Source organism: Notothenia rossii, assembly GCF_949606895.1.
Source record: "Notothenia rossii genome assembly, chromosome: 11".
In the NCBI taxonomy this organism is placed as follows: Eukaryota; Metazoa; Chordata; class Actinopteri; order Perciformes; family Nototheniidae; genus Notothenia; species Notothenia rossii.
This window is the reverse complement of record NC_136910.1, coordinates 20548095-20691402: the sequence shown is the minus strand read 5'-3', so window position 1 is coordinate 20691402 and position 143308 is coordinate 20548095. Positions and strand designations below refer to the sequence as shown.

At 41.3% G+C, this 143308-nt stretch overlaps 10 protein-coding genes and 3 long non-coding RNA genes across 15 annotated transcripts; 8 read left to right on the top strand and 5 right to left on the bottom strand.

Moving 5' to 3' along the window:
- The first annotated feature begins 4201 nt into the window (after positions 1-4201).
- On the top strand, positions 4202-8931 carry LOC307023509. The gene is made up of 4 exons (XR_013803723.1): positions 4202-4615; positions 6137-6331; positions 7696-7856; positions 8682-8931. It is a non-coding gene; the product is annotated as an uncharacterized lncRNA (long non-coding RNA).
- A 428-nt stretch (positions 8932-9359) lies between these two features.
- LOC307025064 lies at positions 9360-11405 on the top strand. Its single transcript, XR_013804052.1, has 4 exons — positions 9360-9518; positions 9780-9847; positions 10349-10392; positions 11085-11405. It is a non-coding gene; the product is annotated as an uncharacterized lncRNA (long non-coding RNA).
- A 4807-nt stretch (positions 11406-16212) lies between these two features.
- On the bottom strand, positions 16213-22308 carry LOC307024235 (uncharacterized protein). The gene is made up of 16 exons (XM_079658191.1): positions 22197-22308; positions 22021-22095; positions 21457-21852; positions 21165-21269; positions 20824-21056; positions 20566-20744; positions 19889-19982; positions 19572-19807; positions 19240-19354; positions 18721-18838; positions 18549-18640; positions 17978-18095; positions 17779-17880; positions 17507-17680; positions 16865-17041; positions 16213-16637 (listed from the first exon to the last, which is right to left on the bottom strand). The coding sequence occupies exons 3-15, from the start codon at positions 21722-21724 to the stop codon at positions 17016-17018; spliced, it is 1860 nt and encodes a 619-aa protein (XP_079514317.1). The 5' UTR covers positions 21725-21852; positions 22021-22095; positions 22197-22308; the 3' UTR covers positions 16213-16637; positions 16865-17015.
- Positions 22309-31811: 9503 nt separating this feature from the next.
- On the top strand, positions 31812-32605 carry LOC307025755. The gene is made up of 3 exons (XR_013804254.1): positions 31812-32018; positions 32390-32450; positions 32551-32605. It is a non-coding gene; the product is annotated as an uncharacterized lncRNA (long non-coding RNA).
- A 3001-nt stretch (positions 32606-35606) lies between these two features.
- On the top strand, positions 35607-44004 carry LOC307024671 (uncharacterized protein). Its single transcript, XM_079658994.1, has 4 exons — positions 35607-35949; positions 36056-36131; positions 36278-36558; positions 41386-44004. Exons 1-4 carry the CDS (start codon positions 35902-35904, stop codon positions 41410-41412), a joined length of 432 nt encoding a protein of 143 aa, XP_079515120.1. The 5' UTR covers positions 35607-35901; the 3' UTR covers positions 41413-44004.
- A 9749-nt stretch (positions 44005-53753) lies between these two features.
- Positions 53754-59670, bottom strand: LOC307024729 (zinc finger MYM-type protein 1-like). Its single transcript, XM_079659090.1, has 3 exons — positions 59255-59670; positions 58494-58577; positions 53754-58349 (listed from the first exon to the last, which is right to left on the bottom strand). The coding sequence occupies exons 1-3, from the start codon at positions 59487-59489 to the stop codon at positions 55930-55932; spliced, it is 2739 nt and encodes a 912-aa protein (XP_079515216.1). The 5' UTR covers positions 59490-59670; the 3' UTR covers positions 53754-55929.
- Positions 59671-68145: 8475 nt separating this feature from the next.
- LOC307025040 (DELTA-sagatoxin-Srs1a-like) lies at positions 68146-70154 on the top strand. The gene is made up of 3 exons (XM_079659623.1): positions 68146-68278; positions 69030-69158; positions 69593-70154. The coding sequence occupies exons 2-3, from the start codon at positions 69055-69057 to the stop codon at positions 70020-70022; spliced, it is 534 nt and encodes a 177-aa protein (XP_079515749.1). The 5' UTR covers positions 68146-68278; positions 69030-69054; the 3' UTR covers positions 70023-70154.
- A 1118-nt stretch (positions 70155-71272) lies between these two features.
- On the top strand, positions 71273-72459 carry LOC307025616 (DELTA-actitoxin-Afr1a-like). The gene is made up of 3 exons (XM_079660425.1): positions 71273-71429; positions 71584-71704; positions 71878-72459. Exons 2-3 carry the CDS (start codon positions 71601-71603, stop codon positions 72329-72331), a joined length of 558 nt encoding a protein of 185 aa, XP_079516551.1. The 5' UTR covers positions 71273-71429; positions 71584-71600; the 3' UTR covers positions 72332-72459.
- A 430-nt stretch (positions 72460-72889) lies between these two features.
- Positions 72890-95559, bottom strand: LOC307025615 (endonuclease domain-containing 1 protein-like). Of its 3 annotated transcripts, none has more exons than XM_079660422.1 (3): positions 95299-95559; positions 88574-88987; positions 72890-74191 (listed from the first exon to the last, which is right to left on the bottom strand). In XM_079660422.1, exons 2-3 carry the CDS (start codon positions 88850-88852, stop codon positions 73571-73573), a joined length of 900 nt encoding a protein of 299 aa, XP_079516548.1. In that variant the 5' UTR covers positions 88853-88987; positions 95299-95559; the 3' UTR covers positions 72890-73570. The 3 variants fall into 3 exon arrangements, with proteins under 3 accessions (XP_079516548.1, XP_079516550.1, XP_079516549.1); XM_079660424.1 differs by lacking the exon at positions 95299-95559 and adding an exon at positions 89148-89199; XM_079660423.1 differs by lacking the exon at positions 95299-95559 and adding an exon at positions 89117-89193.
- Positions 95087-98609, top strand: LOC307025613 (UDP-glucuronosyltransferase 2C1-like). The gene is made up of 2 exons (XM_079660420.1): positions 95087-95227; positions 96285-98609. The coding sequence occupies exon 2, from the start codon at positions 96294-96296 to the stop codon at positions 97896-97898; it is 1605 nt and encodes a 534-aa protein (XP_079516546.1). The 5' UTR covers positions 95087-95227; positions 96285-96293; the 3' UTR covers positions 97899-98609.
- On the bottom strand, positions 97812-101614 carry LOC307025614 (uncharacterized protein). The gene is made up of 5 exons (XM_079660421.1): positions 101504-101614; positions 100210-100974; positions 99753-99904; positions 99547-99674; positions 97812-98985 (listed from the first exon to the last, which is right to left on the bottom strand). Exons 2-5 carry the CDS (start codon positions 100913-100915, stop codon positions 98817-98819), a joined length of 1155 nt encoding a protein of 384 aa, XP_079516547.1. The 5' UTR covers positions 100916-100974; positions 101504-101614; the 3' UTR covers positions 97812-98816.
- Positions 101615-107734: 6120 nt separating this feature from the next.
- LOC307023830 (receptor activity-modifying protein 2) lies at positions 107735-131110 on the bottom strand. Its single transcript, XM_079657418.1, has 7 exons — positions 130846-131110; positions 117075-117197; positions 114927-115216; positions 114597-114689; positions 112870-112950; positions 111796-111937; positions 107735-108483 (listed from the first exon to the last, which is right to left on the bottom strand). Exons 3-7 carry the CDS (start codon positions 114961-114963, stop codon positions 108240-108242), a joined length of 597 nt encoding a protein of 198 aa, XP_079513544.1. The 5' UTR covers positions 114964-115216; positions 117075-117197; positions 130846-131110; the 3' UTR covers positions 107735-108239.
- Positions 123700-134140, top strand: ccr10 (chemokine (C-C motif) receptor 10). Its single transcript, XM_079657417.1, has 2 exons — positions 123700-123840; positions 132982-134140. The coding sequence occupies exons 1-2, from the start codon at positions 123816-123818 to the stop codon at positions 134127-134129; spliced, it is 1173 nt and encodes a 390-aa protein (XP_079513543.1). The 5' UTR covers positions 123700-123815; the 3' UTR covers positions 134130-134140.
- Positions 134141-143308: the final 9168 nt, after the last annotated feature.

Genomic DNA, 143308 nt, shown 5'->3' with positions numbered 1-143308 from the left:
GTGTGCCATTTTCCCGTGTTATTCCGCTCCGGTAGCGAAAAGCTTGCCAGCCATTAACTCAGCTGTGTGACGTCACACGTGGCAAACACCAGCCTCGTCTGGATTGTTTGTTTTGTATCCTTCCGCTATTTTCGCTCAACATATGTGTAACCGGACCTCGCTAAACTTTTTGTATCTAACAATTCATGATGGGGAAGCGATGTGTAATTGTGAGCTGTGAATGTTTCCTGATTGCTATAAACATTGATCATGGGTGCTGGAAGATTGTGCACAAAACTCGGGTCAGAATTAAGCAGTGGTGGGCCGTCAGGGCCAGCAAGGCCTTCTCTGCTGGCCTAAACATCATCAGAATATAAATTAAATTTTGATATATTTTTTCCACAAATATGTATTAAATTATTCCCTGTAGTCTATTCTCTTCATTTCATAGCTTTCCTCTTGGTTGCGCTTCCAGCCTCAGAACGAGATTTGGAGGGTTGGCCTTTATGTTAGAGCTTTTATCCAATCATATTTCAGCCATAATGTGTTGCCAGGGTCCAAGAAATCTGCCCTTAGGCCTTCAGAATCAACAGTGCGGGCGCCTGTAGATTAAAGTGAACGGAAACAAAACTGTGGCGTTAACCAATCAGATTTTGAGTTGGCGACAACGGGCCAGCTAGCAGGCGTACGATGACGTTAGCACGTGCACGTCTTTTGATTGGATACGCACTATTGAGAGGCAGAGCTATGTAGAGCTAGCAAACTGAACTTGAATTTGAACGAGCTAATTTGTGTAGATTTCTACAAGCTGTTTTTTTTCAACCCACAATGGCTGAAGGAGGAGAAGAGATCGATTTGGTCGCAGATATAATTACAACGCCATTTTCAAGACGAACTTTTCAAGAAAAGCTAGACATCGTGAGAAGAGAACGGCCAACCCCGACGCTAGCGAGCCTATCACAGCGGGGGAAAGGGTTTGTCCGCCACTTTCAAATCACTAACTACGAGCGGTACCCCTGGCTCACAGCCTCCGAGAGGCACTGCAAATTGTACTGCTGGGAATGCCTGCTATTTGCAACTGATCGATTTGGTGTTTGGAGCCACACTGGATTTGCAAACTTGAGTTGTCTAACCAAGGCAGCAACGAGACACCAAAGCACGGCTGGGCACTTACAAGCAATGGTGCTTTTGAAAACCTTTGGGGACACCCGAGTGGATCTACAGCTCAACAAACAAGTGCGCCGGGAAACGGAGCTCCACAACGAAAGGGTGAACAAAAATAGGGAAATATTGAAAAGACTGATTGATTGTGTCCTGTTTTTGGGTAAACAGGAACTTTCATTTAGGGGACACGATGAAAGCGCCGAGTCCAGAAACAGAGGAAACTACGTGGAGCTTCTTTCTTTGCTTGCTGAGAACAACACAGACTTGCATTACCACCTGTCCACAAACAAAGTGTTTACTGGGACGTCAGGCAAAATACAAAACGACCTGATTTATGCTATTGCTGAAGTGATGGGAGAAGAGATCAAAATGGAGATTAAAAAAGCACCCTTTGTCGCTGTTATGGTGGACGAAACGACAGACGTGGGTAATGTAGCACAACTGGCACTTGTCCTGCGTTATGTGACGGACACAGGTGTCAAGGAGCGGTTTGTCAGATTTGAAGATGTTACAAGCGGCAAGCGAGCTGATGACATTGCCGCTCTTATTTTCCGTTTCATGGAGGAATATGAATGTAGTCTGGATAAAGTTGTGGCACAGTGTTATGATGGCGCAGCGGTCATGGCATCTGGACTAAACGGGGTGCAGGCTAAAGTTAAGGAGAGGGCACCTATGGCCTTATTCATTCACTGCTATGCACATCGACTAAATTTAGTACTGACTCAAGGGGCCTCAAAGCTTAAAGAATGCAAGGTCTTTTTTGCCAGCCTCAATGGCCTTGCAGCATTTTTCTCCAGATCCCCTAAGCGCACGCAACTGCTGGATGACATTTGCAAGCGTCGTCTTCCGAATGTTGCACCAACGCGGTGGCAATATACATCGAGATTGGTCAATGCAGTCTTTGAGAAGAGAGTTTCCCTAAAGGAGGTGTTTGACCACATACTGGAACATCATGAGGAGTATGATGGGGATACTATGCTTAGCGCTGATGGATTTAATGCACGTCTGGATGATTTTGAGTTTTGTTTTTTGCTTGAAACATTCAATGGGATTTTTAAGCATTCAGATGTGCTCTTTGGAATACTACAGAAACAAACATTGGATGTACAATTCTGTCTGACAAGGGTGAACGAGTTTTGTGACACAATTGAGCGAGAGAGGTGCCAGTTTCGTCAGATCTACGAGGACACAGCGCGCATCTCAAGTGGTCCGAGCGCACGCAGAGGCCCACGTACAGCACAAGGAGACCTTCGCGCATACTACCAACAACTCCACAGCAATATTCTGGACAACATTATTTGCCAGATACGGAGTAGGTTTCAAGACCACGAAAAATTAATGTTTCTCTCCCTCCTGGACCCCCAGCACTTTCAGACCTACCGGAAAAAATTCCCGCATACAGCCTTAGCCAAATTAACAGAGTCACGGAACACTGTTCGATCTGTCCCGGCTAAAAACAGAACTGACTGTAATGTATGCCATGACTGATTTTGAAGGGAAAAGTCCCATTGATCTCCTTGATTTCCTTAAGCAGAAAAATCTGAGTGAGAGCATGGGGCAGCTTTACACATTGGCATGTGTGGCAGTGACTATCCCTGTGTCCACTGCTTCTGTCGAGCGGTCATTCTCGGCCTTAAAGCGAATTAAAACTTATGCCAGAAATTCTACTGGACAGACTAGGCTTTCATCATTAGCCTTCATGTCTATAGAAAATGACTTATTGGTGGAACTGAAACGCACAGATAAACTGTACAACAGAGTCATTGAAGTCTTCTTGAGGAAAGAAAGGAGGATGGGTTTTGTATTCAAATAATCAGTTGTTTTGGTGAGTACAAAGCATTTTATTTTTTATTTTATTTTAATATATTTTTGTCATTTTATGTCGTTAATATTAAATCAATATTAACGAATTAATATATATGTAATTAAAATGACAAATATATAAAAAATAAATGTTTGATGCTTCTGCAAGAGATATAGAGATGTGTGTGGCGCACTGGCTCAGCTGTGCAGTAAAAGTACTCAAGGAGACTTGTTGAATTGTTTTGGTTTAACCTTTATCAAAGTGGACATTCAGTGCTAGGAATACACTTTCACCACTGTCGCAAATATATCCTCATGAACAAATGCAAATTATTTGTTTGTTTTCTTTTATTTTCAGTGAATAGTTTGTGTCTTTATCGTCACGTTTCTTAAATGAAACTGCTTTGAGTGCGACAATGCGCTGTTTAGTGAACAAACTTGGTTTGGTGGACTTAATAAAACTTTGTAGACTAATGCCTTAAAAGCCCCTTTTATTTTTAAGTTTTGACCGTATCCAAGCGATCTTAAAGCTGGTAGTTTAACACTCTTAATTGTAAATGCGGATATATTGATTATAAATGCTTCGGAAATATTAATATAACTCTGTTGTACTTGACTATGTTAAGGTGATGCAACGCCCGGTTATACTGCGTTTCTGTCTAAATGTATAGTTTCTAGAGCCGTGGCGTCATAATGATGGTATTAAGAGGTGGAATAATTCAGGTAGGACTGTGTAGGACATCACTGAAGGCCTAGGTGTGAAATGCACGGCCCGCCACTGGAATTAAGTTACTACAGGTGTTATGCCAGCTTGAGCTAAATGTCACCAGAGTACAGTGAACTTGCCTAGTGACTGAAATATATAAAAGTTGAAGTGAAATAAGTAAGGCCAAAAATGAATTACGTCTGAATATCTTTATTATTTTTACCACTTTTAATTATTTGTGGGCTCGCACATATACCAAAATAGACTAATGTACACTGCAATAAAGATCAAATGTTACAAGTGAAAAATTAACAAAAGAACCCTTTTTTATTTATCAAACAGTAAATTAATACAATCTTACAAACTTGTGATTTGGAAAATGTTGTTATATTTACATGTTTCTTTGGAAAAATAATATTGTAAATGATGTACTTTGTAAATTATTTACATCACGCGAAACCATTTTAACCAGTTAGCTGCATGACTTATGTCAAATTACAGATTTGGCCATTAAAATCCCCAACAAGTCCTCCAACTAATACGACCAAATAGGTCGATTGTTTTCCTCGTTTTCCGACCCATTAATACGACCCAGAGCAGCGTTTTCAATCAACGGGTGCGTCAGCCTGTATACCTTTACGACCCACGGGCGCGTTTTAAATCAACGGGAGGCGGCGTAATGACGTACAACGTCCTCGACAACTTCTGTTAACAACCATCGTTTTTCAGACACGTACACTCTTCAAAAATCACGGCTTTCTGTCGTAGAACAAAACGTGATCCGCCTCTTAAATTTGTGTCGACCACAGACCTTATTTCGAGCTATTTTCCCAAATCCTATGGAGAAATCTCATTGGTTCTGACGCGAGGGAACCGGAAGTGGTCAAATGCTAACTCACCGGGGTTTTGGACTCGTCACTGCATCAGACAACATCCATTTATTTCCCAGACAAGCTAATAAACGTGAGTAGTCAGATATCAAAAGTATATTCATTTTGGGATATGTATTATGTTGTTTTATTTTGTCGTCTAGTACAGTGACTAAGATTACTATGTTTACCTAGGAATAATGATAGCAAAGCTAAATTAGCCAAAAGTAGAATCAGCTAACGTTAACGTGAGCATGGAAGTTATGTGATCCATCGGTTCATGCGGTTGATCCAAATGTTATCAAACGTCACATTCTTTATAACTATATTAAATACTATTTATCTATTAAGTGAAGAGTGACCAGGGGTGTAATACTGCCGGAACACCGCTCCGGCACCTAAAACGGGGATGGTTGTTAGCATCTGGTGCTAGCTAGCTATGATAACGGATAGGCTAAGAGGCTAATGTACCTAATGTAATGTTTACACAGTTAACTTTAGTCTAAGTTATCTCAGTGGGTCTGAAACAGTTTGGTCACCATATATGGAAATACATATTTCCAAGGCACACTTTTATATTATTGTAATGTTCCACAATAGGAGTCGGAAATTCAAGTTCTTAGGTTCAATAGCTCCTTTGGTAGTATACAAATACAGGTTCATAGGTCACAGGTTGCAGGTCGCAGGTTCAACGTCACACAGCACCCTAAAAAAAATCGAATGAATCTAAAACATCGATGAAATCATTACAATTCATACTATTGGACATACAACAAATGCATAAAAAAACAAAACAGTAAATAGTTAAATATGCACAAAGATACATTTAAAAAAAGTATTATTCTTATCATTTTTTTTATTATTGAAATGTATACAGTTAAGTTTCATATGGGTGTTGACAGATGTATCCATAGATTTAGTTAATTTTGCCCTCAAGTGCACAAGATTGATGCATTTAACTTCACGGGGGCCTCCGGACCCCCCTAGAGGACATGAGGTCCACCCCCACTTAAAACATATTCACATGGATAGGATACTAAATACATGTGCACACTTTTTATATAGTAACCTTTGTACCTCAGCAGGAGGGAGTTAGTTTATAAAGGTCCTTCACTGATCACTTAACTATCATGCAGCTGTGTGCAGCATTTACTGTAAGAATCACACATTTATTCAATAATGCAGACTTAATAAATGACCATTCTTTGTTGATTCTGGCTGGAGTGTTAATTGACAGTAGTTACATAAGCTTCAAAACAAGCCACAACTGCGCGTGCACACGTGCAGAACTTATAGAATTAGCAATACACCCCTGCTAATGATGATTTTAGTATTATTTTCTGTGATGATGGAGCATCAACTTTTGGATCAACCAGATATTTACAGATTAGGGTTGTCCATAACAGTCAATTTAAACATGTGACTGACTCTGTATAACATTGTTTTCCTTACTCTTGTGATTTTTGTTCATCCTATCTAAAAGATAAAAAAACATGAGTTCATTGTTTTAACAAGATTTTTCACGATATAATAAAATACATGAATCCTGTAAACATTTGTAGTATAGTATTCTTATTTTTGGTATTCCCTGACATTATCTGTGTTTCTGTTACAGATGCCTACTCAAAAAGTGTGCCAGACATGCAGGCAAAGCATAGGAGTAGCAAGTAAAAAATGCAAACAATGTGGTGCCATCCAACCCTACAAAGAGAAACTCTCCAAGCAAAAAGAAAAGGTTGCACAGGAGTGGAAGGCCACGCAACAGAAAAACCACAGTGTCAACAAAGTGTATGACTCGACACATTTACTGGTAAGCTTTTTTCTCTTGCAGATGTCAGTTATCATAAAAAAGTGTGTAAATAATCCCTGATCTTAATCTTTTTATACAAATTGTTAAATTACTGAATTGATTTATACTTTCCAACAGTCGCCCTCATTTACTTTTTAAAAATATTCCTAATTTCTTAAGTAAGTTTATGTGAGAAGTACAGACTAGTGCACGATTACTGCACTTCATGTAATGTGTTCAGCAAAATTGTTGTCATCGTTGTATTTAAAGCTGTAAAGGCATAACACATTTTTTCGAACTGATGTTAGATAGTGTTTGTACTTGCAAGCACCCAGTTTTAGTAAAACATTATTTCTTAACCAGAAGTAACATAGTTCAGGCCAGTGGTAATTCCTAGAATCAGAGCTTCAATGTACATGTTTTTCTAATTATATCTTACAAAAAAACCTGCATTTTGGTGTTTTATATTTTATTTTGGAACTTCATGGTATGGAAAACACATAATTATGTGACTATGGTTTCCAAAAGTAAAATAAATGAAATATCATATACATTTTTGAACAAATGGTAAAACCAAGAATGTCACAGAATCAAAACCAGCCCATATTAATATAGTGCTTGAAAGACAATCAAGACCTGGAAAGAGTTAGTATTAATAAAGAGGCCCTTAAAAGCACTTTCATTAAGCTTACCAGAGTCTCTGACTTTGAGCCGTGTTCGAACAGTCATTTAAAAATTCCCCTGTAACACCAGCTTTACATCTGAAGTGCTGTTAATGCGGAACTTTGAACCCTGAAATGATATAGGTTATAGCTTGCTGACATGTTTCAAAGCTAAATGTAGCTTATTCAGATATCTGAATGTGAGAATTAAATGGACAAATATTAGGCATGCCAGAAACTGACCATGATCAAAATCGGACAGCCCTGGCGAATATTAATTGATTATTCGCCGCCGAATTGAAACTAAGCCAGGAAAAAAAAGAAATACATAAATAATAATAAAAATATATATAAATAAAATCGAATTTTAAAAATAATTTTCGATTATGGAGACTGTAATGAATATTCGAAAAATAGAATAATCGCTGGCATCCCTAACCCATATAAAAATAACTATGCCCATGTAAAAAAAACTCAAAGTGAACCCGAGCTCGATAAACTTCTTTTTTTTTTACAGTTCTTTTTTAGGGGCTCCCCTAAAAGGGGTCTAAAATCACACCTGGTTAATTGTGGGGTGCCTTCCTCAATGTGCACACGTATCACATCAGTGCATTTTTCACTTATGCAAAATAAATGGAGTTATAATGGCTTTAGGTGTGTGAAAATGTTTAGAACTGTTGTGTACATAATATTTCTTGTTTTTTTGTGTCCATTGTGTTCCAGCTTCACAAATGGAAAATGTTAGATCGGCGTCCCATCCTCCTTCTTGCCAAGAGAGGCACAAATGGTTTTTGCCGATTGCATCTGTCCATGGCAAATCGAGACAGAAGATGGTAACAATGCACTTGTTACCATAAAGAGGATTTACGAAAGCCTAATTAATGGTAAAGTATACAAATCTGCATGCTATATTTCAGCAATTTATCTGTTAACATGTTTTGTAAATTAGTTGCTCAGTTATCTGGTTTTAAATGTAAAAAAATGTGAATCACTGTTTACCAAGTAGTACAAATATGTCGTTATGTCTTGTTTTGTCAGTTAAAGGGCCCATGTCATGCTTTTCTGGTTATTACCCGTCCCCTTGTGTGTTATTAAGCTTTTCCTGCATGTAAACGGTCTGCAGAGTCACAAACCCTCAAAGTACACCCTGTAGCGAGTAAAACTCTAACACAGAAAATACCTGTCTATGCTGCTCTTTTTCAATTTTTTTCTTCCTGAGTATAGTGACGTAACGGGCATAGTGACTTACCGGCTCACACACACACACTCACTCAGCCTTATCTTTTCTCAGCCGAGGCTCCGCGGATCTCCTCACGCACACACGCACACACACTCACAGCCTGGCTGTGAGTGTGTGTGCGTGTGTGTGTGCTCAGGTTGAGTTCCTCGCTGTCTCGCAGACCCCACACAGCAACCAGGAAACAACACCAGTAATCCAGCTCACACTGTCTGCTCCTCGAGCCTCAAAGGGCGGAGCAGCGAGCCCCCCAACGTCCCGCCAACACGGCACCCAGACCCCACGCAGCATTCTCATCTGTTTGTCCTTACTGGTGTCATTTCCTGGTTGCTAACAAACGCCATTGTAACACAGAATCACTGATGTTCCGCTGTTTCATTTTTAGCTGTAATTACTCAGATTATAAATGTATATGGCGGATTATACTTGGTCATTTACTCACCATGCGTCTACTTTTTTTTCTTCTCAATAGTGACTTTGGCAGTTGAACCTGAGGGCCCTTGTACCACACAGGCAGAAATGGCCGCAGACCCAGGATCAGACTTGTCTGTACCTCTTACCACCGAGACTGACACTGAGTTCACTCTCTTCCTCACTCCTGTGTCCTCCGGCCTGACTCCTGCTCTCTCCTCCGGGCTGACTCCTGCTCTCTCCTCCGGGCTGACTCCTGCTCTCTCCTCCGGGCTGACTCCTGCTCTCTCCTCCGGGCTGACTCCTGCTCTCTCCTCCGGCCTGACTCCTGCTCTCTCCTCCGGGCTGACTCCTGCTCTCTCCTCCGGGCTGACTCCTGCTCTCTCCTCCGGGCTGACTCCTGCTCTCTCCTCCGGCCTGACTCGTGCTCTCTCCTCCGGCCTGACTCCTGCTCTCTCCTCCGGGCTGACTCCTGCTCTCTCCTCCGGCCTGACTCCTGCTCTCTCCTCCGGGCTGACTCCTGCTCTCTCCTCCGGCCTGACTCCTGCTCTCTCCTCCGGGCTGACTCCTGCTCTCTCCTCCGGGCTGACTCCTGCTCTCTCCTCCGGCCTGACTCCTGCTCTCTCCTCCGGGCTGACTCCTGCTCTCTCCTCCGGCCTGACTCGTGCTCTCTCCTCCGGCCTGACTCCTGCTCTCTCCTCCGGGCTGACTCCTGCTCTCTCCTCCGGGCTGACTCCTGCTCTCTCCTCCGGCCTGACTCCTGCCCTCTCCTCCGGGCTGACTCCTGCTCTCTCCTCCGGGCTGACTCCTGCTCTCTCCTCCGGGCTGACTCCTGCTCTCTCCTCAGTGTCTTCCTCACAGAAAAGAAGACCAACGAGGAATAAAGTGGCAATTAATGGTATGTGCGGGTTAATTAGTAATTATCTTATTTACATCGACTGAAACTGTGTTTGATTTTGCACATTGAATTAGTTAAAGAGAGAGAAAACAATCATCGGTACAATTAGAATACACCACCTTTTGTTTTGTTTAAGACTTTGCAGTATCAAAAGTCTCAGTGCCATTTTGAACAGTTTAATTGAGCACAATGTGATGTTAGGCAATGTTTAGGAGGTTATTGCTGAACTTCAACTTATTACCATCTTTTAATTCCTTGCAGAATGTCCCATTCATCAAGGGTCAGACACTTTCCCCTACAAAAAACTACTGAGGGAACGAATCAGGGAGGTTTGTTTAGAAAATATTTTTAAATAAATGAACAATGACAATAATGTTTCCGTGGAACCAAGTCTTATCTTATTGGATTTTCGTATACTTTGTTTAAAAGGAGTGTTTCAGTCTTAAGCATGACTGCTAATGTAAATATTGAAATTACAGTAACAATAATTTATTATTAATTTAAGGTTGAGGTACTTGTGTAATGCTTCATGTCGCATTAATGCATCATGTCCAGCCATTTATTTGTATATTACATTTTTTCTTGTAATCCTTTGTAGGTGAATTCCTATTCTTGGCAGTACAAATATTTTTTAAAATAATAATAGTATTCCAAAATATTAAACTGATGGGGAAAATGCTATTGACTATGTTACAGTCCTTCATATGTTTGAGTTAATCGTACCTACTATTATTTCAAATTATCATTTGATTTCACTGGACTTTTTGTATTTACATGTATGACATTTGAAAAAAATGAAGTTTACCTAAAATCTGTGTTTCTTTACTCAGGGCCATACCGAGGTGTTGGTGCAGTGGCAGTCTTGCTCTGGATGGTATGTATCTAATCTGAAGTTTCCTTCAGTGTAGCTGATGGGTCTGGCAGAACAGGGGCCACAAAGTAGTCTTACCAACCAACTTCATCAACCCTGAGATCACTAACTTAAACATTTTGGGTTCCTCAGCAGTAAATTGAATTTAGTTGATCACATGGGGGTGGGGAGCCATGTCATCAATTGATATGTGAGGCTGGATGGTATTTGATCTCTTTTGTAATTACTGACTTGTTACATTTGTTCTTAACAATTATACTATAAGTATAGTTAGTAGTAATAAGTAGTATTATTTCTGTGTGCAGTCTTGCAGGCAGTTGTCTAAGTTTAGTGCTGTATGTTTGGGCATTGATAAGACAGCAAATTCAAAGAATTGGTCAAATGAAACATTGACTTTGAAATAAAAAATGTACCTTGTATTATATATGATGTACGTGTTATATATAAATATATACATTATACTGCACTTTCATCATGATATTTTTGAGTGACTTAGTATATCTTCTCATTTGAAATAGCATTGTCAACATACTGTAGAACTACATATTCCAAAAAGTAATACTTTTTGCTGTGTCAGTATTGTCATACTGATATTCTGTACAAACTGTGAAGTCCATTGAGACAAATGTAACATTTGTGATATTGGGCTATATAAATAAACATTGATTGATTGATTGACTGTTTCTGTTTTACAGTGGGGCGAAGTGGAACAATTCCTGGGAGCCAAAGGAAAACTTTTCCAGTTAAATATGGCTGACTTTTTTTTTTCTATTTTGGAGTAATAAAATACATATAAAAAAACATCTATGTAAGTGTTGTGCCTATTTGTGTTCTTATGTTATCAGTGAGCTGAAGCCAAGACAAATACAAATATGTTTTAAGTGTATCCATACAAACTCATTCTCTAAAACTGTCATGATTGGTCTGTTGTGAATGACACCCATGAGGAAAAAGGTCCTATACATTATATCACATCGGCAGGGCTGTGATGTGATGAGGCCCTCGCGAGCGTCGACGGGGGGGTGGTGTGTAAACCCTGGACACACCAAGCCGATTACAGCTAGTGGAGCCTCGCAGCAGAAACTGTGGCGCGCTCAATTGCGCCGCATTTGCGCATCAGATGAGGCTCCCTCCACAAGATGAGGGCGAGAGGCAGACGCAGTCTGTGTGATCGGCGTGTATGGAGGGGCGGGCCTGCACATCGGCATATCACAGACTGGTGCATACATTGTACAGGCGGCAATTTGAAATGGAACGCAGCCCACACACGGCAGACAAACCCAAACACTTTTGGAACACGCCACCTCCAGACACATTAACATGCACTCCCCTAACTTTCCCCTAATCTGACATTGTATTTCATTCCATAACATATAAATATACTGTTCACCCATGTGAAACACACACACTGAAACCAAAATAATTTACAAACATGTGAAAATCTTTCATATGCGATGGAAACTTCTGAAGCAATGGAAACAGGAGTCAGAGAGACACGAGGAGAGCAGGAACTTTGATGGCAAACTGATGGTTTATTCACAAGACATGTTGTGTGCCACGAATTGACACAAAAGATGCCAAAACAATTCTGAAGATCTCTACCCCAGACCCATATTTAGCTAGTTCTGAGAGAAGAATCAACATTGTGCATAACAAGATAAAACCAACACCTCTATCAGCTGACGCCAATAGGCAGGAACAGGGAGACAAAACACTGAGAGCACAGTAGCCAAGGCTACAGGTGCCTGTGCTCAGTCAGGACAAGACCTGGGGGGTATACCACGAAACTGGTTCAACCTAACCTGGATATGTTTGAGTTAGCCGGTTGGCCTAATCCAAAACATACGCCCTCTCGCTAAACGGCACTACGACACGGGTTATCAAGTGGATCGCTCAAGCCAGCCGTGCCTATCTAGTTAGGTGCGCGTTCACATAAAAGGGGTAGTATTTGGAGCATTCGACCAATCACAAACATGGAGAAGCGTACTGACAGCGCAGCGCGTATACTTCCTGAATGAAAAGTCAACTATATAATTAGACAAATATGAAGACTTTAAACATCCATGACTCAAACACTTTATCCAGGATAAAAGCCACATAGCTGCACCTGCAAGGTGAACACAGCTGGTAAAAGAAAAAGTGTTTGAATGCGTACATTAACAGGTTTATGATATGCCCCGTCTAAGACACGATCTGACTTTAATTACATTTGACTCGAGTGTTTCGTAATGTGTTGCTTAAAATAATACTTCTGCATACAGTATGTGACACTGTAAGTGTTGCACGGCCAGATACGGCTCAGCTGACTCAGATAAGGAGATATATGATACATTATGATGTGATGCCGCGGACTGTACTGTTACTTTGATCCAGTTACTTATGTTGTGGCAGATATTTAATTAAGCTTTCTTAACGCTAATGTTATAATAGTCAGATTGCTCTGAAGATGGGAGGTGATATTCTATTAATGTTCACATTCACACGTGAACACGTTTGGTTCTATGCAAACTCAGTAATATCCATTGTGATACAGTTATAAGGCCTTCACAAGAGACTGTCAGTGGAGATTAAAGGGGATCAGGAGCTCACGTCTTCTCAGAGTCCTTGGTATCTGGCTTGATGATTGTCTCACATTTCTAAACTTCATGTCAATAACCTGCTTAAAAAGCTGAGGGTTAGGCTAGGTTTCTTCTACAGGAACAAGTCCTGTTTCTCTGCTTGAGGCCAGGAAAAGGCTAGTCACTGTGACCTTTTGACCTGTGCTGGACTATGGTGATTTGATCTATATGAATGCACCTGCCAATTGCCTGGTCAAGTTAGATGCTGCGTATCACAGTGCACTGAGATTTGTGACAAACTGTAAAGCATTAACCCATCACTGTACCCTGTATGCAAGGGCTGGTTTGCTTTCACTAACTGTACGGAGGCTCAGTCACTGGTACATTTTTATATACAAAGCCATGTTAGGGAAACTTCCATCTTATATCTGCTCCCTGATCTCACGGAAAATTGTAAGTGGCTACTGCCTGAGATCGAATGCTGTGGTTTTATTAAATGTGCCAACTGCTAGGACTGTCTTAGGGAAGACAGCTTTTAGATGCGCAGCTCCTCTGTCTTGGAATAGTCTGCAAATTAAATGGAAACTGAGCAATCTGGTGCCACTAAATGTTTTTAAAGCTCGGTTGGATGCTACTCAATCGGAAGCTATTGGTACCTGTTTATGTGGATAGTTATGTAAATGGTGCTGTATGATGTCCTTTTGTTGTTCTGTTTATGTTTTTATGTTTCGTGTGGAACCTACTTGAGCAGGTCTCCCTTGAAAAAGAAATGAATGATCTCAATGGGATACACCTGTATAAATAAAGGTTTGAAATTAAATGAAATGAGAGTCATCATCATCATGTTCTCTCTGCTGCTGCTGCTGCTGCTGGCAGCTGGAAGTGAGTCAACACTTATTATACTGCTGTTTAACAGGATAATCTGTCATATAACTTCTTTTTGTATTTGTACAGGTGTGAAGTGTGAACAGTTGACACAGCCAGCTTCTGTGACTGTGCAGCCAGGTCAACGTCTGACCATCACCTGTCAGGTCTCTTATTCTGTTAGTTAATAATAATAATAAAATTCAATAACATGCTTTAACCACTAGGTGCCCGTTTATCAGCTGTGCACCGTTATGGTGTAAATACTGCCTATCTACCAATTGGATCCAATATAAAAGTCAGCCGAATTACTGTTGATATTGCAAGGAGACATATTGTGTGAAAATAAATCTAAGATGTTGTTAAATGGCTGATATATTTGTGATCCACGTCACGTTTTCAGTTTTGGCGGCAGTTCTTCCTGTTTGTATAGAAGTCTTCTCATCAGGGCTCTATAAATAGATAACTACGGCAGATATGTAATATGTAATGCAGCCGAACCATGTATTACAATGCCGTTATGTGATTAGCTCCAAAGAGAAAAGCAAGCAAACTCGGAATAAAGTATTATTTTTTTTTTTTTAAATGTTTTCGGATTTCACATCGCATAAACACCATTTCCCGACGTGCATTGCGGCTAAACCATGAATCACCGAGCTGAGGATCTTGGTTATGGCTAGAAAGGATCCTTCTTGTGTAAAACTCTCGCGAGAGTTCGGCTGAATGTCACATGGCTGAATGTTTACGTTTGGCAGGCAGCCTTTCAGTTAGGATCGTTAACATCAGTTGGCCACAGCAAATGATGGTGAGAAGCTAAACTATCTATTAATTATGTCAATGACAGGGAGTGTGATCGTTGAAAAGCGGTCTTGCTGGTGTTCAAAGAAGAATGACAACACTGTAGATCACCAACACTATGGTTTATTTTTTATTCACAGGCAAGTCAACGTTGTCGCAGTAAAAGTCCCAAGATAGCTCCTGGTGCAATAAAATGTTCCCTTGCAGTGTTTTACTATTATGTCTGATGTATCTCTATTAATATTGCTGCTGCATTAATGTGTATGTTGCATCATGTTACTACTGTAGATGTGTTTCCGAGCCGCTCCGATTACAACGAGAGTTACAACGAGAACGTGACGTCATATTTACAATAGAAGGATCCTTTCTAGCCATAACCGAGGATCTTGCCTACGTCTGTTTCCGGTATTGTTTTTGACGGATGTATTTTGTTATACACACATTCCTTCACATTTAAATTAAAATGTACATTAAAATATTTCATGAGGCTTTCTAAAATGTTTTAAAATATAACTACGGTTCGAGTTGAAGAGTTTATAAATTAACATGAACCGAAGCTGTTGCCTGGTAACGCAATCGTGCAACGTCACGTCCGTTAATTCCACATCCACACACATCGATTTAATAAATGAATATAGCCTTTGTATCTGCTATAAGAGGTGCCGACCAGCTGGGGCAACAGAAAATTGGCGAAATTGAGTGTGACTATTACAAATGAAATCATTATTAAATTAATATTGATAATAATAACAACCGACCGTCGGGGTAGCATTTGCTTGGCATTTCCGGGTATATCTCCACTGGTTGGGCCACGTTAACAATACTGTGTAATTGTCACGTTTGAAGGGACGAAATCGTGACAGCTTCACGTCTCCCATCATGGTAAATCGTCACATGTTCACGTCTTGCCGTGATACCGGGTTGTGCTGACCATGTCCATGCCTTTATGACAACAGTGTACCAATCTTCTGATGGCTACTTCCAGCAGGATAACTCACCGTGTCACAAAGCTCAAATATTCTCCAACTGGTTTCTTGAACATGACAATGAATTTTACTCAAATGTCACAGTCCACAGTCATCAGATCCAAATCCTACAGTGCACCATTGGGATATGGTGAACGAGAGATTTGCGTCATGGATGTGCAGCCGACAAATCTGCAGCAACTGTGTGATGCGATCAGGTCAATATTGAGTGAAATCTCTGAGGAATGCTTCCAGTACCTTGTTTAATCTATGCCATGAAGACTTAACGCAGTTCTGAAAGCAGATGGGGGTCCAACCCATCCTAGCAAGGTGTACCTAATTAAGTGGCTCGTGAGTGTATTACTTAGCTCAATTTGTATTGTTAGTGTGTGTCTGTAGGAGTAAAGTCTAGACACATTCTTTGGATGTAAGCATTGGCTAATTAAACAGATCATGATTAAATGACATGATGATAATAAGGGTGATCACCAAAACCTTATACCAGGGGTGGGGAACCTCTGGCCCTCGAGGTAACTCGGATCTGAAGGTGACTGATAACTGCTAATGGCATTTACTTGAATACCAGACATAGTAAATGCAAAGCAGGATCATATAAAAAAAAAGGTAATAAACAAGCCATTCAATCGTAATACTCGTTTTAATATGTTGACATGCATACAACACAATAGACTTGTTAAGTCCTGTTCGTTGTCCTGTTTGTTGTCCTTATCACCGTCCTGTTAGTTTTCCTCATCACCGTCCTCATCACCGTCTTGTTCGTTGTCCTCATCACCGTCCTCATCACCGTCTTGTTCGTTGTCCTCATCACCGTCCTCATCACCGTCTTGTTCGTTGTCCTCACCACCGTCCTCATCACCGTCCTGTTTGTCGTCCTCATTACCGTCTTCAATGTCTTCCTCCATCATGAGAAAAGACGAGTCCGAGCCAATACAGCTGTAGGTGCTGGTGACTCTGCTCAGTTTCTGCTCCAGAAGATATTGATGGTGTAAAATACAGCAGTGCAGTCCCCTGTATCCCTCTTCTGTTATATCGCTTGGAGAAACTAAAATAAAAAGACAAAATGACAGTCTATGTAAGGCAACTTTTAGTTAGCATTGATGTTGGTTCCATATAAGCAATTTGAATGTTTAACTCCGAGGCTGTATATTAGCTAAAAAGATTTGTGATTCAGAAAAAATGCAATCATTACAGATGCTATTCAGTGATAGACATTTGACACTGGGAGGGGGGCAGTGGCAAATGTTATAAATCGGTATTTGTGGAACATACTTTGGTTTCTGATGTCGTCTTTTGTCTGATGAAGGAGGCGGTCCAGTTTGTCCAGTGCCTGCCTCAGATTTTGACAATGCTGGGTCATCTCCTTCACAATGATGACTTTCTCCTCTTCCATACGCCTGACCAGCATAACCTGGTCAAAAAGTCACCTCTTTGTGCGCAGGTTCACCACTATAATGGAAAAAACACAAAATATAACAACCACAATGGTAAGGCTAATAAAACAAATAATATCAGTTTGTATTCAATCTTTTTTAATTAAATTGACCAAAACCTTAAAATCTGGTAAAAAAAAATTCAACCTCGCCGCTTGCTGAATTTTTTCAATTCTGTCTATGTTGGCAGAATTACATTCAGTATGTCTTGAGATTCAACATTAGTATGCAGTTCAGGGTGGTCAGGAAGGGTTTTACTGTTTCCATAGATATGCCTGTCCCAGTGAGACTAGACTATTAAGACTTGATAGGGCAACATCATACAGACCTTTCAATATAATTATTTTAAAATGATTTGTTGTGATCATGATGATTTGTGACACCTATGTTGATAGCTCTGTGTTACATTGGTGATTGTATTCTAGTACTTCAACTGAATTTATGGAATATCTAGGGCAAACAAAAACAAGTTGTTTCTTACCATCTCCTTGCGCCTCCCAGGGCAGAATGACATCCTCAGACAGACCGCATGCTGCTTCTGTGTCAATTTTCTCTGAACAGGCATCAATGGTGTTGTACTGCAGTATCCTCTCTCTGAGTTTCTTCTTGAGCTCTGTCAGTCTTCTCCGTTTGCGTTGCCTTGTTTGGTTGCTGTCTGTAAAGTAAAACAAAATACAAATAAACTAATATTAATAATACAAACAACAACAACAAGAAACAAATATTGTTTCTAGATAACGTAATAATAAATACCATTTTGTCGATAGAGGTCGTGTTTCTTTCTTCGGAGGGAATAAATAATTTCATCTATTTCTCTCTGGAGCTCCTCTTGGCTACTCTGGGCTCCAAGTTTCTCTTGAAAACAGAAACAACAAGGTGTAATCATAAAACATGAAGCCAAATGTTTGGAAATATGGAACCAAATCTATACCACAGTGATCATATAACATACCAGTGGCTGCCCATTGCTTGACCTCCAACACCCACTGCTCCGTGTCCTCCAGGGAGATGTTCAGCTCTTGCTTGAGACTCTCAAGATTGTCCACTTCAGTTTGTGCTCTCTGTGTAGTCTGGTTAGAATGTTTAAAAGGAAAAAGTGAATATGCGTTCCAGTTGGTTGAGAAGGTTGTTTTTTACTGAATTCCTTTATGCACATTAACTGACCAGACAACAACATGAAATGCTAAACACCTTCTCTTCAAGGTTGGCAAGTATCACCTTAGTTTCCCTTTTTTTTCAAGATCAAGCAGGATTAACATTATTATTATTATTATTATTATTATTATTATTATTATTATTATTATCCAGAAATTCAGATGAATCAACCTATAGTGCTTTATTAAAAACAAACAGAACAGAGACTCTCTTGGCAGAACAGTGTGTCATGGCAGCACCATCATAATGAAATGATTGCAGAATACATTCAATTCAACAACATGTAGCTAAGGATGGTGTTAAATTACTACAACAACAAACTCGGATAGTCTTAATATACATTTTGAAATGCAGCATGGACGTCTTACTTTGACAAATCTCTTTGAGAGTGTCTTGTGGAGATTCTCCACCTTCCTGTGGTTCCATTGCATAGCCAGCACGGTTATCATATCTGCTCTAGCTGTAAACACAAAAACATGAAAATTCATATGAGCTTTACAATGTGGCACTACTTAAAACTATTTGTTTTCCTCTACCAACCTGATTTGGTCATGTATTTTGTTGTCAGAGCTGCCCTTGAGAGGAAGCTGTTAACCTGTTCCACTTCCTCGCCGACAGTATTTCCAGCACCTTCCTGGCTTCTGCCACCCCACTTCACCTGCTCAGAATCATAAACAATGAGATCTAGCTATTTAGTTCAATATTATAATTTCTTGTACTGTACATCTTTAGTTATCATCAGTGTCAGGAGCAATTTCAGAAAGTTAAAATGTTCTGATATTGAATTATGCTTTGAACTACAATGTCACAACTGCAGTTATTTGAAGCTCTATTCATTCATTATTTCTACAGTGCGGATATATTTACTAAAATAAACATAATGGGTTTTGGAAGCCTATCCTTGTGACAGTCTGTTTTGTAACAATTTTGTCAACATTTGTAACTATTACAATTATTCCACAGGCTTGAATAGAATATACTACATGATATTCTTATGTGCACTACAATTTCTAAAACATTTGAATCTAGTGACACAAATGTTTAACTTGCATACTGTACCTCGCATTTGCCTGTGTGGGCCTTGGCGTGCATTACAGAGAGAAAAGGTTTCATCTCTGTAAGTGGTTGGAGCTCAGGCAACTTTGCTGCCATCTTCTCCAAATAAGGCCAGTACCTGTAATGACAAAATCAATTAGCTTTTCCAGTTGCATGATGGCATAATAGTAAAAAGATAAACCAGGTCCTTAAAATTACCAGTACAATCCTTGTAACCAACATCAGCATTTATCCAAATGAATGTTTTTTTTGCTTTACATCTACTGGATGTGCAAGAATTAAATAGATAACACGTTTCCCACAAACACTTCCAATTTTGCAATAGTTATAACTACCTGCAGGCAACATCCATACAAAAGAATGTTGCATTCGCAACTTCAGCCAGCTCCTTCTGCAGGAACATTGGGTAGGCATATATTTCACCACGGTAGTGATTTAGGCCTTGTAGTAAGATGCCATGTCTGCACACAGCTATTTGCAGTCCTTCCTCATCCACCTTGGCCCTGGACTTGTGTGAGGTTTCTCTGCAAGCTGTGAATGTTGCCGGTCCACAAACATCACGACCACTTTTCTGAAATAGACACAATCTGTTACATTTAACCCTGTGCTAAGAAAAATAAATAAAGGGTTAAGGGATTGAATAGATTCTTACAATCGTCATCTGGCTCCTGATTTTGTCGACAAAGGCAGACACTTTACTGTCCTGGGCAATGAACAGTCCATCAAATAGAGACGGTTCATCTGTCCTGCGAAATTCGAGAAAGACATTGTAAGCAACATTATCATACATACATAAGTTTGATTGTGTCCTCTATTTAATGTGGCCAATTTGCTTTTGCCATAACATTTTCATAAATGTGGAAAAGGTCTTTGTGAATTTGATCTGTAATTCTGTGTAAAGTCTTTTGCCACCATTATTTAACATTAGTGAAAAGTTTACTGACTTCTTGTAAAAAGGTAAAAATAAAATCCTTATATTGATGGGCATGGAATAGGGCAGAGGAAGGCATAGAAAAAGGTTCCTGGGCAATTTAATACATTTTTCATGAAGCGATTATATCCAAAACTGGTTCTTAGCTCCAACATATCCAACTAACGTCAACCATTTAACATTTTAAAGTTGAGTTAACTTTACAGGCGTCATATATAATAATTTTTATGAATTGGATTTATATAATTATGTGTAATTTCAAACCAACTATTGTTTTCTGATGGTCTACAAACTTTGGAAAAAGAAATTGCAGAGTTGGGGAAAGTTAGACATTTCAGCAAAGACATTCAGCTTAGTCAATAAAACAACAACTAAAATGAGAATATGATTTCACTGACCCTCTGGACTTCTTGAAGCGATAATGCTTTCTATTGCCATCTACAGCAATAGCCAGCATGTCAGGTGTGCATGCTGGGCATTTAAAGGGCTCCACCAGGCATAGATCTTCTTGTCTGTAATTACAGAAGGCAAACTCCCGAAAGACTCTGTGGAAGATATCGCTACAGATTCTGCCTGTCTGGAAAAAAGAATGGTATTCATTTGGTTAATTAAAAGTTTGGTATTCAAAAATCTTGAAAACCACATTTTATTCTTACCCTTCCTGTGGAAAACGATCGATGTTCAAGCATTTTTATAAATACTTGCTGGGATAATGCTGGGCTGGCCAATTTCATTTGCTCGAATGATGTGAACACATCAAAGTTAAAAATAATTTTGCAGCTGTCGGTTGCTGGCCAGTATTTGTATCCCAGCAAGTCACCTATGCTCGGGGACCATTTGGCGGAACAAATTGGGCAGCACACAGAAGGCAGACGAACGTTGTATGGACCTGAGAAAAAATATAAATGTGCAATTTGACAGCTATCTATGCAATGTAGGACAAAAGTATAATAGTAATCCTGTATTTCTGCTTGATCGTCTTCTGGTGGCAACAAACCATTGATAGTCACCAACACGGTCTGCTTTCCTGGGATGATGGTGAAATCTTGGCTTGGACCACAGAAGCAGATTTGGGATGGCGGAGGAATTGGAAGCAGACACACTGCAGCAAAGACAATTTCAGAGATTCATATGCATGTTAGGACATGTTAGGAAATGTAGTCAATACAAATTGAGACATTTTAACTGTTAAAGCAAACTTCCGACATGGTGAAAATGATGCCGCTGTATATGTAGTGCACATTAGGAAACCATGGTAAGGGAATATGTAATACCTTATTTGAACCCACCTTGTTCACAGAGTCCATATTGGCCACTTTCATCCACAACCACTAAGGATGTGGGAGGAATAGGTCTGTAAAACCCATCAAACATGGCTTCCCTGTCATGGAAGACATGTTTACCATGGATAATAGGGTCACATGCCGGACAAAGAAAGGGAGTTCCTGGTGGAACACAGTCCAAGCACCGGACCACAGCATCAGCAGTTTTGCATTGGAGACAGGAACGTGTAGTGACAATCTCTGCAGCCAATTTCAAATTAAGGAGCTCTGGCATTGCAGCTCTGAATTTTTGTTCACGTTTCAACTGTCTTTGGGTCCATGTTGATGCAGTGGGTGTTTCTTCTGATGATGCAGGGACAGTGAGAGAACCCAACAGGTTTCTCAGTGTCTGAAGATGTTGATCTAAAATAACAAAATATAAAACAAATCATGGAATTTAGTTTAATTTAAAAAAGATATTCCATACATGGCTTTTCACTTTACAATGTATCATGAACAAAGCTATTACATACTACAAACAATTACCTACATTTCAAGTTGAAGGATAATTTAAGAATTCATTGTGCATACCAAGACTTGGGACCTGTAGAGGAATCTCATGTGTCTCCTCGACCTCTGGGGACTTCTGAGAGCTGGAAGGTTTAACTGCATAAAACAAAGTACGAATTTATGGGAAACATTATTGAGGACCAACCAACGACATTAAAACTTAATGAAACACTAGAAATAGATTATATTTTACAGACCAGATCGATTCTTATTCCAATGTTGGGCTATAATGTTCCCATCCAGGTCCCTCTTCCTCCAGGAAACATTTGATCCTTGCGTTATTTTCTTTGGTATCTTCTGTATCTTCAGTTTCTTTGGTTTCTTTGGTATCTTAATATATAAATATATAAAAGAGATTATATATTTCCCTTAATTGTTGCACACACATCTTTGTAATGTGTGTGTCTGTTATCATTTGAGTAAATGTTATAATACATTTTTGGATAATGTTGTACTTGCCTTATTTGCCAACTCATCTGCGAGGGCATTCCCTATCTCTAGCCATTCATTCAGTTGCTTGGATGCCATTTTTAAGTGAGGATAAAAAGGGCAACAACAAACAAAGGATGAACTGACATACAGGGAGGGAGAAAAACAAAACAAAAGACAAGAAAACGAGAGGGGTGAAAGAGAGTAGGAAGAGGAATATGGCTCTGAAAAGAACCGTTGATTTTTTTATGATAATAGGCTACTTCATATAATTGAATTGATAGATGACCTGAAAAAAACCAAACAGATGAACTCAGATTAGCTGTGCTACCATGTAATTTAATTGTTGCTTCATAAATAAGCATTCGCCAAAATAAAACTACAGGCACCAAAATCAATCAAGTCCCAGGTAAATCAGTAATTACAGGGAAATATATTTCTCTTTTTAACTAGATGTGATGCTTTCACAAAACTTAAGTTGAATTAGCGAATGTTTAAAGTAGTAAAACAACTATGACCTGATGATATTCAAGTGTTGAACTTACCCTAACTATCATTAATGCAACATGTTAGGTGACATTTCGAAGAAAGAAAAAGTGTGTGCATTATAAAAAGCGCCATGTAAATGTCAACTATTATTATTATTATTATTAAAGTGCCATTTCCTTTCGCATTGTTTACGTTCATATCATGTCCTGGTCTGGTTAGCTGAATATACATACTTTTGCCATTGTTATGTGTTATGTCACGTGCTACCAAGGGTTTTGTTTTTAGGCAAGATTTTAGCTCCTTTTGTGCGAAGGAGAAAACTCTCCCTACAACTTGTTGTAGACGAACCTTCTTATATTGCAATACATATCCGTTAGCGCATATAAGCTAAGCGCTAAGCGCTAACCTTTACAGCCATGCTATTGCTAACAACATGCATTCGCCTATACTGCCTATGCCACGGGCCAGCCCTAAAACGTAAAACTGAAATATCTTGGTTAAACATGCTTAGTAGAAAAACGACAGGATTAATTAAAAGCGTAAACAAATCAAATGAAATACAGAAATCAGATTTACCACTTGTAAAGCTCTGACGCTCTTTAACAATCCTTCTTCTTCTTCATCTTCTTCTTCATCTTCATCTTCTTGGCTCGTCGCACTTTTATTGATGCGCAAGGTTAAAGTTCACGGGATTACGATCGTGACAAAACGTGACAAAAGGTTGTAATAAACTGCTGCTAGAAATGAATAATGGGAAAGCTACGTGGCTATGGGTCGTAATATCGTGATCAACACTGCTTAAACAATCGACCTATTTGGTCGTTTTTTGTAGGAGGACAGGCTGGAAATCCCTGATAGCGGCCTCCCGGTTCAGGGTAAGTCTTCCGTATCTCGGTTACAGCATATGCAGGCAGCGGGACTCGGATTTTTGGGCCGAGTACACCCCAGCACCAACGTACAAACTGTTGATAAGCTTTATATCGATACTTCCTAATGAAAAAAAAGTATACAGATTATAAATATATTTGGAGAAAAATAAAATGTTATGTAGTACTATAATGGTTACAAATTGGCTTATAACATGATATTTGTATTTTACTTGTACAAAATAAATATGAGGTTGTACATGACTGCTTGACAGAATCATAGACCTCTTATATATTTCCTCACATGTGTAGTTGTTTCTTTTCCCAAGCATACATTGAACTTGCATACACAGAAAAAATAAAAGCCAAGCTGTTTTTGACTGCTTGAAAGAGTTTAATGGTATCTTTAAAAGTGTACCATATAGCGACTAAAAGTATTATATGAAAGCAAAGCTGCAATAGGCAGTTGGGTCAATCAATATTTACTTACTGGTGTAGTGGGCCATCAACTGCTCTGTGTTGTTGTTTGTATTGAAGATACGCTATTTTCAGTGTCCAAACACTGAGACAGCCTTCTCTAAAGCCTGGGTGGCTAATAATGCACCTTGGTTTCTCGTCGGTGTCTTCTATCTGGCAGAGTCCTGCACGGGTCTGATTTTCAAGACGCGCTCCCGCCCCGCACCCGTGACATGCAATACCGAACCCGCCCGGCTACCCGCACATATTGCCAATTATTTCCCCAACCCGACCCGACCCGTCGGCACAAGATCCGCAACCCGACCCGAACCCGCATATATATAAGCAGTGATAACGTGCAATTATTAACACACGCAGTTGCATATTTGGCTCAAAAAGCCTGGGATGTTGTTTATCTTCTCCATCTAGGATGACACCAAAAGCCTCCCAGACGTTGGATTTCGCTCTTGAGGAAGAGTTATTGAAAATGCTGTATTCTCCGCTAGAGAGCTTCACCTTAGCCATTCAGAATGTGGTGCGCTCAGCAGCAGATAGATTCACTGCAGAGGTTATGATTATGCTCGGTCCCGCGGAGGAGAGGTCTGAGGATTTAAACATTAAACTAAATTATTATTGTTTAAATATATTTATTATGCAACACCCGCAACCGGACCCGCATCATCTTTGTTTTACCCAGAAGCGAACCCGGAAAAAAGCGTTTGAAAAAATACCACCCGCAAATCACCTTTTTTGCGGGTCACCCGTCGGTTACCCGCGGATACCCGACCCGATGCAGGACTCTGCTATCTGGTCAGTAGGTTGCAAACTGTCTATTTGTTCCATCACCTGCCAGATTTCTCTGCAGTATGCTTTCACAGCATTGACATGTACACCTGAATATTGTACATAACATTAAAAAAAAACAATATCTGCCGGACGTGTGAGGAACAGATGACAAATTAAGATCGACATTTAGTGCAGGTCAAATTAAATAAAACAGAATTTACCATTCAGTATTGCCGACTCGAGTCTCGCCGGCTGCGGAATCCGCTTCTCTTTCACAAGTTTCTGCCTCGTTGTTCGATTGCCGGGCAGGAGGCTCGTAGGCTACTGATAAGGCAAGATGCCTTGAAGTGAAAGGCTAGCTGGTTTACTCTCTACTTCTGTAACGGAATCCAGATAACCCACCGAATCTGAGCTTGAATGATCGCTGTCGCTGTCGCTGTATGAAGTTGTCGCGTTGCTTGCCATTTGGACTGATTTGATCAAATGGCAATGTTTGCCACGTGTGACGTCACCGCTCGTTCGGGAGTGATCGGGGGCGTACTCGGCAAACTTCGGAACCAACATCGGTTTTTAACGTATATGTCATTTAATTATGACCAAACTTTAAACATTTGTATTTATTTTTATTCTGGTGATATCTAAACTACATGTTAAAAAACACCTGTGTTAGATGCATTACATGGCCTTTAAAGCTCGGTTGGATGCTCCACAGTCAGATGCTGTTGGTACCTGTACATATAGATAGATATGTAAATTGTAATCCCTGTAATTTTTGCTGTATGATGTCCTTTTGTTGTTCTGTTGTTTATGTTTTTATGTCTTCATGTGGAACCTACTGCTGCAGGTCTCCCTTGAAAAATAGATCATTGATCTCAATGGGATTTTACCTGGATAAATAAAGGTTTTGAATTGAATGTCGAGCATTAACTGCAAGTCACTCAAATGCATAAACTGGAGAATAATTATGTTACAAGTTTTACAGAAAACATATCCAAGTGTAACAAACATCCAGTATTAACCTTACTGTTTTTTACTAACAGTAACCAACTAATAATTTTCATAAAGTGCATATTTATTCCAAACTCACAATATATATATATATATATATGTAATAAAACATAATGCACAATGGTACACAGTATCCAAACTCTTTAGGCACTGGTCAGAGGCATTCATGTAAAGCAGATCACCGGAATCCAATACTGCTAAAAACGTTGCAGAGATCAAATGTTTCCTTGTCTGAAAGGAGAAACCTAATTTTAAAACAACATTTTCAGTGTGTGACTTGAAAGATAAGTTCTGATCAATAATAAAACCTAGATATGTGTATGTAGTGACCCTTTCAATGTCAATGTCAGTCCCTTGAACAGTACAAATGTTGGGGAGAAAAGAAGTGAACTTTTTGCCATTTGAGAATATCATGAGTTTGGAATTGTCTGCATTTAATACTAACTTGAGTTGAGATAAATGGGATGGAATAACATCAAAGGCAGACTGGAGGAAATCAAGACTTTGCTCTATAGAAGAGGATGAACAATAAATAACAGTATCATCTGCATAAAAATGGAAAGCAGCATTTGAAAAATTATTAGAGATTATTTACATACAGTATATGGTGAAATGATTGGTCCTAATATGGAACCTTGGCGCACACCCTTTCAAATCCAATCAATCAAATCAAGTTTTATTTATGTAGCACATTTATAAACGATTTTTGGTCGAGCCAAAGTGCTGTACAAATAATAAAAATACCCTACATTAAAGACATTTTACAGCTAATACAACAGCAGTTTGTTCAGAATATCAGTATGAGAAGACAACGACACCCTCTGTCCTTAGACCCTTACAACGTACAAGGAAAAACTTCCAGAGAAAACCCACAGTTTAAAGGGAAAAATGGGAGAAACCTCGGGGAGAGCAACAGAAGAGGGATCCCTCTCCCAGGACGGACAGACGTGCAATAGAGTGTGTAAATCGAAGAGATAATACATTTTACAACATAGGTAGACCGAATGTTAGGAAATGCATGCGTCTATAATAATAGGATGAATCCCCAAAGATGTCAACAATCCAGTGGGAGCCTTCAGGGAGGCAGCACGACGAGACCCAGGCAGGACCGCAGAGACAGGTTCAGCCACGACCCGAAGTCCACGACTTAATCCAGAACTCAGGATAGAGGATCCAGGCCACAGCAAGAGGATCAGCCTCGACTCAAGATCACATCAAGACACAAAAGAAGAAAAATGTGGCTGGGTTAATCGGAACATGAGAATACACAGATACAGACAGACAGAAGGAAGAACAAGCACTCCCTTTGGAGTGATTTTTTTTAATATTGAAGTTAAATGCATCAATCTGGTGCACTTTGAGAGCAAAATGAAGAGATATATGGATACCTCTCAACATACATATGAAACAACTGTTAACAGATTTACTTTGTCTTTATGGATTCGATTGTGGACTTGATTGTGATTGCTGCACATTATCCCTTACTTGATAAATACTTTTTTTGATAATCTATTATATAGAAAAGTATATCATATTGATATATAATAAATAATTTATTGATAATATATAATATAATCAAATATAACAATCAAAACGAAATAAGTAGTATTAAGTACTAGGGCTAAGAAAATATTGTACATGTGAAATAGTTGTATGTATTGATTTAAATTGACATGCATACGCTAAGAAAAATAGTCCGTTGTTACTGTTTGAACTAACGTACCAACGGCACTGAACATATTACATATTACCTACCATATTACATAATATACTTCTTACCTTCGATTTCTCTTGTTCTTCTCCTCATTCGTCTTTGTTTTTCTTCAAGTTTTATTGTATTTCTTCAAGTTTTTATCTTGTTGGTCGAATGCACTTAAGCGTCAGCTAAATGCAATGTAATGTATTGATAAAAAAAAACCTCTATACTCTAGACCAGGGGTTCCCAACCTTTTTCACCCAGGGCCCCCTCAAATGATTCCTGTTGGAATTTGCGACCCCCAAAACTTTGAAACTTTAATTATCGCTGTTGCCGATCTGCCCCCCTGCCCGATCTGTACTGTGCATGTGCGAGATGGTCTGCCATACTGGACAACTCCGTACGGCAACCCAACTAGGACACTTGACACAGTGGCGTTTGGCAAAGCACAAAAAGAAAATGGATTTAACTTCTGTTTGGCAGTTATCATACTGAATAAATATTTACTGTGAATGTATGCAAAAATGTATGGCATATAGCTGTCTAACAGAAGTTAAATCTATGTCTCACTTATTCTGACAATGTACTTAACCCCAAATAAAAGAACCCAATAAAAAGAGTTTTTAAATAATAGTGAAGTCACGTTGTCATAACAATAACTCATCTCTCCCGGTTTTTTTGTGTTCTTTTTCTGCTTTGCCAAACGCCACTGTGTGAAGTGTCCTATTACAGTTGCCGTATGTAGTTGTCCAGTATGGCGGACCATCTCGCACATGCGCAGTACAGATCGGGCAGGGGGGCAGATCGGGTAGTGACAGCCGTGCCTGGTAACAGCGGTTACCCCCCCCCCCCCCCCCCCCCCACACACACACGCACACACACACACACACACACACACACACACACACACACACACACACACACACACGGCAACAGCGGTAATTAAAGTTTAAAAGTCTCAAAAATGCTAAAACTACTGTCACAAACTGGATGAATGTGAAGTATTTCATTAAAGGAGGATGAAAGCGTAATTAAGGAGCACTATTGGAGTGACTTTGTTGGTTATTGGACTCAGGATGAATGAATTTGGATGCCCGCTGTATCAAGAAATTAAAGGACGGTGCAAGTGGAAACAATTCACAAAGGGATTCAACTGTTTAAAACACATGCTCAAAGTAAGACGGATTTTGGCGATGTGTTTATGTGGATTAAAAAATCGTAAATAATCTACAAAATGGAGGAGACCGATCTGATCGGAGCAACTGTGACAAATAATCCAACTGAAACCGACACTTTACGCGCAGAAGAAACATTTATATTAAAGAAAAAATGATACATTTCTGTCTTTGTATGCTTTTATTAGCTACTAACTTGCAAATGTATGCATCATATTTATTTAAAATGTCAAAGAACAGGACACTTCAAAAGAATATACTATGTCTAATAAATAAATGGTAATATGGTTGCATAGGCCTGTATAAAACAAAAATGAAAAACTGGCATATTAAGCAGGTAAATCAAATGCTTGTTTGCCATGGAACAGGTAGCAAAGAGAAGACGAGGTTCGAGTAGGTTCATTAATGTGAACCTTGGGCTTGCACGCCCGCAGCCAGGGATGGAATGTCCGGTGTAATGTGAGTGACAGCCAGCCTAAAGTCGTTGTGAACGTCCAGTGTGTTGCGTGCTTTTGTTTTGATGGCAACAAGTGCGCTGAAGGCTGTTTCTGATAGATATGTTGTACTGAATGGGAGTATAATCCTGGTCGTGGCATGCAGTGTGATCTTTGGAGCGAGGCTTGGTCCTTTGAGAATCCAAAACTTTTAAAATCCTTTTTCCTGGAAGTATTTCTTTGACAGCGAGTCAGCTTGGATGTCGGTGAGCTCATCTTCGCAATCCAGGTATTCCACATCCTCAACTTTGGCAATAAAGAGATCTAAAACCCACAATTCCTTGGAGACATACTCGTCTATGTCAGCGAACCGTGATTTCATTTCCGTTTGCAGTGCGTTCATACGGCAGATGAACTTGCGACGTACAGACACAGGCATCGTTTCAGGATTGTTTTGGGATTGTTTCAGCAGTAGTGGAAACTGTTGCAGCTCCCCCCTCTCCATTTTCCCGACCCTGTACTCCAGTTTGCGCACAAATACATCATTGGAGAATGTTGGACTCCACGCCTTGCAGACGCTTGTTTGTTTCATTGTAGAGACTGAAGATGTCGGCCAGGTATGCTGTTTTAATCCAGAATGACTCAGTCACTTGCTCTGACAGTGCGCGGTTACGGGTTTGTAGAAACTCTTCAATTTTTTCCTTCAGTTCTACAAAGCGTGCCAGCACTCGGCCGCGTGAGAGCCAGCGCACCTCGGTTTTCAGGAGGAGGGTTTGGTGCGCTTCATCCTCGCACAAGTCTGCGAATAGACGCTTGTTGGTGGGGCGACCTTTGATGAAATTGACTATTTTAATAACAGTTGAGAGTGTTTCGCTGAGGTCTTCTGACAGTTTCTTGCTGGCCAGGACCTGGCGATGTATCACACAGTGAAATATTGTGCAGTGCGGGGCCTTTTCTTTCAAGCGACTGTGAAATCCCTTGTTTTTCCCCATCATTGAGGCAGCTCCGCCTCCGTCTGTGCAACATGCAACTAAATTCTCATAGGAAAGCTTGTGGGATGAGAGGTAAGAATCCACTGCAGTAAAAATGTCCTCACCCCGGGTGGTATTGGTAAGGTTGACTGACATAAGAATGTCCTGCTTCAAATCTTCCCCAACGATATATTGCACATAAACGATCAGCACAGCCTCGTCTGCTACAGTTGTGGTTTCATCAAGTTGTATGGCAAATGGCCCCTTTCCAAGCTTTTCGAGCAGTTGTAGCTCGCAGTTACTTGCCATCTTCTCAATTCTGTCTTTCACCGTATTGTTTGACAGTGGTACAGTTTTTAGCTTCTCCGCGACCTGCGGGCCGCACAGTTTCTCAGCTATCTTAATGCAAGCTGGCTTAATGAGCTGTTCGCCAATGTTGTGCGGTTTCTTTGCCTTTGCTATTAAAAGTGCACATTCAAAAGAGGCCTCGCTGCCAGCCCTAACAAACGCTGTTCTAATATCCATTGGCTTGTTTGCCTTTGCAAGGTGTTGTTTCTTTATGAAAAAGTCCCGATCACGCCCGACTGTTTCTGGGTGCATGGTCTGTTGGTGTCTCTTCATTTTGCTGGGTTTCATGCTTTCGTTGGCTAGCTTCTCTCTGCATATCACACACTCTGGGCGGGTTTTGTCCGTTCCCTCCATGAAACCGAAGTTAAGATAGCTCTCTAGGTAGGTCCTCATTTTCTTTTTGACTGCAGATCAGCTGTCATCTCCTTTACGTTTTTCAGACATTTTTAGACAAAAATATTCACCTTATGAAGTCGGTCGCTAGCTAGCAAACTGTTATTATTATGAAAGCTGACACAGTAACGTCAATGTTGGCGCCAATCGGAGGAGTATCAGATTACATTTTTGAATTTTAATTTTAGTTAATCAATTAATTTCTATATTTTATTGTAATGTAGACAAGGCTTTTAGCGCCAATCATGTATTGCGTTACAATATTTAAAAAAAATGATATGTAAAAAAAAATGATATGTACATTTTTTTTTAAATTCTAAATATGATATTAGGCCTCAAATCATCTGAGGTCTGGCGCCCCCCCTGCGATCTTTGGCGACCCCCCAAGGGGGTCGCGACCCCCAGGTTGGGAACCACTGCTCTAGACAGCGTGGGTAAATTACCGTACAGCCAATCACAATGCGTGACGTCATTGACGTCATTACGTCGTGACGTCACTGGTAAGAGACGGAACCCGAACACATGTGCCCCGAACACATCTGGTACCGACACCGGCCAAAATCACCGACTGTGTGAACGTGAAAATGAATAGAATATCACCTCCCATCTTCAGAGCAATCCGATTATTATAACTATTATACTATTATTATACTATTAAGTTAAGAAAGCTTAATTAAATATCTGCCACAACATAAGTAACCGGATGAAAGTAACATTACGTAGCCTACAGTCGGCGGCACTCTGAGTGCAGACGTCGGATAGCTGTGTCCCAATTCAGCGGCCGCATCCTCCTGAGGCAGCGCCGTATAGACTGAGAGTTATGTCATCTCCGTTCACTCCAATGGACCACTTTTTTACAGCAATGGCGGATCGTGGAGCCTCTCAATCGTTCCCCGGAAGTTAGCGCCAAGGCTAGCAGCGCAGTAGAGTTGCAGCATAATAGACCGTTCGTGACGGACTTTTGAAAGGTAAGAAGTTTAAAGATTTTTATTGCGGATATTATCAGTACATCTGATTCAAATTAAAGGATGTCAGTGGGTTATCCCTAAATTAGTAGATTTAGGGAACGTTTACAGATAACAGATAAAGCTACCGGATCAAGTTAGCAGCACACGTTGAACAGCCTTTTAATTGTAAATTCCGTTCTCTTAATTTCATTTCGTCCAACATTGTTGAATTAGAGAAGAGGGGCTTATAAACGGGATTGTATGCGGGGGTGGAGGGAGTTAAATATTAGATAAATATAAAGTTTGGTGCGTTTAAGAGTGAGTGTTTTTAGCAGAGCCATATTGTGTCCTTGTGATTATGTTGATTATTACCTGTCTGTATTATGTTGCAGCTCAGCTGATTTTGGATTGATGTCAAAGGGAGAGGGACTTAAGTGAGAATGAAAACACAAGGTAAGTTTAATACTACTGTTTTATATAAGTATGCATACTAAACATGTATTCTATCACTGTATTATATAAGTAATCTTGTTAGTGACCTACTGTATGGCAGGTGGAGGGGCAGTGATGTTACAGGTGGAGGAGCAAGACTGCAAAATCACAAGACAGAGAAATCAAAGTTTGTTCTCCAGAGAAGAGGTTGATTTCACTTCAATTTTTTATTTCATATTTTCTAAAGATGTATGATGCCATTTGTCATACTTTGTTAAACTCACAAATAATAAAGTTCCATAACTTCAGTTGGGAAAAAAGACCACACCTTATCTCCCCAAGGCAATTTCCCATCCAATAGGTGTGCTATATAGGTGTGTATAACCCTTTCTCCTGTCTGTTACTCCCTCTTTCAGCACAAGAACCAGAGGGGGATTCAATGGAGCCTGAATACCTGCATTGAGACCCTCACCCTGCACCCTGAGTCTCAACTCTGTGTTTTTCAAGCCTTTCCCTGTTTTTTTGTATTAAACAAAACATTAAGCTTTCCCAATGGTGTGGTTTTCGTTTTGTGAAAAAGTGCAAGTGTTTGTATATAATTGCCTCACATATTTTTTTGCTGTTGGTCGTGAAATTGCTCCTGCTGACTTGAGCCAGCCATTTTTTCCTACGCTCTGTGTCAGTGGGGAAGCCGTACATTCGTACTCCTTTCTCGGAGCGATTTGAGCATCCCCAGGCAGCACAGCAAACCATGGTGGCGACTAGGAGGCAGCACAGCAAACCAGGACAACACGGAGGAAAAGGCACAGACAAACTGCATGATATGCTATTCAATGTTTATTGAATTCAATGTATTTGAGATGGATATTCCTAAAACAACACATTTAACATCATCATGCTGCTGCTGCTAGTCCTTTGATAGTCACCTGTCGGTCTCCTGTCCTTTCTGAAAGCCATAAAGATGACATTAGTCATTTCGATAATTTGTGTCCTCAATTACCATGGGATTACTGAAACTACCATGAATTTAAGAAAATGGCAGAAATTAATCTAATCTGAATTTTGAAGCATTCCTTTAGATCCCCTCCCTCTAAATATATCAATAAACATTAGAAAGTGATGCTCCTGACTACTATACAAGTTTAAGAAGATAATATTGGTTTGAAAGAATTCAAAGCTATAAATAAACAGCAACAGGCTCTTTAACCAAGGCACTGTTAGCCTAACATGTAAACTAGTTGTTCACACTAATCCTAATATTATCACTTAATATTAGCAAATTCTATTTTATTTTTTAAAACATATTGATGTAAATACATACACATATCGATTTGTTGTATAAATATTGCAAATCAAAACCTTTATTCACTAATAATTACCAAAAGTCGAAGTTCTATCTCCTGTTATCAATGCATTCACATTGCCCGCCATGAACTTCCGGGGAACGATTCTCGTCTGCATGAACCACGTGACGATAACCGTTTTTGGACTTCCGCTGTCTTAACTCTTCTATCTATAGCCTACGGCGCTGTCCTGAGGATGCATTCGGAGACCGCATACGTCACTTCCGCCAAACGAAGGCTGTCCCAATTTAAAAAAAAGACAAGACTCCTCCGAATGCGGCCCGCAAATGCAGCCTTCTTTCCCCAGATTTAGAGGATACATCTGATGTACACTCTGCGGTGTACCATATCCCAGAATGCAACGGGTGACGATGATGAATGAGTTTAAAAAAAAATATATGGCTTGTAACGTCCCATCAACGGCTACAACGGTTTCAGCTGGATTCGTTTTTAAATGTACTCACCCAAATAGTAAACGACATGAGAGAAAAGTAAACCTATTTAATTTGTGTATTTAAATATACGGGCAATTGGAGATGTCTTCTTTATATTACATGTAAAATAATATGAAGTGAAAATATTTCTAAACCCTGTTTGGTTTTCATATTGTTGGGATTCATTATAAAGCTAATTTATTTATTTAACTGCTTTGGTTTTACAAATCTTACTGCAACAATTTTGTTTTGATAGGGAGCAAGGAGCAGACTGCGCAATTTATCCAGATGCGCGGGGAGAATGAAGCCCTCTTCACTATGGCGTTATATTTGTGCTCTATCCTGAGCACGCAATGAAACATGTTGAGCATAGAAAATGCTATTGAGCTTGCACTTGAACACTTTTGAGCACAGAGAAATATATTTTCTCTCATAAAACTCCTGCTCCGTGCGCAGACTCGAACGAAGAGATTACTACGCCACAGTGTCAGCTGAGTTATACAGTTCTAGTTTTCTGATATCACGTTATTGTTTGTAATACCTTTGACGAAACCTTTTATCCGATCGTTTCAGATAAGGGCGAGTTTGCTAGCCGGCAACATAGCTATATGGATAGTTTAAGCAAACAGCTAACAAACCGTAGCCTAATATTAGAGCTAGTATTAGACAAATATTGTCAATATAAATTGTCATTTATACCCATCTGCGCCAGCGGGTAATATTTACCTTATAGAGCATTCAGTGATTTTCGCGCCATTGATCTTGTTCGAAGCAACGCCTGTTGTTTATTGCGGTTCCTAATAGAGAGAGAGAGAGAGAGAGAGAGAGAGAGAGAGAGAGAGAGAGAGAGAGAGAGAGAGAGAGAGAGAGAGAGAGAGAGAGAGAGAGAGAGAGAGAGAGACACTTTGCACATAACTCACGGTAGCGATCATTCATGTAATCTGCACATACTAGATGTCATATGAACGCTGAGAGTCCACAGATTCTATTGGTATACGTTTCATCACTCTGCGATAAAAACACACTCTTAACCCTGTGTTCTAGTATCATAAATAAAAGAACATTGTACCTTGGCCCCTGGCGGTTCTAGTTTAACTGAAAATATGATCATGTTAATGTTACATCCTGAATTGATTTAGGGCGATGGTGCAGTTAAGTCAGCAGCCAGAAACCTGGTGTCTTTGCTCCTTAACACTATGGCCGCAAGCGGCTCAGGAAGGCCGACGGAGACAGAGCCTCCTGCACCTAGGAATGTAGTGCCAGTGACAGTGCCGCAAGAGATGGCAAGGTTCGTATTTCAGCCACATAATTATATTTTCGTTTTGTTTAAAAAAATTCAAAAAATCAATGTTGTTTTCTTAAGTCCAGTAGTCACATCGCTGACATGATTAAATTAAAATATGAACTTGGACTTGAACAAGACTTGGTTTGTAATAGCATTGGAAAATATATATAGCCAACATGTACTATTTAGATTTTTTGTGCAACACTTGATTGTTATAAATAAATATAAAAATTATAATTTATTGCACAGATCTTTTCCAGATATTTCAAACCAAACTTCCGTCGTGGTAAAAAGAGGTGTTTGACTGCCACCAAGCATCTTAAAACAACTACTTTATATTTGTATCTGTTGCCAAAAAATATCGCCCACACACCGTGCCAACTGAGGAGCTTGAACTCCTCCAGGCAGGCATGGGAAGACAAACACTGACTCTTCCTGAAGATGGTGATCACACAGAGGTATAGTTTGTCAGTCTATTTGTTTGACTTATCATTAAAGTCAATTATTGTACTTCAGTGTATTGTCACCATCAATGTTTTTCTCTCTCTCTCTCTCTCTCTCAAGATTTTAAGGCTCCTGGCTGACACATTTCCAAAAATGGAGGGTCTATGTGGAGGATGGCTCTTGCATAAGGCTACAGGTTTGTGGGATTTTGTTTTGTTGAGTTTTCATATTACTGTATTACTTGTTGGTGTGCATGAACCTTTCTGAGGTATTGATTACTTGTTGTAAGCATTAGAGGTGGCAGAATGACAAAACATGTTCTCTCTCTTTCTCTCAATTAAGGTGGCAGTGGAAGACGAAAGCTCACTGTCATTCCACCAGAAGCAGAGGGGTATTCTGTCAAAGCTCTGCAAGCTATGTCAGCAGGTGGCAAAGCCACTTTTTACATAGTACCACTTCAGGAGACATTGGACACCGCTCCACTGCCTCCTGACTCGCACTGCTTTGCAAAAATGCCAAAGAAGACATGTTTCCAATGTCATGAAGTGATGCCTTTGCAGATGCTTGCAGTACACATTAGGACATGCAGTGGAAAACTGTCCTCTGATGAGACCGTTGATGAGGTGAGAGCAAATTGTTTTTGTATTTGGTAAATTGCCTTTAGAAAAAGACGAGGAAAATATAAATTGTTTATTGAAATAAATGACTTTTTTGTTAATCTGCAGTCCTCTGATGAATTGTGTATCGTGGAGAACGCTTGCAAGGTAGAACAGCACACAACTAAACTGCACAATCAGTTTAGTTTAGTGTTTCAGCTGTTTGTAACATGGAGCATATTTCTTTCAAACTTTAGGTGGTGTGTCCAATTTGCACTTTCAGCAGATTAATATGAAGCCTCTCTCTCTCATCATCTGAGAGCTCAAAATCTGAATCTCCCTGAACTATCTGGTACAGAAAATGTCTGCTTCAGTTCCGTCTCCTGTAGCAATATTAAGTCATTAACTCCATGAAGATGGTCCTGACGTCCACTAGAATGGACATTTATAAAAGGGCTGTTATTTGAAAACTTGAATTATTTAATTGCTTTCAGAACTAATTATGTAGTTCCTCACATGTTAATAAACAAGAATATATATGATTTTCATGGTAAAAATTACAATTATTCAACAATATTTGACAATATTTGACTCCTCCTGCTTCTATAACATTTTGTTTTTGGTATGCCAGCCAATTTGGATGAAAAGAAAGAGGAACTTCCCAGCATGCAATTTTAACCAATGACATATCACTGGAAAGACCAGGATGTCCTCTGTACAGTACATCAGGGATTGATAGAGTAGCTCAAAAGAGTAAAAGGAGATGCGTGTTAACAAAATGTCCACTACAGAGGACATTTTCAATGGGCTTGGTCCCAGGAGACAACCAAATCAAAAACGACTTACATGTGGCCTTGCTGTGTCATTTTGTTGCTGTTCATTCGACATTGTCGGATGTTGTGGCCAGCTGGGATTGCTAGAGAAGGATGAGTCAAACTTTCGTTACTCACACAACAGCCGATGTCTCAAGATAAGAAGACATATAGGCTAATGTTAATCCTAAAGCCCTATAATACAGAAAAATAAAAAGCATTTCTGAAATATGAGTCAATAATTACAAGAACAAATCTACTATAATCAGTCATCTTTTTCTTTTTTATATAAACAACATATAGCTATGTTGCCGGCTAGCAAACTCACCATTATCTGAAACTATCGGATAAAAGGTTTCTTCAAAGGTATTACAAACAATAACGTGATATCAGAAAACTAGAAATGTATAACTCACCTGACACTGTGGCGTAGTAATCTCTTCGTTCGAGTCTGTCATGTCCTGTAAATGTCAACGATAATAGGAACGCCAACAGCCTGATGGCAACCGAAAATGAAAATCCCTCTCTTCTCTCATCTCAGATATGATTGGAGACGGCCAGCCAATCAGAATTGACCTTCTCGAGTTCTCCGATTGGTTGGTTTTGTGGCAAATTTGTAACGCTGTGACAATTTGAGCGAGCGCGCAGGCAAAGTTGAGCGCGCACAGGCTGGAGAGGTCGAGCGAGCGAGGGAGAGAGAGCGCGTGCAGCGGTCTGCCTGCGCACGGAGCAGGAGTTTTATGAGAGAAAATATATTTCTCTGTGCTCAAAAGTGTTCAAGTGCAAGCTCAATAGCATTTTCTATGCTCAACATGTTTCATTGCGTGCTCAGGATAGAGGCACAAATATAACGCCATACTTCACGGGGGCCTGTTGCGACCGTGGGCTGCGAGGCTGGGTCCTCAGGAGGCTGGGTCTCTGAATTGGGACACAGCTGATGTGTCCTATTATCATTCCTATCAAATCATAATGTATTGTAGCGACTCTGATAGGATTCTGAGGGTGTCACTCAGGTATCCCCCGTCTCTCTGCCAATCATAGAGCTGTACCGGGATACTGGTTGAGGGCGGGCCTGTGGTTGGGGGAGCAGACGGGGGAGGGCAGGAAGTGGTGACGTAGTCTGGGTTATAAAGGTGTGTGTGTGAGAGTTTAAGAGAGTGTGAGGTTGAACCTGCAAGTGATATCTGTACCTGTGATCTTCAAAGAAAATAAGAGTTATTAAAGCCTAATAACTAGAAGCCTGTTTCCAACTCCATCTGTGAACGTTACAGTATCATATATTTCCTTATCTGAGTCGGCTTCTTGAGCCGTATCTGGCCGTGCAACACTCAAAGTGTCACATAGGCCTACTGCATGCAGAAGTATTATTTTAAGCAACACATTAAGTTTACGAAACACTCGAGTCAAATGTAATTAAAGTTAGATGCACTCGTGTCTTAGAGACTTGAAGTATTATTTGAATTATTTGAAGTATTAAAGTAACGTGTTATGGCAGGAAAGTTCAATCTGGTATATTCATTTTAATGTCACCTTATATATATTCATGTGTGTTAAATTTGAAGGGACAAAGTATATTTTTCCTCCCCAATATATTGAGGTGAAGTCTTTGTGTTTAGAGAGGGATGCAAGCAGGGGACATCCTAATTTGGGGATAGCTCCAAAACTCTGGAATGTTTCCCTCATAAAAGAAGAGGGTGCGTTACACATGCTTAGGGCAAATGTGTGTGTTTTCATTGCAGTAAATATATGTGCTACATGATTACTGTTCAACTATACCTCTGTTCTTATTCTTTCATGTGTGGGTACTAAATGGCTACAAACATTGTGGAGAAATTAGCTTAACATGTTTTATTACTCTATATGAAATGGAAGCAGCTTTTATGACAGTGACGAGAGAGCTGGGGGAGGGGACATTCTTCTTAAGATTTTCAGCATATCAATTATCAGGGAAATCTACTTGTTTTAAATAGATGTGTGTGGTTAATTACTTTGTATGAATAATAACAGTATGTGTAAAGGAAGCTGGAAATATGCAATGTGAAACCTTTTATTTGAAGTAAAGATGTGAACAATAGCTCAAATGGCTGGAAAGGCTGCAGGACCAATGAGTGTGTTCTCTATATTGGGCCTGTGTGAAGTTTGACTATTTGGAAAGCATCTCTAATACTGCTTAAGAGCATAGGTAATGTGTTCCTCGTTATTATTGATATGAAAGTAATTTACATGTATTACGTATATTTAGCCAACTATAACAACTATATCTTAAAACATACTTTTAACTTGTGTGTGGTAACCTGAGGGGGGGGAAGATGGACACAGGGACAAAGAGCCATAAAGGGGATGTGTGTGTGCTGGCTGCAAGATGTGAAATAAGATAAGGAAACTTGTTGTTTAGAGCAGGTTCGTTCCAGACACCAAAAGGTGTCTGGTTTTCGTCAAACTGAAAGAGACTTTTTGTTTCCGGGTTTCTTCTGCTGTGTCGCGCTGATTGGGCACGACAGGCCATGTGTTGGTCTCTCCCAATAAGATGACCTCTGGGGGAAAACATCCACACACCTCCTCCTCTGTTTTTAGTATGAAAGCCTGTGTTTTCCTTTGGTTCGCTCTCTTTTTTTCTTCAGACTGACCAGAGAGTGAGACAGGAGAAACAGCAGGAAGTACTTCCTTTGTATTTGTATTGTTACTTTGTGTCATTAAAACAAGATTATTGTTTAACTTGCATTCTGGTGTTTCTTAATCTCTTCCTTTTTACGAATTTACCCAGTTTACCAAACGACACGTGGAGACGAGGTTGGTTTTAAACATCCTCAATCTCCAACAGACTGCGGTCAACTCAGCCGTCTCTCGTATTTGCTTGGTCAAATGAGCAGCGCTTCATTTTTGAGTGCGCGAATAGCGTCTTTACCGTAATCACCGAGAAGCGGCGCTGACGGTAGTAGGCCTACCAGTGCTTATATTTGATCAATCGATCAATGATATTTGATGAGGGATAAAATGATTTTTAGCCATAAGTTCTTAATAAAATTGGTACTGTTGAATTCTGTACTACTTGGACTACGACCACGAGTACAATTAGGTACTTTTACTCTGCACTTTTTGAGTAATACTCGTTTAAACTCCTGTCCTGAGTACACAAAATAATGTATTCTGCTATTTTTGATGAGAGATAAAATGATTTTTTGCAATAAATTCTAAATGAAATTGGTATTTTTGGATGCAGTACTACTTGGACTAATACTACAAGTACAATCAAGTAGCCTACTTTTACTGTGTACTTTTTGAGTAATCCCCTGTCAAACTCCCCTCCTGATTACAATAATGCATGTTTTCTGCCATCTTTGATGAGAGATAAAATAAGTGTTTGCTATAAGTTCTTAATAAAATTGGTACTGTTGGATTGAGTACTACTTGGACTACTACCAAAAGTACAATCAAGTACTTTTACTATGTACTTTTTGAGTTATACTCGTTTAAACTCCTGTCCTGAGTACACAAATTAATGTATTCTGCTATCTTTGATGACAGATAAAATGATTTTGTGCTATACGTTTTTAGTGAAATTGGTTCTGTTGGATTCAGTACTACTTGGACTAGTAGCACAAGTACAATCAAGTACTTTTATTCTGTACTTTTTGAGTAATCCCCTGTCAATCTCCCCTCCAGAGTACAATAATGCATGTTTTCTGCCATCTTTGATGAGAGATACAAATTACGTTCCCACAGAATTAAACTGCATTCTCAATTAAGTTTAGCTAGAAACATAACGTTCGTTATGATCTGTCCTTTCTTCTAGAGGAAGTACAGAAACACATAACTCTGGATTTGTTTGAATGTTTGAGGTGCAATAAACGACACAGCAGCTTTTTGGCATGTTAAAACTGTAAAAAGTGTGCAACTTGATTTTGACAGGATAACAACTGGTGACTTTTAGAATTGTGTGAGTAACATTCTGTTTTTAGACTTCTCTGTTTCAGTGTGTGCACTCTGTATAAATGCTCTGTAGTTGATCTGATTGTGATTTTTTACTTTCCTGGAGCTTCAGCTCCAGCGTCAGACAGACGAAGACTGACAAAGACATTAGAGTCCTGCGGGAGGCAAAGAGGAGGCAAATCCTACTCAGATTGAGCTAAGTATCGCTGGTGTTTTATTTTATTTTGTTTTCTAGCCCCTCATGCTATAATCATGTGTATTTTCTCCATTCCTGTTTATGTGTCTTCTCGCAACTATCACTGGCCCTGTGTATCTCCTAATCGATATAACCGGCCTGCTCTCGTCTATCCCACATGCTCCACTGAGATCCAACATCTAGTTGCAGGGGGCCTGTGGAACTGCCAGTCAGCTGTTCCTAAAGCTGACTTCCTCTCTGGCTACGCCTCCCTGCAGTCTCTGGATTTCCTTGCTCTCACTGAAACCTGGATTACTCCATCCAACACATCCACCCCAGCAGCTCTCTCCACAGCATATTCCTTCTCCCATACACCTAGACCCACTGGCAGAGGAGGTGGCACTGGTCTACTGCTCTCTCCCAACTGGAGCTTTTCCCTCTTCAAGCTACCTAACTTCACTCCTTCCACCTTTGAATTCCATGCCGTCACAGTAACCCATCCTATACAATTAACCATTGTTGTTCTCTACCGTCCACCAGGCGCCTTGGAGGACTTCTTGAAGGAATTAGATAATCTCCTCTGTAACGAGACGCCGTTACTAGAGCTCACGTGGATATAATCATTGTACTGTGTGGGGTACATTGACGACAACTTCCCTGTTCCCCATGTATGTTGTAGCTGATTGTGTGCACCTGGTGCCCTGTGTTGTCTCCTCCCCCCTCACCTGTGTCTAATTGCTCCCCCCCACCTGTGTCTTGTTAGTCTGTGTGTGTATTTAGGTGCTGTGTCTTGAGAGGCTGGTAGTGGGTGTGAGATCTTTGTGGCTGCAGGATGTGTTCACGGAGAACAGCAGGATTGAGGCTGTGAACTTTGTGCACATTATTTTAATAAATGCCCACGTTGGGTTATATTTTTGGACGTTCTGCCTCGGCCTCCTTGCTTGGTCGAGTCAACGGTCAGTCTCACATCCTTTCACACATCCCTGAAACTGGCCCTCCCGCTGTACTTCTCGGAGACTTCAACCTCCAGACTGGGAAGATATCTGAACTATAGAGATGTTAAAATTCACCGATTTGCATCGGTGCACCGGCATAAACGTTCAAGATGCGAGTGCACCGGTTGAAAGAGTGCACATCGGCTACAGTTTGGGTTGAACCGGGTTGAACTCGCGATGCATCGATTGCGTAGCGTCTTTGCATCGGTAAAAAAACGATTCATTCATATAAAATCCCCTTATCTTGTCAACGCTCAGCAGAGACGATCTTTGATATTTGCTTCGCCACTACGGAGAAATAGAGTCTCAGTTATCAACCCACACGGAAGTTGAGGAGAAAGAGAAACACAGCGCACCGAAAAATACTTACAAATCAAACGTTTGGCAACACTTCGGATTGTTCAAGAAAGACGGTGTAAAAGTCCTTTATGCTATATAGTTGACCGCAGGTCATGGAGAGTAATAAGGTATCCGTAGACCTTTGTATGAGGTATCTTTATTACTTAACAGGTCTACAGCCATGATACATAGATCCGTCCTAGATGCGGACTTGCATACAAACAGTATCACTCCGCAGCCGCACCCCATCAGTAACGTCCTGATGGTATTTGTGCGCGGCACTATTACTACAGACGGTCAACTTGAAAAATCACTCGCAAATTGTTAACGATGCCGAGCCGCTTTAAAGTACACAAGTAGTACGAGGAACTTAGCGACGCACATAAAGAGGCGACGTGGGGTCTGCGGCTGAAAAGAGAAACCTGAAAGTGAGACATATGAGTTAAATCACTCAGTGAGGTGTTCTGTCAGAGAGAGGTGTTTAGCTTACAGCAGCCTGTGACTGACAATCACAGTTTAAATGTCTTCCTTACTGTAAGCAGTTATGAAAGAGCTGTTTGTGAAAGGTTATTTGTTTTCTTTATTGTTCAGATAGAAACCACTGCTTTCTGCTCACTGGTGAGTTAGCCTCTGAGTGTTAAGCACATCAGGCTGGCAGCTGTATGGGCATTGCTCTATGGTAGCTGTTATTTGCACATTGTTAATCATGAGCAATGCATCCTTACATTGTTTACCTGTGAGGTGTTATACAATTGTACTCTGGAGAGCTTTTAAAGGTAAAAAAATAAACGGCATGATGAGATGTGCAGTACCAAATATGTAAAGCACTTTTTTGTTAATGTATGATTTGCTGCATATAAGGAATAAAACAAAAATCCTCTGTCGTACCATATTGAAGTATCATTATTTTTGCATCGTGTTGAATCGCATCGTATCGCCCCGAATCGCATAATGTTGAATCAAATCGTATCGAACTGTATCGCAACAGGGGTGAATCGTATCGTATCGCATCGCCTGGTGTTTCAAAGGTATCGTTAATGTATCGTATCGTGGCAACGTATCGAGATGCGCATCGCATCGGCCTCAGTGATGGAGATGCACATCCCTACTGAACTAACATCTCTTTTAACCACCTTTGCTTTCTCACTGTCTCCATCACCACCAACTCATAAAGCTGGTAATGTCCTTGATCTCATATTCTCAAGGAACTGCACTACTCCTAACCTCTCTGTAAACCCGCTCCACACATCCGATCGCTTCTTCATTTCATTCTCTCTACCCCTTTCTAAACATAACAAACTAATCTCTTCTCATCCTGCACCTGTCCGCCGTAACCTTCGTTCCCTCTCACCCTCTACCCTTGCCTCATCGGTGCTCTCAGCCCTCCCTTCCAACTTCTGCCTCCAAACTCTGCTGCAGAAACTCTCCTCTCTACTCTTTCATCCTCTCTGTCCTCTCACATTTCGGCTGGCTTGTCAGTCCCCTCCTGCTCCCTTGGCTAAATGACGCACTGCGTGCTAAGAGAACCATCCTTCAGGCAGCAGAGTGGAAATGGTGGAAATCCAAACACCATGACGACCTCCTAACCTATCAGGCTCTCCTCTCCTCTTTCTCTGCTTCCATCTCTCAGGCAAAAAGCACTTTCTTTCAAGATAAGATCCAATCTTCCTATTCCAACCCCCAAAAATTATTTTCCATCTTCTCCACCCTCTTGGACCCCCCTAAAGCACCTTCCCCCTCCTCCCTTCTGTCATGCGACTTTGTTAACCATTTTGAAAAAAAGGTTGATGATATTCGCTCTTCTTTTTCTGACTCACCTTTACTCACCGCTGGGTCACCAGACCCTCCTTTCACCCACACACTAACCTCCTTCTTCCCTCTCTCTCCAAGTGAGGTTCTTACCCTCGTTACCTCTGCCCGTCCTACCACCTGTCCGCTGGACCCTATCCCCTCAAACCTCCTTCCTTGCTGTCACTGAGGAACTGCACACTGCTAAAGCAGCCTCCCTCTCCTCTGTCATCATCCTTTTGGACCTGTCTGCTGCATTCGACACAGTGAATCATCAGATGCTCCTTCGCACTCTTCAAGAACTTGGAGTTTCAGGCTCTGCACTTTCCCCCCTCACCTCATACCTCAAAGACCGCACCTACAGGGTTACTTTGAGAGGGTCGGAGTCCAACCCTTGTCAATTAACTACAGGGATCCCTCAGGGCTCTGTTCTCGGTCCCCTCCTCTTCTCCCTGTACACAAACTCGCTCGGGTCAGCCCACATGGTTTTTCATACCACTGCTATGCTGACGACAACCAATTAATTCTGTCCTTTCCCCGCTCAGAGACCCAGGTCGTCGCACGCATCTCTGCTTGCCTAGCAGACATCTCTCAGTGGATGTCTGCTCACCACCTCAAGCTCAACATTGACAAGACTGAACTGCTTTTCCTTCCGGGAAAAGATTGTCCCACTCTTGACCTAACAATCAACATGGGCACCTCTGTTGTTTCCCCGACTCAGACTGCAAGGAATCTGGGTGTGATCCTAGATAACAAACTGTCCTTCACTGCAAACATCGCTGTTACAACCCGCTGCTGCAGATACACGCTTTACAACATCAGGAGGATACGTCCCCTTCTGAGCCAGAAAGCGACGCAGGTTCTGGTCCAGGCTTTCGTCATCTCACGCCGAGACTACTGCAACTCCCTCCTGGCTGGTCTACCTGCATGTGCCATCCGACCTCTGCAGCTCGTCCAGAATGCAGCGTCTGGTCTTCAACCTTCCTAAATTCTCCCACACCACGCCGCTCCTCCGCTCCCTCACTGGCTTCCGCTAACTGCTAGAATCCACTTCAAGACACTGGTACTTGCGTTCCATGCTGCAAATGGATCTGGCCCTTCGTACATCCAGCCAGTGGCGTTTCTATATGTACAAAAGTGGTGGGGCACAGAAAACTTAGATGTCTATATATAAGCTTCTGCAGTGAAGTGAAGTGACTCTTCAGGTTTACAAATATTACATTTTGACCTAAATCAAAATATAATATTATTTTCAAAAGCTTTTTTTGTCTGATGCTTTGATTAATTTTAAACAGACAGTTCAACAGTTTATTTGGCTGAACAAAATGTGCATTTATCTAACAGGTACGTTTCCCACAGATCTTATTTTGAGCTATTTTCTAAAATCCTCTGGAGAAATCTCATTGCTATTTGTGGAGGGAACCCATGCGCAGCTTACTTCCTGGTTTTGGGACGCGTCTCTCTCCTCCTCTTCACACACCACACTTTTCGCGGCACACATACTTGCAGCCAATCAGCTCTGAATTATGTGAGATGACGTGTGGTGGGGATGGCAGCACTATGCATAGACATATAAAGAGTAGACGCCGCATCGACCGCTACTGCCTATTGGCGCTGACCATTATACATCCATGGCGCTGACGAGCCGTGGGGCCACCATCTTGGACCGGCCACCCGCTCCACTCAGTGTAATCTGTCTGGCAGGCGCAATGAAGTGTCAGCGCATTTAATCAATCATAACTCGCTGAATACAAAACTGATTTTCACGGGGGGGGTTTTCTGCAAACGTCATATATGTAGGCATAATACCGGACACAGGATTCGGCGTATTTTAATATTCATAGTAGGCTTAACAGCAATAGAATATTCTGGTATTTGATACCCTATATGTTATGTATGATAGGTATTTTGCAAAAGACACACGATATATAATATAGGCTAATATATACACACACACACACACACACACACACACACACAAACACACACACACACACACACACACACACACACACACACACACACACACACACACACACAAACACACACACATATAAAAAAACAAAATGATGGTCTATATCAGTGGTCACCAACCTTTTTAAGCCCAAGATCACCGACCTCGGCCGAGGTGAAAGGCGAGATCTACCTATTGCAGAATTGAGGGAAAAAGACGGCCCAGACAATGCTTCCAATTTGAGGCCTTTTATATAGGCTAATGGCATCTGAATTACTGTTACAATGAAGGCTCCATAATCAGCTAACGGCATATAGGCAGGGGTAAAGTGCTATTGGGGGTGGACCTCACCTTCTCTAGGGGGGTCCGGGGGGATGCTCCCCCGGGAAGATTTTTTTTTAAATATTGAAGTTGAAAGCATCAATCTGGTGCACTTTGAGAGCAACATGAAGAGATCTATGGATACCTCTCTCAGCACCCATATGAAACAGAACTGTAAACAGATTTTCTTTTTCTTTATGGATATTTTATAAATCACTCCCCTTTTTACATTACATTACATTACTTTTAAACTGTATTCTTGTTTTACTGCCATATAGTAGGCTATTTCATACCTGCTTTTCATTTATTCTCTTATTGTTTGTATAACTATAATGATCATATGAAGGTGTGCCGCGGAAATAATCTTTTGAATAATTTGTGACAAAACCGTTCTAAACACTCAGAGTCCTTTAGCTCACCTGAGCCCCTCAGTCTGACAGGAGAGGACTCTCCTCCAGCTTGTTGTGGAAACAGCTCCTTATGTCCGTTAGTGGAGCTAGCTAACCAGATGCTAACATCACGGTCCCCACTAGCACCGGTCCCTCTCTCCCACTCTCTCTCCCTCCCTCTCTATCACACTAAATGCGCTATTGCCACACACACACAGAGCCGAGCTTGAATGACACAAGCACACGTGTATTTCCATGCAATCTCTGATTGGTCTGGTGTCTTGCCTCTGTTGCGTTCACAGAACACGGGAAATTACAGTCCTACCATTGTCTCTTGTGTCATGATGAGGTTCACGTAAAGCACGGTTAATGTATTATATTATTGAGGTGTCTCAAATATACGTCAATCAAGTGGCACCTGCTAACGGGGTGGTGGATGATAGGTTTATATCTAAAAACGTATTTTTCAAACATTATTATTTTAATTTAATTTGTCTTTCTTTTGTTACTTTTTTTTTTAACGGTCCGCGATCCACCCGCACCACACTCGCGATCGACCGGTCGATCGCGATCGACTGGTTGGCGACCACTGGTCTATTTGATAGAGAAGCAGAAGCAGATTGTGTAGGGCTACTACTCAGCTATTTTAATAAGTTGAAAAATGAAGAAACAATAATACATTACACATAGACAGAAGTTATATATCAGTAAAAATGAATATCTATATCTATGTCAGAAAAAATGTAAATCTATATCTATATAAAAAATGTAAATGTTCAAGTTAAACACAAGAACATGACACCACCCCGCCCCAAACCATATTTACACAAAGTTGCTCATGAATGTTTAAATGAGCTAAAAGCCCTGAAAGAGGACTGTTTTGCAGAGCTTCTTTCTCGTGCTCCCTTTCTGCAGGTCAAGAGAGGTGAGTTTGGCAATGTGGTGTAGTCTTATTTTCAGAAACACAGACACAACCAGTCGGCTCTGGAACCTTACTTCTGGATAGGGGTTGGACTCTATTCTTCTCCGGAGTTGCTCAAGGTGTGAGGCGCCGGGCGGTTGTGGGGATACTCACAAGTCCCCGGTTGGGTGCTTCGTTGTTGGAGTCTACCCCAGTGGACAAGAGGGTCGCCTCCCTACGCCTGCGGGTTATGGGGGGGAAAACTGACTGTTGTGTGCTTATGCACCTGTGAGCCTCTCCGCTCACACAGGGTTCAAATAGGGACGGAAAGAGCAGGTTGGTTGAACACAGGCGTTTATTAACTCCAAACAAAAATATACGCGGGTCTCAAACTTTGCCCGGGTGGGACCCTTCACAGGTCCTTTGGCGACCTTCCAGGATCCCGCCTACTGCGAAACAGACCAGAACCAGGTTACGACATGCTTTTATTCCGGCACTGATTACCTGATTCCGATCAGCTGTCTGGCCTCCGGCCGAGCCACTCCCTTCACTCCAGCAGCCCGCGCCTAAACCACACCCCGCTGCCACATACCCCCACTGCCCGACTCAGGCCGGGATCCCGCCGGCCGCAAGCTGACTCTCCCCCTCCGCCGAGCGAGAGAGGAAATCAGCCACGACCATCCGGTTACCCGGCCTGTGGATCACCTTGAAGTTGAAAGGCTGTAACGCCAGATACCACCGAGTGATCCGAGCGTTGGCATCCTTCATGCGGTGGAGCCACTGGAGTGGGGCATGGTCCGACCAGAGGGTGAAAGGGCGCCCCAGGAGGTAGTACCGCAGGGCGCCGACCGCCCACCGTATGGCGAGGCACTCCTTTTCCACCGTACTGTAGTTCACCTCTGTCTGGGCGAGCTTACGGCTAATGTACAGTACGGGGCGGTCGACCCCCTCTACGTGCTGGGACAAAACGGCCCCCACCCCACTGTTCGAGGCGTCGGTCTGCAACACAAAAGGGAGAGAGAAGTCAGGAGAATACAGAAGCGGCTTACCACAGAGGGCTTTTTTAACCCTCTCAAACGCCAGCTGACACAGCTCCGTCAACTGGACCGGATCTGAAGCACCCTTTCGGGTCAGGTCGGTCAGGGGACTGGTCAGCTCCGAAAAGGAAGGGATGAACCCCGTGTAGTAGCCGGCCAGCCCCATGAACCTCCTGACCTCTTTTTTCGTCTTGGGCGCCAGACAGGCTGAAATGGCGGTTGTTTTCTCTATCTGTGGCCGCACCTGCCCGCCGCCCAAGTGGTACCCCAGATACCGTACCTCCCTCCTTCCAACCGCACACTTCTTCGGGTTGGCCGTTAGGCCCGCCTGCCTCAGGGACTCGAGCACCGCCCCCACCTGCTGCATATGCTGCTCCCATGTCTCACTGTGAATGATGAGTGGGGACGCAGCACCCGGTCCATGAGCCGCTGGAAGGTGGCTGGAGCTCCGAACAACCCGAAAGGAAGTGTGATGAATTGGTATAAACCATACGGAGTGGAGAAGGCCGTTTTTTCCTTAGACTCTGGAGAAAGGGGAATCTGCCAATAGCCTTTGGTTAAATCCAGCGTCGTGTAAAAGCGAGCAGTGCCTAGCCGATCCAGGAGTTCGTCGACCCAGGGCATTGGATAAGCATCAAATTTGGACACCTCGTTCACCCTGCAGTAGTCCACACAGAACCGGATTGACCCGTCGGAGTTACGTACCAGCACGACGGGGCAACACCAGTGGACACCAGGTGGACTCTTCTATCACTCCCATCTCTAGCATAGCCTGAAGCTCCGCCTGAACAATTTTCCTCCTGCGTTCAGGCAGCCGATAGGGCCGTGAACGAATGGCCACGCCCGGGGGCGTTTCTATGCGGTGGTGTATGAGAGAGGTGCGCCCTGGCAACGTAGAGAACACGTCGGCAAACTGCCTTTGCAACAAAGCAACGTCTGCTCTCTGGCCCGGTGAGAGATTGTCGCCACAACAGACCGGGGCTACTTTGTTGCTTTTAATGACCTCCGGTCCCAACTCATCTCTCTCAATCACCGTGGTGGCCAGAGAAACCGACGCCACCTCCCTCCATGCTTTCAGGAGGTTAAGGTGGTAAATCTGTGTTGCTCCCCCCCTGTCAGAATGCACCACCTCATAATCTACGTCCCCCACTCGTCGTGTGACCACGAAGGGTCCTTGCCACTTGGCGAGTAGTTTAGAGCTAGAGGATGGGAGTAATACAAGCACTTTATCTCCTGGTGAAAATTGTCTCAGTTTCGACCCTCTGTTGTACAGGCGCTGCTGACGTTCCTGAGCCTGGAGCAAATTCTCCCGTGATATCTGCCCCAGTGAGTGGAGTTTTGCTCGCAGGTCCATAACGTACTGTATTTCGTTCTTACTGGTGCTTGGACCCTCCTCCCAGTTTTCCTTAACTAGGTCCAAAACACCCCGGGGCTTCCTACCAAATAACAGCTCAAAGGGAGAAAATCCCGTGGAGGACTGGGGCACCTCCCGCACTGCAAACAACAAAGAATCTAGCCATTTATCCCAATTACGGCTATCTTCGTGAACGAACTTACGAACCATGTTCTTTAGTGTTTTGTTAAACCGTTCCACCAGGCCGTCGGTCTGCAGATGGTAAACACTAGTCCGTATTGAATGGACGCCCAATAGTTCATACAGCTCGCGTAGTGTGCGTGACATAAACTGTGTGCCCTGGTCAGTCAGGATCTCTTTCGGGATCCCGACTCGGGAGATAATGTGAAACAGTGCCTGCGCGACGCTCTTTGCAGAGATATTACGCAGCGGCACTGCCTCGGGATATCGCGTTGCATAATCCACTAGGACTAGTACAAAGCGATATCCCCGTGCACGGTCTAATGGCCCGATGAGGTCCATACCAACTCTCTCAAAAGGCACCTCAATCAATGGTAACGGGCGCAAAGGCGCTCTGGGGATGGCCGGCGGGTTAACCAGCTGACATTCACGGCAAGATGTACACCACCGCTTCACATCTGCGCGAATGCCCGGCCAATAAAATCGGGCCATTATCCGGTGTAGTGATTTGTCGTACCCTAGGTGACCTAACATGGGGTTATAATGAGCCGCCTGGAAAACCATTTCCCGACGGCATTTCCCGACTTCACAGTGGCAAAGCCCCGGGGGTGGATGAGATCCGCCCAGAAATGCTGAAGGCTCTGGGTGTTGAGTGACTGTCATGGTTGACACGTCTCATCAACGTTGCGTGGAAGTCGGAAACAGTACCGAAGGAGTGGCAGACCGGGGTGGTGGATCCCCTTTTTAAAAAGGGGGATCAGAGGGTGTGTGCCAATTACAGAGGCATCACACTACTAAGCCTCCCCGGGAAAGTTTACTCTAAGGTACTCGAAAGGAGGGTCATGCCGATTGTCGAACCTCAGATTGAGGAGGAACAATGCGGATTCCGTCCTGGTCGTGGAACGACGGATCAGCTTTTTACTCTCGCAAGGATCCTGGAGGGGGCCTGGGAGTACGCTCATCCAGTCTACATGTGTTTTGTAGACTTGGAGAAGGCGTATGACCGGGTTCCCAGGGAGTCACTGTGGGAGGTGCTGCGGGAGTATGGGGTGAGGGGGTCTCTACTCAGGGCCATCCAATCTCTGTACTCCCAAAGCGAGAGCTGTGTCCGGGTCCTCTGCAATAAGTCGGACCCATTTCAGGTGAGGGTTGGCCTCCGCCAAGGCTGCGCTTTGTCACCAATCCTGTTTGTAATATACATGGATCAGATTTTGAGGCGTAGTCGTGGGGGAGGGGGTCTGCAGTTCGGTGGACTAAGGATTGCACCACTGCTTTTTGCAGATGATGTGGTTCTGATGGCTTCATCGGTCTGCGAACTTCAGCACTCACTGGATCGGTTCGCAACCGAGTGTGAAGCGGCTGGGATGAGGATCAGCACCTCCAAATCTGAGGCCATGGTTCTCAGCAGGAAACCGATGGACTGTCCACTCCAAGTAGGGAATGAGTCCTTACCCCAAGTGAAGGAGTTCAAGTATCTCGGGGTCTTGTTCTCGAGTGAGGGAACAATGGAGCGTGAAATGGGTCGGAGAATCGGAGCAGCGGGAGCGGTACTGCAGTCGCTTTACCGCTCCGTTGTGATGAAAAGGGAGCTGAGCCAGAAGGCAAAGCTCTCTGTCTACCAGGCCATTTTCGTTCCTACCCTCACCTATGGTCATGAAGGATGGGTCATGACCGAAAGAACGAGATCGCGGGTACAAGCGGCCGAGATGGGTTTTCTCCGCGGGGTGGCTGGTGTCTCCCTTAGGGATAAGGTGAGAAGTTCGGTCATCCGGGAGGGACTCGGAGTTGAACCGCTCCTCCTTCGCGTCGAAAGGAGCCAGTTGAGGTGGTTCGGGCACCTAGTTAGGATGCCACCTGGGCGCCACCCTAGGGAAGTTTTCCAGGCACGTCCAGCTGGGAAGAGACCAAGGGGTAGACCTAGGACCAGGTGGAGGGATTATATCTCTTCTCTGGCCTTGGAGCGCCTTGGGATCCCCCAGTCAGAGCTGGTTGATGTGGCCAGGGAAAAGAAAGTTTGGGGCTCTCTGCTGGAACTGCTACCTCCGCGACCCGACCACGGATAAGCGGGAGAAGATGGATGGATGGATGGAGACACAACCAATGACAACAAGTTGGAATAATGGTTGTCAATGCTAAACTGCGTCTCCTCAATGTGTTCCCCAAGCTGAAAAACATCCTCCGTTCCAATCTCCTCCCGGACGATGTAGGTGACTGTCGACACCTTTGGAGATTGCCTTGTTGAAGCTTGGCGAATCACCCTCTCTGCAGCTCTCAGCACCTTCAATGTGCCTTGTGATGGAATCACTATAGGACAGCCTTTCCCAAACTCAGGGTCGCGACCCAAAATGGGTCGCGGACCCGTTTTGATTGGGTCGCCAGTTAAATGCATTGCTACACACACACAGCGTCAGAGCTGATGGCTGCGTTGCAAATACAATTTTTTTATAATTTTTTATTTTTATTTTTTATTTTGAAAATGAAATTATGCAATATAGCATTGTATATTTAATGATTTAATTTTCTAAATACAGATAAACTAAAAATAAAAGATTGTATTTGTATCAGCTCTGACGCGTCCCGCGAATGTTTTCACGCTGTCTGTTTATTGTCTGTTGATTAATCCCGATCGTACATGATGGCAAAAAGACGATACAAAGAGGAGTTTTTAAACGTTGGCTTCACAAAAGCTGTTAGAAATGGAGAGGAGCGGCTTCAGTGTGTTTTATGTGGAGAGGTGCTCAGAAACGAAAGCTTGAAAATGAATAAATTGGACCGGCATCTCCAAACAAAACATCCTCTGCATCGGGACAAATCGAAGGATTTTTTCATCTGCAAAGAAGAGTCTTTCAAGAAGCAGTGTTTTGACGGCGGAAAAGTAAGTCACTCATTTCAATCATTTGTTTTGTGTTTTTGTGAGTTTCTGTTGTGAAATTGTTTCGTTAATGCAGAGTTGGATGAAATGCAGTCTGAGCCCCGGTGCGGACCGCCAGCTGCGCGCTCTCACGCGTCCTCTACTCGCTCCTGCGAGTCCACTACATTCTGCAGCGCCACAGAGCAGTGTTTCAACTTTTACTAGCCTGAAATGTTTTTAAAACGGCCGGGAGAAAAACAGAGAAACAATAACCACAGGAAGATTAGAGGGAAAGTGACAGGCAGTATGAGAAGGAAAGCGAGAGAAAGTATCAGCCGCACGGACGTGACTGCTGCTGTGTGATGCACATAGGAATACATATGGGGGTTATTCCCTATCTTTATTCAAGAGCGTGGTCTTTAAATTTGAGAGCATACTTTATTGATTTCACGTTCAGAATATGTATTTATTTCCCTCAAACCCTGTCCTCACACTCAAATAGTGCCTGCTTGCGCTTAGATTTGCTCCGCTTCTGCTCAAACTGTACGCTTGTACTCAGATATATTTCTGCTTACAGATTTCCTGTGTTCCAGCTTAAAACCTTCTCCTCGCACTCAGGCTGTTTCTGTGCGCTCGTGAAATGTCTGCTCTCAGATTTCTTCTGTGCGCGCTTGGATCTTTTGTGCAACAACCCTGTCAAAATCCCTCTGTGGGGATTCTCCACAGTATTGAGTATGTAAGTCGCTTTGGATAAAAGTTTCTAACAAGTAACATGTAATGTAATGCACTATAAATGCGGTTGCAAGGTCCACATTGGGTATACAGCGTACGCCAGCTGGTGTTAAAAATCACCCAATAACCCAGCAATGTTAATGATAATATCTTCTCTGTTATTTTCAGGCATTCAAAGGGAACAGAGGGGCACTGAGGGCATCCTATCAAGTCAGCCTCCACAAAAAAAAGTTAATCAGTTGCCAAGTGTTGGAGTTTATTTGTCTCTCAGAGTGTTTTAAAACAGCTCTGTTCATTTAAAAGTGTTTAAAAAATGTGTGTACATAGTTTTTGATCAAGTGACAAACTTAATGTTGCACTTCTGATAATTTAAATTTGGTTTCACCTGTGATGTACTGTATACTGCACTTCCTATAGTTAGTGTTTTGTCCCTTTCTGTTTACAATATGTTTGTTCTTTGTTCATTTAAAATAGTTTAAAATGGTGTGTACATAGTTTTTGAGCTAGCGACAAACTTAATATTGCACTTTTGATAATTGTATAATTTAAATTCGATTTGTACTGTATATACTTGACTGCACATCCCATGTTTCGTCTTTCTGCTTTGATCCTTATTTTATCTGGGCAAGCTCAAAGGGAAGGTTGTTATGGTGAGAAACCTAATTGCTGCGATGCACTTTTATAATTAAATAAATATTTTCATTTACATTTTAAATTCCTGGTGTGTTGCATTCTTTGTTTATAACTGTAGATATTATGGAAAATCATGACATTTTTTGAGCTTGGGTCCCTTAGGACCACAACATTTCTGTTTTGGGTCTCATGCTGAAAAAGTTTGGGAACCCCTGCTATAGGACAATACTCTGAGCATGCGCAGTGTAGTTTTTACAGTCACCGTTCACAAACAGTGAGAGGGAGGCCCAGGGCCGGCCCTAGACATTTTGGTGCCCTAGGCGAGATTATGATTTGGTGCCCCCCCCGCCCCCAAGCAATACACAATAGAATATATAAAGAATAAATGAAAAATCTCTACAAAAGACCAATACACTACAAAAACTGAAACTTATTGACATAGGTAATATACATAAAGAAGGTTTCAAATGTATTCATTATTGTATGAACATGTTTTAATTGGGGGGTGGATGTCACATCCTCTAGGGGGGTCCGGGGGTATGCCCCCTTCGGAAAGATTTGTTTTAACATTTTAAAGTAAAATGCTTCAATCTGGTGCACTTTGAGCAGAATTACTAGAGACTAGATCTAGGGGTACAACTCTAAACACCCATATGAAAAAGATCGGTTTACATTTTAATAACCAAAAAAGTATGTGAACATAACCAATAACCCACAGCCAATAACAAATAAATGTAACATATTTTTTATTTATTTTATCCTTATTATTATTATTGTAGTTATTAAATGAAAATCACTCATCAAACAAAAGTAGCTTCTCTTAAAACTTCAAGAAAAGAAAGTGCAAACGTGGACAAAAATATAGCCAACGGAGCTCTTACAACTGAGGTTATTGCAAATAAATTAAGATAATGAACAACATTACACACACTATAAATCAAATGAAACAGGCAATCAGAACAACAAGTCTCTGCTATGTTATTGTGTCCTTTAATTAGTCCACATCCTTAAAGTCGGACACGTCTGGACTTCCTTGCTGCAAATTCATTTATTGTGTCGTCAAATGATATTTGCCCCGAAACCTTGCGATTGATGCTTATTAAAGCTAATCCATTGAGGCGTTCTTGAGCCATTGACGACCTCAGGTATGTTTTAATGAGCTTCAATTTGGAGAAGCTCCTCTCCCCAGCAGCAACTGTCACTGGAATAGTGACAGCGATCCTGAGGGCCACCCACATATTTGGATACACTTCGTTCATTTTCTTCTCCTGTAGGAAAGTCAGAAGTTCCAGGGTAGTCATGTTGGCTTTTGGCAAAGCTGGGAAATTCTGCATCTCCAGTGCAAGTTCCCTCTTATCCAGGTCTGACTGCCCACCCCAGCTCAGGGTGTTGCTGAGTGTTTCACACTGCTTCGTCAGATCTTCCTTTGGCAGGTCAGGGAAGTTGAGTAGCACCCCAAACTTTTTCTCTACTTCACCTAAGGCTTTGAATCGCTCCTGCAGTGATGCAATGGAAACATCCACCACCATATTGAAAAAAGAAACTTCGAGTTTCTTTAGTGCATCACTCACTTGCTCCTCCTGGGACTCATAGGAGAACTGTCTCTTGGTTGATCTCAGCCTCTTCTGCTTGAGAATAGCTTCCACATTCATTTGGCCACAGATGTCTTTGGCAGATGCTTGGGCAGAAGCAAATCCATTGCCTCTGTAGCTGACCAAAGAAACTTCTGTTTTTCTCAGGAGGTCAACAGCAATATCCAGCTGCATTGACACTGATTGCAACATTTTGCTGACATGTTTGATGTTGGTCAGGATGTCATACCATACCACAGTGCATATTGCAAAGCGGTATGATCCAACCTCTTCAGCCAAAGATTGTGCCTCAATTTTTACGACTCCATCTGTGGCTTTATCCCTCACCTCTAGAAGTGCATCTCTGACTTCTGCAGCCTGATACCTTACAGCCTCTATGCTGTTGATCCGACTCTCCCATCTGGTATCAGACCATGATTTCAATGTGATGTTCACATGGCTTTTTAGGATGGACCATCTCTGAGTGGAGGCAGAGAAGAGTGTGAAAAGCTTCTGCAGGTAGCCAAAGTAGCTAGTGGCTTCTGCAGAGCTTTTTGCTGCATCAGCTACCACCAGGTTCAATGTATGTGCTCCGCATGGCACAAATAAAGCCCTTGGATTGATTTGAACAAGTCTGGCTTGGACTCCTTTCCTCTTTCCTTTCATATTTGCACCGTTGTCATAAGACTGCCCTCTACAGTCTTCAAAAGGGATATCAAGCTGTTCTAATCTCTTTAGAATCAGGGTTGAAAGGCTTTCTCCAGTGGACTGTTCTACCTCAAGGAACCCCATAAAATGTTCTTTTATTTGGGGCGTGTCCTGGGTTGTAACTAGTCGAATAATGACTGATAGTTGCTCTGTATGGCTCAAATCTGGGGTGCAATCCAAAATAATTGAAAAGTATTTGGATTGTTTGATTTCCTTGACCATATGGTCCCCAATCTTCCCACTGATGCAATCTATCAGTTCATTTTGAATTCTTTTTCCCAAATAGGAAATATTGGTGGTTCCTCTTTGGACCTCAGCAACATGCTGTTTGAGGACTGGGTCGAACTTCGCCATGAGCTCTACCTCCTTCAGGAAGTTGCCATTATTTGGCTGGTTAAGTGTTTCTGTCGTCCCTCTAAAGGCAATATTTCGCTCTGCCAACGACTGAATTATTGCCACCAACCTGGTCAGGACTTCAAGCCACTTCCTCTTTTCAGCCTCCATAAGTGCCATTTCTACCTTGTCTATAGTTAGGCCCTTTTCAAGTCGAGTCTCCAGTTCCTTCCACAACGTCATGTGCCTAGAGTGTTCTGGGCTGTTCTCATGTGTTTTTAGTTTGTCAGTGCAATTTTTCCAGTCATTTAGTCCACTGCTGATTAGTTGGTACTCTTTTTGGGAGAACAGCTTGCAGCAAAAGCAGTAAATACTTTTGTTTTTCTTGGAATACACAACCCAGCTCCTCTTGATTGTCTCTCCATTCACTAATCTTCTGTAAAAGTAGTGATGATGGCAACTTCTCCCTCCCTCCTTTTTAGGAAAAGTGAAGTCGGATTTTAAATGATATGGCCCACGTCTGACTAACTCCATCCTCACTGTATCACTCAGTGCTGGCCAGTCAGCAGGATCTGAGGGGACTGCAATGGTGGACTCAGGTGGGCCTGGGCAGTCAGCAGGATCTGAGGGGACTGCAATGGTGGACTCAGATGGGCCTGGGCAGTCAGCAGGATCTGAGGGGACTGCAGATGGGTCTGGGCAGTCAGCAGGATCTGAGGGGACTGCAATGGTGGACTCAGATGGGCCTGGGTAGTCAGCAGGATCTGAGGGGGCTGCAATGGTGGACTCACATACTATGCTCGTTATTCCTTCACCTGCAGGCAGGCAATCCAAACATGCAAAGAAGTTATTCATGCTTCAGTTTTCATTATTTATCATAATAATAACAATAATAATAATGACAAAAAAGTAGTGTATGAACGATTACACAGAGACCATAAATGTTTGGCAAAACTTACATTCTTCAGAGTGTGATGTACATGGGAGATCAGATGTTCCTTCTCCAGCAACTGGGGGCTTTTTGAGGTATTTCTCAAGTGCAGCTGGACATTTATAGGGTAAATATTAGCACATTACAAGCAAAAACATTTATATACAGTCAGGCAAAAATAACTGCTGCAATCTGCCTCAGCTGTATGCAAGTTCACAACTGGCCTATATAAAAGTGAGGTTCTGCTGCCCCAGGAGATCATTTGCAAACATAAGTAACAACTAAATAATAACACATGCCCATATTGGTTGGTCAGCCTCACTTTATACAAAGGAGCAGTTATCCAGATAGCTTTCTTCTGGCTAACATTAACATTATTTCGTTACATCAGCATATAAAACAAAGCATTGCACAATAATTAGACATTAAAAAGTGCAGAAAATAAAAAAAATATATAATAGAAAATAAACAGAAAAATAAATATATATATATACACACAAGTTGACCGTGAAAATAAACTATCTGACAAATTAAACACTATTGGAGAATCAATTTACAGCTATCACAATATAAAAGTAGGATATTATTTACAAAAAGATTATATAGGAATAATAACACATAAATAAAAACTTTAAATCATTTGTATCTATCATTCTGTATCAGAGGCTCGCTGCTAGCATAGCATCAAAGCTGTATCATGGCTACCTCCTTAGCTAGCTAGCTAGCTTAAAATCAAATGTCTAACGGTACAGTACATACTGAATTTTTTTTTTACACAAGCCGACTTACCTCTGTCTTTGACTTTCGATTCCTCCTGTTCTTTTTTCCGTTTCCTTCCCGTTGCCCCAGAAGGCTTGGACCTTTTCATAATGCTAATGTTTTGCCTCTTGCTGTTGCGATCGTTGCGATCTCCGACACTTTCAGCTGCAGCTGCCGCGTCACTTTGGCTGTGAGCCACGGCCTGTGGGTGCCTGATAATAAGCGACCATCCCCCCCTTTCATCACTTACAGTTACAGCGCCCATCGTACAGGGCAAATGCAAAATGTTGCCGCCGGCCCGGGGTGCAAAGGGTGTTTACTTTGTTCAATTATTGTAAATGTATTACATCAAGGGCAGAAAATTAGGCAGAATAAAAATAATTTTAATTTTTTTTTATGAATTTTTTTTTTCTCCCAGCGCAGCGCGGCAGTGCCCCTCCAGATCTGGCGCCCTAGGCGACCGCCTAGTTCGCCAGTGGGTAGGGCCGGCCCAGGGAGGGCATGATCGGGTTTTGTCCCACATGGCTCTGAACAGCTCAATAGGCACACACTGTAGACACTAATTAGAAGAACACAGACTAAAACAGCAATGTACAGACGAATCAGATGATTAAACATGATCTTAAAATATATTTTATATATTTTTTGGGATTTTTTTGTAATCATTATTTTTAATACTTTCTGCTGACACTAGGTGGGGCTGTGTGTGCCCCCAATGACCAGTCGCCACTGCATCCAGGACTATCGAAAGCCTAAAGTGCCACTATTCGCCCGTTTTTTAATATGATAATGAGCCCCACCTTCTGTTTTGCATAGCCAGTACATTTAAAGTGTGTGCAACCAATCAGTGAAGAGTTCAACCAGACTAAAGCAATCTGTTGATGAAAAGTTCCTGTAATCTACCCCATTGTGAGATTTAGATAGATAGATAGAAAGAATAAAGAATAATCACAATAATTAAATATAAATTAAACATGTACAGTAAATAATATAAAGTATAAACATATCTACAGTCACAATTTCATTATTGTTATTCATACTTTCTGTTATGTAGTTTATTAATGTTCCCGTGCTTTCAGTTTCCATCCAGTAATATAATCACAATGCTATTTTGAGGGTGTGTTCAAAACAATCTATGTAATGCAACTTGCTGTACGTACTGCTACACCTACTATTTGGGAATCTGATGTATGTTGTAATGTTTGTGCCGGAGCCGCTTCATCCAAAACAGTACTCCGGTTAGAGAGATGACACCTGACGGGAAATACAGTCAATTGGTACACACTGTGAATATGAGTGGGAAAAATGAGTGTAATAAATGCTTTTTAGACAATAAGAAATATAAAGTTAACTCAACTAAAGTTGCTCAGTATTTTTGTATTGTCAATACTATTACTGCATAACTAATATCTCACATCTGAAGGTTTAAAGAAAAGGCACTTTAAAATAAAGATTGGTCTTTCAATACATTAGCTGGTTGATTTTGTCTTTTCAATTGTTTATCTAAAATCGAGTAGCTATAACTGGTACTTATCGTTTGAAGATACAGTCTGGTTATAATGCTGTTTGAAGGAGGCACACAGGTAAGAGCACTAACTAGCTAATGTATCTTAGCTTGAATTAAATGTATTTAACGTATAATAAAGTGACTGCAAATATATGTATCACAAACTTTATAAAAAGTTATATTTCAGTCCACAAATACACAGAATAAAGAATACATTCAGGTCAATGTAGAAAAATAAGAAATACTTTAGTCCCCTCTGTCTTCCTCTCATCAGTAGAGGAAAAGTGTGTGTACAAAATAGATATTAATTTTACTCCACAATTTCCTACCGTATTATTAAATAAGTCTGCACAGCTGAGGGGACACCTGTAACTAATTTCATGTGATTTATTCATTAAAAACTGTATTTTCAGAGTTAATCAAATGACAGCCACATTGTTACCTAAAGTGTCTCAAACACATTTAAGGAGTGCAATGCAACTCAAAGGTACACTAATAAAAGTAAAACAGTCAATTTCTTCAGATCAATCTGTATATTTTAACTCCAGAGCACATTTATTTGAATGAAAAACAAGTTGTTCACACAACCAGCTTTGGCCTCTGAGGCAGCCATTACCTGATCTTAGACATGTTAATAAGTACCAGTTATTAGTTGCAGTAATATGTGCCACTTCCAAACATCAAACTCTTAGAAAAAAGACGTGTCCTTATTCTCTACTGCACACTTTTTTTAAAGCAACACTGACAACTTGCGCCTGTGAGACATGTAATCTCTGAAAATGATTAGACATGCATAACTTCTACAGTGAAAATCGGTCATACTGTAAGTGCAACTTCTGAACACAACACTTTTTCGCAAATGTTTTACAATGCATAATTATTATAAAACCTTTGTTTTAGAAACCTTACCATGTAACAATGGTAACTGTGAGTGAGTGCAACAAAGTGTCTACTCTGCGATGAACAGCTGGGTTCTCAGTCTATTCACTTTTGGGCTCATCTTTTTCCCCTTAAGTTCCATCAGGACTTTTTCCACAACTTCAAAAGTGGATTGCAGTTATTTCGGATATCTTAAGTTCAGTACGTATATGAGCCCGAAGAGCATGGCAAAAGTTAGATCAGTACTTTTCTTATATGAATATTATTGCTACATTTGAAAGGTCTTTACCAGCTTTGGAATTATATATATAGATATAGATATAGATATAGATATATATCTATATATATATATATAGAGAGAGAGAGAGAGAGAGAGAGAGAGAGAGAGAGAGAGAGAGAGAGAGAGAGATACAGTGGGGCAAAAAAGTATTTAGTCAGCCACCAATTGTGCAAGTTGTCCCACTTAAAAAGATGAGAGAGGCCTGTAATTTTCATCCTAGGTATACCTCAACTATGAGAGACAAAATGAGAAAAACTAAATCCAGAAAATCACATTGTCTGATTTTTAAAGACTTTATTTGCAAATTATGGCGGAAAATAAGTATTTGGTCAATAACAAAAGTAGCATGTTTACCTGTTTTATTTGTGATGACCTCACATCTAGAGGGGCTACTAGTATATATTTCAATCATCAAAATTCCATTAGAATATGCTCACGAGCAATAACACATATTTGATCAACTCCTCTCTCCTATCTTTATCTTACCTAGTCTGCCTTCTTTCTTTTTATTTATGCATATTTTACTAATCACTCCCCTTTCAAACTGTGTTTTTTATTTTGTACTGACCTATTGCACACAGTGGAATGATTTATTAACTCATTTTATATACAACTAATATTACATATATGGAAATAGTTGTTTACAAAGATGACCAAACCGTTTGAGACCCACTGAGATAACGTAGACTAAAGATTCCAATCTAATAGTCCTTTTCCTCCCTGAGCTGACCTTATCTCTCTCAGTCCCACAGGAGAGAGCTATCCCTCTCCTTATTGTTGAAACAGCTTCTAATCTCCGTTAGCTCCGAGCTAGCACCAAATACTAACAACGTCTCTCTTTCTATCTCTCACACGCTCCTCCTCCTCCTCCTCTTCCAGAGAGAGAGAGAATTTTATTTTGAGTTGTGCATTGTTACTTGTGCTTGAGAAACATTCCACTTGAACTTTATTTGAACAAACTTAGTAGTAATTATTGTCCTATATTTTTTTTCAGATTTCACAGCTGCCTGGGCCTAGCAGCAACAAGAACCTCAATTTGTCCCTGCCCCCAGGTCAAGATCTACCGTGGCTCAAGGGCCTTCACCGGAGCCATCACCACCAAGGACCAGAGGACCATCATCACTACAGTGGCCTCCATCTCCATCTGCCACAAGATTAAGATACACCTCGGTACAAAGGCCTCCATCACAGCCATCACGATCAACCCATCCAGCAAAGAAGTCTCGCCTAGCAGACGTACCTCCCACACGGGCACCAGCATCAACCTGGGACAATCACACCTACCTCCCTCCGACACAGCCACCAGCAGCCCATGCACCATCACCTACACAGACCCCCTGTCCTGGAAGACAGACAAAGACCATGACACTGCTCCCCCTGTCTTTACATTTATAATGAATAGTTGGTTGAAAAAGTTCTGATATTGTAAATATTGAGATTTTACAGTTTCTTATGTTAGCATAAATTGTTGGTTGAAAAAAAAAGTTCTAATGCTCAATTTGTATTTGTACACATCACATGAACCTTGGTATGGAATATGAAGTCATGAATCAGTCCTGATGTAACTTTTCTGTGGTGAAAGCAGAGGGATGGAACTATTTTACACATGAATAACCTTTCATTTCATCTATATAGGCCTATAGTGTAATTCATATAATTATTTCATTACTTTTGTAAAACCAAATCTAAAACTCCCAAAAAAATAGACGAGATGAGTAAATGTGTTTTCACAAGAGTTTTTAGGTTTTCCAAAAATTGGATTTCTCATTTTCAGCTAAGTATCTCATAAGACAGTGCTCTAAGGTGAGTGACTTGCATCTCTAGCAAGACCAGAGAGTGTCCTGAATATTTCAATAAGTAACATAATGGTGCCATGTTATAAGAAGTACATTTAAAAGGTGATTTAAGGAGACGTCTACATATTGAGAAAACATCCTTATACTCCAGAGGGTTAAGGAAAAGCATAAGGCGATTGTATTTTTCATATGTATCTTATATTGTTTGATTTATTGATTATATTCAAAGGAAAATTAATACTTAGTCCCCTGAATCTGGAATAATATACAATTTACAGCAAAGCCTAAAATTTCAGGAACTTTTCATCTACAGATTGCTTTGGTCTGACTTTACTCTTCACTGATTGGTTACAGACACTTTAAACGTAGTGGCTATGGAAATCAGAAGGAGGGGCTCATTATCATATTAAAAACCGCGTGTTTTTCGCGCGTCAAACGCGCGTTCTTGACGCGTTCTTGACGCGTCTAGAAACACTTTTTCTTTTACCAGCTGTATTCACCTTGCAGGTGCAACTATGTGGCTTTTATCCTGGATAAAGTGTTTAAGTCATGGATGTTTAAAGTTTAACTTCTTCATATGTCTAATATTATAGTTGACTTTTCATTCAGGCCGGTCGGATAAGTCACTAGCACCCCCCGTTGACAATTTACTTACGGTACCGGAGTGGGCCGGTTGAGAGTCCCGGGCTGATTTTTTGTCCCAGTCCGCCCCTGACTGTGGACAATACCTTTTAGCCATGTCAGCAGCATCATGTGGTCTATTCCAAAACATCAGGAGGAAAGACAGAACATCTCTAACAGAAGTACTCCTTTACTTGAGTAAAAGTAGAAATTACCATGATCTAAAAATGATTGGTTTTCCTTCGTGAAATCAAAATTGTAGCCTACTTGAGTAAAGAGGTATATCAGCCAAATGTATTGAAGGCAAAGTCCTTCGTTTGATAAATATTGAATGTGAACATGATGTTTTTTATCCTTAACAAATACTTTTTTTTATTGATATGTATTTGTAATTCAATTTGCATACTAATTTAACTAAAGAACATATTTTACTACAGGTGAAGTTTAATCCCTAATCTTCTGATTGGAACTATTATTTTCTGAAATACAATGTTCTGTTTGTATATTTCACATATATTGAACCATTTTTGAATCTTAGACTGTTAATAACCCCTCCACAGGTGACCTTTCACATTACTGTTACTAGGTGTTGACAGAGTCACATGTATAGCAATAAACTGGTCATGACGACGAGGTATTCTTTAGCCTTAACTGGCGTGGTTTATTTTGTATGTGCATAGCACCACTTGACCTGCTCTCCATGAGAGCTAGAGAGAGAGAGAGATAGAAGGGGAGGGAACAATCCATTATATCTGACGTCAGCTACAATAGCTGCGCCTCCTTACGCCTATAGCGCCCTCTTACTGTGGAACAGTTATAGTACAGTTACATGCAGACATATTAATACTTACACTTAACACTAGGTTATTACAATACCTCGGAAAATAGAGGAAATGCTAGAAATCACGTTACTGTTAAATGCCCATTGAAGGAGTGTTTGCCAGTGCTGACACATCACACTTTTGATTCAGAGGGATGAGTGTCAGCTGTATTTTGATTTATGTCCCAACCATCGTCTATAAAGAAAGACAAGAGGTCAATATTTGTTGTTATGAAGACAGCCTAATGTTTGATTGAAATGACTGCAGTGATGTCTGTCTTTATTTTCCTCACTGTTTTGATTTCACCACAAGATGGTGCTAATGTAGTCAAATTTGAACAAGTACCTGAGTAAGATGTACAGTATGAGTGTGCTCTTCCTCCTTCAAGATGTGTATAATTTAGAGACCAATTATCCCAAGTGTGTGTAAGTGTGTAAGTGATGGCATTGTGATTTGGGTGTTTCCAGTCTGTGAAACTATGACTGAGCTTCTTCTAAACTCATCTAATGAGCTGTATACGAGAAACCAGAATTACAACTGTAACTCTCCACTGAAAAGACAGTTTGTAAAACTCTATAGTCTGACATGTGTTTCATTTTACAGTAATACTGCACAAACTGCATGGAAACACAAAGAAGATACAGACACTTCACCTCATCAAGTAAATACATAATAACACATTATACATATTATATTTGAAAGACAGGAGCTATGAAGTACATATAAATGCATGTCCAAGTTGAGACATTATTGATTGATGTAGTTTAAGTACAAAAGCATAGTTTAAGTAAAGCATAATGGTATAAGTGACAGGGTTGAGCCTTCGAAATATTGAATGGCTTTTAATAAAGTAAATTAAAGACATTTTTAATAGTCCATAAAGGCAACATGATTTTGGGTTAAAACATATAACAAACACACGGACAGATATATCCAAGCAAATAGCACAATAGCATAATGATCTGAATAAATAAGCTCCACAAGGCATGTATCGTATACTCTGTTGTAGAATGGCTTTTTGGACCCGTAATCAAATCTGATCCTGAGGAAATATTGATGATGGCGGATTAATGTTGACAATTTGTATTAGCTCTCCAAAAACCTGCTCCTCTCCAGGTGTCGCTGAATGGTGGCTAGCAGCCCTATATCCTTCTCTTGTAACACAGTAACCTAACGGAGTGGGTCAATGAGGCACCAGGACTAGACATGATGTGGGACTTGATCTACTTCCCTAAAACTTTCATGACCAGAACAATAATTGTACTCACAAAAAATGTTATGAAATCACATCATTCAAAACAAAGCAAAACACACTCCTGTTAACTTTGGCTAAAGTTGCAGCACAGTCTTCGCTGCAACACTCTACAAAATAGAGTTACCATAGCTCAGAGTTACAGGGGCACTGGCCCTCGCACCTGTTGGCCCGAACCTTCCATGGTGGTTTTGGAAGCAAACCTTGTCTTTTCTGCGGATGGGGATGGTGGTGGTGCCACACCCCCCCCCCCCCCCCCCCCTGGTCCAGCGAGGACTGATCGGCATTGAGCTCTAAAGCACCAGTGCTTTAGCATTTCCTTTTTGAACACGTTTTTCATTGTTTAAAATATATTTTAAACAATAGTTAGATTGATAGTGTTTTTTTTATTTGCAGACGTGATAAAATTCCAAACAGCAGAGAAATGGTGTGATTAAGGGAGCGGCAATGACATGTTGCTCTGCAGGCTGGGCCAGTAGAGGTAAGCTAATGTTCCACTTTGCTGTGGGAACGGAGCATTATAATGTTAGAAGGGTCATTTCAGTAGATATCTGTTCAATTAGAAATATCTTTGACATAACGTCAACACTGTTACTTCTTCTTCCTTGTTGATAATGTTTTAAATGTTTTAAACAAAAATTCTGGCAAAGGTTTACACATTGCACCTTTGAATGAAAGTTTGGAAATGAAATGTCTTCTGGGTGCAACCTCTCACATCCCAAAGACACACCTTTTTCTGGGAGAAAAAATACTGCTTTAAACTCTAAAATCACACATATTTAATGAGTTTAATATATCATCTTAGTATACATTTTGTGATTCCTCTTGGTTATTTTGCCCAGGGATATATGAAACCTTGACCCCTTGGTTAAGACTGCACTATCAACTTCCTCATGCTATCCATCACATCCTTCAGTGCATGCTGGAACAGGTTGCACAAACATAAAGTTCTTAAAAACAATAAGAAGTTTTGCTCCAGATATGTCATTCATCAACTTTTGGCACAAAAATGCAGTGAACAAACACAACATGTAAGAAATCATTCCCATGAACCAATTCAGGAGTTTCAGTAGGCTTCATCAACATGAATCACCTTCATCATTCCTATTGACTGTCTGAAGGGTGCGGCTCTTCAGTTTTTTCAATCTACCCAGACTTTCAGGTTATTCCCCCATCAACAGTCAGATACTGGACTCACCTATTGTACGCCTGTCAGAAGAGTACTTTTCCATCTTGTGCCAAAGAGATGATAAGATTTCTAAATATTACATTAAACACATACATATTTTTATACTGTCTATTTCAAATACATACACTGAAAAGGAAAACACACTATTATTTATATTTTAGATTTTGGGCTATTTTGCTTCCATAACATGTCTTATTTTAGATAAATGCAAATACACAAACACCCAAAATACACATTTCAGTCTTTTTAACTTTGTTACATGTTCTGTCAACGTATATGTAAATGAACACATACAAAAAATAATGCCTCATTTGCAAATGTAACAATTTTCAGGGAACCTGTTGTACAAATGTCTTCTTTTTTATGCTGCTGCAACGCAAACATTTCCCAATTTGGGATCAATAAAGTATCTTATCATCCTAACTTATCTTTATCTTATCTTAAATGTGCTTTTATGAAAGTAATCAACTGAAAGATTAATGGTGGTAACAGTTGGTTGAAATTGTAACTCTTTGGCCTCCATAACTTGTAGTGTCTTCCCTTAAACTGTCACACACACCCAGTATTGCATGTCAGCACAGACACACCTACAGAGTGTGTGTGAAGGGTGACTCCCCCTTTGAGAGTGTGACTTTGTCTTCATCTCTGAACCAAAGTCTGACCTGTTTTCAGAGGACTCTCTGCCATCCCGTGTGTGACATAAAGTAAAGTAAGTACATTTATTTTGAGATTAATATGAAGTTTTCATCAAAGCTGCATTTACTTTGAAGAAAATAATTCCCAGTTAATAATTAGTTAGTAATATTATTAGATCATATTTTGAAATACTTCTCAGTAGATATGCCTTTAGTTCTTTATTTTTTGTGTCAAGTGAAGCAGTGTGCAGTATTGGTGTCATGTTGGATGTCCTCTATGCACTGTAATTCGTTCCCCTGTCACAGTGTGTGTTGATCAGTGTTTAGCATTAGCATTGGGTATTAATTTAAAATTCAGTTACTGAATACATATGACATTTTTCACATGAAATTATTAGAGTTATCCCTTGGCTTACAAACAAATATATTTATGTTTAGAATTGAGAGCTTAAAATATTGCACAAATAGCATGGTTTATTGGTTAAAACTTTTTTTGCATTATTTAAAATTGCCATATTTTAGAGAAATCATCAAAAATATGTTGCAGTAATCATTGACAACGTAACTTTCACTGATTCACAATTTATGAAATGTGTTCCAGTTTTTTTTGTAACCTGATTACGTAATCCCAATTACATGGCATTCGTTACTACCCACCCCTGGTGTTGACAACAATTGTTTGCATGCCTTTAAGCAGCTTGTGTCACTAGAATAAAACAATCAGCTAATATGTAAGAAAGAAAAAAAAGGAAAAATTGATGTAAACAAACATTAAATCAGCAGCAGTTTCTGTTTTTCTAAACTCTTTTTTTGTACATCCATTAGTTAGCAATCTCCACCCACCGTCATCATGCCTGAGACTGCAGAGGCCCACTCCCACACCCTCACCACCAACCGCAACTGCACCATCGAGCTGAGCAATGTCAGCTCCTCCTACTGTCTCGTCCACCCCAAGTAAGAATCTCTGTTAGACAGCGTGAACAGTTTTTTCTAATTTGTGTGTTAATTAACCAATGAAGACAGTGATTATCAAATTCCTTCAATGTTCTTGAATCCATCCATGCATGACTACCAGTGGTATACAGTTAATACATCTTACATATACTGTGATTTAAAGCACTTGTACTTGTACACCATCACCTAGGTTGGGAATCATTGAGCGAAATTACCAGTACTGTTAATAACACATTTGACACTTTTGCACTTTTAATCAAAGAGGATTTTTTTATGCAGAGCATTAGCCCACTTATAAAGGAGTAATTTGACATTGTGGTATAAGCACAACCTGAGTAGATGTTAGGGTTAGGGTAAGAGTTGGGGTTGGGGTTGGCGTTCGGGGTAAGAAAACGTTTTGGTCCACTCATCACTGCATCTCTTTTACCCTGCAGGGTGCACTTGGAGAGTGGCTTCGCCTTCAGCCCTCCCCAGCCCACCGTGCGTACCCAAAAGACCGAGGTGTGCTCCTTCGTCAAAGACGACCATACGGCATCGGGTGCCGTCGGCGTCCTGACCTACGAGCTGTTCGACATGCGCAACCGCCAGTGCAACGAGGTGATCGCTATCATGTTCTCAGTGCCGTTCGACTACAACTTCTACAAGAACTGGCTCGGGGTGGGCATCTTCGAGCACACAAGAGAGTGTGACGAGAAACTGTTCAAACATATGTACAACGAAAAGGATTTCACCAACTTTCTGCGCCACGAGGCCGACGGCTCAGGGGTGACCTACAAGGGTAGGATGGTGGATGTGAGGGCCTGCATGTCCGACGAAGGCAATGCCATAATCAAACTGGAGCTGTACGACAAGATGGGCAGATGAATGTTTGTAATGAGTGCATTGGTGTGGAATAAAATGTAAGAACACAGTTGAAGCAGATGTTCCTGAAAACTACATACAATGTGTTTGTCCATGTATGGGTGCTTTAAATGAATAAAAAACAATACAATGCAATTCTTGTCCTTGACCATTTTTCATCTTTATTTGAGCCATTAAAAATGGTCACACATTTTTGCAGGCAATGAAAAGATTGAAATCTCCTCAGCAGAAATAACATGAGTCATACTTCACTTTAATTTATAAAAGTATAAACACAGCCAGACTGTGCAACATGCCATTTAGAGGTGCAGCATGTTCTTGTCCTCATGCAGACAGGAAAAACCGCATCACTGCAGAGATATAAGGTGCATAATGATACGATGAGATAGTAAACAATCTGCCTTATGCAGCAATGTTTTCTTAAGCAAGTCAACTCCAGATGCACTAAATTATCTTAACAATCTAAATCTGCTTTATCCGGTTGGGCCTAAGGATAAATCCTACTTGATAAGAAATGTGAGTATTATCATACAATGCACCCTAAACACGATATATGGGCTGGACATTTGTAGTGCAAAGTGAATATTCTCTGGCACATTGGAAAGATTTGGAAAAAGGTTGAGCTCACGATAGATTTTTCAGAGCATCGGTACTGGTGTTGCAGGAAAATTAAAGAGCATGTAAAAGCAGTATGTAAGTTATACAGAAGCTGAAAGCACAACGTATTATCCTCCAATGGTTTTTATAGTCTTAACTGGACCAATGGACCAAGAGTATTCCTTTAGCCAACAAGTGCAATAAAAGATCATTCTAAATGTGATTATTATGTGCATGCAGATTCTTTTTTTCCTCAACAAAATAAATAAAATGTCCATTGGGTTGGACAATCATTTTGTGGACGGTAAAATGTTTTTTTATTATCTTGGTAAAAGTGCTCTCCACCAAATATACAGATAATAAGAAAACATTGGGGAATCCAAGAAATCAAAGCGTATTAACAAAATAAGAACCAAATGGTTGATGGGATACCAAAATAAGAGGACTTTGCTTCCTGCATGGTTACTAGGGACAATAAATCACGGATATGAAAGAAACAGGTTTATTCGCTTCTTGCATGAAGCTCAAACTTGATCGTAGCTAGGCAAAAATACAGATTATGAAAACAAAAAAATACCATCCTTATGTTGCAACTGTTGGCTACACCCTGTCTTTGAGCCTCTGTCTACATACCTCAGGTGAGAGGTGAGGACAAAAAGCCAGTAACAAGGAGTAGGTGCGTATTGTGGGTGGAAACACATTTGGGTGGGGTTACTGTGTCACAAATTCCCAAACAAGAGTGATCTAAAGAGAGAATCCTGTGTTTCAAATCTGGCACTGATCGAGCAAGCAACACATCTAGGATCCGGACAGGTAAGCCTGTTTAATACTGGCCTGTATTTGGAGGTTTGATGAAAAATATAGTTTTTATGTAGCATTTAGCACTGTGCGTAATTTGTTATGGACACTGTTCACAGCTAATTGTATTCACTGTATTGTAATACAATGTGATTCTGCTTTGCTGCAGCCTTTACAAGTAACAACATGGGTGAAACGGCAGAGGCATTGGCTGCTAACTTCAAGAGCAGCAGAAATGTCACCATTGAGATCACCAACCTCACCGACAGCTTTTGCCTGCTAGACCCAAAGTAAGTGCAAACCTAAAAGACAATATTGTTTAGAGTATTGTTATATATAATAATGTATTATATTGCATCTTAATTCAAATATGTGTGTAGCCTGATAAAAACAAACTAGAGATGAATTATCCAGTTTTTGCTCTTAATTATTTTGTTTTTCTTCTTTTGCCTTTAAAAAAAAGGGTGTACCTGGATAGTGGGAACTGCCATAGCCCACCCCAGCCCACTGTGCGCCCTCTGAAAACCGAGGTGTGCAACTTCAGCAAGACCAGTTCCAAAGCCACCGGCGCTGTGGGCGTCATGACCTACGACCTGTTTGCAAGAAATAGCAACGCCCCTACGGAGAAATTAGCCATAATGTTCTCTGTGCCCTACGATAATAGCTCCTACAAGAACTGGTTCGCCTTGGCAATCTACCCCGTGTCCAAAGTGTGCGATGAGAAGCTGTACAAAGAGATGTATTACGACAAAGAACCCAAGGGCTTTGTGAGGCAGGAGTCCAATGGCTCTGATCTCACGTTCCAGGGCGCAACACTGGACCTGAAGGCTACCATGTCCCCGATGGGCAGGTCCATATTGAAGGTGGAGGTGTGGGACAAGCTCTTCACTCCAGCAATGAACCAGCAGCATCACTAAGCCAGTAATTCATTTATATCAAAACACAGTTTAATGGGCAGTGTGTTTTATTAAATATGCTTAGCCCTAACACCTTTGCTACTGTATAATCTATTCATGCAATAAATACAGTCTGATATACAAATAAATGTGTGTTTTAGTGATCATTACAAAAGGTCTTGGCAAAGCTTCAGAACATTCGGGACTAACTGGTGGAACAAGTTAATGTTTATCTAAATGATGTATCTCTATGGCACAAATGTAAGTTATTTATATCAATCAGCAGCCAATGTGACATACAAAGTTGAAGTATAGTTTCTTTTTTTTTAATATGAAACGAAATATCTTTGACATTAGGTAAATAATCAGATAAAAGACAGAGATTATTAGGTTTTGTATGTAATTTTCAACAAACACTAGTGTGTACAGCCTGCAAAAGCTGCGTATGATCGACATGGTTTGCACGAAGTCACCATCTAGTGGTTACAAGGATTCAGAGCATGCTCACCTTCAAACCTTACTCAGAATCAATGTACACGTGTACTCAGATAAAGGGAATAACATCATATAAAAAGTAGCAATGTTTATAAATTCAGGTTTATTAAGTTGAGATGAATGATCTGAGGTCAAGTTATAGCTTTTACACACACAGCAAATCACTTTATTGCCAAGAGTTAGATAAGAAAATGTATACCAGAGTAAATATCAAGTTACAGCAAACTTAGCTTAGCATAAAGACTAGAAACAGAGGGAAATTGCTAGCATGGCTCTGCTCAGTCATAACAAAGTGTGCACTTCTAATATGAATGTGTGGTATGTTTTTTATTTGGTCTGGATGAAAACCTAAGTGTAAAAATATCAAGTAAAGATGTTTGTTTTGTTTTTTTATTGAGGGAACTGGGCTAGCTGTCTCCCGCTTTTTTGAACGCTAAAACAACTGTCTCCCAAGCTCAATTGATTAAACATACACAAATGAGAGAGGTAGGTTATCAATCACCTTACTGTTAGCAAGAACATGAACATACACTGTGAACAGGTTGAAAGTAGCATGAATGCTACACATAAAGGTGAACATTATTTTTTCCGAGAAAGAATCACCATTTTTCTTGATCAAAGACACGTTAATGTGTCAACGTTAATGTAAGGCCATCGTGCAACAATGCATCAGCAATTTTCTTAGTTTATTAGCAACAATATTTTAATTTAAATACATGATTTTTTTCTATTGTAAGATATAACAGTGTATTTGTGTCTGCAAAATCAGTTGGATTGAGAGCACTGCTCGTAAAAAACACTGACAACAATTTTGAATCTGTCCTTCAGATACATTTCGAGTGTTTCCAGTGGCATTTTTCTCACATCATACCCTCTGAACTTTTTCTTAGTCTGCTGGCTTACTGGCACAATCTCCTCTGTGCTGTTGCAGTCGTTGCGACCAATGGCAGCATACGTGGGGAAAGCATCCTTCAGTACTTTTGGTAGACTGTTGTTGTAGTTTGGGCAGCAGTAGGCGGACCAAATATACTCAGGCACGGCTACACGATGATTCCTGAGCCAGGGCTCGTCGCTCTGGTAAGGGATGATGCCAGTCACTATGTAGGCGTCTCCGAGACAGTAGGTGACTAAGGTTTTGTTGACGTTCTGCTCCAGGGCTTCCCATGGCCCATCATTAGAGCCTGACATTTGAGGAACCACATTAGTCAGGGTGAAGGTAGAGGCGCGGTCCTTGTAGCTCTTGTGGTGGAGGCTGGGGTTCAAGTGTCCACGAGAATAGGTGGAATTAATGTAGTCCAACTCCACTCCCTGGCTTTCCACCACGTTCTGATCGAGATGGCCCAGAGGGAAGGAGAGCATGTTGCCATCAGCTCCTGGGTAGGCTAACTGTTCATGGTGGGGGTCAGAAGAGAAAAGTGAGGAACATTGCACGTAGACCATATGATAAACTGTCATTTATTTACAGGAAGACTGACTCAATGAGTGAAGCTGCTTTTAGAACAGGCAGGCATGGGCAAACTAAGGCCCGTGGGCCATATACGGCCCGTTGGGCTTTTGAATCCGGCCCGCCGAATATTGGTACAAAATTGTCCAAATTATAGTAAAGACTGCATTCATTTTGCCTTTTTCCTGCAATACCCGCCATTTTAGTTGATCCCACTGTGTTGATTAGATAGATACACACTCCTACCACAAGCATACTTGCCAACCTTGAGACCTCAGAAACCGGGAGCATTTCAAAATGCAAAATGGGGGGGGGGTGCTAGTGGATCGCCGGAGCTGTTAGATTAACATTAACATGCTTATATTGTAGTTCTAAGTGCAATGCCTTGCGGCCTGTAGCACCATCCTTGATGGAGCATATGTGTGGGGCAGGAAAGGTGTGAGCAGAGAGTAGAGTAGTTGTCGATTTTTGTTCTGTTTTCTGTGACTATCTGCCTCACCCTCTCAGACTTTCAGTTGCGCGCGTTACTAAAGAGACGTGTTACCAGGGAAACCAAACAATGGTGTAGCTGTATTAAAGTCCGAGTGGAAACAGTCCTGAGTAAATCCAATTTTGTCAGAAATCGGGAGAAATGCGGGAGAAATATGACCCCGGGAGGAAACCGGGAGAGGGCAGTGAAATCGGGAGTCTCCCGCGAAAATCGGGAGGGTTGACAAGTATGACCACAAGGTGTCGCCACATAGTTGTGACCTATGTTTGAATACAGATGTACGGTAAGGGACGGGAACAAGAGCTCTATTAAAAACTTGGCTAACACTTAAGCATGGAGCACGAGTCAGTTCATTAATAGATCAACAAACAAAACATGGTGCCAGGAGTAAATTATGAAGTAAAATAAAAACACATTAAGTGAGGAGTTGTGACGAGCGACATGGATTCATTAAAGAGCAACTTCCAGGTTAAAGACACCTGTGAATAAATGTGTAGGAAAATGATGAATACACTAGATTTTCAAAAAAATATACAGAAATATACACTACAGTGACATCTGGCGTCGTTTTTGTAAGAAATGTTCACTTCCGCATAAAAAAGCCTCGGCACGTGACCTCCCGCGTGTGACGTAACACGGGGGACACAAGGGGGAGAGCGGCCGGTGTAACGTATTAATAAACATGGATCCCAATGCTAGTTTCGACACAGAAGACACAGAAGAAGTTGAACATGAATATTCGAATGCATATGACGGACCACAACCTTATAATTATGAGCCTGCTAGGCGTCCAAGAGACCAGGAGCAGCCAAGGATTAGAAGAAATAACGGCCATCGGAGAGAAATTGAGCTGTGGTGTGAGGAGAACCAGTGGAGAACTGGGCAGCTATCTTGGTGAGTGACCGGCGTTAGCTTCAGAATGTTAGCTAACGTCACATCACAACATTGTAAAGTTAGCTATCATATATCAGGCTATAACTAAAGTAGCATTGATAATATAGTAACGTTACTGGCAGGACTGTTGATACTGATCCATAACAGAAACTAATGCGCAAGTATCAGCCGTATCTCCCGTTACCTAATGCAACTCTACACTACGATGCTGTGTACCGGAGGAGAGACGCGAGATACGGCTGGTACTTGACGATCTGGCGGAGAAAGGTTGTGGAGCCTCCGTTGATATGCCGTTGTAAATGGCTTGATGGAAAGCAGGTGTGTAGTCGGGGAGGGTGCACAGCTGATTGCAGCAGGTGAGTGGAGGTTGAGCCGGGAGCCAGAAGTGACAGCCACCACGCCCACACAAACAACAGAGACAGGGGGAAACAAACAAACACAAAGGAGACGGCTGGAGCAGTACAGCCTCCACAGCGTTACCTAATGGAACTCCACACTATGTCTTACGGTGCCGTGTACCGGAGGGGAGAGAGAGAGAGCAGCGAATGGGGGGGGGAGAGAGAAGTAATACGGTTTCCTAATAAAGCTGTGGAGAGTATGTGCTGCAGGGAGGTGGATGCACAACGCACCCAGGAACGAACGCTAGCTCCGGTCCTTTTTACTGTGGACTCGATGTCCTGACAGGCTGGTATTTGTGCAACCTGCACAAACACAATACTGCACCATGATTACAAATGGTGAAATACAATTTAAAACTACCGAAAAATACCAGCTCCTTAAAACACAACCGCTCTACTCAACGCAACTCTACTATACGGTCAGAGAGCGGAGATGTGTCCCCTGTGTGATGTAATATGACGCGTTTGACGTATGACCTTAAAAAAAAGCCATTTTTAAGAGCAGAGCTCAAAATTGCTCCTTTCCCTCTGAATTCCTGCACTTATGTCTCGTAAAACATATCAAATCCTGCATTCACTTTTTTTAATTGTAATTTTCAAGCAAGTTTAAGCATAAATGTAGAAAAAATTAAAACCTGCAAGATGCTCTTTAAAGCCACCGGAGACGCTAAAACTTTCGGGAAATGTCGACAGCAACTGGCGGACCTTCAAGCAGCAGTTCCAGCTTTACATCACGGCCATGGGATTGGAAACTAAGCCGGATGCTAGGAAGGTAGCGCTACTGTTAACTATAGCAGGCCCACAGGCGATAGAAGTGTACAATACTTTTGTGTATGAAGAGCAGGCTGATAAAGACAAACTGGATAAAGTGCTCGAGAAATTTGATGCCCACTGCTCTCCCAGAAAGAACGAAACATACGAGAGATATGTATTCCGTTCACGTGTGCAGCAGCATGAGCCTTTTGATAGCTTTCTGACTGACCTGAAGCTAAAAGCACAGTCATGCAACTTTGCTACGCTGAGGGACTCCATGATACGGGACCAGATCGTTTTTGGCGTGGAGGATAAAAAGGTCAGAGAAAGGCTGCTAAGGGAAACGGAGCTGACATGTGAAACAGCTATAAAAATCTGCCATGCAAGCGAGCTGTCCCAAATGCACGTCAGGACTTTCAGCGAGATGGCGGGAGCGGCTAACGTGAGTGATGGCGCAGCACTTGGTGCGTTCTATTTCGTATATGGCTTCGCCCTCTAAGGCTATCGCTATTGGGTAATCCCCCTGCGCCCCCGCGCAGCACTGAAACACTTGTAGTCCACGCCCACCCGCAAGGTGGGCCCCACCCTCGGGCCTCCTTCCGGTATAAATAGGAAGGTGGCCCGGCAATCTGCTCCCTCTTTTTTTCAGCAAAACAGCACAGTTACTGAAGCACAGCAATTGAGAATCATCATGAGCAACAACTGCGTCCGTGGTTGTCCCTCATGTGGCTCTGGGTTCATAATGAGTTATGACCTGCAGAGATAAAAGCAGTATGCGAATCCTGCCGGGGGTCAGAGCACGCGTACGCGGCTCTAAACCAGCAGGTAGCATGCACTGCGCTCGTCTCCCCTCGGGCGACAGGAAGCGGAGAGCGGACACTCTTGCTGCTGTGGCCGAGGAGGACGATTGGCCCGTCCAGGCTTACGAGCCCGCGGACGGGGCCTCGTGTCCCTGGGGCAGAGTGCCGGGCAGGAGTCCGAAGCAACTCCTGCCCCGCCTCCCTCCACGGTTCACCGTTCGGTTCTCCCCTCCCTCCTCTCACCCGAACGGGGGAGACAGAGTCGGAGCAGGGTGCCAGCTTGGCGGCCGAACATGCTTTCCCCCTCTCCGTCACCACAGCGCGGTGGCGTCTGTTACGGAGACGGCCAGAAAGGTACTACTGGACACTCCAATCAGCCCGGACGGGCTGTTCGGACCCCAGTTCATGAAGACGGCCGCGGAACAGGTGGACGGCATTCGCCAGTATGTACAGCTGGCTCCAGTCGGCTGAGCTGCCACAGCGGCACCAACGCCCGCAGCAGCCGCGGCGTCCACGCCGGCCACAGGAGGCCGCAAGCGGAGAGACGCCCACAGCAACCGCCCCGGCGGCTGCAGGGGCTCCATCCCACGTCTCCGCACCCCCGCCACCCCAGAGACAGGGTCTCCCGGCGGCGAGTCAAATGGGAGTGAGGCTCCCCCGCTCCTGGTCGGCTCCACGAGAGCCTCCGAGGAAGTGGAGCCGGTAATTAAGCCGGCTGCCACTAATCTGTTGATTAAGAAGGCAGCAGGGCACCCTGCAGAAGCCTGCTGGTTTTAACCTATCGGTTAATAAACCTGCAGAGCTCGCGGCATTCCTCTGTCCGAGATACGCCTCCTACACACGGTCATAACCCATGAGCGCCGGTATAACGCCTCATGTGGACAGCACTGCACACACCTCCACTCATCCACTGAGCGTGTACACGCCTCATGATGACAGCTGGAGTGAAACGCAGCGTGTGGAGGTTTCCTCGCAGCCCTTTCGCCTCACGGGCAGCGGCGGCGAGGGCAATGCCCCGCCTCCCTCCACGGTTCACCGTTCGGTTCTCCCCTCCCTCCTCTCCCCCGGACGGGGGAGACAGAGTCGGAGCAGGGTGCCAGCTTGGCGGCCGAACATGCTTTCCCCCTCTCCGTCACCACAGCGCGGCGGCGTCTGTTACGGAGACGGCCAGAAAAGTGCTACTGGACACTCCAATCAGCCCGGACGGGCTGTTCGGACCCCAGTTCATGAAGACGGCCGCGGAACAGGTGGACGGCATTCGCCAGCATGTACAACTGGCTCCAGTCGGCTGATCTGCCACAGCGGCACCAACGCCCGCAGCAGCCGCGGCGTCCACGCCGGCCACAGGAGGCCGCAAGCGGAGAGACGCCCACAGCAACCGCCCCGGCGGCTGCAGGGGCTCCGTCCCACGTCTCCGCTCCCCCGCCACCCCAGAGACAGGGTCTCCCGGCGGCGAGTCAAAGGGGAGTGAAGCTCCCCCGCTCCTGGTCTGCTCCGCGAGAGCCTCCGAGGAAGCGGAGCCGGTAATTAAGCCGGCTGCCACTAATCTGTTGATTAAGTAGACAGCAGGGCTCCCTGCAGAAGCCTGCTGGTTTTAACCTATCGGTTAATAAGCCTGCAGAGCTCGCGGCATTCCCCTGTCCGAGATACGCCTCTTACATACGGTCATAATAACCAATGAGCGCCGGTATAACGCCTCATGGGGACAGCACTGCACACACCTCCACTCATCCCCTGAGCGTGTACACGCCTCATGATGACAGCCGGAGTGAAACGCAGCGTGTGGAGGTTTCCTCGCAGCCCTTTCGCCTCACGGGCAGCGGCGGCGAGGGCAATGGCGTGGCTCGTCACCATGAAGACCATTACAGCACATCACAGAGAAGCCAGAACGGGGGAATGAGCAGTATTCCAGGCTGAGTGCCCCCAGCGGAAGCGCCCGCAGCGCCACGGCGCCAGGGCTCGCTGCAGAAGCCTGCTGGTTTTAACCTATCGGTTAATTAACTGCAGAGCTCGCTAATTAAGCCGGCTGCCACTAATCTGTTGATTACCAGCAGGGCTCGCTGCAGAAGCCGGCCCGTTTTAACCTCGGTTAATAACCTGCAGAGCTTGCGGCATTCCTCTGTCCGAAATACGCCTCGTACACACGGCCTTAATAAACCCATGAGCGCCGTTATAAAGCCTCATGTGGGCAGCACTGCACACACCTCCATCCATCCCCTGAGCGTGTGTACGCGCCTCATGATGAGAGTCGGAGTGAAACGCAGCGTGTGGAGGCTTCCTCGCAGCCCTTTCGCTTCACAGTGGCGGCGAGGGCAATGGCATCACAGAGAAGCCAGAACGGGGGAATTAGCAGTATTCCAGGCTGAGTGCCCCCAGCGGCAGCGCCACGGCGCCAGGTCTCGCTGCAAGAAGCCTGCTGGTTTTAACCTATCGGTTAATAACCTGCAGAGCTCGCTAATTAAGCCGGCTGCCACTAATCTGTTGATTAAGTAGACAGCAGGGCTCGCTGCAGAAGCCTGCCGGTTTAACCTCGGTTAATAACCTGCAGAGCTCGCGGCATTCCTCTGTCCGAGATACGCCTCCTACACACGGTCATAATAAACCCATGAGCGCTGTTATAACGCCTCGTGTGGACAGCACTGCACACACCTCCATTCATCCCCTGAGCGTGTACACGCCTCATGATGAGAGCCGGAGTGAAACGCAGCGTGTGGAGACTCCCTGGCGTGGCTCGTTGCCATGACGACCACAGAACATCTCGAGCATGTGCGCCCGCTCTTAGAGTGTTTCTCAGAGTGGCAGCGCGTGTGTCTGATGGACAGATGGATGAGCAGGCTGATCAGCAGAGGATACGTCCTGCAGTTCGCCTCTCCCCCGCCCCCACAGTTCAATGGGATACAGGAAACACTCCTGTCCTCCCAGAAGCTATGTCTTGCGCTCCAATCCGAGCTGCTGGAACTCCTGTTGAAAGAGGATATTTCCAGGGTTCCTCAAAGGGAGGAAAATCAGGGGTTTTCACTCCCGTTATTTTTCTAATCCCGAAAAAGACTGGGGGAATGAGACATCCTCGATCTGTCAGTATTCCACATGCTGACGATCAAACAGGTGCTGGAATGTTTTCACCAGGACGACTGGTTCACTTCCACCTGAAGGATGCATACTTCCACGTACCCATCATCCCGAAACAGAGGAAATTCCTGCGTTTTCCATTCAGGGAATATCAGACCAGACAATCGTCTGCCGTTCGGATATTTCCTGGCTCCTCGCATTTGTGTAGAGAAGGCTGGAGCCACTACACAGAGGAGGGATGAGAGTGTGGTTTTCCTCTGGACGACCTGCTATTTGCTGGCTCGCCCCAGGGAGGAAGTCGCTTTACAGACGGTACATCTCGCATCGCATCTGTCAAAGCCTGGATTTCATAATAAATTGGAAGAAGAGCTGTCCTCTTCCCTCTCAGACAATCGTTTATCTGGGAGTGGAGTTAAACTCAGCCAGCATGAGAGCGCGACTCTCGCGGCAGCGAGGGGAAGAACTGACAGCTCACCTCCGGCGTGTCACAACCCACACAGCCCTCTCCGTGACGCAGCTGCTCGGCGTTGGCGTCAGCTGGTCACGTGATGACCCCCCTGAGTCTCTTCCAACAGGGGGACACTCCAGAGGTGGTTCATTCGCTGCAGAAGCCTGCTGTTTTAACCTATTGGTTTATAAACAGCAGAACTCGCGGCATTCCTCTGTCCCAGATATGCCTCCTACACACGGTCATAATAACCACGAGCACCGTTATAACGCCTCGTGTGGACAGCATGCACACACCTCTCATCCCCTGGGCCTGTATGCGCCTCATGAGGAGAGGCGGAGTGAAAGGCAGCGTGTGGAAACTCCCTCGCAGCCCTTTTGCCTCACGGGCAGCGGCGGCGATGGCGTCGCTCGTCACCATGAAGACCATTACGGTACTTCACAGAGAAGCCTCTCCCCCCAGCAGTTCCATGGGATACAAGAAACACTCCTGTCATCCCAGGAACAGTGTCTTGCGCGGTTTTTACCCCCGCTATTTTTCTAAATCTCCTCTGTCCGGTGAGCGCGCTGTCCTGCTATGTGGCGCGCACGGCGGCCTGGCGCCGTTCTCAGCGCCTGTTCGTGCACTATAGAGAGAGCTCGATCGGGCAACCTCTGTCTGCACAACGGCTGTCACACTGGCTGTGTGAGGCTGTGTCACAGGCATATGTCTCCTCTGGGGTGGAGCCCCCGGAGAACATCAAGGCGCACTCCACCAGAGGAATTTCCTCCTCCACGGCTTTGCACGGAGGAATGTCAGTGGAAGATATTTGCACGGCTGCATCTTGGTCTTCCCCCTGTTCATTTATTCATTTTTATTTGAGGGATGTCTCCCATTCCTCTCTGACACACCCTGTACTGGGTGTCCTGTCGGGGTGAGTGACGTCAGGGAGCCAGCTGTGCGCCTCTCTCCTGCCTTTTGGCACGCGGAGAGCGGCCCATTTCCCCTCTTATAGGAGGGATGTTCCTTTTTCCTCTAACACACTTTGTACGGAGTGCCTGGTCAGAGTGAGTGACGTCAGGGATCCAGCTGTGCGCTCTCCTGCCTGTCTGCACGCAGAGAGCTGCTGTTCCCCCACTACGATCGCAGGACGAGGTGGGACTTTCGTCTCTACTTTCTCACAGCGGCCGGTATGTATTGTTCCCAGCCTTCACCCCGTCGGGAAGATAGGCATGTTTTGCTATGTTCCAGGTACGGTGATGAGCCATTACGCATGGCACCTCAGGCAGGGGGGTGTTATTGAGCAGGTATGTCTGTGCTTCTAGTGCCGGGCGGACCCAGTGGGGCGCAGACTACATCATGCTTCGCCCTTAACCCAATAGCGATAGCCTTAGAGGGCGAAGCCATATACGAAATAGAACTGAGGTTACCTACTGTAACCCCAGCTTCTATGAGTAAATGGCGCAGCCCTCTAAGTGCGGGGCCCCACTGGCTCTACGAATAGCTGAAGAAAAGTTATGTTGTATGGGAGCAGATTGCCGGGCCACCTTCCTATTTATACCGGAAGGAGGCCCGAGGGTGGGGCCCACCTTGCGGGTGGGCGTGGACTACAAGTGTTTCAGTGCTGCGCGGGGGCGCAGGGGGATTACCCAATAGCGATAGCATTAGAGGGCTGCGCCATTTACTCATAGAAGCTGGGGTTACAGTAGGTAACCTCAGGTCTCCAGCCAAGGCAAATGGCGCGCACAGACGCGGCCTACACAGCGGTCGGAAGAAGGGACATTCAGCTGTAAGCGCTGCGGCTCGAAGCACAAACCACGACAGTGTCCGGCATTTGGTAAGCAATACTCTAATTGCCAGGGCCAGAACCATTTTGCAAAGCAGTGCTTCTCAAAAGGAAATGAGAGGAAGAAAGGAAAGTCTGTAAACATAGTGGAAGACAATGATTTAAGTGAGACATTCTTTGTTGGCATGGTGAACTGTGAAACTGAGCAAAAAGAAGTTAATTCAATCAGAGAAGACAAATGGATAGCTCCACTGTCTGATGATTAACGGGACAATAATAACTATGAAACTGGATACTGGTGCAAAAGCAAACCTGATGAGCCTGTCTGACATCAAGGCAATGAAAGATAAGCCACAAATTAATATAAGAACACAGGCACTAAAAGATTATAATGGACAGAAAATCAACAGTTTGGGTGTGTGCATATTAAAGGTAACCTCAAAAGGTAAAGTGCACCACCTACTTTTCTCTGTTGTCGCTGATGGACTTGATTCACTGCTGAGTGATAAAGCATGTGAAGATTTGGAACTTGTCAAGAGAGTGTATTGCATCAACACAACTGTGAGTACACCAAATCACTCTATTGATTGTATAGTACAGAGTTGCAGATGTGTTTAAGGGTTTTAGTGTGTTGCCCTTCACATACAAAATCCAGCTCAAACAAAATGCACAGCCAGTTGTGCATGCTGCAAGAAGAGTTCCAGCGCCACTCAGAGATCGCTTAAAGAAAGAGCTCGACAGAATGATATTGCTCGGAGTGATAAAAAAAGTTGAGGAGCCAAAAGACTGGGTTAACTCGATGGTCTGTGTAAAGAAGAAAAGTGGTGATTTAAGAGTGTGCATGGACCCAAAAGATCTTAATGAAAACATCAAGCGTGAACATTATCAGATACCCAAGCGTGAGGAAATCACAAGTGAAATGGCAGGTGCCAGCCTCTTCACAAAGCTTGATGCGTCTCAAGGCTTTTGGCAGCTGAAACTGGATGAAAGCAGCACCAAATATTGCACCTTTAATACACCATTCGGCAGATATTGCTTCCTCAGACTGCCCTTTGGGATCATCTCAGCATCCGAAATATTTCATAGAGCGAAGGAGCACATCATTGAGGGGCTGGATGGTGTTCGAGCATATGTTGACGACATCATTGTGTGGGGCTCTACACTACAAGAAAACAATGAGAGGCTGAAAAAGGTGCTGGAGCGCATACACAAGTATGGACTCAAGCTTAACAAGAGCAAATGCGAGTTTGGAGTTCAAGAAGTTGTCTTTCTCTGAGACAAGCTCTCTGCACAAGGTGTACAAGCTGACCAAGAAAAGATCAGAGCCATACAGGATATGCCAAGGCCCACAGACAAGACAGGTGTACTTCGCATTATGGGGATGGTCAACTTCATAGGTACATTTATTCCAAACCTATCTGCAAAGACATCTTGCATACGTGAGCTTCTGCACAAAGAAAATGAGTTTAAATGGACAGTCAAACATGAGCAAGAGTGGAAAACACTCAGACAGACGCTCACAACTGCACCTGTATTGACATTCTTTGACCCAACAAAGAAGATTAAAGTTTCAACAGATGCTTCAAATGATGGAATAGGTGCAGTGCTCCTACAAGTTGAAGGTGAGCATTGGAAACCAGTGGCCTATGCTTCCAGGTCAATGACACAGACTGAGTGCAGATATGCTCAAATATAAAAAAAGAATGTCTGGGACTGGTTTATGGCTTGGTGAAGTTCCACAGCTACGTTTATGGTCTACCTTCATTCACAGTAGAGACAGATCATCGTCCACTTGTATCCATCATTAAAAAGAATTTAAGTGAAATGACACCAAGGATACAGCGTCTCATGATGAAGATGCAGAGATATGACTTTGAGCTGATCTACACACCTGGAAAGCACCTGATACTTGCTGACGCTCTCTCACGAGCACCTACAGTGGATTATGTGAGTACAACTGAAGAGGATGTAAAAAGTAATGTGAACATGGTGTCTGCTGCTCTTCCTGTATCAGACACAAAGTCCAGACAGATAGCTGAAGAAACAGCAAAAGACACAGAGCTGCAGTGTGTCATTGCAAATATGCTAAATGGATGGCCTGTAGGTTCCTGTCCGCTCTTCTACCACATCAGAGGTGAACTGAGTGTCGTTAATGGATTATTACTGAAACAACACAGGATTGTCATTCCACGCGCATTGAGACAGGAAGTACTACAAAGAATACATGAAGGTCATCTGGGTGTTGAAAAATGCAAAAGACGGGCGAGAGACAGTGTTTTCTGGCCGGTTATAAATAAAGACATCTAGAGAATGATTGGTACGTGTAACACATGCCAGACACACAGAAACAAACAGACTAAAGAGCCCATGATGGTGACTGATGTGCCAACAGCACCATGGGATAAAGTTGGAATGGATTTGTTTCATCTCAAAGGTAAAGACTATTTAGTGGTCATTGACTATTACTCAAACTTTCCTGAAATGGCACTACTATCAAACTCATCATCAACATGTGTCATAACACATTCAAAATCAATTTTTGCCAGACATGGCATACCTACCACAGTAGTGAGTGACAACGGACCGTGTTTCAACAGCAGAGAGTGGCAAGAATTTGCTGAACAGTACGAATTTAAGTATGTGACCTCAAGTCCTCATTATCCACAGTCAAATGGGAAAGCTGAAAAGGGAGTTCACATTCTCAAGCAACTTCTAAAGAAAGCTGATGAGAGTGGCTCAGACCCATACCTCGCTTTACTCAGCTACAGAGCCTCACCTCTGGAGTGTGGACTGTCACCTGCTGAACATCTGATGAATTGTAAGTTACGCACCACACTGCCAAGCTATTCAAAGCAAAAGAGACACCCAAAGCTGCAACACCAACTACAACAACAAAAGATCAAGCAGAAAACATGCTATGACAGAACAGCTAAGCAGCTTCCATTACTATCAAGTAATTACACCGTCAGGATTGAGGGTCCTGATGGATGGAGAACTAAAGCCACTGTTCTTCAGGAAGTAGCACCGCGAGCCTTCACTGTGAGGACAGAGGAAGGACAAATCTTCAGACGCAATCGTCGCAGTCTTATGAAAACAAAAGAGGCTGGTCAACAGCTCAGTGAATCTATCATTGAGTCTGAGTCCACACCTTCACCACAGACAGACTGTGATACTAACACTCCAAGTAAACATGTGGTCAGAAGATCTACAAGGGAAATCAGAAAACCAGATAGACTGAATCTGTAATTGAGAGACTGGTTTAATGGATATTAAAATGGTGTAAATGTTTAGACAATTTTCAAGTTTGTGCTAGTTAGCAGTCTGAGTACATTAGACGAGATGTTTATTTGTCATGGCCTGGTAGAGAAATCAAAAATGTTTGGTTAAAATTGATGTTGCACTATTTGTTTATATTACCTCAAAGAAAGGGGGATGTGTTGATTAGATAGATACACACTCCTACCACAAGGTGTCGCCACATAGTTGTGACCAATGTTTGAATACAGATGTACGGTAAGGGACGGGAACAAGAGCTCTATTAAAAACTTGGCTAACACTTAAGCATGGAGCACGAGTCAGTTCATTAATAGATCAACAAACAAAACACCCACTAGATGGCGCACTCTAGACACAATTTACCTTAGCTGGAGTCTGGTTTATTCTCTCAGCTGGCCCCACTCGGCAACCCGGCAAGATCGGCGCATACATGTTGTAACAAGCAGTAGTGCTGAGCAAAGTGACTAGAACGCGACCACACACTTATAAAAACACTTATATAAAGTCAGGCAACACTAACCAGGCTTAGTGTGATTCTGTTTATTTGACCTTACTTTAATAACCATCCGTTCACTGTTATTGACCATTGTGAAGAGGCAGACGTTTTCCTTTTGTTTTGTATTATTGCAACTATCGGATGGAATCAATACATGGGCTACATGTGGCCATCACAAGTAAAATCATAACGAAAACTACGCCGGTAAAATATGCGTGTAGAAAACGGCTTATGCCACAATATGATAACAAAAAATAGTCAAGATAGTCTGATTAGATAACATCACCTGTAGAATGCCAGAGAAACGCTCATAACAGCGTTGTGATGCCAAACAGCTTTCAGACTAAAACACATTCACTTATGGGGATGGGGGATATTTATCAGCTGCCTGTGTCACAGTTAGACAATGAAAACTTTACAGCGCGGCTGCTGCCGCGAGTTAACGGGAGAATAAACTCCGGTAGACGAGCAGCTGCAGCACTGCAGCGGGCGGTAATGCAGCTGAACCACATTAATAAACAATGCACCACGGCACTCTAGAGAAAGGTACAAGATTGGAGAAGTAGTTCTTTAATTTAATCTGGCTTCGTATAATTAAAAACTACCCGACGCAGTTCTCTATTGATGTTGTTGTGAGCGGTGTTGCGGAGAAAATCAGCAACGTAAAACGCTGTGTGGGTCATAAGAAGGCACGTAAACGGTTACGTCATGACGCAAACGATGACGCAATGACGCAATAATTCATCTTTGAACCCAATTCACCTTTGAACCTGCATCTGTAACAATGAGTGGACCAAAGAAAAGAAAAGTCATGTGCCGAGTGTATGGGGTGGACAGCTAAATATTTTTTTACCGATCTGCTACTGGCCCAGCCCGCCTGTCAAATTTAAAACTCATAGTGGCCACCGAGCCAAAAAGTGTGCCCACCCCTGTTTTAGAACATATGTGGACATCACTAAAGCAACAACAAGACTTAGCTAGCTAGAAACGTAGCTTAGCTTGAATTGTTGCTTAAAACAAACAAATGCATTTCACCAGCAAAACAGTACTTTTTCTATGGTAAATGTGCTTATTTTCTGCGCCGCTCAATGCATTTAAGATTAAAACAATTATAATCTTAACATATCAGTGTCTCATCTCCCAACAATTTCAGACTTGGCCCAAAAAAGCCAAGCAAACCAGTGGCAAGAGGCAATCTTTTCTAATATACTACTTGCAAAGTTGTCGGTCATGTTAACAGCTTCCTGTACTCAGCACTAGTTTATTTTTACCATGGGGAGTTAATAGACCGACAGTACAAACATGAACCAGTTCCCTTTTACTCAGGCTCATTTCCTCATTCGTTTTGTAATTTACTTAAAAATAATGTTTTTATTGTGTGTGAAGTATGATTAACTGGAACGCAACGGTACACCAAACAAGTCAAATGTGTTTGTTCGTTTTTAGTCTTATTTTTTTCTTGGGTAGCCTACCTACTTTTTTTTCGAGAATAATGTCATGTTTCAGTGCAATACTGTATCATAGAACTAAAGACAGAAGTTGTGACATTTTGAAAAATGAATAATACTGATAAACCAGTACAATTATATAAATAAGAGTCTGACTGTTTAACACTTTACTGCAAATATTAAGTATTTTAATATATAATAATATATATATATATATATGACCTATTTGTTTTTGTTATATATTGTAGTACAATGTTCACATTTAAACTTCTCAATATTTTTCCTAAACATCTCTCTTATTTTATTTTTATTTATAGCTGCTGTTGAGAAATCCAATTCCCATCCAGCGATAGTAAAAGTAGTTGAATTAATAATAATATTAGTTGAGTCTTAATAGAAAGACAAATAGCCCAACTTTAAAATAAATATTTTATAGAATCATAATAACTTTTTTATGATATCATGATCGGCACAATTTTAGACTTACCTGTGGCTCATACTTCCAGAATGTGTGGGGTCTCTTTCCTTCTGGTGTAGTGTACAAATAGGCAGAGAACCATGGAGTGCGGCGTGGCCGACTGTACAGCGTGGCAAAGCGGTACTGGTTTTGATACCGTTGGCAGATCGGGGTCCCCACCAGACCTTTAGGAGGCCAGGACCTATAGAAGCTTTCAAGACATGGAGCAAAGTCTCCAACATCAGCTGCACACATCCAGAATCCAGTGAAGGCCAGAATGAACACAGCCAGAGCGAAGTGATGTGCCATTTTAATAAAGACCAGTTGGTAGTGAAATCCAGCAGTCAAATGTCCAGATATGATTCATGCCTTCATACAGTGTCCGTGTGATAAAGTTAGGCTTGAACTTACTGATAGCTGTTCTCCTTTTCAATAAGACATGACCTTTTGGGGAAAGCAGAAGCAGGACAAATCAACCTCAAACACTCCATCAGTAATCAAATGCAGCCTCACTTACTTTAAACTACAATCAATTATTACACATTCCCTGTTAAAAACATATGAAATACTTACTACTTTGCAGGAAAGTAACATTATTGCATACTTAATCTGACACTGAAAATTGTCCCCAACCATTGCACTGTTTCCTCCCTGATTGAATAACATTTGCATCAACAGCAGCGAGTTACCGTACAGAAGAGGGAAGTCACAAAGTAAAGATAAACACATGGTTGGTTTCTCTCTCTTTTAAATACAGGAATAAGACAGACTTGATACTTTATTTTAGCAGAAATGTAACCAGCATACAGGTCCTGATTTTTTTTTTATTCCTTGACATACCAAATTTGGAACACTTTTTTTAAAGATGGTTGAAAAAGATGATTATTAATTGAACAGGAGTGAATCCAACTGCTCTGTATACCCAGGCACTCTCATACGCTTTCACAATGTGTACAGATTGGTGTAATATTTATGGGACTTTTGTTGTTCTCATTCATAACACTCCGTTCGATGTCTCACTATGGGATGTGCCTCCACGCGTATGCAAACAGAAGCATCAATCTCATTACGCCAATCCTGATTGGCTGGTGATCTTGACGTCTACGTAAGGGAATCCACCCACCCTTTAAGTAGCTTGCGCTACGTCGCAGCGTCATTCAAACACCTCTTCTCGCTTCAGAGCACATCTCGAATATCAGTAGCCGGGCTAGCTTAACGGTCCACAGACTGAACCCAAGCTAACATTCGGTCGACGGGCGCTTGCCGGTTACTTTTTTGCTTTGCAGAAGAATTGAACAAATATTAACACACCAGTTACTATTGTAATCTGCCCCGCGGTAAGGTTTGATTTTTTTCTTCAAACAGTAACATACCTGTTGCTAGTTTATCCCTCCACGCCGACACCACGGCGAGCGAGGACGGACTCTTCTCTCCCTCACACCAGAGGAGACGGAGATGAGAAAGATATTAACACACCAGTAAATATTTTTTAAAGAAAAATCTACCCCGTCGTTTTTTCCTTTCGGAATAACGATAAGGTTGGATTTTTTTTGGTAACATACCTGTTACTAGCTTGTCCCTCCGCGCCGACACCCCGGCAAACGAGGATGGACCCTTCTCTCCCTTACACCAGAGGAGTCGGAGGCTCGGAGGCTCTGATGAACTTGCCCCAAGCAGCGAGGATGAAGAGGCAGCTTCTCCCAGTCTTTCCAGAGATGCTGGACGAGGTGTCGGTGTCGTGGCGAGACCGCCCTTTCAGCAACAAGGCCCCAATCCAGGGTGCCTCCTCTTTGGACTGTGAGGGCATGGAGAAGCTCGGCCTGCTCCGCATGCCGCCCATGGAGCTGCTGGTGGCAGCCCACCTCCAACCGCGGCTGGCTTCGGCACCGAGCAGGAACCCCACGCTACCGGCAAAGGCAGACCACTTCCAGTCAGCAATGACCGAACGAGCCTATAAAGCCGCAGCTTTGTCCGCCAGGGCTCTCAACGTCTCCTCGCTGCTGACCGCCTACCAGGCGGAGCTCTGCGAGGACATGACGAACAAACCTGAGCCTGCCGCGTGGGACGAAATCGCAGTGATCACGGACATTTGCCTCCGTGTGCAGCGCTGTGCAGTCCAAGCCACGGTCAAAGCACTGGGGATAATGGTGGTACAGGAGAGAGCCAGGTGGCTTAACCTGACGAACCTTCCAGAACGGAAAAAAGAGGACATCTTGGACATGCCTATTGTTCCCGAGTTCATATTTGACTCCGCTCTAGCTTCGATGCAGCAGCGGTGTGAATCCAAAAAGAAGGAGGATGAGGCTCTCCAGCTTTGTCTTCCCCGAAGGGTCTAGCCGCCGCCTTCAACGGCCCCGCGGCAGTCCTTCGCCCAGGCTGCCTCACGTCCTGCCCGTTTCAAGATCCCGAAACAGCAGAGGCCACAGCCCGCCCCGGGTCTCCAGCCCAGACACGAGGCGAGGACGAGCTGGCCAAGAAAGTCTCCGGTTCCGGCAGCAGCCGCTCAGGCACAGCCGGTCCAGACTTTCAGCCACCAGACGAGAAAGAAGAAAAGGGCGGCCTGACAGCCTCCTCTCCTCTCCTCGATAAAAGAGCTGGAAGTTCCCTGTTCTCCAGCTCCAGAACACGTTCCAGTGTTAGATGCTCATGTGTTTCCGGGGTGCAACCATGCCCCCATCTTCCTGCCGCCTCGAGTGATGTCAGAACGTCATCCTCAAGTTCGCGCCATGAGGGAAATGGACTTAACATCAAAGACAGCAAGCTCCGCTGCTCGTTTAAGTGACACAAACACATGTCATCACTATTGTTTCTTAATAAATCATTTTCCACTGTCGTTTCCAGACTTAAAGCCAAGGGCGCAATCAATAAAAATGAAAAGAAAAACAATAAAAACAGTAAACAGTCTGACGTCTACCCCCCTTCTAAGAGTGGCTGCTGCCTCTCTCAGAAGGCTGACGATGGACGGGGCTGTGAAGGCATCACATTCGCTGTCACCCCCCCTCACTTTTCGGCATTCTGCATTCGCAAGCCCGGGGAAAGTCGGCACATATTCTGGAGCAAGAGATTCTCTCGCTACTAGAAAGGAAGGCTATATATATACCCTCCGAACAGAGTCAGAGCGGCTTTTATTCCAAGTATTTCCTCGTTCCCAAACGGGGAGGGAACGTAATTCGGCCTATACTAGATTTGAGGGCTCTGAACAAATATCTCAAAAGATACAAATTCAGAATGCTCACTCACACATCTCTGTTGCGTCTCGTGCGCCAAAGCGATTGGTTCACATCAGTCGACCTGAAAGACGCGTATTTCCACATCCCAGTATATTATCCACACAGGAAATATCTCAGGTTCGCCTTTCAGGGTGTTTGTTACGAGTACAGAGTACTTCCCTTCGGTCTGTCTCTCAGCCCACGAGTGTTTGTACGGTGTACGGAAGCCGCGATAGCCCCGTTAAGACAACAGGGTATTCGCCTGGCAACTTATCTGGACGATTGGCTCCTTCTCGCACAGTCTGAGCAAGAGGCTATTACGCAGACGAATGTCCTCGTAAAACACCTGCTCGACCTGGGTTTCGTAATAAACACAGAAAAGAACATGTTGTCCCCAGCCCAGACTGTACTCTTCCTGGGCCTATGCCTGAATTCGGTGCCCTTTACAGCCCGCCTGTCAGCAGGGAGAGTGAAAGCCTTCAGGGCTTGCCTCGCTCATTTCCAGCCACGCAAATATGTTCTCTTCAGATCATGTCTGCGGTTACTGGAGCTCATGGCGTCAGCCATCCTGGTGGTACGACTGGGACGCTTACACATGAGGGAGTTTCAGCGCTGGGTAGCTGCCCTCAGACTGGACCCCGTGCGTCATGGCGCGCGGAGAGTGATGGTCACTATGCAATGCGTAATGGCACTGCGCCACTGGCTGCACCCGACTTTTTTAGTACGGGGCGTGCCTATGGGTGCTGTCCTATCGCGGAAGGTGGTCACCACAGACGCATGTCTGACGGGCTGGGGGAGTATATACGAAGGTCACCCTGTGAGGGGTCTCTGGAGCAGAGACCTCCAATGGTCACACATAAATTATCTGGAGCTTTTAGCGGTGTTCCTCACCCTGAAACGCTTTCTGCCTTTTCTCAGAGGACATCATGTCCTCGTGAGGACAGACAACACGACCACAATATCGTATATGAACCGCCAAGGGGGTTTGCGTTCTCTCCAGTTACACATGCTGGCACGCAAACTGATCTTATGGAGCTGCGGACGTCTCCTCTCTCTGAGAGCGACGCACGTACCAGGAGTGATGAACCTCGGGGCAGATCTGCTGTCCAGAGGTACACCACTATATGCACACTGGACTCTACATCCAATAATTGTGAGTCAGCTGTGGGTGCGTTACGGCCGGGCCGCGGTGGATCTGTTCGCATCAAAAGAAAACGCTCAATGTCAGCTGTTCTTTTCAATGCGCGATTTAAACGCACCGTTAGGCGTGGACGCGCTCGCGCACGTTTGGCCTCCGGTCCTTCTGTACGCGTTCCCACCCCTGGCTCTGATACCCCCAACTCTGGCCAGAGTGAGAGAACAACGCCACACACTGATCCTAAAAGCTCCGCACTGGCCTGCAATGTACTGGCTGGCGGAGATATATCAGCTGCTGTGCAGGCAGCCGTGGCAGCTCCCGCTATGCAGGGACATACTATCTCAGGCGGGGGGGACTGGCCCGTGAGTGGTATAACCTGAATACAGTGGGACTCCCTCAGAAGGTGATAAACACTATTCAGAGTGCAAGAGCTTCCTCCACCAGGTCCCTCTATGACTGTAAGTGGAGGGTGTTTGAGGAATGGTGCCTTCAAAAGGGACACATCTCTTTTCAATGTCCTGTCGGGGTGATTCTATCATTTCTACAGGACCTGATTGATAAACACAGAGCTTTCTCTACGATCAAATTGTACCTGGCTGCTATTGCTGCATGCCATGTGGGCTTTGAGGGAAAGACGGCTAGCTACCATCCTTTGGTCTGCCGTTTTATGAAAGGGGCTCGCAGGCTCCTCCCTGTTTCCAGGTCACTGGTGCCCTTATGGGACTTGGCAGTGGTTTTAGATGGGCTCACTCGACCTCCATTTGAACCCCTGGAAGACGCTGACATGAAACACCTGTTACTGAAGACAGTGTTGTTACTGGCTCTGGCATCTGCCAAGCGAGTCAGTGACATTCATGCGCTCTCTGTACATCCTTCATGCACTCAGTTTGCCCCGGGGCAAACAAGAGTGTTGCTGAAGCCCAACCCTGCCTTTGTACCTAAGGTGGTTGGCTCATGTACCCCCATTGACATTGAGGCATTTCCTCCACCACGGTGTTCCTCTGAGGAACAGCGGCCGAATTTGCTGTGCCCAGTCCGTGCTTTACGCACCTATATGGACAGGTCAAAAGAGTTTTGATGCAATGACCAACTCTTTGTATCCTGGGCTAACCCTCATAAGGGCAAGCCCGTTACTAGGCAACGGCTCTCCCACTGGATTGTGGAAGCGATTGCTCTGGCTTATACGAGTCAGGGTTTGCAGGCACCGACGGGCCTGCGTGCTCATTCTACTCGTGGACTGGCTTTGTTCAAGGGTGTTTCCATCCAAGACATTTGTGCAGCAGCAAGCTGGTCCTCACCGCTCACTTTTGTCCGCTTTTACAGGCTAGATGTCTCTGCTCCAAGTGTGGCCCGCGCAGTGCTGGGCCCCATGTTGAGACAGGGTTCTACCGGTTAAGTTCTGGTTGTTTTGGAGATTTTTGAGATAAGCATGTCTAGCAATACGGGAGTTTCAATATCCCATAGTGAGACATCGAACGGAGTGTTATGAATGAGAACTATAGGTTACTTACGTAACCCCAGCTCTCAGAGTAACATGAAGTGAGATGTCTCACCAGACGGCCCTTCTTGCTAAGGCGAAGCGAGAAGAGGTGCTTATTTTGAATGACGCTGCGACGTAGCGCAAGCTACTTAAAGGGTGGGTGGATTCCCTGACGTAGACGTCAAAATCACCAGCCAATCAGGATTGGCGTAATGAGATTGATGCTTCTGTTTGCATACGCGTTGATGCGCATCCCATAGTGAGACATCTCACCTCATGTTACTCTGAGAACTGGAGTTACGTAAGTAACCTATAGTCACTTTATGTTTCATTTTGAGTTTCTTCCTGGTTGGTATTTGTATCTTTTAGGGACTTTTGTAGATAAAGGCCAGGGTTATTTAGGGTTATCCATGATACAACTTTATATGGTGCTAATGTGTTTACAGCTCATGTGCTGCTCCCACAGGAAAACACAAAAAAACCTACATTTATTTAATTAAGTCAACATACTAGAACAAATATAAAGCACTCAAGGATGTTGGGTCCTTTTAAAATGAGCTCATTGTGTAGGTCACAGTAGGTCACCAAAAGACTGTTTTTATAAAGTATTGTCTTACTTTCCCTTGAGTCTGTATGCAGCCCAGAGAAAGAGGGTGGGCTTTGTAGGAAAACTTTGCCTTTCCTCCCCTCCAAAATACTCACATCCTGAAGTCCATGTGTTGCTCCCCCCTCCCCCAACACCCTCTTCTCTTTATGTAACACATTAATCGGGTTTGGAGTTTGGATTATTTTCCATGCAGACGCTGGCCTTTACTTATCCAGAGGAAAACATTTCTACACTATTTCAGGGATTAAAGGTAAGTTTTAACACTTTTTCTCTATCTACAAAACATTTAAAGAATGCCTTGACTGAAAAGAAGATACTTACTTGACACTGCTGAGAATAACTTGTGCAGGATTGGGGTTGATCTGCAGGAGAAAGTGCACAATGTTAGGTTGCCCTTTTAACTTTCTCAACAATAGACATGCAGAAAGAAAGCTAGACACATCAGGGCATGTTTTCTTCTGAATGCTATGAATAGACAGTGTTTCTGCCTTGTAGTAAGTCCTAGCTGTGTGCAGAGGATGAGATTAGAGACCATAGTAGCAGCAGGCTTCAGTTAGCCTTAGTTCATTCCTCTGGACTTTGAACATTTCAGAGTGTTCTTTTAGTACAGGCTGTGGTTATACAAACAGTCATTTACTTCTGGTTTCACCTTAAAATACTATAATATTATACTATACAATTTGCATTTTTATATGCGAGAAAATCCACAATTGTATACATTTGAACTTGTTAATCAATAGTTGCTTGACTGTATTGTAACGCCAATGTTTAATAGAATATAAAACCCTCTGCAGAACATAGTTGACTCAGTGCAGTAGAGGGATGTCAGTGTTTGTTGTGATTTCCACCTGATTGAATTAGTGGGACATGCTTCAATAGAGATGATTAACACATCAAGTGGGACACCTTTATGTCCTTTAAGTATGAAACAATGTCAACATCAGTTGCTAGTGGAAAAGTAGCAAATGATAAACAACATACATTATTTACATGTCCAATATTAAGACCCTTTTAGAGGTCTAAACACCCTTAAGTATAGTTTTGACTAGAACACATTTTGGGCATTCATTTACTAGAAGTTACAAAATTGGAAGACATTATTAGTAGTTTCTAAGAGAGACATTTGAAAAGGACTTGGAAACAATCAAATACACCACAACTAAGTTAATGGCTATCAACAATAGAACACATTTTTTACATAAACACATTTTAACTAACCCATTCGCCATTCCACATCCGACAATGATGTAAGAAACATTTCATAAAAGTGTTATACACAAATATTGAATGTTTGTTCTTTCCTTTAGGGTTGATCCATGGGGAGCGTCCCAGGTGTTTCCCTTCTGCTTCTGGTGGTGAGTCTGTCCCTCCTGTCCAGCCCCAGCGTCCATGGAGGAAAGATTCTGGTGTTCCCGGTGGACGGCAGCCACTGGGTCAACATGAAACTCCTGATCCAGGGCCTCCATGCCAGAGGCCATGAGATCACTATTGTCCGAACAGCCTCTAGCTGGTACGTCAAAGAAGACTCTCCTCATTACAGCTCCATCACTGTCACCTTACCAGAAACCATCGACATAGAGGAGCAGGACTTCTTTGTAACCTTCCTGTTCAAGATGCTAACAATTCAAAAAGAGGGGGCATCTCTAATCACCTTCGTGAAGTTCTACTGGGAAATGCTTGGTGCACTGTCGAACATTCACAAACAGGCCAGCCAGTTGACGGTAGAAATGTTTGAGAACAAAACTCTAATGCAGAGTATTCGTGACACTCAATTTGACGTGGTTCTCATCGACCCGGGTTTGCCTGCAGGAGTTCTGGTGGCTCATGAACTGAAGCTGCCAACAGTTTTTAACGTGAGATGGATCACGAGTGGAGAAGGCCATTTTGTTGTGGCACCATCTCCAACATCCTATGTTCCAACTTCAGGAAATGCCATATCGGATAAGATGAACTTTGGAGAAAGGCTCAAGAACATATTCTATTATGTTTTCAACACATGCATTGACAAGTTAATAGTGTGCCCTCACTATGATAGACTGGTAGAAAGGTACTTCGGTCCAGATGTGAACTTCTATCACCTTCTACAAGGAGCAGACATCTGGCTAATGAGGGTGGACTTTGTCTTTGAATTCCCCAGACCCACCATGCCAAACATCGCCTACATTGGTGGTTTTCAGTGTCAGCCTGCTAAACCTTTACCAACAGAGCTGGAAGAGTTTGTTCAAAGTTCAGGAGAGCACGGGTTCATCCTGATGTCTCTTGGTACGCTGGTTCAAGGCTTACCTGTAGAGATCACTTCTGAAATTGCTGCTGCCTTTGCCCAACTTCCTCAAAAGGTCATATGGAGGCATGCTGGTGAGCCCCCCAGCAATTTGGGGAACAACACCCTTCTGATGAAATGGCTGCCCCAGAACGACCTCTTGGGTCACCCAAAGATTAAAGCCTTTGTGGCTCATGGTGGCACCAACGGGATCTACGAGTCCATCTACAATGGAGTGCCAATCGTAGGCATCCCCCTTCTGTTTGACCAGTTTGAGAACTGTTTGAGAATGGAGGCGCGCGGAGCCGCCAAGGTGTTGGATGCCACCAAACTGACTCGTCAGAACTTTTTGGAAGTGATACAAGAGGTTATACACAATCCCTCCTACAGAAATAACATGAAGCGTCTGTCGGCTCTCCATCGGGATAAACCGATGCATCCTCTGGAAACGGGCCTTTTCTGGATTGAGTTTGTTATGAGGAATAAAGGAGCTTCACATTTACGCACTGAGTCTTATAAGATGCCCTGGTATGCCTATTATTCGGTAGATGTGATATGCCTTTTGATTACAGTCTTGTTGACTTTGACTGTCATTGTAGTGGGATCAATACGATTCCTTTGCTGTCGACTATGCAGGAGAAGAAAAACCAAACAGGAATAGTTACTCAAATTGTATAGACTACTCAAATGGTTAGCCATGGGACAATTTTGGTTTTGAGTAAAATGTTTTGTCAAGAGGCGCGTTCCAAAATGTTTTGTTAATCCCTAGACTTTTCCTCCAGCACCATCAGCAGGTCAGAGTGTAATGTTTATAGATAGATTGTCTCAAATGTTGTACAGACATTCATCCTAATTTCTGCAGTGATTGACTGATTGAGTGATTTGCATTTAGCGCCACCATGAGGTGAAGAAATATCGCATTGATTTTCATGACATTATGATGAAATGTATTAAACCTTTGTGATCCCATAACGTTTTATCTAGAGTGATTAACCCTATACTTTGTGTCATGACCAAATACCTGCATAGCTAACAACATTAACTAATGACAGAAATGTAAGCTCAGGAAACTTTATATTGCATATATCATTTGGTGAATATGTGCGATTGTGCGTGTACCTACTTCCAACAAAAAAGTCAGTTTTTAATGTTGCACTATATCATATAATTTGCGTATTGTATTGTACAGATTTGAAATTTGACAAAAGGAAAACAAATAAACAAAAAAGGCACTTATGCTTGTTTGAAGGATCAATATTTCAAAATGAATGCTGCAACTTTATGATGTTTATTATTAGTTAAGAAAGATAATAGCCTGTTACACAAATTAACATACTAAAATCTGAAATAAAAAAATAACAAATACAAACTATTCTTTGTAGATAGTACTGTCTTTATTTCCTGCAATATAGCACTGTACAACTGGACTCTGGATACTGATAATTGTTTTATTTTTGAAAGACAACATATTCTACCACCTATCAGAGTATGCATAGCAGAATGTACGTTCAATAGATATAGTATTGTTTTTCGTTCATATAAACATTTTAAATTAGAAAACAAAAGTGTTCTTGGATTTTTAAACATTCTTTTCACAGATCCATCTATAAGGTGTCTTACAGGAACCATCCATCCAGGAGTGCAGTTTGTCTTCACTGATGTCCATGTGTCCACAGTCTTCTCCCAGAGGGTCTTCCAGCTTCCAGTCATCAGGCTCAGTCTCCAGCCCCTCTCTGCTCAGCCAGTACCTGCAGGAGGAGACATGTTACAATCCTCACACTGTCTTATTTAAAACTATTACAGTCAGTTATAACACCAAATGGCTTACATTCTCCTGCTGGTCAATCGATGTTGATCCAACTCATTCAAATAGCAGGAAACAGGAAATTAAACCTAATTACCAGTGCTTGTCAAGTCAACAACCAACATATTTTGTTTATTTACTAATGTATTTTTTTCAGTAATAGTTTAAACTGTTATTGTTGTTGCAATGCACTTAATGAGGTAGAAATAAAACTAAATACTTTAATAGTGGAAAATAATATTGTCCTGTTTTTAGAAGATATTGGATGGACACTGAATAAATACATATAGAATCGCAGTAGTTAACAGTCAAAACTGTTTTAAAAAATGTAAATAGAGAGAAATATGTTCTTGAGCTGGACAGTTACAGACCTTGATTTAAAAGAAAATGTCACTGTTATTACTTATAGGCGGAAGCAAGCACCGTTTAGGGCAAATTCTGGTGCGAAAAAAAAGAAGCATTTCTGCCAGAGGTGCTACCCCAGTGTCCCTTTGCTCTGACTTACTGCTCATCTGAAGTAACCAGGCTGCCATCCACCCATCTCCACACCCCCTCCTCCTCTGCATCTGTCAGACCCATCCACAGTCGGCTGCTGCTCGGCTCCAGAGCCTTGCTGCTTTCCGAAACAAAACTCTAAAAAGGGGGGGGGAAATTAGTTAATTTACAATATCTGAAAAACTGTCCTGCTGTTGTCACATGTTCTTTTTGTACCTGTTCTGGTTCACTGTTAATGATGAGCAGGTCACCCGCCTGTGTCTGGCACCAGTCTCTGCTGGAACTCCAGGTGAGCATGCGGGAGGAGATGTAGTAGCACTTGGCCTCAAACAGTCTCCAGCTCTCCTGACACTTTTTGCAAATTCGTTCTGTGGAAAAAAAGTAAAACGTATTATATTATGTATGTTTAGAAGCCTGATTTACTGTAGACCTCCACCAAGGTCAATTGTACATATTCGTCCCGATGTGTGTTTCAGTGCATTTCCAATATTTGCATGACAACAAATAGCAGAGGAAACATAATTTGAGCCAGAAGATGTGTACAAAAAATGTTGAAGACTTTTTTAGTTGCTGTTCAAGAGAGTGTTCTCAGTTGGGAACATATTATTTCCATAATTCTGACCGACAGACGGAAAAATAAACCAAGAAAAACAAAAATAAAACTCATAAGTACCTTTTGTATTGTGATTTGCCACAGAGCAGTAGAGGTCTAGGGAGTGGAAAGCCTCATTTATTGAATGCAAGTCCGCCATCATTCGCTCCATCTCGTCTTGCCTGATTTCCTCTTGCATTGCAGCTTCCTGCTTTTCTTTCATTAACACTGTGCTCAGGTTCTGGTTTTGTTCTTGAAGCTCAGTTGATCTCTCCAGGAGCTGCATGTTGTCTTTTGATGCCTTCTCACAGTCGTCGTTCATCAAAGCTCCAATCTGCTCACTCAGATTCTTAACTTCCCTTTCAAAGTTGTTGTTTATTTCCAGAATTTCTTGAGTATTATCCTTTAATTGAGTGAGCTCTTCCCTCAGAAGGCTGTTCATCTGAAAGAGTCTGTGTCCCTCCTCCTTTTGCTGAGTGTTGGAGTCCATCAGAAGTGTGATAGTTTGAGACATGTTTAGTTTATTCCCCTTAAGATCAGATGTGTACTGCACCAACCGCAAGTGTTCTTCTGCTTGTTGTGAATTTGTGGAAGTTAGATTCACAATCTGCTCCTTAAAATGGCTGCTTTCCAAACTCAAAGCGATATTACCAGACATCAGATTAGCTGAAGTTCTGTTGAGGGATTTGGTTTGTTCGTGCAGCCAGGCGCTCTGCTCCTTCAGGAGTTCATTGTCTCTTCGCAGGTCCTTGTTTGCTGCTGTTAGGCTGAGATATGTGTCACTCATGTTCTGGTAGTCAAAAAGGAGGCTTTTCCATTTTGGCTGGCTGCCTGACTCATTGTTATCTGAAAGGTACAGATAGAGAATCATTACAACTCAAATACTTCTACATAGATAACCTGCATGCGTACGCCTTTGAAAGTGAATACTGCGCTGTTATCAGGGGAAAAGCTGTAAAAAGCCACTGTACTTTACATGTTCAGCAGGAGTCAAAGGGAGCTGATAAACATAGTGGCAAAAACGTTTAGCAGCCAAAGAGACAGATATTTCCCTCAGAAGATGGTAAGAGAGCTTAAAGATAGAGCATTTGGGACTTATGTTGGTCAAGTGGACACAACAATGTGATTGATAATGTTGCTCTGTAACGGTAGGCTGTGAGAAATATGGGACTGTTAGCTAGCCTAAGAATTAGCATTATGCTTGTAAACGTGTTTCTGCTGTCCCCATGTGGCCAATATTAGGTATTGCCGGTTTAAGCAATAACATAATACAAGCTGTTTCCCTCTGCTTTTAGTCTTTAAATTAAGCTAGGCTCACAGGTCATGGATCCAGCTCTTTACTCATTTGAGAGCCAAATCAGTAACTTGTACTTACGCAATACAGAGAGTGCTACACAGGTCACGAGGAGCAGCAAGCAGAGTGATGAGAGGCCGACCACTGGACATAAGCGGTGACGTATCACTTTTGGTCTGATACCCAGGCATGGTAAAGCTACAAAAAAAACAAACACATGTATTATCATTCATAGAAGCAGTTGAATAAAAGCATTAATGACAACCACATTTTCTAGAGGTATTTTTCTTAATCATTGCTGGAAAGTTCTATTATTTAGGTATTATATGTTCAGTTTTGCTCTTTACACTCTTTACAACTCTCACTCAATTGTGTATGCAATTATGCTTTTAATCATATTTTTTGTAAAAGGTTAAACAAATCTCTTAATAAAAACTACTTTCATTCCATAAAAACAACCTGTTTTTCCAAAAAATTCCAAGTGCCAAAACAAAGAAAGTCCTGAATGGATCAAAACAGATAACTAATGGAATTATAAACACGTTTAATTATGGGTTTTTTTCCGCACAATGTAGTTGTATGCAAATATGAAAACATTTAAAAGTGTATTAATGAACTGAATTTTATAAATTATAATTTGTAGACATATTTTATATATGTTATATATGAATGTTTATATCTGCTTAAAACTGCAATAGTGTGTTATAAACCATTTATGAAATGAATATTAGCTCATGAATGGTAAATACTGTGTTGCCATTTATGAAATGGTTATATTACTTACATTTTTCCTGATCCTGCTTGGCTGAAGTCACTGAGATTGAGCCGGAGTTTGAATTATTGAACCATTGATGACCGACCATTTTACCTGAAGAGAGTGTTAGAGGAGCAGAGAAACAAGAACCCTCCTAAAGTCATGGATGAATTACATAGCATTTTCACTAAGTCATTGCAGAGTAGATAGATATCGATAATTGTTTTAAAGTTAGGTTGGGATCCAAGCAGGTGTGAGTGATAACTGCCCTGCTGGTTGAAAATCCCCCCAAACACCCTCTCAGACAAACAGAGTGTGTATTCTATGTCTAGACATCGAAAACACACCAAATTCAAAAACATATTTTAACTTAACTTTGGCGGTAAAAGTGTTTCTGTGGTTTTCCTGTTATCATCATCAAAGAGTTTATAGTTTATAGCGTAGATGTACACGGACAATTCAGACAGTTTGAGAGGAAATGTGCTGATGTGTATTCTTTTTTTAAATTTGAACTCCACTTACATTTTTCAAGGGCTTTTTACTCATTGTGTCGAAATGTTTTACTTCTTAATCAACTACGACTTTAAAATACATTGGACATGTACATATTGTAATAATAATCCTATATAGCAAGTAAGTAAAATTAGGCACATGTCCTAGATTTGTTATTTTATAGAACTTTATGTCCAATTTAACTGCTCTACATTCATGTAAAAACTATATTTAACAAGGATCGCTACATGAATACATATTTGTAGTTATCCATCTTAGAAAATAGGATGCATTGTCACAGATTTAAGGTGTTAAACACAAGAATAGGGTTACCATTCAAACTAACAGATATTGCCATAAAACTTCCCCATTCCATTAGTTTTTTTAGATTTTCCTTTACTGCTATGTTAAAATATGCAGGCTTTATCCAAAGCTTACTTTTGCTTGATTTAAAATAAATCTAAAGACACAACTTGACAATATTTGATGTGTATTTTGGATGTTTTCTCATCACTGGTAAGCATAATCTTAAGAGAACATTGCCCAAACTCTTAACATTCACTCTACAAGATTACAAAATAAATCTTCTCCTTCAATACAATGATGCAAACCATGCTTTTTCTTAAAATACAGTAGTGTGATTTTGCTACTCTTACTTAAATTGGCAAACTCAATACCCTTTACTGAGCATAGCACTCTGGTATACACCTTTTTGCAGTTATAGGCTAACTGTAACAATATGTTTTCATTGTCATAAGGTATTGCTTTCATACTTAAACATACTTGAATACTTAAAAAAACAAAAAACACATACTTTCTCCACTAATGCATTTCCCACATGAAACATGCTGCTTGTGACTCACCTCAGTTCGTTGATGCCTTGTCTCAGTATGATTTCTATAAAATGTGTCCTGGTTGATTCTCATCTCACTGAAGTAGCAGGAATCACTACGTTCACATTTATAGCTCCTCACCCCCCGCTGCTTTACTTCCAATAGGTGCAAAGAGACTGTATTAATGGCCCATTCTGTTTGATGTCACCTTATCTTTCACCTAACAATGGTCAGTGAAAGGCCCCACTGTGTCTCATTGTGTGGCTTTTAAGCAACAACAAATAGTTTCTTACATGTAGGCCTAAGCGTGTGAGGTGTTTCGATAAATGTATAAATCAAGTTCTAAAAAAATTAAAATGTTAATACGTGACTCAATTCCATAGTAAATCATTTTATTTTACCTAAGGTCAACCAGTAGTTGGCAATATATCTTTTTGTAGTTTTTAAAGTGATTCTTTTGCCTTTTTCGTTCACATGGTTTTGACCTCTTGATTGCAATGAAGTGAAATCTTAATCTTAGCATACCATAATACTTGATACCCCCATAATTGGCCACAAGTTGGGATAAGAAATCCTAAATGTCAGTTAATATCTAAAATCTTAGTTTTTATGTGGAGTTAAGAATGATTTGACCTTTTTTTGTCTTTTTAGATCCCTCAAATTGATTCAAATACAGTAGTATACATATACATAGTTGGGGGGGGGAAACCGGAAGCACATTAACTCCCATGGGTTTGGAGTGAGATGTTCAAATATCACATATGGATGTAACATTGAGGTGCCTAGTACTTGTGGCCTTATTGTATGCATATCTGAGGAATCTCATTGGAAAGATATTTACCTTGCAAAAAATTATCAAGCACTGGGTGTATTTGATTTCTTCACAAACCACAAGGCGTTCCAAAAATGTGGAAATTGTGGAAATTGTATTACATTTGATATTGTGATTTGTGATACAGTTAAATGCCAAACATGCTGATGCCAGCAGGTCATCTAGTAACAACAGAGGGTGAGAGATAAGAGAGACAATGCTCTTTCTCTGCTGGGAGAATCATCTCTGCAGAGACCTGCTCTAAACAAACACGATACCACTGAAATGCGTGAGAAAGGAAACGCAGACCATCATGTTTTAACAGCCCCGGTCTCCTCTCCATTTAATACATAGTAGAACGTTTGCATTTAAAAGCTAAACAGCAATGTCTTTTTCCAGAAACCTGATGGTTACTCACGATAATCTCTAAACTATAATTCAGCCAAGAATGACTCTATTAATGTTGCTATACAAAACTGAGAGTGGTTTTTTTCTCCACAACACAAGTTGTGTGGATTATCTAAAGGAAAGAGGTCAGGATTTCTGGAGAAACATATGCTGTTGTGTTTTTGTAAGTATTGTTATGGTGCTTTGAGCAACACAAGCTAAGTGCCATCTAGTTTCATTATTTTTAAGACAAGGTAGACATTTCAATGGTCAATATCTCCAACACAAAGTCATCTTCATTAATAAATAGCAAGACAACAGAAGAGGAAAATATGTTTATATGAGTTTGTGGTGAACTGTTAATTTAACAATGATATAAATCCTTAGAGTCATCAAATATATTATATGAGGATCAGTGCATTTACCCTTTATGAGAGATGATGTGTTAAAATCTTAAAATTAAAACGAGTAGGTTTTATTGGAAATCCTGCTAGACTGACTAGAAAGTGGAGGGCTTGACTGTGTGGTGTTGGGTGGTGTAGGTGTGAATAAGGAAACTGCTGTGATGCAAATAACCTGTGTGTGTGTGTGTGTGTGTGTGTGTGTGTGTGTGTGTGTGTGTGTGTGTGTGTGTGTGTGTGTGTGTGTGTGTGTGTGTGTGTGTGTGTGTGTGTGTGTGTGTGTGTGTGTGTGTGTGTGTGTGTGTGTGTGTGTGTGTGTGTGTGTGTGTGTGTGTTACCATTAATTCCAGTGCATACAGAGGACAGGCCTTGCTGGTGTAAGTGAGACTCTGTGTTAATTCTTCCCCCGTCTTCTAATCTTCAGTATCTTTTACATCCTATCAAGAAGCATCAACATCACCGGGGCTTTGCAGTAGATTACAGAACATGCATCAAGTTTATCTACCCTCTAAAAGGAGTTGCTCATGAGTTGCTGGTACTGCTGTCACAATCTGTAAATCTGATACTCAAGCTGTCCCTCACCGAAAAGCCCACACTGTACTACTGGGAACCAGATAAAGCAGATAAAAAACACTTTTCTTAGAAGTTTCAAAGATGCCACAGTGTTTGTTTGTGTATGCTCTTTAATGATCCATGTGGGCAGTTTCTTTTTTCTCTTGAACGCTTGAATATTTCTGCAAAAGAAATGCAACTGATTGCGGTACCAAATCAGGCTGACACATTTTGTGAAATGTATTTTGATCTTCAATGATTCTTGAGATAATATACAGTATATCCTAGAATATACACAGAGATGTTGTATTTTTGAAAAACAGATTAATAAAAACAATAATAGAATGTAGGCTCTGTTAAAAACTCTGCAAGGTGATTCAGATGGAATACAGTACAGCAAGTATTAGGGTCGTTTTTAACAGGTTTAAGAAGGGTGTCTGTACAGTATGTAGTTAAAGGTGTGATTCACAGTTCTTAAGAATGTGAAATCTTAATGATTCAGCTTACAGTCATTTTTAAACAATAGTTTATTCTCAGCTTTGTATCCACACTTTGTGTGTGTCTCCTTCAAAGTAATAGAAATGACTCATTATTGGTTTTATGCAGGGTTCTGTGCCAGACTATTCCTTGACAGGGGGGTGTGACTTACTGGATACTGCCACACATAACTTATATTTCGGACTTTGTACAAATTAAATAAGCAAGATATAATGCATAAATATAAATTAGTGAGCTTTAGAGGCGCTGATAGGTACGTTTTGTGATCTTCGAAATACGGCAAGACTGTTGTTTTCCCCATGTTAGCTTCAGATTCAAACTAAAGAGACAAACAATGAGAGTTTTATCAATCTTCACATGTTGGGGGCTGGATTTATGTTGCATTAATTAATCCTGCAAGTGTTTTTTGTTCAATGTAAATGTACAGAAGACAGCCTCAAAGGGCAACAACCCTTTTTTTTAGAGTCATGGTGCAAGGTCTATGTCTCCAGTTACATGTTGCATGCACTGCATATCATGTGACAAGGAAGGAACGTATGTCTTCCCTTACTACTTTGATTATCAGTTCATGGTAAATAGGGAGGTGAAGAATATCACATTTTCATTTTAGGAACGCAGTTAACATGTCACATGATCATTCTAATCTTACACACACACACACACACACACACACACACACACACACACACACACACACACACACACACACACACACACACACACACACACACACACACACACACACCCACACCCACACACACACACACACACACACACACACACACACACACACACACACACACACACACACACACACCCACCCACCCCCACCCACACACACACACACACACACACACACAAACACACACACACACACACACACACACACACACACACACACACACACCCACACCCACACCCACACCCACAAACACACACACACACACACACACACACACACACACACACACACACACCCACCCACACACACACCCCCACCCCCCCCCACACACACACACACACACACACACACACACACACACACACACACACACACACACACACACACACACACACACACACACACACACACACACACACACACACACACACAGGTTATTTGCATCACAGCAGTTTCCTTATTCACACCTACACCACCCAACACCACACAGTCAAGCCCTCCACTTTCTAGTCAGTCTAGCAGGATTTCCAATAAAACCTACTCGTTTTAATTTTAAGATTTTAACACATCATCTCTCATAAAGGGTAAATGCACTGATCCTCATATAATATATTTGATGACTCTAAGGATTTATATCATTGTTAAATTAACAGTTCACCACAAACTCATATAAACATATTTTCCTCTTCTGTTGTCTTGCTATTTATTAATGAAGATGACTTTGTGTTGGAGATATTGACCATTGAAATGTCTACCTTGTCTTAAAAATAATGAAACTAGATGGCACACACACACACACACACACACACACACACACACACACACACACACACACACACACACACACACACACACACACACACACACACAGGTTATTTGCATTACACGAAGACACTGCTGTCTGAGAGAGACACATTTATTACACACATAACATAAACACAAAATATAAAGATCTGATGATACAGTAAGCTGGTTTTGGTTGCTTGTCAAAATCAGGCCAAACCTGCCTAACTTAACCTATAATATCCTCCCAGATTGCATCATACAAAATACACATATTCTCAAAATGATAACATGTACTGTGTTGAGGCTCATCATAGCATGATTTGTATTTCTTTATATAAGATAATTAACCTTATTAGTCCATCATGTAAATGTTCCTTATTTAGCCAAAAAGGCAAATTTTCATCTGCAGTCCCTGACAGGTTGTTAGCAATAGAATAAAACAAACACAATAATGTAGACACACAAAAAAGACATGAGCACGGTTTAAACCATAAGGAAAATGACACACTATTCCAGCAAATAGCCCAATTAAAATATTTTATATACCCAACACGCAGAAGGACCATACATAAGTTCTGATAAAAGCCAATAGGCACAGACACTATGAGGATCTAACATGACTTACTCTTGGAATTTGCTTTTGAACACCACCAGATAAACCAGTACAGGGATGAGGCTCACAGGGATGAGAGTGAGGGCGATCCAAACGCCCTGAGGTGCATCCTCTAATGGAATCTCCATAGAGCAGTTGTTGAAATACATAGTGTGGATGGTGAGGAAAAGCTCTTGGATGGTGGGGTTTGGGTAACGACAGTTAATTGAATTTACCAGACGCTCCAAGCATGTCGTCAGGGTGTTGTATGGCCTGAAGAAGAAACATAAACCAATGTATTAATGATGAACAACCCTTGATTAAACAATTGCTTCTTTAGTCTACTGTTCTAATAATTATTTCATAAGTGAAGTAATTTATGATGTCATTGTCGTGACTGTGATCTCTGGGAAAATGTGGAAGGCAGTTGTTACTGTTTTCTGATGTTTAAATTGAACAAAGGGTTTAATAATTGCGAAAATACATGACAGATGATACATTTTGTGTGATAGAAATGTAAAACTACAACAATTGGAGTTGGTTTTGGTATTTTAGCAACAGTTTATTTTACTATATTTACATATATTTCATTAAATAAACAAACAAGAAAGGACAGAAACAATTAACTGATTGTAATCAAAGACTTATGAAGCCAAAAAGAAAAGTAGCTGTTAAAAGCTTAGAGGGCTTTTTATAATGAAGAGAAATAGTTAACATTATATTTTTAAGTGATCCAATTTCATAAGAAGTGGGATAGACAATACGCACATTCAGGTAAAATACTCACTTGAAGTCTAACAGTGTCTAATTTTATAAGAAGATAGTGATTTTGAGAAAGCACTTTTGAAATGAAACTCTTATGTTGGAACATGAAGCACTCGAAAAGTGTGGCACATCTATCTGCGACTTGAAACTAAACTGTTGTGGTCAAGCTATTTTCTGTTTGAACATAAACAGAGCAGAAAGGATTGAGTCTGTGCAAAAGGGTGGGAAAAAGGAAGAGGCCATTTACTCAGATTTATTCATTAACTCTGCAGAGGGAGGCACTAACTCATGCTGCAGCCGTGTACTAGGCCCAGTCCTGATGATGGATATTTCCCAGTCCCCCATTGCCGTTCAAGGTGCACTGTTGTTAAAGGATAAGGCTGGTGTTTTTCTATGTTGTCAGTTAATCTTGTGATAGGAGTAGAACAAACAATAGTCTCAATTCTTTCGGAATTCTCTATTCTGCTGCTCTCAGTCTCAAGCCAATTGCTTCATATTGAAGAAAAGTGTAATGTAATATTTAAAAATATTTATTTCCTTTTTAATAAAAGAATTAAAAAAGTGCATTTTTTGAGTATTTATTTAATGTAATTATTTTTTAGTTTTTATTTATGTCCTAATTGTAATGCATATTAAGCATCATTTTTTTTATTATTATTATTCTGCAGCCCTCTTTTAATGTCTTAAACATTTTTAATTACATTTCCTCAAATTAGTGAACAGTGCCTCCCTGTTTTTTTTAGCAGCTGTTAAACGTCAGTGTGTGTGGCCAAAAAGGGTAGTGCATTCACGTCCCTCAACTGAGGGAAAAAGTTAGTTGGAAAAAAATAACAACAGTCAGAAATTAACCATTACTTAAGTACAGTACCGTACTTTATTCCTACAAACAAACACGAGAAAGTGAAAAGCATAACATTTTTTGAAACTACTCGAGAGTTAGTAAGCTAGTGGCACAGTGTTGCTTATAATAGCTAACATCAGCTAGCTAGGAAAGATAGAGGGCAGGACAGGAGGATGGACTATGTTAACAAGCGAACAATAAGTGTAGCGGTGTATAATTATCAACTGTGTCATGGATAATATCCAATTTGTCGTCGTGGGAGAAAGGAAAAATGGCTTTCGGCGTTTAACGAGAGTGAACTACTTTCTTTGTCTGTTTCTGCCTGATGTCTGTCCTGAAAGTAGGTTATTTTTGTATGTATTTACACAGTGTATGGCTGTGTCTGTGTGTCATTTATTTTATCCCTTGCTGTGTCCTTTTTTGGTTTTGGAGGTTGTATTATTATTAACTGTATCTTGTTTGCTTGGATAATGCTGTTTGTGGGAGAGTCTGTTTGTGACCTGTTGATGTGCAGATGATCTGCTAACGTTAGCTGCATGTGAGAGATTATTCATTCATTAATATTATAAACATTCACTGTGCTGAGCACTGTTGACTCTTCATGCATTTACTCAACAAACTGTATTGTGATTAAGTACAGCTATGAGGTATGCTTATGTATCACACCAGTGGCAGTTCTAGACCAATTTGACAGGGGGGGCCAGGCTGGGGCCAGTTATTTACTGAGGGGGGTCCAATAAACGCAGGACGAAAAAGGCAAAGACCGTATGAAGTAATTGCGCATAAGAAAACAATGCAATATAGTTATTGGTATTTGTTTCATTTCACATTATTATATGCCTCCCTTTAACCTTTGTGTGCTGTTTGGGTCTGTGGGACCCGTTTTCAGTGTTTACTAAAATAAATTGTATGCAATTTAATTATTTGAACCTGCTTTATTTGGGGGTGGACCTCACATGCTCTAGGGGGGTCCGGGGGCATGCAGCCCCCGGGATTTTTTTTTTTTTAAATGTTGAAGTGAAATGCACTTTGAGCACAAAATGAATTTATGGATACAGCTCTCAACACTCAGATGAAAGGGAGCTGTATACTTCTCAATAATCCAAACATCTTTAGAATATGATCACAACCAATAACAAATCATTTAAACTAGTTTATTCTTATCTTATTTTACCTATAGTTAGCATTCTTTCTTTTTATTTATGCATATTTTACTAATCTCTCCCCTTTGAAACTGTTTTTTTTTTTTTTTTTTACTGTCCTACAGTATACATTGGAATGATTTCTTACTTAATTGTTTACAACTATATTAAATAGATAAAGGTGTGCTCGCTCACAGAGGCTGTGTGCTCCTTCATAGCGATGACGGCTTGCGTTAAAAAAAAAAATGTGTAAAGTGGGGGCTATTGAGGGCTTGCGAGCTACCGGTAGCTCGCGATCAACGTGCTGGAGACCCCTGCTCTAATGGGTCCGACTAGAATGGCAAATATCGTTAGTTCCGTCTATTCCGTCAGCCAAGAAATCGTTTAATCATAAACTTTTTCATGGGGGGCCACAGGGGGGTCCAAAGTCAGTGTTAGGGGGGCACTGCCCCCCCCCCCCTAGAACATGTATCACACCACCCCACTACATTTTGGGTTGAAATATTTTACTTTTTAGTCCATATTTGCTGTAATAAATGTCTAGAGATGCATTAATCAATTGATCTTGCAGGGATCACTTAGCACCAGAGGCTAGCAGAGAAAAAAACCTATGGCAATCTTTCTTATTCTGGAAAATTGGGTAGTTTCACTAGACAATGGACAACTAATATACGTTTGCATCCTGGATAAACACATTTATCAACATCAACATTCACAATCCAATAATGTACTGGTCTTTCTGGTATTGTGTGTATTCATCAGAAAACAAAAGAAGCTTGTGTAAAAGTCAAGCCATCAAGAACAAATGTTACCCTGTAGATATTTGGTATTCCTTACCTGATTATATTGTCAAGCACACATCTGTCTTCTGTGCTGGATGACATTTCCTTGTGAAAAAAGTCCCCACAAATGTGAATCGACTTTTCCAGCACGGACACATGGCAATGGCTGCCTGACATTTCTTGGTCCTGAAATCTCCCTGCAATAAATACAAATATATATTTGAGACATGCATGAACCAAAAGCAACAGAAAAATACAATTAAGGCTATATCATAACGCACAAACTGAGTGTTTTGCTAAATTAGATGTATGAAAGTGGATTTAATGTGTCAAGCGCCTTAATATACAGTACAGCTACTTTGAATTGACTCCCATGTCATACTTTTCATGTCATAAGCTTATTCAGTAGACCAGTACACTACCTGAAAGCGATACATTCCTGATCACATCGTTTTCAAATGTATTTACTTGCATCCACAAGTCTTTTTTTCGTCCCATTGAAACAAACCCTGGAGCATTAGCACTCTTAGTGCTGTTTTTTATTGCGTAGTGTTTCTGCGGTAAAGCCAAAATCCATTTGAACCAATAACTCAAAGCGTCCATTTATGTGTAATTTATTTGGTTGAGGTGTTTTCTTTTCCTGTTTTGGTGACAGGTGAAAAAGTTGCCAATTCAAGTGTTTGCTTAACCTGAATATGATGAATTAAGGTTTTATCAGACCACAATTGATTCCGTAATAGCTGGCTCCGTGGTCCCTCTGCCCCAGGTGATTAGTTTGAGGGTCAGAGTGGGGAGCAGCTCCGTATTCTCCAAGCGCTGCCACTGTTTACTAGCCTGCTTTTTATCTTCAGTAACCAGTGCAGAATGGAAGCACTGTGGATTAAGCAAGCTACCAAGCTATCTACCCAGCCCCTAAAAGATTAAAACATTTTGTATCGTTTGAGTTTTGCCTTTCTGAACGCACACCAGTCAGAAAATGTAAACATGTAAATAAAGGTTTGAAATGAATGTCATCCTCCTATTGGTGCCATACCTTTGGTGTGAAACCACCATTAAGTAAGGAATTTTAAGGAACTGATAAGGACTGAGGGGTTTCCTTTCTTCGCACAGAATGAGTAGAAAAACTCACCATCATCCTCTGTGAAACCAGATGTTTGAGTCTTCTCTTCTCGGTTCAAACTGGATGTCGAGTTGCCTGTTTCCATTGTACCTGCTGGCAAAAAAGTATTGTTTTTATTTGAGCGATATGCTTCATATTTGGTGAATGAATGATATCCAATCCACACAATGACAACATCATCTTATGAACACGGCAAAATTGCATGTGTGAATCACAAATGAAGAGCTAATCATACAATTAGAGGGAAACGTGATCAACAAATCAGTTTTGTTCTATTGGCTTTTGCAAATATCAGGACTTCCTGCTTTTCTTTGTGGTATATTTAACTCCATTTTGGTAATGGTTTTGACATAACACTTAGTTATTGATTGTCAGACAATTAATTGCAATTTTTATAATTGATGAATCATTGAACCAGGTCCGGTTCTACGGGGGTGCATAAGGGTGCATTGCACCCTCAGTTGAGTCGTTGTGCACCCTCATTTGAAAAATGAAAAGTGAAATGAAAAGTGAAAAAAATGACATTTATAATAACAATAATAATAATAATAATGTAATAATACGAAGAATATGGTTGAACTAAAATCAATTGTAATTGTGGTTAAATAACATTGTCTGCTGCATTTATTTGGTCAATTTAAACGGTAAGTAACGTTATTATGTCAGGTGCGCGTGACCTGTGCCGCTGCGCGTTCATCATCTGCAAGGTGCTTACACAGCAGTCAATGATGGACATCAGAAAATGGTTAAAACAACCAGCCCTAATCACCAGCAGTAACACTGCATCTACTGCAGGTAATAACAGTTCAGATCATGGGGACATTGCGTTACCCGCGGCCACTGTCGTGGACACTAACGCCCGACTCGCCGGCTTTCCCCGCCTCTCCCATGGAGGCGGAGCAGCCGCAGCCGTCTTCGTTGCCCCAAACACCGCCACCCCTCAGCGGCCCGCAAAACAGAACCTGCTCAGGTATATTTAAAAAAGTAGCCAACTCGCCTGTACAGTGGGGTAAGGCGCTCATTTTGCAGCTCATGTTTTCAAAACAGAGATTGGCTGGAATATTCATGTAAAGAAGATGCCATCTTCTGCTATGCATGTAGACATTTCGGTTCAAGTAAGTCAGATGCCTTCACCACGACTGGCTACAACAACTGGCGCCATGCTCTTATAGGCTACGTGATAAGGGACTGGGAAGGCGTGAATCAAGCAAAGAGCACATAGATCCATAGATCTCTTCATTTTGCTCTCAAAGTGCACCAGATTGATGCTTTTAACTTCAATATTTAAAAAAAAATCTTCCCGGGGGAGCATGCCCCCGGACCCCCCTAGAGGAAGTGAGGACCCCCCTAGAGGGTGTCAGGTCCACTCCCCAGTTATAAAAATAGCACTTTACCACTGCACCCTCTCTAATCTCAGATGCACCCTGAGTCATTTTGTTCTGGAACCGGGCGTGCACTGAACCTACATTTGACATAAATCGCGTACATTTAACTAGTTTTAGCTTCTGTTCTGGTTTCAGAAGTAAAAATGTGATGGTTTTTCTCAGTCTTTAATATAGAATATTTTAAGCTTTTTAATTATTGTGCAAACATAATTAGAAATCTGATGTAATGGAAATATTAAACTATCTGACATCTTACATACCAATTGACAAAAACCAACACTGAAAATGAAGAAAGTCAGTAATTGCAGCTCTGCTCATGCACAGAAAATGAAAACAAAAGGTCAGCTTTACTGTTGTTGGTTTTGAACTCATTGGATGTTTGGTTCCTCAAATCTCTGCTCTTCTCTTCCTCTGTCATGTTGGCTGTTTGTGATTCCACATTATCTGTAGAAACGGATTAAATTAAGCAATTTAAAATCACACAAACATTTACAACCCATTTAAAAAAAGCACTCGTACCAGCCTTTTCTTCGCCAAAACTAACCCCCCACCTTCTTCCTTTATCTATCCCACACACGGGGGAAACAATGGACATTTGGCAACCCGATAAAACAGGAAATACTAAGAAATAAAACATCATCAAACTTAAACCATTGAGTAAAATAAAAGTTGTATACGTACTGAGGATAAGAACAGGAATAAGCAGGTACAGGATCATGGTGCAGCGGTCAGGGGATCAGCAGTGACTTCAGGGTCAGTCGGTGACCTGAGTTACCATTACTGAAGCTCGAGGTCTGAGAGCTGAGTGGCTTGAGGAAGCCCATCCCTCTTTATCTTAGCACTGCTGTCTGGGTTTGTTGTGCATGTGCATGGCTGGGTTTATTTATTCTCCCCTGATGAACAGATAGAATGATAGCAGAGAAAGAAGTGATGAAAGGGAGATAATGTCCTCATCATGAATTTAAGGTATCCTGTGGAGGGGTAAGAGGAGGAATCAATACAAACTGACTGCGCTTACATAATATGGTATTACTTATAACTTTTACATTTTTTTTATTTTTAGGACTTATCATTTTTTCACAGCATCGCAGATTTACTTTTACTGACAGCTGCCAAATAATGCCAGCACCTTCATTTTAAGTCAATATAATATTTCCAAAGCTCAGACTGCTACTGTATGATTCTTTACACATCATAAATAAGATGTGACTATTAAATTGAACAAAGTTTTTAAGATATATTTTATAGAGTTATACTTCTTATAGATTACTAGAGTCATCAAATTATTCACAGATATTATTTATCGGCTCAGGAAATACTGTCAATTAAACATGCATTCATTTTTTTTTTTGCCACTTGGAGGCAGCACATGTAGCAGGAAAAGCATTACATAATATGTATTTCTGTAGTTTGCTAACATTTTAGCAAAAAGTTAACTTTACATCCAGCAGACACATTCGTGTTCAATTTGAGTTGTCTCCAATATATATATACTGTAATATATGTACGGTAAGATTTCAATTGAACCAACTGATGGGAAATATTCTGGCTAAATATGATCTTTGTTTATTATTGAGCTTGAAAACAATCGATAAAAAGGCTTTTTAAAGAATTACATAATAATGTAGATTTCTAATTTATCGAAATTATTTTTGACAAATGTTAATGCCTTCATAACCGAAGGGCACCTATGACGCGCACGGTAATGGCTCGTTTTTAAAGGATATGCAACAGCTGTTAATAAACTCTCTCCAGCGAGAATTAGCACAACAGGAAAGTCAGTAAAAGTCCGGTCATCAGTGTGACGATGTAGGAGAGACGATAGACAGGTAATATTCATAAAGTACCGCCAGTTCGATATAGTACAACCTTTCACCAAACTAACTAGTATTGACGTTAGGCCACAGTTAGTTCCTGTCGTTAACTCATCCTCCATCTTTCTTTGTGGGGATGTACTGTAGGTTCTGTCTTTGTGCAGGGAGTAACTGAAACCTTTTGTTCTTTTTACTCTGAGCGCAGCCTTAAAGATTGACTTTTATTTGTCTGGTAAATACTGGCTAATAGAAACACTGTATATAACCGGTACTTTCTACTCTGTTTTGGTCTCCTCCTGGGGGAAATATCTGTCTCTTAAGCTTCTCCACCAGGTATTCTCTAACATTTTTTATCTTGAACGATAAGCAGAAAGATATACTATTAATCATTTTTTCTGCAGTCAAGTGACTGGTGTATTATCAGATGTTGTTGGGGCTTATTTACCGAGCTGCTCAATTTGTCATAACATGAAACAGTTTTTTTTTCTGGCTTATCTAAAACAAATAAAAAAAAATTCAAAGGGAAATACCAATACAATCAATCTCATATCAGGAATGTTGCAAGGGGAAAAGATGACTTAATCTTTCTTATTGTCAGAGAATCCTGTGTGCAGTCCCTATACCCAACAATTAGTTATTCTTGCCAAGTATTATCTGTATAAAACGGATATGTTCCTGTTTCACAGTGCTCTATTGTTGGCCAAAAACTTTTTAAAACATATTATAATCAGTAGAACAGTTCTTTAAGGAACACACTGAGCATTAAACGCAACTAAAATGATATCAGAACGGTCTTTAGGAGGAATACACACTGTCAGGGAAGAGAAATTCAAAGAGGCAGACTCATTTATTTTAAGTCTTTGATTTGTCCAAATAAGGTTAAGTTGACTTGAATGACATAAGACTAACTGCAAGCCCATATTTATCAGTTAAGTAAATATGTGTTGGTATGTGCTTACAAACTCCTGTTGGCCATTAACTCATGATAATACAGTGATATAAGTGTGGGACTGACCTGCTGTTGGTGGTATTGTGGGTAAAAGGAGGCAGCACGTCCCTATTTCCTGCTCTTGTGCAGATAGTCAGTGAAAACACTCTTAAGGGATTTCCTCCGGCATTTAGCAGCAGGGAAGGCGGCCTGGGTAGAAACATGCCTGGAATCAGGAAGCTGCTGCGACATACAGTAAAACAAAACCTCCTAAAACACATTAGCAATACCTCAGTGGGCTCATAGAAAGCTGTTTGAATGAGGACAAAGTGCAGCAATAATAATGCAGACACAAAATACCAGCACCACGTTTTCTGTTTTCAAACCATGTTGGTTTCTTTTATTTTGAAGAAAATGTGATAAATCTAAACACTGAAGTACTGTATGTATTTGCCTTTAACATACAAGTCTAAAACAACAACCTCCTGTGTTTTGTGGTTTTTAATGAGCAGGAAGTCAGAGCTTTTTGTCATGGCTTCTGTCTTTACTTCAGCTCGGAGACTTGGAGCTTTGCCACCCATGTTGAAAGACATTTAGGGACATTTTTGGAAGTCAGAAAAGCAAGTCAAGGATGTTGATCAACCAAAAAATAACATCATGACACCTGACTACTGTTTTTACAGACTTTATAAATGTAAGCACAATTTGTGTTGCATATTTACACAGTTTTTACATTAACTTGCTTATCAGTTTTGCACTTTTATATATCTGTGTTTTTAGGACAAACATGCTTCTATATGGGACATTTTCATTTAATACAGTATGCTTTTTATAGTCTGTATCAATGTTAATGCTTGGCCCAAGTAAATGTTTACCTACTTTTTTACCTCAAAAAGGCTCATGCCACCAGAAAAAGTGTCTTATTTAGACTCACTCACATCCCGTCTTGCTTTTTGCCAAGTTAGCAGATTGTTTTAATTGTTATTATTGACCTTCACCCCATACTCATTATTCTTACTTTTTACCGAACAAACCGTTTTCTACAGGCACATTTTACCGGCGTATTTTTCATTATTTTTCTACTTGTGATAGCCGGACACGACAACCTGTGCAGCCCATGTATTGATTCCATCCGATAGCTGCTATAATACAAAACAAAACGTCTGCCTCTCTCCACAATGATCAATAACAGTGAACGGATGGTCAAAGTAAGGCACAAATAAACAGAATCACACAAAGGCTGGTTAGTGTTGCCTGACTTTATAAAGTGTGTTTATAAGCACTACTGCTTGTAGGCAGGCATGACGAGACTCTTCAGTCGACCCACCTTCAGGGGAGGTGGGTTTAGTTTCCTGCACGCCTCGACGTAAGAGAGACGTAAGCGACGCCGCCTCTTAGCTCCGAAGCTCTTGCCTCTAGACCGACAATTTTTTGGAGCTGGAAGTGAACCGGATTCCGGAGCGAAGAGGCGGCCCCGCTGCGGTGTGAACAGGAAAAAACGGTACTTTTCAGGCTCCAGCTCCGAGCCAGAGCTGAAAACGCGTTGGTGTGAAAGGGGCATTAGTATCAGTTCCTTCTCTGCAGAAAAGAGACTGCAGCAGACAGAATGACTCATAACATCTTAACACTTATCAAACTGCCTGTTACTTGTTCAACATCAAATAAAACCACTACCCGTTCCGTACTTCCCCTGCAAATACCTGTCATACTGAGAAAATAAAAATATGGTAACACTTGACATTTTTTATAAGAAGGACGTTCTGACTAAAATGTAAAATATGACATTTAATAAGAGAAAAACCCCTACATATATTTTGAAATGTAATATATTTTTGAGGTATTTTTCAAACTGATGGCTTGATTTTGAATCCCAAGTTTACTTTTTTTAAATTAACGTACATTTGGCATACATTGGAGAATTTCTCCTTCTGTTAAATGGAAAAAGTGTTTTATTTCTTTAAGTAGGGTTTAAAAAAGCAATGTTTTGAAAACGTATAATCACAGTTCAAATGATATCTTACAAATGACTCAGACTTTGAAGAATACAGATATTAGTAAAACACTCAGAGACAAATCCACTGCCAGCAACGTGACTATCTCAGTGTTGCTGCATAACATGTAGCCTATATACAGCTCAGCCCACCTACAATTTAAATAAAGCCACTTAAACACTTTTTGAGTTGTAAATGTATATTCAGTGATAAATGGCTTTATATGGTTGCACAGTCCTTGTTTGAGTTGTGCTATTGCTGCAATAATCACTACAGCTGGTTCCAAATCGCCCTCCAGTGGTGAATTTTTGCATTTTTCATTTTGTTCTAAATAATGTGGTCACCCACATTCTTGCTCTGAAACTCTTTTTATTTCTCACCATTCCCCCTTGCTCTCTACACCTTCAGCGGCTCTTGTTTTAGAATCACACAGACAGACAGTAGGAGGCTTAAAGGAAGTTGCTTTCTATTAATAATGGATACTCTTCTGTATTTCAATTACCCCACCTAATAAGTGCAGTGCTGTAAAGCAAATTGCAGAAATAAAATGAAAATGTAATATTCATTAAAAAAAAAAAGAATTGCTGCACTGAATAATTAATTACTAGTCAAAATGATCTTTCTTTTTAAGAAGACCTGGAATCTGTACTGTCCAACAACCTAAGTACTGTTTTTTTTATTTGATTAATAACCAAGGCATATTTTATTTTATAAACGTTGTTCTATCAATTTTTTAAATATAAATTGAGCCTCACATTCTTATTTATATTTAAATAACAATGAGAGATTTACTTGCGTGTTTTACAGTGGTAAATAGACAAGAGAAACAAACTAACAGGCTAATTAGAAGTAGTTCTGAATGCTGGTCTCATATAATATTCACCGCACATTTTGCAATTCTGATTATGTTATCTGTACTGAAAATTGGGATTGCTGCTTTGGAAAATTAAATATGACCAATAATACTCTGCCATGAATACTACCATTCATATTTGTATACATGTTTAACACCTCTAAATATGGATTGCAGTCCAGTGCAACGCCACCTGTAACGCTGACCTCCGTGATTATTTAATTAACCCTAACCCTAACCCATTTCCAAAAAACCTAAACATTATAGGCATCATAAAAATAGACTGTGCATAAACAGTAGTATTGGACTGTGCATGTATATTTAATGAGTAGTCACTGAGAGTACAGCCTAATTCATCAATATATAAAGCAAAAAGCAATATTATGCAAAGAAAATATATCATGAATAAAATACGAGTTAATGCAATGGCAACAAAAGTATTAGAAAAACGATGAAAACAGCTACAGACAAACATTGCAGTATGTTATCAATAAGCATGAGAAAATAAAAGGTTTCAGTTTGCTTTTGAATATATAAGTATCCAAAAGCTTAACCAAATCTGGATCACTCACTGTGTACAAATGGAAAACCTCCATCTGAAAGTGAGTTTTGTAATTGATGAGCAGGTCAAAATGAAATGACTATTACCAAAACATATTCTGTATTTTACATGTTGCTCTGTATAGGTCAGCGGTCGGCAACCCGTGGCTCTTTAATCCCTCTGCTCTGGCTCCCTTGAGTTTAGACCATGGTTTAGACATAAATAAGAAGGAAATTAAATACAAGTATTTGTAGGACTATTTAAATGTTGTTGCATTGTTGAAAATGTTTCGTATCTTGTATTTTGAGGTGATACTGTTACACATACATAAAAAACAAAACGGTTTTAATTAGGTCAACTCAAATATGCGTCACATCCTGCTACGGTCCCGCACCAGCGCCTTTTCTTGCAGGTGAATAACCTGACCCCCGGCTCGATGAGCGAACTATGGATAAATCAAAGAAAAGAAAAGTATCGGAGGAACAAAGGATTTAATTCTGCTTGGACAGAGTTATATGCTTTCACAGCAAGCGATGCTGGCTTACCGGTATGTTTGATATGTGGAGAGAAGTTGTTAAAGGTTCTGCAGCCTTTACGTATTGGAGGAACAAAACGGAAAAGGAAGACAGCTGACGACCTTCAGTCATAATTCAATCAGTTAACTCTTTTTAGGGTGCAGCTATATTTTATTTATTTCAAAGTGGGTCAATTTATATTGTATTTTTGTTCCTTCAAATGTGCAGAGAACTCCTGTGTTTAATTTAATTTAAAGTAGGCCTGTGTATTTTTTTTTTATTCTCCTTATAAGAGTTATTTGTTTCTTATTAGGGGTTAACAGTTTTATAAATAATAAATGCAAACAAACTGTAGTTTGTGTGTATGATATAACAATAAATACAACTTTATAAGCTATCAAATATGTTTTGCGGCTCCAGACAAAACAAATTGTTGGAAAAGGGGGCAAAATGGCTCTTTTGGTCAAAAAGGTTGCAGACCCCTGGTATTAATTACAACTGACCTCATGAGTTATAAGGAAAGATTATGGTCACTTATTTTAATTATCCAATACATTTTTTTGTTATCCTTCAAGCACAATTGAGATAAAATCAAATCTCTCTGCCTCAAATGTGGGAGTATTTGCAGTTTTTCTCCTATGTGATATTATATTGAATCTACTTAGATGTTGCACTGATGACTGGCATTTATGATTTTTCATGGCAATAAGTAAATCGTTTTTTTTCATCAAAGAAAACTTTAAAAAAAACGTAATAACATGTATGATATAAGATCAATAAGCATTTTATTAGTGACCTACTGACATAACTGCCAATCTAATAGCTTTTAATTGTGCAAATAATTTCCTGATGAATGGCATATCAATCCTCTAAAAAAGCATTGATGACATTTTTCTGTTGAACAGTGAAACATTTTTATTATATTCAACTCAGAAACTCCTTAACAAAGTATGCATTATGAGACCAAATAGTTATCTGAAACCTAATGAAAATAAGTTTTTTTAATACATTCAAAAAAAGCAAGTAGTTCTGAGTAATGTTAAAGCTTGATGGGAACCATTTAAGAAAGAAACAGCCATCCTGCTGAGGAGCCAATCACTGTTCAACCTGGTTGTTGTGTTTACAGGTTGAACACTGGGTCACCAGTTTCACACTATAGTTTACAATAACCACATATACAAAACCACACTGTGGAGCAAGAACAGTCAACACCTGGGCCAAGCTGTAACCATGCCAAACAGTTCTCATGGGCACAATCCATTTATCAAAAAATTGTAAATTTTTCTCATGCTCTGGTGCAAACAACTGAGGCAAACATTGTGGTTAAACGATCATCAACGTTAACACCTCTGTAGCCATCTCACTATATGTTTTCAGCGTGGTTTATCACTCACTTTGTAACACTTTCACCACATGCACAAACACATGCTAATAATGCTATCTGTTCCATTTGAGGCAGATGTGTATAGTCAACCATTTACCATATTGGTGATATGTTTTATTATTCTAATCATAATCTGGATATTCATTTCACTGTATGACTTTTAGTAAGAAAAACATTATGCTGAACTCTCGGTAGATCTGTCCGTGGCTTTAAATACAGGGCGTCTTTGTGCGGTGCACTGATTAGCACTGTCGCCTCAAAGCTACAAGGTTCTGGTTCTAATTTGAATTATCTCTTACAGTCCAAAGCAATTACGGTTTGGTTAAAATCTTAAATATCCTGTGGTTATCAGTATGTGTTAGCCCTGTGACTGAATGGCTACCAGTACACCGCTTAGTTGCTTTCAAAGTGACAACCATGAAACCTATCACGTAATAGGTGAGCTCTGCAACTATTTTCATTTTCATTTTTATCGTTTTGTCATTAAAGACATTTTTATTTTTTGTAACTGCTCCTTAAAGTAGATGTATTTTTGGTGTTTCTGTTTTTATATCAGTATTTGCATACTGAATATCATTGGGACTTTTTGAAGCTGTGATTGGAATTTCACATTATATTATACAATAAGGAAATAAATCGAACATGTCTTGATTTCTATAGAGTGGGGCAGGAATGAGTCCATAACCCAGAGATTAGTTAGTATATTAGCACTCCAGGGTTCCCTCGTCTCTTTGTGAACAATTTTTTATATTTTCATCACTGCACCACTATTAGTATAGAAAGAGCTCAACTAAATGCAAGTTCAGCTTTGAATATAGACAAAAATGTTGCTCTTGGGACCTACCTCTAAGAAGTAAGAGGATCAATTATTCAGAGCTGAATCAGATAGAACTTTATTTTTGCCTGATTATTCAACAAACAGTCATACAGCCCTAAAAATAGGTCAATGCAAAGCTGTGAATTTGTTGTGGTGCCAGTCAGCAGACACACCCTCATGTTTTCACATGTTGGTCGCCCGTTGAACCTGCAGCTTGATGTTGTGAACTTTGTGCCTTTTGTGCATTTACCTGAAATGTGTCTCCTTTCTCCTTATACAAGAACATATATATTTGTTATTATAAAATGTAGAGCAAATCAAACGGTGATTGTGGAAATGTAAGATAAATCTACTTAATACAGATTGTCATGACAAATATCTATGTGCAGTTGCAGTGTTGGATACATGCAGTATGGTTGCATTGTTCTGTTGACTTAGAAGTAACATAGTTCAAATCAGGATGCCAATAACACTTCTCTTAATCAGATATTTTCCAAATGAGAGATCATATGCATCCGATAGAGTCAGTCTCAGAGATATGACAGTACCACATGTGCCTCATCACATCCTTCTGTGAATTCTTGTGACACAAACAACCAACCAAAGGTCAGCAAAACACAGAGCTGGTTTCATTGGCTGGGTAGGGTTAGGGTTAAACCTTCAGGCTTGTTTTTAAGAGTGGCAGGATCTGTATCTCTACCTCAGGAACAGGAGGAGGACTCTGGACATGCTGAACTACTCAAACAGCACAGGTAAGGTCACTAAGAAATTCTGGGGACTTTTCAAATAACTGATTGACTGTTTCACTTTGAATAAATATTGTTAAGAATACCAAAAAATTACTATTTTTAAATGTACACATTGAATTAACATGACTATTACTAGATTACATGTACCCATTTTGAATCAATACACATTTTATTTGATTGATTTAAAACCTCACTATTTAAAATGAGTTATAGAGAACCGCAGTCCAAAAACCCGGAAGTAAGTTAGCATTTTTAGCACTTCCGGTTCCTTCCTCAAAAAGCAATGCATTTTTTCCATAGGGTTTTGGAAAATAGCTCGAAATAAGGTCTGTGGCTGACACAAATTTAAGAGATAAATCACGTTTTGTTCTACGACATTAAATACATCAGCAGTGACCCGACTGGTGATTTTTGAAGAGTTTACGTGTCTGAAAAACGATGGTTGTTACCGAGTGGCTGAATAGGACTACAGAAATTGTCGAGGCCGTTGTACGTCATTACGCCGAACACGTAAACACTCCCGCTAAGTTTGTTTTCCCCTGTGTTCTGCTTGAAAGCAAGTAAATACATGCCTATCTTTAGTATCTGTATATCTATATCTGACCATTAGAATCTGTATTTTTGAAATTGTCGTTTTTAACACCGTAGTTTTACAAATGATAGAATAATTAATTACCAGTGTTTTCCAATTTTACTCGGCAGTTCGTTTCCTTAGCTAACGTTAGCTAAAGCTAGCGCTACTAGTTAGCTACGCAATGGTTTGTTGCTTTGCTCCGGGTTGCAGCCACAGGTCTTCGCATGAAACGTGCTTGTTCTATCGTTTCCCGGCCAATGTTTTCCAAAGGAGAGTCTGGATTCGTGTCATGAGGTAAGCTGACGTTACATTTTTGTCCATGTCACGGTGAAATGTAAATGATGGGTAGTGACTGTATCGGCGTTTTAGAGATGGCGCTGCTGAAAAGACCGCAACATAAGTAAAGATAATGAATAAATCCTATTAAAACCTGTGTGGCTTATATGATAAGTCTAATTAGTAAAAGCAGCATAACGTTTCACCATGTAACTAAAGATTGTAGTCAGGGAAATCAGTTTGACATATTGAACTAATAACAAATCACCTCTGGCTGGCAGAAAACTCTCTGCTCCATAGCTTCTGTTGGACGTAAAATCACATGTACATTTATATTCAATTTAATATCCCATCCCTCACATACTTTTGTATATATAATAACTTATATTTTATTTTTCTTGTTATGCTGCTGCAACACAAACATTTCCCAAATTGGGATCAATACAGTAATATCTTATCTTAATTAATTAAGAAATACAATTATTATAATTAGTGGAGCAGCTGACACCTATTTTCAATATGGATTAATCTACCATTTATTTCTTTAGTTCAATTTTGATCTATAAAAATGTCCAAATAGTGAAAATGTTCACGAGACTTATCAAAGTGCAAGGTTATATCTTTAGATGTTTTGTTTTAGCCTATGTACTAGTACAGGGGTGGTCAACCCGCGGCTCTCGAGCCGCATGCGGCTCTTTGCCTAGTTTCATGCGGCTCTTCAGTTCATATTGAATTTTATATGTGTGAGTTTGGGGGAGAGACACTGACTCCTGACTAGTGTTGCACGGTGTACCGATACTTGAAAGGTATACCGCGATACCCTGCCCTTAAAAACGTTACTATTCCTCCGTTTCATTAGTATGGTACTTTTAGAATGAGGGGGGAAAGTACTCCGGTGAGAAAGCGCTGTTTTAATAAGACCCGTGTGTGTTCAGCGCTCTGCTTCCACCCCCTGCACTGCAGCCGTGCCTACAGTCCCGCCCCTTTCAAGCACGCTCTAAGTCTCTCCCCTCTCTCGTGCACGCGCTAGCTACCAGAGCATGTGAGAAAAGGAGAAGCATGGCTGCAAGTGGGAGTGCAACTGCTGCTGCGCCTCGGCTTGTTGACAAAAAAAGACGCCAGAAGCGACATTTTGATGTATTTTAGCTATATCTCTGACAGTGAGGGCAAGCCTACGGACACCACGAGGCCTGTCTATAAGAAATGTTTTAATTGTATTTAATACGAATTCTTGTCATTTCTTTTATTTATTGTTCTCATTGTTTAAAAGTTTGTGTTATAGTTCTGGTTCTGGTGTGAAATAAAGCACAATAATTAAATGTAAGACTTTCGAAAAAGAATCGGAATTCTTGACTTGGTATTGAAACCAAAATGTTGGTATCGTGACAACACTACTCATGACAGTTAAACCTGATATTTATTAGGTCTGTTAACTATCGAATGCTGATAATTCTGACTTAATTTGGCCGTTAAAAGTTGTTTGGGCTCGGATAAAATCGCTCTGTTACTTTCGTCCCGGCTCTCCCTACGTGTGTATGTGTGGTGTCAGGTGTCAGTATGAGAGGATGACAGCGCGTCTAATTTTGATGTGGCCCAAGAGCCAATCACAATAATACCTGCGATGCAGTGAACCAATCACCTTTGGGGGGTGGGAAACCTATCGTTGATTAAACATTATCCAGTGTTTCCCCTACCATTGTCTTGGAGGGGCGCTGCGCTCCGCCAACTGAGCCCCGCGCCCCCCCCCTGAAATTCAAGGTGTTTAAATAATATATATAATTTTTTTTAAATATATATATATATAGCACAAAATTGCAAATAATCTATAACTACAGTACTGTCACTTTTCACATTGAACATGTGCTCTTTTATTAAATAAACTAAACGCCTTCATTTTAAGTTGTGAGTTTAGTGTTTTTGACCCTAAGAAACATTAAGCATTAATCAATAACAATAATCCACAGCTCCTCTCTCTGCTTCAGAGGATTTAAAAAATATATATCCCGATGCCACAAAAATGCATCAGTGACGTGGTTGAAATCTTGTCTCCAGAAAACAAAAAACTGAAACAAGCGGTATCAGTGACTGTGTGTTTGATGTGGCTCTTTGCAGTAACATAGACAAAATGTGGCTCTTAACCTCTGAATGGTTGGCCACCCCTGTACTAGTATGTCTTAATGCTCTTATATGTGACGGGGTGACTTCCATGAAACTAATATTTTATATCTTCCCAACAGACGAGCTGACAGGAAACCTAACACTCTAACAACCACAACATTGCAACATCCTCCACTGAATGCACACGTTTAGCTGCCTTTGGCTTCTTCCACTGACAGGGGGTGTCAGTGCAGCTGAAATTGTGGATGGCAAAGATGGCTAATGCAGCCGCATGACTGCATTTCCATTCTCCACGTGGGCATTCACATTTTGTGGAGAGAATTCCCTCTTCTCCTGTAGATACCTGTGGTGGTGGGATTGTTTTATTATTTAAAATATATTTACATTTGTAATGCCTTCCCAATTATCCCTTTAATTGTTTATAGCCTACTGTATGTTTATTTCATGGATATTTCTGTGTTTTCTGGTGTGTAATATTTGTAATCTTGGGGCCTCTTCTCTTTAACTTCTACATGCTACCACTGGCTCAGATAATGAAGAACAACAAAATAAGTTACCATAGCTATGCGGATGACACACACATTTACGTAACCATTTCACCAGGAGACTATGCTCCAATTCAAACACTGAGTAAGTGCATTGAACAAATCAATGACTGGATGTGTCAGAACTTTCTCCAATTAAACAAAGATAAAACTGAGGTAATGGTTTTTGGAGCCAAGGCAGGACGTTTAAAAGTTAGCGCTGAGCTTCAGTCTGCAATGTTCAAAACAACAGATAAAGCCAGAAATCTAGGTGCAGTCATGGACTCTGACCTGAGTTTCAACAGTCACATTAAAACAGTTACTAAATCAGCTTACTATCACCTAAGAACATATCTAGGATTAAAAGACTGATGTCACAGCAGGATTTGGAAAAACTTGTCCATGCTTTTATCTTCAGTAGACTGGACTACTCCAATGGTGTCTTCACAGGTCTCACTAAAACATATATTAGAAAGCTGCAGCTGATTCAGAACGCTGCTGCGTGAGTCCTCACTAACACTAAGAAAGTGGATCACATCACTCCTGTTCTGAAGTATTTACACTGGCTTCCTGTGTGTCAAAGAATAGATTTCAAAAATACTGCTGCTGTTTATAAAGCACTGAATGGTTTAGGCCCAAAATACATTTCTGACCTCCTGCTAAATTATGAACCATCCAGATCTCTCAGGTCTTCAGGGACTGGTCAGCTTTCTGTCCCCAGAGTCAGAACTAAACATGGAGAAGCAGCGTTCAGTTATTATGCTCCAAATATCTGGAACAAACTCCCAGAAACCTGCAGGTCCGCTGCAACTCTTACTACTTTTAAATCCAGCCTGAAGACTTTTCTTTTTGTCGCTGCTTTTAATTGAACTATTCATACCTTAGAGTGCACTGTAACTTTTATCCATGTATTTTTTCTTTTAATGTTTGATTAGCTTTTCTTTTTAATGACTGATTTTAAATGCCATTTTCTTAATGTCTTTCATTTTTTGTAAAGCACTTTGAATTGCCTTGTGTTAAAAAGTGCTATATAAATAAACTTGCCTTGCCTTGCCTAATAAAGATATCATGTGACACATAAAATGGATTTGTTGATGGGAATGTATGTGAATAAATTAACTCTAGGTTAACGGTACTCTTGCTATCACTACTCACCGACACTATAAACCTTGTCCCTCATGCTAGCCCTGACAACACCGGTAAGCACACCTTCATCTAGGCAGCACTGTTTTACGTGTCCTGACTTGTAGTGGTTCTCCCCTATCTACACTCTTGTCATCTTTGTAAAACGATATCAGACTGGTAATTGACACAGCCATGACTTCTAGTTAAATTCAGTGTGGCTAAAATGAAAAGCTTTGTTAAAATATGCAAGCGCGCGAAAGTCAAAGTCAGCTTTATTGTCAAAAATTCTACATGTGTTATACATCCAGAAATATCGAAATATCGTTTCCCACAGTGTGACATGTATACATAAAACAAAACAAAAAGGGCCTAGATAACCGGGGTATACAGTTTTTAAAATGTTAATATATTTAAAGTGTTCAAAGTGCAGTTTCAGTGCAAGTCAGCTGAAACGATCTTAAGTTGGCGTGACGTTGAAGTCGTGCGACCCTGCTGCTGTACTGGCTTGTAGTTCGTCTATAGCATAGCGTTAGCATTTTGCTTCTGGTGACTAAATTTATGATTCGAAAATTATAAAACTAGGGTTGACATGTGGAGATTATCCGGCTGAAAGAAACGTGATCCCTCTCTTAAATGTGTGTCAACCACAGACCTTATTTCGAGGTATTTTCCAAAATCCTATGGAGAAATTGCATTGGTTTTTGACAAAGGAGCCGGAAGAAGTTTACTTCCGGGTTTTATGACGCGTCACTGCGGTTCTCTATTATGGTGAATCACAAATTAGAGCCTACATAAATCGCTCATATTCTTTTAAATTAATATAAGAATCTGTATACATGCACAAATAAATGAAGAGTTGTCAAAATGATTATCTTTTTAAAATTATGGCAGCTACTGTTAAAGAGATTTACTGCAAGGTCATTCCCTCGTGACAAGACTCATGCCGGTAACAAGGGAAAAATGAATAATATTATTTTTCACCCAGCTGCTTCAGTGAAAGAAGAAGAGAAACTGACTATTGGCATGTTTCATGTGTGCAGATGTTAAAGCTCCTCACGGCTTCCCTCATGCCAACAGCCTCGCTGACACCATGTGAACAATGACTGAAATATATATAACTGCTTCCCACTCAAACTGTACAACAACAGACCTGGTTGCCAGATATGAGTTCACTTTCAACCTGACTGCAAAGGAGTTGTTATTTCATTGTCTCAGATACAGTGAGAAAGGATGCAGGACTGGCTATAATATTTAAAATAAAGTTGAAAGTGTGACAATGACAACTGATGGCAAATGTGTAGAATGTGTCGAATGTGTTAAAATCTTTAAATAATTTAAATCTGCAAACAACTTCTTGAAAAATGTAAAACCTTGGAGCATAAAAAAACAAATTCAGATTTCCAACTTTAAAAGTCATCACGAATAAAAAGAAAAATATACTGGTTCTTAGAGAATATTATAATAAAACAAAATGTGTATTACCATGTATTACTTGAGATGTCAACTGCTTTGGAAATAGAATAGAATGTGATTTATTTAAACCTAATTTAGTTTTTAGACTATTACAAGGGTTATAGACATCTGGTAATTATCCTTAACAACGTTAGTTCACTCTAAACTGTGCGTAATGCATCAGCACAGTCCTGGCATTTTTTGCACGCACAGAACACAATTCTATGGTCAATAATCTTTTGAATTTTTTTTTTAATTGAAACGTTTCAATGACAAAAAGGAGGTTATGGGACTGTTATGATAAACCTTTTTTACACAAATATCATGCAATGTGTTTCCCTTTAAATATGATGGTCCTCCAAGAATTTGAAAGAGAGAAACGTTTGTGAAACTTGGCATGGATTATAAAAACAACAATTATAGACTTTGTGTACTTTCACACGTTCACACTCTCCTATCTCCACTCTAGCTGTTATAAAATGTTCCATAACAGTGGAGTGTATTATGACTAACACTATTAGGGTAGATTTAATGCTACATTTTGGAAGCCTCTTTTACAGATAACCTCTACATTCATTACATTCAGTATACATTTTCGTTATAGCCAAAGATAAAGTTAGATGTTTGGAATACAATAATTCGTTTTTTCTTTCTGCATTTAGGGCGCACATATGATTGAGGAAAGAGTGAAGAGACTTTAAGCCTCAATAGGAGTTGAATTGACGGCCCAGAACATATCATCGGCATAATAATTGACATTAGAATACAGTGAGAGATGCGGTTATTTGATAGAATTGTAAATAATAGTGGACCAAGAGTTGACCCTTGTTGAACTCCTTTACACATTTTTGGCAACCTAGATTTAAAGTATGATTAGAACCATTGCAATATAATCTTATAGACTGCAGTTTGCTGAAGATGTTTTACTTGGCAAATTACCTTATCAGCGTATTGTTGTTTCTCTTAGCTTCAAGGGAAATACCATCATCCACCATCAAATAGATATAAAAGAATAAAAGATAAACAGAAAAATGTAATATGCGCATAGTTTTGCAGACATAACCGAGTTGTACAGTGGAAGATGAAATGACAAAAGGTGATTGTGGAAACTGCCTATAAAGGCTGTTGGCACGCGACACTGACTGATATGTAGAGGCTTGCGCTACCCGCGACTTCCCCTGTGCCAACGACCTGGTGCCAGTGGCACGCAACCCAGTGCAAAATGACTCAAATATCACAGAAGCTAAGTGAAACTGAGAAACAGAGCGGCAGGTCTCTAACTTTCAATTCAATTGAGAAGGAGTTGCTATGTCCTGATATAGCGACATGAAGTACATTTTTCTGCTTAAAATCAAACCAGGCGAATGTTCATAAGAAACCCCATTTTTTTTAAACAATGATAAGTCCACACGATTTGGTTTCACTATGGCATTTTGTAGAAGCCCAGACTGACTCAAAATAAAAGATAATCATAGCAGCCGTGCTGCAGAAGTTCTTTTACCGCTAACACGTGGCTTTGTAGTGACACATCACAATTGATGCCAGATGTATTGATCAAAAAGATACCAATCCATGAAAGAAATGTCTTAATGACATGGTAAGGAGTGTCAAAACTCCTAGACAAAATTGGCCCCATCAACCCTTAAATTCGGTTTACATTTGTGGACACAAGACAATATGACCATTCATTGGGTAACATGTCTCAGACCAGTTTCATGGTAATTCAACAAATACTTTTTCGTTAATTTAAAAAATATATTTTTAAAAAGATGAAAAGTCAGGGGATCACCAAAGCTAAACATTTTCACAAAAGAATATTCCAAGCTTTTTTTCAATAGTATCACTCTTCTTCTTTAGCCTGTTAAGCCCCTAACCCTAAGCCCCCCTCGGCGGGGGCTTTGTTTTTTTTTCACGACATTGTGTCTTAGGTCATCTTAATATTTAAGAAACTATTAATGTGTTGTACCAGATTAACGGGAAGAATCTCAGCTAACTGACGATACAAACAATTTTTACCAAAACAAAACACAAGTCTCATAAGAAGCATCTAAATTACCCCTGAACGAAAAATGCTAACGCACTTTGGCACAGAACTCAAGATAAAAGATACCCTTATTACTTATCGTACATACAAGATATCCGATTAAAGCTGAGGTTCCACAGATTATTTAGGTATTAGTATCATCACTGAGCGATCCGAACTCGCAACAGCGGAAGCAAACACAGACATCACAACACGTACCTTTACGGAGCTTTTACGAGAGATCGTCTCACCGTAGCTGTTAATCTGATCAAAAGACTTGTTCAATGGCATTAAAACGAGAAAAAACGGGGCTGAATCGGTTAATCCATATGTTGATAATGTTTCTGTGGATTTCTAAAAATTATTTATAATCCATAATTACATTTTTATGTAAAAATCGGAGAGTAAAAGTTAGCTGCTAATGGTAGCCACCAGAGTTATCGCAGCTTCCGGTTTTGGCTATGCGGCAGTCTCACACATACACATTACCAAATAAGGAGTATGTGGGAGTTCCCCTCGATTCCATTGGCTCTGACGGTTAGAAAGAGATGTCAATCAGCAAAATCGAGCAAGGGGGGCCAGAGATATGGAAAATCCACCCAAATGACCCCAGAAGTGTTTTTTTTTGTTGCTAAATCTCTCTAAAAAGGTCAGATTTCACTTGTTTTGCATCAATCTTGATACAGGGTACTTATGTGTTGTAGTTTGGATTCCTAAAGCTTTTAGTCTACCATCCCATCATTCAAGGGTGGTTTTCACTATAAGTAATTTTTTGTTTTTGGACGGACACAATAATTTACATTTTTTTACTGTGCTCAATCTGAATTTAGTTTAAAATAAAAACATCCATATTGATTCTGACACTTCTACATCCAACTCACAGATGTAACCTTGCTTTTAGAAAAAAGATTATTAATTTAACCCTTTTTAGAAGGGAAGATATGGTCATTTGTTCTGGGAATGTCATTTTCGAGCCTGAGACCTGAAAAACAGGCTCGGGGCTAAACAAGTAGAGTTCTTCTTTCAAACCTTTCTTATTTTTTCCCCACCAGCAATGGAAATCCACCATGATGACTACAATGATTACCCAGAAACCTATGACTATTCAAACTACGCATTGGGGAATATTAGTAACTCCACAAACTTCAACGAGAATGATTCTGGCCTTTGTGATCCTGAAGATCAAGAGTTCACCATCAAAATGTTCCAGACCTGCATCTTCTGCCTGATTTTCCTGTTGGGCGTGGCGGGTAACTGCCTGGTCATAGCCACCTTTGTTTTTTCCCGCCGTTTCCGTCTTCGCTCCATGACCGACGTCTTCCTGTTCCACCTGGCGCTGGCCGACCTTCTCCTGCTCCTCACGCTCCCATTGCAGGCTGTCGATACGCACCTGGGCTGGATCTTCCCTAATGGCCTTTGCAAGGTTCTGCGTGCATGCTACGCTATCAACACATACAGCGGGATACTCCTGCTAGCCTGCATTAGCGTTGACCGCTACATTGTGGTGGCACGTGCCCAACAGATGCACCGGCTGCGCAGTCGCATTGTTACAGGCGGGAAAGTTGCCGCTGTTGCTGTGTGGTTTGTTGCTATGCTCCTGAGTTTGCCTGAAATCCTCTACTCTGGAGTGTTAGTGTCTTGGGATAAAGCATACTGCGGCATGCTAAAGCGTGGAGCAGTCAAGATGTCGACCAACGGAGCCATCATTGCTGTCTTCTGCCTGTCCTTCTTCATTATGGTGACATGCTACTCTTTGATAGCTCGAGTGCTGTGGGAAGGGAACAAAAATCGGCGGGGGAAGCAGTGGCGTCGGCAGCGCACCCTGAAGCTGATGGTGGCGCTGGTGGTGGTGTTTCTGGTGTTCCAGCTGCCGTACACTGTGGTGCTGTTGCGTAAAATGACGGGGCCGCTCTGTGCTCTGCTGCTGGAGTACATAACCTGCACTCTCGCGTACTCTCGATGTTGCCTCAACCCTATCCTGTACGCTCTGGTAGGCGTGCGCTTCCGTAATGATGTGGTGAGGCTCATGTGGGATTCAGGATGCCAGTGGGGGGTCCGGTCAGCGCAACAGGTAGTGAGTCCCTACTCCATGTCCCCCACCTCCCCTGCTCTCACTGTGTTATCAGCTTGCTCACCAGCATCCCCTGAAAGCAGCAGCTCCATGTCTACCATCAAATGTCAGTTTCCGGGAACCAAATAATACTTAATGATGTGGACAGCTGTTTCTACACGGACCACTATTGCGGTAAGCATGTTGTAACTTCCGGTTGTTGTTGTCATCTCCGGGTATCCCGTGTGCCTGTTCTGTTGCTGATAGCTTGTTATCTTAACTTAATCGATCGTTTTAAAACTCTTGATCACGGCAACTGCCTGACGTTGTAATCACACGTTACTACAGCTTAAGCACTCACAAACTCTCCTTCTCTTAGCGACTGTAACTCCACAGTTGCCTACACTCTTTTCGGGTTTGCTAACGGTAGCTACTTTAGCTTGATAGCTAGCCATGGCTCTTTCCCCACCCTCGGGTGCTATTTCCTGCTCTAACTGTCTCATGTTTGGTTACTCCCCTACCTCCTTTACTGGTACCGATACATGTGTTAAATGTAGTATAGTTGTTAGGTTGGAGGCGGGAATCATAGCCATAGAAGCCCGGCTCCGCATCTTAGAAAATAACTCAGCTACAGTAAAGCCCATGTTAGCCGGTGCGGACCGGCAAAAGGTAGCTCCTCTTAGCCGTCCCCCGGCAACTCCCGAGCAGCAGGGAGAATGGGTGACTGTTCAGAAGGGGCATAACGCGAAACCCGCAGGTCCCCACCAACCCGTTCACGTATCTAACAGATATTCCCCACTCAGCGAGACACCCGCTGAGAAGCCAACTCTGGTTATTGGTAGCTCTATTATGAGACACGTGAATTTAGAGACCGATGCCTCCACAGTCACATGCATTCCGGGGGCCAGAGCGGGCGACGTTGAGGCGCATCTTAAACTGCTGGCTAAAAATAAACGTAAATACAGTAGGATTGTTATTCACGTCGGTGGTAATGATGTTCGTTTACGCCAATCAGAATGCACCAAACTTAATGTGGCGTCGGTGTGTAGTTATGCTAAAACAATGTCGGACACCGTAATCTTCTCTGGTCCCCTCCCCAATCTGATCAATGATGACATGTATAGCCGCATGTCATCATTTCAGCGCTGGTTGTCTTGGTGGTGCCCAGCAAACAATGTGGGCTTCGTGAATAATTGGACAGCCTTCTGGGGAAAACCTGGTCTGATTAAGAGAGACGGCATTCATCCTACTTTGGAAGGTGCAAATCTCATTTCGGCAAACATTTCAGGGCTCTGTGGACTTAATCCATGACAAACTGGAGTTGAGACCAGGAGGCAGAGTCGCAGTCTTACACGCTTCTCTGCGCTCTCTCCTAGGCAGTCATCCATAGGAATCCCGACCCCAATAAAATACCCAATATTAACGGTGTGTGTGTCTGCCCAAGGACAATTTAAGGTAAAACCTAATAGAGGTGTCATACATAATAACCTAATAAAAGTAAATGTAACAACTACTACAGTGCAACAAAACAGGAAGATTAAATGTGGTCTCTTAAACATAAGATCTCTAGCATCTAAAGCAATACTGGTAAATGATTTAATATCAGATTATAATATTGATATATGCTGTCTCACTGAAACTTGGTTGAGACATGAAGAATATGTCAGCATAAATGAGGCCACTCCACCCAGCCATATCAATACTCATATTGCCCGAGGCACGGGCCGAGGAGGTGGAGTTGCAGCAATCTTTGACTCAAGTTTACTTATCAATACTAAACAAAAATTAAATTATACCTCCTTTGAAAGCCTCATTTTCAGTCTTACGCATCCGACCTGGAAAACTTTGCAGCCAATCTTATTTGTTACAGTGTACCGTGCACCAGGTCCTTATTCAGAATTCTTATCAGAATTCTCTGAGTTTTTATCAGCTTTGGTACTTAAAACAGATAAAGTAATTATCGTAGGTGACTTTAATATTCATGTTGACGATGATAAAAATAGCCTTACTGTTGCATTTAATTCTATATTAGATTCTGTTGGTTTCTGTCAGAGTGTAAATAAACCAACCCACTGCTATAATCACACTCTTGACCTTGTTCTGACTTATGGTATTGAAATTGAGCAACTATTAGTCGAACCGCATAATCCTGCTTTATCCGACCATTTCTTAGTAACTTTTGAAGTACTGTTACTAGACTACAAAGCATTAGCCAAAAGCTCCTGCAGCAGAAACCTATCTGTTAGTGCTATAGCCAAATTTAAGGAAGAGATTCCACCAATACTTAACTCGATAGCATGTCTGCATGTAGGGGAGGAAACTTATACAAAATGTACACCCCCCCAAATTGATCATGTTGTTGATAGTGCTACAGATGCGCTGCGAATAAAATTAGACTCTGTTGCTCCTTTGAAAAAGAAGAAAATAAAACAACATAGATTAGCTCCATGGCATAATGCCGAAACCCGCAAAATAAAGCAAAAGTCGAGACAACTTGAAAGGATATGGCGTTCCACTAAACTTGAAGAATCTCGTTTAATTTGGCATATTACTCTCAATGAATATAAGAAAGCACTGCGTAAAGCGAGAGCAGCATACTACTCTTCATTAATAGATGAGAATAAGAATAATACAAGATTTCTTTTCAGCACTGTAGCCAGGCTGACAGAGAGCCACAGCTCGACTGAGCCTTCTATTCCCATAGCACTCAGTAGTAATGATTTTATGTGCTTTTTTAACGATAAAATTGTTACTCTTAGAAACAAAATCAATGACCTCTTGCCTTTGACCAGTATAGTGTTATCAACAGCTCCCGGAAACGTAAGTTCTAATAATATTACACTAGATAGTAAACTAGAATGCTTTTCAGCCATAAACCTTGAACAATTAAATTCAATGATTCTCTCTTCTAAACCATCAACGTGTATCTTAGACCCGATTCCAACTAAGCTGTTAAAAGAAGTTTTTCCATTAATTAGCACTTCTTTATTAAATATTATGAATATGTCTTTATTATCAGGCTATGTTCCAAAATCATTCAAAGTAGCAGTGATAAAACCGCTTCTTAAAAAGCACAACCTCGATCCAGAGGTTTTAGCCAACTATAGACCTATTTCTAATCTTCCGTTCCTCTCAAAAATTCTTGAGAAAGCAGTCGCAAAACAGCTGTGTGATTACTTAAGAAACTATGATTTATTTGAAGATTTTCAGTCTGGCTTTAGAACACAACATAGCACAGAGACAGCTCTGGTTAAAGTCACAAATGACATTCTAATAGCCTCTGACAAGGGACTTGTCTCTATTCTTGTCTTACTCGATCTTAGTGCTGCATTTGATACTATCGACCATGATATCCTATTGCAAAGACTAGAGCACTTAGTTGGCATACAGGGAACTGCTTTAGGCTGGTTTAGGTCTTATCTATCTGAACGCTCTCAGTTTGTACGTGTCAACGATGAATCTTCCATGCAAACCAAAGTTAGCCATGGAGTGCCACAGGGCTCAGTGCTTGGACCTATTTTGTTCACCCTATATATGCTTCCATTAGGCAATATTATAAGGAATCATTCTGTAAACTTTCATTGTTATGCGGATGATACTCAACTATATTTATCAATCAAGCCTGATGAAATTAATCATCTAAATAAAATTCAAGACTGCCTCAAGGACTTAAAAACGTGGATGACCTTAAATTTTTTGATGTTAAACACGACCAAAACTGAAGTTATTGTACTTGGCCCGAAGAATCTACGAAACAAATTATCTAAAGATATATTAACTATGGATGGCATTAATTTGGCCTCCAGTGAGACTGTAAGGAATCTTGGTGTTATATTTGATCAGGATTTATCCTTTAACGCCCACATAAAATCAATTTCAAGGACCGCCTACTTCCATCTACGTAACATTGCAAAAATCAGGCATATCTTGCCTCAAAACGATGCAGAGAAACTAGTCCATGCATTTGTTACTTCAAGGCTGGATTATTGTAACTCCTTATTATCAGGGTGTACCAAGAAGTCAGTCAAGTCGCTTCAGCTGATTCAAAATGCTGCAGCTCGTGTACTAACCAGAGTTAGGAAAAGGGACCACATTACTCCTGTTCTGGCTGCCTTACACTGGCTCCCTATAGAACACAGGATAGAATTTAAAATTCTTCTTCTCGCCTACAAAGCCCTTAATGGGCAGGCGCCATCTTACCTTAAAGAACTCATTATACCCTATTGTCCTACTAGGGCATTGCGTTCCAAGAATGCAGGGTTGTTGGTTGTTCCTAGAGTCTCTAAAAGTACAATGGGAGCCAGAGCCTTTTCTTATCAAGCTCCACTTTTGTGGAATCAGCTTCCAGTTTGTGTTCGGACGGCAGACACCCTATCCGTTTTTAAGAGTGCGCTTAAGACTTTCCTTTTTGATAAAGCTTATAGTTAGGGCTGATTAGATTCAGCCCCTAGTTTTGCTGATATAGGCTTAGTTTGTCGGGGGACATCTTACTTCTTCCTTCTCTCTGTCTATACCTGTGTACTCTCATGTTCCGATTAACCCAGCTTCCCCAAATGTCTTTCTTTTTGGTGTCTATATACGCCGGGATCCGGAGTCATGGATGATCCTGCGGTCCTGTGTCATGGATTGCGAGTCCTGGATCTTGAGACGTGGCTGCGGTCCTGGATCATAAGTCCTGGATGGATATCCTCGTGGATTCATCTTCTTATTATACACACATGCATTTCAAAACATTTGGACTACCTATGTTGCAAATGTATTATCTTTTCAATTTACACACGGCATCTATTGCACGTCTGTCCGTCCTGGGAGAGGGATCCCTCCTCTGTTGCTCTCCCTGAGGTTTCTCCCATTTTTCCCTTTAAACTGTGGGGTTTTCTCTGGAAGTTTTTCCTTGTACGATGTGAGGGTCTAAGGACAGAGGGTGTCGTATTGTCATACTGATATTCTGTACAAACTGTGAAGTCCACTGAGACAAATGTAACATTTGTGATATTGGGCTATATAAATAAACATTGATTGATTGATTGATTGACTTTATTTGTTACATTCCATTTTTAAATCTTTATTTTCTGTTTAAGTATACATCATGTGTTATTATTTGGAAGAAATGAACTGAATAGTTAGAAGGGGTTGCAAAGGTGTGCATTTCATCATTAACGATTGTATGAAATACAAGTGTCGAAACCAAGGCTCCAACTTAATTGTTTACCTGGGAGAGGAAAACATAGCAGGATGGAAGGTGACCCAAAGTCTCCCAGGACGGACAGACGTGTAATAGATGCTGTGTGACAATACATTTACATTAAAAAATAATAATCGGTGGAAGCCTTAGTATGTGTTGGAGGAGGGGCTCTGTAAGGAAGTGGCAGATTTTTTCCGGTTGGGTATTTTCAAATTCTAGCGCACTCGAGCTGGTTTCTCCAAAGTTATATACCGCACCTTTAAGTTTGATCCCTGGTCGAAACAGTATAGTACTTCTACTGTATAATACACTTGTAAATGCTATACTTTGACAGACTTGTTTGTAAATATTAATGTAGTTCGCTCTTACATGTTTTTAAATGTAATTTGTTAATAAAACTGTTTTCAGTATCATGGTATGTGCTGGAATTATTTTGGTCATCTGACTCATTGTTTATATTTTAATTGTCATTTTTATGTTTTGTCTCATAACACATTTTCAATTACTTTAGGACCATTTGTCCCTTCCTTTGTAATTTTTATTTGTCGATTACTTTCTTTTAATTGGCTAATTGAGATATTTTAAATATATTTCTGAACACATAAGAGAGACGAAATACAGGAACGGTTAGGCATTTAAAGTTTTCAGGCTGGGTACAAAACAGTTTTAATTATACCCCCCACATATCATGACATACTGTATATGAGTGATGAATTTAAGGTTTGAATAAAATAATTTTAAATACAGCAAATAATACAAAATCTTTCAGAGTCATTAGCTAAGATGGTTGTTTCTGCTTCTGCTTTATGTGGTTAAACCACCTATAGATGTGGGTTTAGGTTTAATTTTAACTGATTTTATTTATTCTGTTCTCTTGCTATAGCGTAATTAAAATATATATTATTTATATGAGTATTTGGTTAAAACGTTGACACAACAAAATCATCAAATTATTTGCAGTCATGAGTTTTAATAGCTGATTACTGTTGACACATTTCCAAAAAGTCTTGATACCCAGTGCAGTCACTTGTCCTTATGGCCGAACATAGTCACAGAGACATTATCTGGTCACATTCTCCCTTCAGTCCTATTATATCAGGTGACCAAAAGCAGAAGATCAGAGCCACAGATTGACGTAACACTAAACACAACCTCATGTTCAGCCCTATGCCTGCAGCACCATGTTTTTATTTCAAGGAACTGGAATTCCATACTTGACACTGTTTGCAGAAGTGCTTGTTGTCCAGAATATTTGTTGTGATTAGTCAACCTCTAAGCCTAAGTCAAATGTGTTGGAGCGCTAGCCAATGGAAACACAAATGTAACATAGACATGAACAACATTTCTTTATAACACAGTACAGGAAAGGGAAAACCCCAAAAAGCATAGTATTTAAATGTTCAAACCTCAACCCTAACCTGACCGAATTTCTAACCAAACCCTTGACCCAAAAACAAAACTAGACTTCTTTCTACACTTATTTATCAGTTAAACATTAAATACTTCGCTATAAGTTGCAATTTATCATTGGACTATAATAAAAAAAATGTGTATCACAATTTTGCATATAGCAAGTCTTGTTGGATGTGTGTGTGTCAAAGACTCTTTTGTACATTTATTTTTTATTATAGTTATTATTGTAGTTGTCTTCACTTGTCTGTAGGAATCAAATGTGATGCATAAACCTAAACAAAAAAACATTATTTACAGCACTTTAAGGCTAGCTATGCATTAGATTCAAGCACATTTTGCTTTTGTCAGAGGTTTTGCATTTTCAGTATAAAAAAAATACTGCGATACTGGCCCTGTAATACTTGGTATCGGATCGAATCCAGATTTTGTGGTATCGCCCACCCCTAGTATTCATTCAGTCCGCAGCTGCTTATAATCAGCTCATCACGGGCGTGCTCTTTAACCTATTACATTCACCAGATTCTCTAGCAGCCAATCACCGTGCTGCAGCCAAACTTTAAAATGGTTCTCCTCTCTCCTGCAGTCAGCTGTGATTTCAGGTTGTCATGCTGCCGCCCGCCTCCTCCCCATCCACCTCCTTTCATCATACCCATTGCCAGGAGAGTTAATCCAAAAACCTCATCACACCTCCTCTTCATCCCATCTCCTCATCAAATCCAGATCTTCAGCATCATCACCAGTGTCTAGACCCCGGGGGGTTCCCTATATGCTCACGGCTGCATTTCCCCCTTTAGATACGATTTCAGGATCGGGGTCTAATCGCCAAAGACTCGCCAAGGGGGGGGGGGGCAGCCAGCATGACAACCTGAAATCACGAGATGGGTCTAGATGTCTGGTTGCAGACCGCATAACCCTTTAGGAAACGCCCCCTATAGGATCCACCCCCTTTCCGCCTTCAGCAAGGAGGATCCGCCTCCTTGCTGTGACTCTATTGTTAACTGCTGCCATCGTGTGTTCAGAAATTGTGTAGAAGCCTTAATGTTTCAAATTCAAAGCCCTATTTCAAAACTCTATACCAAAAATGAGAGTTTTTATTTAAACTAAACACGTGTTTACTTGAGAGTTCCTAGTCACGTCTGTTCTGTCTGTTAATAATAATAATTCATTTGTTGTCGAGAGGTTAATGGCGTAGCTCGTTTTAATCATACTTATGTTTAAGTCAATGCATCCTCCACAACTGCACAGTACTGCATATGTTTTCCTATAAACAGACAAATGCTTAAAGAGCAAGTTGCAGGTTTTTTTTTTTTACTACATTTATGCTTAACCTTGACTGAAAATTACAATTAAAAATGTTAATGCAGGATTTGATATGTTTTACAAGACATAAGGGCAGGAATTCAGAGGAAAATGAGCCGTTTTGAGCTCTGCTACTAAAAACTGCTTTTTTTAACGTCATACGTCAAACGCGTCATATTACGTCACATGGGGGAGTTAACTTTCTCGGACTCGTTCTCTGCCCAATCCGCGGTAGTAGTTTGTAGTTGGTTTGAGCGGTTGTGATTTAGTGAGCTGGTATTTTTTCTTTAATTTTACATTGCATTTCACCATTTGTAATCATGGTGAGCTTGTGTTTGTGCAGGTTGCACAAACTCAAGCCTGTCAGGGCATTGAGTCCACAGTTTCCCTCACGGGAAAAGGACCGGAGCTAGCGTTCGTTCCTGGGTGCGTTGTGCATCCACCTCCCTGCAGCACATATTCCGTCTGCACAGCTTTATCAAGAAACCGTATTACATCTCTCTCCCCACCTTCGCTGCTCTCTCTCTCCCCCGGTACACGGCACCGTAAGACATAGTGTGGAGTTGCATTAAGTAACGCTGTGGTCGCTGTACTGCTCCAGCTGTCTCCTTTGTGTTTGTTTGTTTGTTTCCCCCTGTCTGTGTTGTTTGTGTGGGCGTGGTGGCTGTCACTCCTGGCTCCCGGCTCAACCTCCACTCACCTGCTGCAATCAGCTGTGCACCCTCCCCGACTACTCACTTGCTTTCCATCAAGCCATTTACAACGGCATATCAACGGAGGCTCCACAACCTTTCTCCGCCAGATCGTCAAGTATCAGCCGTATCTCGCGTCTCCCCTCCGGTTCACAGCACCGTAGTGTGGAGTTGCATTAGGTAACGCGAGATACGGCTGATACTTTATTATTTATTTAACCTTTATTTAACCAGATAAAAAGCATTGAGATAAAATCTCATTTACAATGCTGACCTGGCCAAGAAGGCAGCAACGTTACACATAACACATAACACAAACATATAAAATACAGAGAACATAACTAAGAAAACAAAAGACGAAAAAAAGCAGTTACTACATTGTGCACATTAGGACAGTAAGAAAGGCACTACTTATTACTGCAAGAGCAGCTGGTGGTAAGGACTTCTGACAACTTCAATTTAAAACAGGCTATAGAAACAAGTGCCGTCAGTTTGAGGCGTGATTGAAGGTCATTCCAAGACCAAGGACCATAATAAAAGAGACTCCTTTTTCCAGCCTCAGTCCGCACAGCAGGAACCTGGAACCGTATCAAGGCACTGGATCTGAGGTTGTAAAAGTCACAAACTGGAGCAAATCTGGCACATATGTAGAGTGGAAGATTTCCTAAAATGGCTTTATACATTAATAAAAACCAATGCTGCATCCTACGCATAGTGAGTGAGGACCATCCAGTTAGGCT

Excerpts from the sequence above, each read along its gene's own strand:
- LOC307024235 (XM_079658191.1), bottom strand. The coding sequence starts at position 21,724 with ATGCCAGAGCTCCTTAATTTGAAATTGGCTGCAGAGATTGTCACTACA. Across the intron at positions 17,881-17,977 it reads CAAGCAATGGGCAGCCACTG|AGAAACTTGGAGCCCAGAGT; the intron begins GTATGTTATATG and ends TCTGTTTTCAAG. Across the intron at positions 17,681-17,778 it reads CGACCTCTATCGACAAAATG|ACAGCAACCAAACAAGGCAA; the intron begins GTATTTATTATT and ends TTTACTTTACAG.
- LOC307024671 (XM_079658994.1), top strand. The coding sequence starts at position 35,902 with ATGGGAAGACAAACACTGACTCTTCCTGAAGATGGTGATCACACAGAG. Across the intron at positions 35,950-36,055 it reads AAGATGGTGATCACACAGAG|ATTTTAAGGCTCCTGGCTGA; the intron begins GTATAGTTTGTC and ends CTCTCTCTCAAG. Across the intron at positions 36,559-41,385 it reads CTGATGAGACCGTTGATGAG|CTCCAGCGTCAGACAGACGA; the intron begins GTGAGAGCAAAT and ends CTGGAGCTTCAG.
- LOC307024729 (XM_079659090.1), bottom strand. The coding sequence starts at position 59,489 with ATGGGCGCTGTAACTGTAAGTGATGAAAGGGGGGGATGGTCGCTTATT. Across the intron at positions 58,578-59,254 it reads ATCGAAAGTCAAAGACAGAG|CTGCACTTGAGAAATACCTC; the intron begins GTAAGTCGGCTT and ends ATAAATGTCCAG. Across the intron at positions 58,350-58,493 it reads TACATCACACTCTGAAGAAT|GTGAAGGAATAACGAGCATA; the intron begins GTAAGTTTTGCC and ends GCCTGCCTGCAG.
- LOC307025040 (XM_079659623.1), top strand. The coding sequence starts at position 69,055 with ATGCCTGAGACTGCAGAGGCCCACTCCCACACCCTCACCACCAACCGC. Across the intron at positions 69,159-69,592 it reads TACTGTCTCGTCCACCCCAA|GGTGCACTTGGAGAGTGGCT; the intron begins GTAAGAATCTCT and ends TTTACCCTGCAG.
- LOC307025616 (XM_079660425.1), top strand. The coding sequence starts at position 71,601 with ATGGGTGAAACGGCAGAGGCATTGGCTGCTAACTTCAAGAGCAGCAGA. Across the intron at positions 71,705-71,877 it reads TTTTGCCTGCTAGACCCAAA|GGTGTACCTGGATAGTGGGA; the intron begins GTAAGTGCAAAC and ends TTTAAAAAAAAG.
- LOC307025615 (XM_079660422.1), bottom strand. The coding sequence starts at position 88,852 with ATGGCACATCACTTCGCTCTGGCTGTGTTCATTCTGGCCTTCACTGGA. Across the intron at positions 74,192-88,573 it reads TCTGGAAGTATGAGCCACAG|TTAGCCTACCCAGGAGCTGA; the intron begins GTAAGTCTAAAA and ends CACCATGAACAG.
- LOC307025613 (XM_079660420.1), top strand. The coding sequence starts at position 96,294 with ATGGGGAGCGTCCCAGGTGTTTCCCTTCTGCTTCTGGTGGTGAGTCTG.
- LOC307025614 (XM_079660421.1), bottom strand. The coding sequence starts at position 100,915 with ATGAGTGACACATATCTCAGCCTAACAGCAGCAAACAAGGACCTGCGA. Across the intron at positions 99,675-99,752 it reads TTAACAGTGAACCAGAACAG|AGTTTTGTTTCGGAAAGCAG; the intron begins GTACAAAAAGAA and ends CCCCCTTTTTAG. Across the intron at positions 98,986-99,546 it reads CTGGTTACTTCAGATGAGCA|GTACTGGCTGAGCAGAGAGG; the intron begins GTAAGTCAGAGC and ends CTCCTCCTGCAG.
- LOC307023830 (XM_079657418.1), bottom strand. The coding sequence starts at position 114,963 with ATGATCCTGTACCTGCTTATTCCTGTTCTTATCCTCA. Across the intron at positions 114,690-114,926 it reads TATTCCTGTTCTTATCCTCA|ATAATGTGGAATCACAAACA; the intron begins GTACGTATACAA and ends CCGTTTCTACAG. Across the intron at positions 108,484-111,795 it reads GTGCTTGACAATATAATCAG|GCCATACAACACCCTGACGA; the intron begins GTAAGGAATACC and ends TTTCTTCTTCAG.
- ccr10 (XM_079657417.1), top strand. The coding sequence starts at position 123,816 with ATGCTGAACTACTCAAACAGCACAG. Across the intron at positions 123,841-132,981 it reads GAACTACTCAAACAGCACAG|CAATGGAAATCCACCATGAT; the intron begins GTAAGGTCACTA and ends TTTCCCCACCAG.